The sequence below is a fragment of the Chelonia mydas genome, chromosome 7 (assembly GCF_015237465.2).
Source record: "Chelonia mydas isolate rCheMyd1 chromosome 7, rCheMyd1.pri.v2, whole genome shotgun sequence".
Classification (NCBI taxonomy): domain Eukaryota; kingdom Metazoa; phylum Chordata; order Testudines; family Cheloniidae; genus Chelonia; species Chelonia mydas.
This window is the reverse complement of record NC_057853.1, coordinates 20,827,882-20,947,537: the sequence shown is the minus strand read 5'-3', so window position 1 is coordinate 20,947,537 and position 119,656 is coordinate 20,827,882. Positions and strand designations below refer to the sequence as shown.

At 47.8% G+C, this 119,656-nt stretch overlaps 2 protein-coding genes across 8 annotated transcripts; one reads left to right on the top strand and one right to left on the bottom strand.

Annotated features, from left to right (window-relative positions):
• Positions 1–705: 705 nt before the first annotated feature.
• CHST13 (carbohydrate sulfotransferase 13) lies at positions 706–78,356 on the top strand. 3 transcript variants are annotated; one of them, XM_043551681.1, is made up of 4 exons: positions 1,009–1,403; positions 57,040–57,122; positions 64,639–66,288; positions 74,051–75,953. In XM_043551681.1, exons 1-3 carry the CDS (start codon positions 1,310–1,312, stop codon positions 65,482–65,484), a joined length of 1,023 nt encoding a protein of 340 aa, XP_043407616.1. In that variant the 5' UTR covers positions 1,009–1,309; the 3' UTR covers positions 65,485–66,288; positions 74,051–75,953. The 3 variants fall into 3 exon arrangements, with proteins under 3 accessions (XP_007060026.2, XP_043407616.1, XP_043407617.1); XM_007059964.4 differs by lacking the exon at positions 74,051–75,953 and having other exon boundaries at positions 706–1,403; positions 64,639–67,090; XM_043551682.1 differs by lacking the exons at positions 1,009–1,403; positions 57,040–57,122 and having other exon boundaries at positions 65,484–66,288; positions 74,051–78,356.
• A 3,271-nt stretch (positions 78,357–81,627) lies between these two features.
• On the bottom strand, positions 81,628–117,864 carry SLC41A3 (solute carrier family 41 member 3). Of its 5 annotated transcripts, none has more exons than XM_007059962.4 (11): positions 117,294–117,864; positions 114,908–115,224; positions 100,860–100,967; positions 99,298–99,369; positions 98,851–98,995; positions 95,022–95,168; positions 91,427–91,571; positions 90,889–90,968; positions 87,802–87,936; positions 86,649–86,797; positions 81,628–84,968 (listed from the first exon to the last, which is right to left on the bottom strand). In XM_007059962.4, the coding sequence occupies exons 2-11, from the start codon at positions 115,196–115,198 to the stop codon at positions 84,783–84,785; spliced, it is 1,458 nt and encodes a 485-aa protein (XP_007060024.1). In that variant the 5' UTR covers positions 115,199–115,224; positions 117,294–117,864; the 3' UTR covers positions 81,628–84,782. The 5 variants fall into 5 exon arrangements, with proteins under 5 accessions (XP_007060024.1, XP_043407580.1, XP_043407579.1 ...); XM_043551645.1 differs by lacking the exon at positions 117,294–117,864 and adding an exon at positions 116,508–116,614; XM_043551644.1 differs by lacking the exon at positions 117,294–117,864 and adding an exon at positions 116,265–116,397.
• Between the last annotated feature and the right edge of the window lie 1,792 nt (positions 117,865–119,656).

The window sequence follows — 119,656 nt, the reverse complement described above, 5'->3', positions numbered from 1 at the left end:
ATCACTTGATTACCTGCTCTGTTCATTTCCGGTGGGGCACCTGACATTGGCCACTGTCAGGGGACAGGATACTGGGCTAGAGGGACCTGTGAACTGACGCAGTATGTCCTTCTTATGGGTATTTCACATTTCTTATGGGTATTTTGACGAATAGAAAACTCTCAAGGCACTGGAATTATTCATAGCTCTTTGTTTGCCCCCAGGGTATTTTAGTCCAGTCCTATATGGTTTATTGGCGAGTGATCATTTAAATGTGTAATGTTATTGGAAACAATTGTGATTTAATGGCAATAGCAATTTTTGTGCTGCAGGAAGGTGCTGGAGGTTGGTCAGAACTTTCCTCTGCCTTCTTTGCAGCTCAGAAACTACAGCCTTGTTTCCACTCCCAGCTGACTAGTAGGTGAAACTGACCAGCCTTCAATTGTCTGATCCTTGTTGTTATTTGTGTTACAATGGCACTTTTCGGCCCAAACTGAGATTCCGGGCCCACTGCACTAGATGCTATAGGAAAGCACTGGGGGGTGGGCGTTTGGCCCGGCTGCTGGAGTTGTCTGACCCAGTGAGCCGAGCCCGACGAAGGGGCGAGATTTCTGAGCTGAATGAAACGCTGAGCCGACCCCGAAGGTGGAAAGCCAGGTGAGGTCTGTGCCAGGACCCGCCCCGAGACCCGCCGCCGCGCGGGGACACAGAGGTGCTGCCAGACGGAATCTTTTGTAACAGCGAGCACGTGGGGCCGCCTTCCTCCCCCGGCCGGGGCAAGCGCTGCACACACGGGCGCGGGCCAGGGCTTCTCTCCCGTCCACGTGCCGCTTCCCCCGCGGAGCCCCCCGCTGGAGCGCGGCCAGTCCCAGCCCAGCAACTTCGGGAACTCGCCGCGAGCGCTGGCGAGTCTGTAACTCAGCGGGACGGGTCCATGCAGCGGGCGGGGGGGGACGCTGCCAGCCGGCCCCCTAAACGAGCCAGGCGAGCGCGCCTCCCGGGCTGGGACCCCTCCCACCCCCCAGACGGCGAGCAGGGCCTTTGCCCAAAGCGGCTGCGGGGAAGGGAGCGGGGCGGCGGGTTGCAAGGAGCGGGGCTTGCCCAGGTGTGTGCGCCCGTCCTCCCCCCCCCCCCGGCCGGGAGCGGGTTAGTACAGCCCGGTGTGTGTGTGTGTGTGTGGAGAGAGGCTTCCCTGTGCCCTGGGGCAGCGGCGGCGCGTCGGGCGGGGCTCGGGTTCCAGCGCCCCCCGGGCCATGCCCAGCTGCAGCCGCGGCAGCAGAAGCAGCTCGCTGGCGGCCCGCTGCCCCGAGGGGAGCCCCCCCGCCCGAGGATGAGGAAAAGCCGGGTGCAGCGGATGGTCCTGGCCACTTCTCTGGGCTCGTTCCTCCTGGTGATTTTCTACTTCCAAAGCAGCCTGAACCCAGGTGAGTGACATGGTCGCAGACCCCAGCCGGCCGGATCTCTGCCCGCCCCCCCGGCACGGCCCCTTCTCTGCGTCCCGGCTCCCCGTCCCTCGCTCGGGGAACCTGCGCCCTGCAAAGGTGTGGGCGCGCCGCTGAATTGGCCCAAGTTTCGGCTGCTCAGTTGCAAAGAGCCATCCGCATATGAAAGAGCGCAATGTCCCCGGCTCCGGGACCGCTGGGGCCAGAGGCAGTTTCGGGGGTTACAGCAGGACACGGGCTGATCCGACGCTCGCTGAGATCAATGGAAAGTCTCAAAGGGGCCCTAAGTCCGCAGGACCTCCCTGGAGGTCAGCGGGACTACTCGCTGGCTCTGAACTCGGGACCGAGCCCTTTGTTTCAGACGTTCACCTAGGTGCAGTTAGGTTTATGCACTTCGATGTGTGCTCAGAGCCAGATGTATAGAGACAGTCTGGCCAGCTGGCATTTGCTTACTGCACATAAAGTCCTGCTTATGTTGAATGAGTGAAAACTCCCTGGGGAATACACTTGGCGTTTACGTATTTTTCAGCTGCAATCATTTACCTTCACTTTGTATCTTGTTTGTAAGGGGAAGGAAAATGCGATGAATGTAATGAATAGATATATGAATTTCACATATTCAAATATCCATTTTAAAAAACAACTTTGTTTGGATCTGTTCCCAGATGGCTGCCTGTAGTAGAGTAGATTTGATTTGATGAAGTCAAGGAACACACCAATCTAAAATCTGCACTCGGTATTTGAATTAAAATGTCTTTAATGCTGTGATACAGACTAACACAGGTGAAAGAATGGAACAGGTCTCAGGTGTCATATGTCACACCCAGACCCATTGAAGTGCATCAAAAAATCCAGTTAAATTGTTGTCCCGCTATGGAAAGGAGTATCTTTAATGTCTCCTGTCATTAATACATTGTGCTTGGGGAGAAGATCCTATACCAGCAGAACTAGAAAATAAACAGACTTGTACTAAAAGGGTGAGAAGTTTCACTGCCTGCTTTCTGCTCTTTCCTTGAAAAAGGAATTGCTTCCTATTTCCAAGAGGTATTATTAGGTAATTCCCATAGTTTAACAATGCACTGATGTCTTCTGATAACTTTAAAAGCACCATTGATTAATCTCTGCTGTTATCTCCTCAAATTCAAAATACCTGTTGGACAGAAGTTAGTAGATTTTTACCACTTTGGACTAACTGAGATGTAATTTCCATTTTATAGTAGTTATTCCATCACTTTAATACTCTTTTCTTGAAAATAAAAATACATAACTTGTTGGCTAAATAGTGTCTGGTTTGAAAAGCGTATTAGGTTTGTGTGTGTGTGTTATGCTTATTGTTCGAAGTTTACTAAATGAGCTGTGCAGTCCTAGAAAACTGCATTCAGTTTTCTGTTAATAATGTATGCTTTAAAATGAATATCTGCAGTATGATTTTGATATTTGGAACATTCTGTAGAAAAATGCTGCAATGGATCAGTTAAGTATCTATGTAGCAGCCGCGTTAGTCTGTATTCGCAAAAAGGAAAGGAGTACTTGTGGCACCTTAGAAACTAACGAAAGCTTATGCTCGAATAAATTGGTTAGTCTCTAAGGTGCCACAAGTACTCCTTTCCTTTTTAAGTATCTATGTATCCAACAGAGAGAGGGCCAAATTTTACATTAACTTCACTGGAATTGCACTGGTGTAATTGAGAGGAGAATCTGGTCTGTTATATGATTTTACTATAGCTTTTTTTTTTTTTTTTTAAATAGGAGGATTCCTTCATGGGCACTGATCCTGAAGACACTTACGCACATGTTTAACTTTAATCCTATGAGTACTCCCGGTATTGATCTGAACAGAATTACTCACAGGGTTAAAGTTAAACATGAGCAAAAATGTTTGCTGGTTCAGGCAATCAAACTCAGTGACAGAATCACTACAACTGCATTGGAATGAGAATTCAATTACCTATCTGGAACTCATGCCGGCGAGGTGCTGAGTGCCTCCTGTTGAGTTTGTTGGAAATTAAGTGCCCTCAATGCAAGGAACATCCCCTTAATTCAGAAAAGGTATCATTTTTGAGAGGTCTCACAGATGAGCATATTTCATATAAAATGAGGTTTCTTTGCAGGTAAAGAGATGGGGCAAATCCTCAGGTGGTATAAATGGTCATCGCTCCTGACTATTGAATGAGTCACAGGGACACACTCGTAATCTGAAATCATGAGAGTTAAGGGTAGTTTCCAGTATTGCAGCTGCCCCTCTGTGTCCTCCTTCAGTTCTTGTGGTTTTGCAGCTCCCTTTCCCTATGTAGATTGAGTGCTGTCAAATGCAGAAAACAAGCAAGCTGAAAAATATCATTTTCTCTTAGTTGAGATAAAATTGAGATTTATCACTTAGATTTTAGGTGTTGTTTGTAGCAATAGTAGGTAACCAATTTCAGACAGAAGTGTGGTTATTTTTTATTTGTTTTTAGTGGCTCTTTAAGTTGTTTGGTGTGTTTCTAGTATTACAAAAAAGCATTCCAGAGCAAGAGGTAGTCCCACAAGTCCCCTTCAAAGCAATCAAATGGTTTTTCCATTGTTGCTAAGCTAGGTTCTTCAGATTGTATTTCACATGAAACCTAAAGTGCGTAAATTGTAACTGATCGATCAGTGCTAAAGGCACATATAGATTCTGCCATCATTTGAGCCGGAATCAAGGCTTAAAATTGTGAGAGGCTGAGAGAGACAAATGATCATCTTATTAGATGTAGAAAAGCACTTAACGGGCTTGATCTGCATGGAAGAGAAATAATTTAATCAGTAAAATTCCCACCTTTAAATATGCCTCTGTTTGGAGCAGCTGGCACTGAAATAACAAGTCATATAGAAATAGGGCACTCCTATTTCAAAGTCAGAGTGTGATGCACAGACTTATACTAAAATATAGTAGAATCTCAGAATTACCAACACCTCGGGAATGGGGGTTGTTCGTAACTCTGAACAAAACATTATGGTTGTTCTTTCAAAAGTTTTACAACTGAACATTGAATTACTACAGCTTTGAAACTTTACTATGCAGAAGAAAAATGCTGCTTTCCCTTTATTTTTTTCATAGTTTACATTTAACACCGTACTGTACTGTATTTGCTTTTTTGTCTCTCCTGCTGCCTGATTGCATACTTCTGGTTCCCAGTGAGGTGTGTAGTTGACTGGTCAGTTCATAACTCTGGTGTTGGTAGCTCTGAGGTTCTACTGTAACTAAAAGTGTGAATTACCATTGATTTGGTTATTTCATTTCCAGTTTCCATGTAGACAAGGCCTCTGACCACAATCCATCCCCCTTGCTAGTGCAGGATACAGGGATCAAACTTGTTTCCGTCGAAGTCAAAGGCAAAATCCCCGTTGTCCTTGGTGGAAGCAGAATCAGGCTTGTATGGCTGAATCCTACTTGCAATTACATCAGTGTAAAGCCAGCGTAACTCACTGACTTCAGCGGGCTACTCCAGAGTTACACGTGTCTGACCGAGGGCAGGATCTGGACCTTAGTCTTTGTCATGGGGAGAGGGTGCATCTGATATTAAAATTGGTAACACATTTGATTTTAGCCAGAATTACAAAATACAGATGTAACTCTTTGTAAAACCTCTTTAAATAAACGTTTAGCGTTGGAATCTAATGCACACTTTGAGCTCGACTCTGATCTCAGTTACGTTAGTGTCTGTCCAGTGAGGTCTTGGATTGACTCTGCTGTAACCAACGTCAGAATCTGATCCTCTGTTTTTCTCCTCCAGCTTTTACCGAGCTTGTGCCTCATTGGCTGTGTCTCCACAAGCTTTGTCCACCCCAGATTTCCCATCAGAGCTAACCCTGGTGCAGCTTCCCCTGTGGTAGCAACAGTGGGAGAGCTAGTGTGGAGTAGGCTCCAGCAGATGCTTGGGTTTTTACCGTTGTGCCATTTAACCCCACTGAAACTTCAGCAAAACCAGGGGGGGGAGTGAGCCCAGCTGATTGAACAGCCCTGCAGGGGAACCTATGGGTTTGCAATTTGCATTAACCTTCACCGTACTGGCATTTTCCACACTGCCAAGCTGAGGAATGTTTTAGGTTTTGTGTGACATTTGCAGTCTCCAAAGTGGTTAAACAAATGGCCACTCCATCCCACAGGAATTTGAATATTTCCTATATAAAAGAGACAAGTCTCTGAAGAAAGCTTTGTAAGGGACATATGACTCTGCGGGGCCTAATTCTCCTCTAACCATTGTAAATCAGGAGTAGCTCCATTGAAGCCAATGGGGTTACACTGGTATAAGTGAGTGAAGAAACCAACAGGCCCCTTGGGCATAAGGCATTTCAGTTTGTGCCTTTGGTGTCTGTCTATTGGTGAAGGCCCACGGGGCTACGGAGTTGTAGTGAAATGCATGTGTAGCTACTACCAGCCCCCTCTGGCTGCAAAACAGTCAGGATTTTCCTCTGTGCATTTATTGACTCTTGCACCCTTGTTCACTAGACTCCAGTGGCAGTTCCGGGTGCCTTGCAGGATTGGGGTTTGCTTCGGCTAATGTATTCAAAGTGCTGTATTCATACAGTCATAGCATTTAATGCCAGAAGGGAGTGTTAGCTCATCTATTCTGAGCTCCTGTGTGTCACTGGCCACTAAACTTCATCCACTTTCCTTTGTATTGAGACCAATACCTTTGTCTGATTAAACCGCTCTTCTAGAAAGGCATCCAATCTTGATCTGAAGAGCTCCAGAGGTGGAGAATCCACCACTTCCCTTAGGAGTTTTGTTCCCGTGGTTAATCTCCCTTGCTGTTGCAAAATTGAGGGCTTATTTCTAATTTGAATTTGCGATTGGTTCTTGTTGTATCTTTCTGCCCTAGATTAAAGAGCCTTTTAGTACCCAATATTGCAGAGGGGGGGAGGGATAGCTCAGTGGTTTGAGCATTGGCCTGCTAAACCCAGGGTTGTGAGTTCAATCCTTGAGGGGGCCATTTGGGATCTAGGGCAAATGGGGATTGGTTCTGTTTTGAGCAGGTGGTTGGACTAGATGACCTCCTGAGGTCCCTTCCAACCCTCATATTCTATGATTCTGCATTTTCTAGAGTTCTTTGCAGTCCACCTGTTGGTGTGAGTTGTTGAACCTCCAAAGATGCCTTTGAGTGCCAACACCAGGGCCTTACACCGCCATTGATCCATGCACACAGGTCCTGCTGACTTTAGGAGGACTTTTGCTGCCCATCCACAACAGCATATAGCTCATGAAGTTTTTGGCACCCAGTAAGCTCAGGGAAAGCTATTTCTTTCCACTAGAATAGCAACTAAGTTCTATGTCTGGTGTCCTAGGTACTGCATCTCCTATAAAGCCTTGAATTGCGTTCACAATTACATCCCCTAATGACCTGAATGTTAATGAAAGGAATGGCAGAAGGGGCCCTGATGTCACACACGCTCTGACATTGTACAAGCCATTAATATTTGCAGCTGGTTGTGAATAATGCCTAAGAAAAGAAAGGGAAAGTGAAACTTGCAGTGTAGCTGACATTCCTTTAAAGCTTCTGTTCTGAAACTTTTCCATGTAAAGGGGCCCTGTCTTGCTCCCCTCATGCACCTGGCCCCAGCTGTTGACATTGCTGCCATTAAAAGTTTGTTTGTTTTTTTTTGCTACTTTTTACTCATGTTAGACCCGCAGAAGCAGCCCAGCTGTGGCAGAGTGAGCTGGAGTGGGGATCGTGATCAAGTATCAGGGAGATGCAACCACTTTGGCCTTCCTATATTACCAACTGTAAGAGGCATCCTAGCTCGATGGGAAGCAGATTTTGCGGGAAAAGAGGAATTCCGTTATGGAAAATATTGAAATCCTATTGAACATCCATTCATTTGAGTGATTCATCGAGAGACAGTAGTTATAAGATGAGCCTATTTCCTGCTCGTACCTGTTGTGCTTTTCCTCACAGAAGAACTCGGTTTTTGTTTTTTGCTTTCAAGACATGGCTGTGTGACTTTAGAACTAATTCCCAGTGCTGTTCACACCAGCTGTGACTCCTTGTGTGGCGTTTACGCTGTGTGAGATATCAGCCCAAGCCACCAAATTTGGATCTGGATGTGGAAGATCCAAAATTCAGGAGAGTTTGGATCTGGGGCGGGATTTGGTCCAGGCCCACCTCTACCTTGTACATAGTTAATAAACCCATGATCTCCTTTGAGCAAAGTGGCTCTAACGAACAGTACACTCGCTAGGTCACTCAAGCCAAGATTTTCAAAGGTGACTAATGATTTTTGGGTGCATCCATTTTTGGGTCCCAAACTTGAGGTGTCTTAAAGGGGGCTAATTTTTAAAGAGTACTGAGCACCTGCCAAAACCAGGCCATTTTAAGGTGTCTCAATTAGGCACCCAAAACTGGTAGTAACTTTTGAAAATCTTGGCCAGAGTGAGCTGTCACAGTCAACTCTGGATTTGTCCCCACTGGGAAAATGCCCAGCAGTGCAGCTGTACTAGCGGCAGCACCAGTGGGAATTTTCCCCCTAAAATTCCCTACTGCAGGCATGGCCACTAAGACAGGGGGAGCGGGGAAAATGTTTTAAATCATATCTTTAAAAATTTCTTGATGACAAATTAATACTGTGCTCTTCCCCAGTGCTTTTCAGGTAAGGTGCTCAAAGTGCTTTATGATAATTATTTAAATAATATTTTACATCATCCCTGTGACATATGTAAATATTATTACACCCGTCTTGCAGCTGGGGGAAACTGAGGCATAGAGCTGTTAAGTGACTTGTCCAAGGCCACACAGAGTTGGGCCCCAAATCTGCAAATGCACATGGGCTTAGGTTTAAATGGGGCTACTCGTGCTTAAAGTTAAGCATGTGTGTAAGTATTTGCAGGAGTGGGGCATTAGCAGAGCTAAGAATAGGATTTATGGGTCCTACTCCCAACCCCCTCCCCCCATAGTCTGCTCAAACCACTAGACTAGGGTTGCCAACATTGTATTTCAAAAATAAAGGAATGTTTTCTTAGCACCCCACCTCACCCCTCCTCCCAATATTATTATTATTATTATTTTATTATTTAATTTATTAATAATAATAAGCAGTACTCACCTACATTCGCCAGGGCTATTTCTTATTGCTTTTTGCTGCACTCAGCAACTCCCGATCTTATTGTACAGAGATGAAGAAATAAGAGATGTTCCTGCTAATAAGGGACTGTTGGCAACCCTACCTAGACAACAGTTCCTCTGCATTTTTTTTAAAAAAGTTTATTTTTCATTCAAAGATTTAGGGTAAAATCCGACACACTTGAAATAATGGTAAAACTCCCATTGCCTTCAATAGGATCCGTGTTTCCTTCCTAGTTTTAAATTATAATAATTCAGGGAAATGAATACATCAGAATGACCCAATACAACTCAAACCATTGTGTTGTAGTTACTCCAAATGTCCACTTGGGGTTGCATCATTGTCTTATGTCTTAAAAAAATGCAATGTGGATCTTGTCTTTGCTATCCACTAGCAAATGAATGCAAGTGAAATCCCAAGTGGCATCAAGAGACGCATGCTCTGCCTTCTCTTACCTCGTTGGGTACTCACCTGTGTATTGAACCTGGTCCTGCAAACTCTCGTGCTTGGAACTCCTGCTGGAGCCAACTGGGATTTTGTGCACAGAGGGCTTGCTTGATCAGAGAGCTTCTTAGCAACTGACCAACCCAATTCTAAATCTTTCCAGATGCTGATCTGACTTCCCTTTGGTTTGTGCAACATGACAGGCTCTGGTGTGAAAATATAAGGGACCCTCCAGGGCTTTTATCCATTTGCTTTCGTTGCAGATGAGTTGCGTGAGTTTTTTTCAGCTCGTGTTCTGGTTTTTAGCTGTATGAAATCCGAGAGGCAGTAACTGAGTTGTAAGAGGCAATATACTAGTGCACTGTTAAAACAATTGGCCAGTATGTCAACAGAGGCATTAGATAGCACCGTCTGGAATGCCAGTTCCCACACACTGCTTGCGTTGAAAGGAAGGCGTGTAACATAGAATCTGTGACCTACTCTTGTGGACTCACTGGCTGGCTCTGCACTCGAACATGGATCCGTAATGAAGTCCATATGTTCCTGAGGGCCAATCCTTTCATGTGGAATGCTTTCTAGTCCCTCTTGGGTTTGTTCAGTTTCCTGACGGTCTGTGATAATTGCAAGAGATTTGAGAGAGGGCAAGTGTGGGATTTAGCTTGTCTGGAAGTTTATTTCGAATCTGCAGAAAAGAGACCGAAGATGGTGATCCTGGGGTCTTTGCCATATTGATCCAGGCCTTTTTCATCCCAGGGTTTGGTTCATTCAGTGCACCCGGCGTGGGGCTACATCTCATGAATAATGTCTGCTGGCTAGTTCACTCTTTTTACTCTCTCTCTGAAACAGGCTCATCCCTCGTATATTACTGCATGTGTGGAGATCCAGCAAGCTAGCAGCCTTCATATCTAATGGAGGGGGGGCTGGAGGAATGGCATTCCCAGCGAGGTGATCTGTGACTGTTTCACTTCTGGTATTGATTGGCCAGAGCCCAAATTTACTGATCTTCAAGTCACACGGTACCTTCTCCCAGCTGTTTTCTGATGAGGGCAAGGGTTAGAGTAAGGGAGAGTGAGGAGAGCACAAATTTCCATCCCCTGGCTAAAAGCAGAGGGAACTCTCCCTCCTCCTTGACAGGCACTGTTCCAATCTACCTTAACCCCTGGGTGGGGCTGAGAAGGTGGTTGGGGAGAGCTCTATATTCGGGCAGCAAAGTAGGAGAGTCTTATTTTGGATGGTGTGGTTGTGTGTGTGCTGATGCAGCTCCGATAGCTGGGACATGTGCCCAGATCACAGGATTGAAGTCGTCTTTGGGCTAAATGGTACGAGCTGTAGTGAGGAGAGCCATGCCAGGCAATCGATGTATCCCTGGGCACCAGTCATCATTTGGCCACTTTATGGAGCCAGTATGGTAAATGTGTCAATGTGTGTCTTTAATCTGATGATGTTCCCCAAGGCTCTGCTGATGAGTGAGGTACATTAAACAAACAGGAAGGCAGAACCCTCCCTGGCATACCACTTCCAGCCTTCACTTCTAACACAAGTGAAATGTTGCCGGAAGCCAGACTAAGTGATCACAATGGTCCCTGCTCACCTTTAAATCTATGGAGTTTCACATAGTTGGGGAGTCTTAAGAGAATGGCTGACCTACCAGCCAAACAGCGGGAAGCTCAACCAGAGAAAAGGAACCCTCTTGGTGGACAGATCTGGGCACTGATTCTGTAATTACTGCTTATGTCTTGATAGCAGGATGGGCCCAATCCCACCATGAAGTCACTGGGAGTTGGTAACATGCAAGGTAGACGATAGGCCTAATAGCAGAGCTGCTTGGAAAATGGAGTTCTTTTAGTGGAAACTTTTTCAACTTCAACATTTTTTCGATTTAAAACAAAAAACAAAAAAATTCAAAAGAAGGAAAAAAATCATTCTTGTGACATAAGAAAGAAAACCCCCAAACTGAAGAGTTTTTGATTTTCGGTTTTTCGATGAAAAGTCAACACTTTTCGCAGCAGGCAGAGACTCTAGTGAAAAGTTTCATTTAGTAAAACAACCACTTTTCTGTCAAAAACCAGGTTTGATGGAAAATTTTCAAGCCACCTTCCCCGCAGACAAGGCTGAGCTTCATGGTTTTCCCACCATCACTTTCATTTGACAGAGACCTGACTCTGAAATACACCCCAAGCAGGGGCAGCACTGAACACAGTTTTTGGAAGAGCTTCTGAATAATCCAGTGAGGACAACTGGCTGGGCCAGTTCAGGCAGAATCATGCACTGTCCAGAACACAGTTCTGCCAGCCAGTCTGAAGCTGGCAACTGAATACTCTCTTGATGGACAAATAATCTGAACCTCATTTGTAAAACCAAATTATTAAAACCACTTTTCCATCAGCTGCTGCTTGGAGAATTCCCCCAAAGGAAGTCACAGAACCTGTTACGGGAGCTGGAATTTATCATGTGATGAGTTGTCTTACCTGGCTGCTGTTTTCCATGAATATTTTAATTTAAAGCATTACAACTCTGTTTTAATCCCCCTGCAAGCACAACGCTCCCCAGAACTTGTTATAAAACTGTTTATAATAGTGGCTTTTATTTGCTTGACTCTGTTTATTAGACACATCTGTACAGATGCCCATATTCTCATTAAAATGCACTTACGGACCATCAGCCAATCCGATGGTAGGTCTCACTGAACATCTGCAGTTAGAGATCGGCCCAAATCACAAGGCCAGCTGTGAACCACCATCAAACATGGGTCCTTGTGTACACTGAAGCTTTTGCACTGTCGTAACTACACTGTTTAGATGTGTTGCAGCAGTAGGATCGGGCTTGCACCAACATACTTACCCAAATGCAGGGGTAAGTAACTGGTGCGTGTCTAAATTTGGGAGTTGCACCAGTGTAACTATATCAATTTAGTTACATCAGTGCAGATTTCTATTCTATATAGGTTCTTATACTGTGCTTGTCACTGTAGTATCTGAGGGTATGTTTACACTGCAATAAAAGACCCATGACAGAGAGTCTAGGACAACTGGCGCAGGCTCATGGGGCTTGTGCTACAGGGCAAAAAACAGCAGTGGAGCTGTTCAGGCTTGAGCTGGAGCCTGGGCTCTGTAACCTGGTGAGGGGGGAGGTTCTTGGAGCCCAGGTTTCAGCCTGAGCCTGCAGGTCTACACTGCTATTTTTAGCCCTGTAGCATGAGCCCAAGTCAGTTATCCAGGCTCTCAGCCCTGCTGCTGTGGGTTTTTTATTGCAGTTTAGGCATATTCTGAGTGCCTTCCGGTACTGCATTGAGCAACAGGGCTACCCATCTGTCAGGTGGTGTTTGTTCCTTAGTCTAGACAAGCCCAGAGCTGAAATTCAGATCTGCATCGGCAGCCTGATTCGCTCATGCTTTGCACCCTGTGTAAGCATATTCACCAGTGGAAAGTGGGTGAGAAATGCTACCAGATCAGAATGGCAGGGTTAGCCTCTCCTGTTGCCCAGGTGTAGATGACTACAGGCAGGAAAAGGCAGGCCCTTGAACTTTATGTTCGGGGTCCAACTCTTCTTCCATTCATTGCATGCAAAAGATGCCACATGCTGTGAACTACAGTAGCTGTTCTTAAGTTGTCCCATGACAACCATCAGCTTGTGCATTTTAAACACACACCAAGGCAGGCCTGACATTCTTCTTGCTGTTGAAATTTTTAAAAATGAAATAAATATTAGACTAGATAATATAGGTGAACAGTTATTGGTGTGATTTGGGCATGCAGTTGCCATGGTTTGCACACAGAAAGGGCTGATGCACAAAACTGGTTTGAGTTGTGTGCACAATAATAGTCATGGCACACCAGTGGGAGAGATTTTGTGTGTACCCAACCCTGGATGCATGTGTGAATTAAGATTTGCAGCCCCAGCCTGCACACGTGTATCAACAGTTGTGTGTGCAAGTTGGGCATGCACACATTTTTAGATGTGGAAGAAATTGTCTCTTTGAAAGCAGTTTAGTGCCAGGTTCATTTAATTACTTCTTGCTGCTCCTTCCTGTGTTTGCAAAGCAACTCTATGATGTGGTCCCTCTCCTCAGGATCTTACCGTCTACTCTGTGTGAGTACAATACACACATTTAACCCAGGAGGCATGAGAACTGGCACAGACAGGTCTGTAGGAGATTGGCAGTGCAAAGGTTGGCAACACAGAGCACAGGTAATGCACTCTTGTGCATGGGAAGAGAGAGTCGATGATAACTTCTTTGATATATTGCAGCTTAATAATACATTTATATGGTGCCTTGAGGGTCCCTTAACCAGTATCTCTCATTTGCAGTTCACCCTGGAAAGGTGAACCTTGGTTTCAGTTTGCTGTACTATGGCACAGGACCTGAAACTATCCAGTAATAATAATTTAACTTATTTTGGACAGGGCCTTTTGATGGAGGATCTCAAAGCACTGTGCCAATGTTAATTGTTACAACAACCCTGCAGATAGGGAAGTATTCTCCCCACAAGGCATGGCGGGATTTGCCCAATTTATTTCCCACTGACTTCCTTAGGAGTTGAGGGCATTCAACACTTTGCAGGATCAAGGCCAGTTCCACTTGCATTGAAATCATTGCTGTTGACGTCAGTGGATGCAAGAGAGGGCTTGGAGTCAGCTGGAAATAAAACCCAGGGTTCTTGACTCCCAAGCCTCTGATCTAGCCACTAGCACACACTCCCACCCTTGAAAAGGAGGCAGACTGTGGGCATCATAATCTGTTATCTTTAGAGAGTATATTGCTATGCAACTGAGGTCCAGATACCTGTCTGGGTCAGAGGCTTTGGTTTGATCCCGTGCTTAGTTAGGATAACTTGATACTGATTTATTTTCCCCTCCATTCTGCAGTGTTCCCCCTTTTCTAAGTCCCCATGTTTAAGTACAGCTAACCCTTTGACAGTAAATATCCCCGCTGCCTCTTGAGAGGGAGCAACCTGGGAAAGCTGCAGGGCTTTAAACTGTTTACTTTTCACATCTCCATTCTTTATATTGGATGGTTTGTGCATGCCCTGTTGGCTCTGCTTGAGGAACGCTCTGTGAAGAACTCTCGCTAGGCTGGGGATGATGCCACGGCGAGCCTGTTGTGGATCCTTCTTGTTTATTCACCTCCTTCTAAATACCTGCTTTCACCGAAGTCCTTCGGGGTACGGCATGTAGCTGCCTACAATGGACCATGTTTGCTTGACATTTTACTTCTGGCCTGCCCAGTGCCACTTGAAAGAGCAAATACCCATCAAATCTATTTCTAATGGGGAGAATAGCCTACGTTGTGCTGTAGGGGAAAAAGGCCAGTGGTGGGAATCAAGACCTCTAGCATTGTCTCCTTTATGGCCTGCTTGGACTCCTGTCTAATATCACTTTCCTGGTAATGATCCTGTAGCCGCCAATGAAATCCCCTCCATGCAGGCAAAACCTCAGTCTCGGGCCTAAAGCCTGGGGTTAGGCAGGTATGCGAGAGAGCTGAGAGCCTGTCTGTTGGGAGCTAACTGAAAGTCCTGGGTGGCCATTGGTCAGCTGAGCTCATCTCATTCCCTGTGATTTATTGGAAATCTACCAGCCTGTGGAATAATGTTGATGCATTGCTTTTAAAAAAAAAATTATTAACAACCTAGGGAACAAAGCTAATGCAACCTTCATATGTTTTTGGGAAGGCAGCCGAATGCAATGAGGAGGGTGTCTAGCACGTCTGAGAAGAGTCAGAGCCACATCTAAAGGTGTTTAGTGAAATAAGGACTCTGTGCAGAAACCCCTGAATCAAAACTTCAGTTCATTGATGTCTATAAACTACTTGTGCTGAATCTCCCGTTCCTTGGAGACTACCATTAAGAGTTGGTATGAATATGATCATAACTTAATGAGTGAAATGGCCCCTTTTGCAGGCACTGAAGTATTTACAGACTTTACATAAAGAAGCTCAACTCGTATCAACTACCCCTGGAATGCAGCCACTTCTGGGCTAGGGGGCAGCAGCCATTAGAACAGTTCCTTCTTCCATACAGAGTGGTTGAGTAGAGGGACTGCTGAAGAATACTTCATGCAGGCAGGGGGGAGTTCTGACTGACAGTATGTGATTATCCAAAGTGGAGGTTAGTCAAGACACTGAGGTTGACACCTCTACCCCAGAGTGATCACAAATGAGAGGGACCTCTGTTTTACACTCCTCTGCAGGCTGGAAGCTCCAGAAACACAGCCCCATCTAGCAGTGTGCTACAGCACAGTCGCGCTATTGAATCACCAGCAACTTGCCTTTTCCTTGGAGGGCTCCAGTCTACATACGTCAACAGCCCTGCTCTCCTTAGCTAGTGCAGACGGACAGAACCACAGCCTAAGGTCCAGGGAGTGTCTTTGTACCTGCTGACCAGTAGGTTGACCAGAATGAACCCTCAGCTTTCTGTCAGCGTTTCTTTCTTAGCATTGCAAATATCGTAGTTTTTCACTCCACCAGTGCTCTCGCCACAGGTTCTGTGCTTTGGTGTAGGGTTTGGGGGAGATTAAAGCTTTTCTGTGCTCACCGTACCCTGGCAATCATTTACAACTCGGGCATTCTGAAAGCTTGCTGGCCAACTGACTCTTGGAATAAGTCAAAGATCTGCTGAATTCCAAACTTGGTTCTATGCGCTTAAGAGCTGCCTTGCTTTCCCTCCATTGACTAGAATGCCGGCCCCGCTCAAGTTATGCAGCTCCATTGCCCTCTAGTTACTGGGGTTCCACTGAGGATATAAAACCCCTAATGGTTACTACAGGGAACAGAGTTTCTCTCTTAGCTCAAAGGATGCAGGCCTGTGTATGTGGAGCCAAAAGAACTGATGACGGAGACTGGTTGGTGTCTCCTGTTTGTGGCCCACAGGTTTGTTACAGGAGGCCCTAGAGCATGTACATGAAACCTGTGGGATTTTTGTTTGTGTAGGAAAACCACTGATTGCCTAAGCCATAAAGGCAGTTCCTGAAGTGTGGCATTGACTGCCCGTCATTGGCCTGGAAGCCACTTATATTTCCTATAGCTCTCCAGTGCTTTGGCGTTTGATATGGTTATATGGTTAATTTTGTCTTGAACAAGAAGAAAGGTTCTTTTCTGATAACTTTTACCACTGCATTTATTGCTGGCCTAGGGTTCAGTAGCTATCTGTACCAAAGCCCTGGGATATGCTACTGCCCCCACCTGATCCGTGAGAAGAAGCACAACCACAACACCCACGTCTTGACACAGCTACATTGGTTCCCCAGCTCATGTCAAAACTAAGATAAAAATCTGTCGCCTTCCTGCTCGATTTTTAAAACTGTCCTAGTTTCCAGCTGACTGTTCCCTTGTGTGTCTCTCTCTGCTTCCGTACTGCTCCTGCCCCTCCCCTAATACCAGCCTTTTCGCACAGTGTCACCCACAATGCAAAAACCTTGCGGTCTTCTGATGATCTGGAACAGCCTCTCTTTCTTACTAGCTGATCCATCTCTGTTGTATCTCTTTGACTCATCAGTTGGACAGATCTCCACTGAAGACGTAGCTCTCCGCCTTTTAATCACTCCCCCTGTGCTGCTGCTATTTAGTTTCACTGCACCTGTTTAACTTAGCTTCACGCAAGGCCTTTTGGCATGTCCTGGAGATGCTTTTCTGTACCTAGCAAAGCTGTGCTGTAGCGCACGGTGAGCTTGGAGATCGCTCGCTATGTTAGCTGTTTTGTGCTTTGCATAGCTGCTTCCTCAAGCACCACCGAAAACCATGCTGCCCACGACAGGTTCTGGTGTTGTGCTCACAGGCGTAAATTATGATATGCTGAGAGACACTGGAGACTGCATCCGTCACAGACCTCTTTGAGACCTGATTGAATTGGCCTGGTCAACACTGGTTCTCCACTTGAGAAGGGAGTTACCTCACATCATGTGTCAGTATATTTATGCCTGCGTCTGTAATTTTCATTCCATGCATCTGAAGAAGTCGGATTTTTTACTCACAAAAGTTTATGCTCAAATAAATCTGTTAATCTTTTTAAGGTGCCACCGGACTCCTCATTGTCTTTGAGCTTGGGTGTGAGTACCCTCTGCCATAGGCCTCGACTTCCCCTTTGCCCAGTGGGTGCTTGACCCCCCCCCCCCCCCCCCCCCCGGCCCCACTCTTTTCCCGCCCCTGCACTGTCCTCCCCCCCATTCCACCCCCTTCCCTCAAGTCCCAGCCCTAGTTCCGCCTCTTCTCCGCCTCCTTCCCTGAGCGTGCCATGTCCCCATCCCTCCACCCTCCCTCCTGGAAAGTCCAAAGCACCGCCAAACAGCTGTTTAGCGGCAGCTGGGCAGGAAGCACTGGGAGGTAGGTGGAGGAGCAGGGACACTGCACGCTCGGGGGAGGAGGTGGGAGGGGCGGGGGGAGCTTGGCTGCCAGTAGGTGCTAAGCACCCACTAATTTTTCCCCGTGGGTGCTCCAGCCCCAGAGCACCCATGGAGTTGGCGCCTATGCCCTCTGCAATTGATATAACTGTCAGGATAAACTAATCACAGGATTCCACTTAGTACAAAAAGGGTAGTGAATCCACCCAGGAGTTCTGGATAGAGTGGATGGATGGGTTTTTCTGACAAGGCTGAGTACTCTGTGTGTGTGTGTGTGTGTGTGTGTGTGTGTGTGTGTGTGTGTGATAGAGAGAGAGAGAGACTGACTGGCCAGTGCAAGAAAACCAAGCAGCAGCCTGTAAGCATAGTGTGACCCTGGAGAAGCCTGGAGAGAAGCTGGGGTCAGGTATGCTGGCCGAGTGAAGCTTGGGGCTGTAAGCTAAGAAACTGCGCCTTTTGGTTTTGGTCTCCCTGTGCTCAGAGAAGCAGGACTTAGTACATTTCTTGTAAATAAAAAAGGCTGCATCAAAGAAGATACCAGACTCCATCTCCATCATCAGTTTTTTACTCCCAACTGGGATGTCCCCAGGATGCTGAATTTTGACAAGCTGCTCTGGTTAAAAAGGGGCAACATTAGTTAGTTTATGGTCTGACTGTGCTTGGAAATGCACATTGCGTTCAAAGTTTTGGGGCTGATACAACATATTAAAATGGTTGGTACACTCATACTGATGGGACCTGATAGTCACAGACTCCTTACAATCTGTGTATTCTTAGCCAGGATCTGTTAGTCCTGTATCTATCCCAATCATACACACATTCCACACTAAGGTGCTTTCACACATCCCTTGCTCTTTTATGCTGGAATTCTTTTCCCTGGACAGACCAGGATAGATAGATTGGTAGAGTTAAAAATCTAAAGATCCTTCTCCTCCTCCTCTGAAGGTCTGAACCTCCATTGTCCTGTCCCTTGTGTTGTGACGTGCTCCAGGGCAAGGTGAGTGCAAAGCGTGTGTGAAATGTTACCGGTTAACATTTTACGAGCCCTTTGCACTAGTGTAAATGACCGCAGAAATGACTGCAAAGTGACAGAGACTCAGGCCCTGGCTGTTGGCCGTACAGTCTTTGCGGCTTGTTCCTCACTTCGTGAATGGCACGTCCTGACTAATTTGCCTGCATATTGTGGATGCCTCCTGGGCTCTTTCCTAATTCTGCTCTTGTGGAGAGCCTTGGGCTGCATCGGGTCTGAAAGGGATTGCTGCGTTCCCTTGTCTCCGTGTCTGTCCCTTGCAGGCAGCTCCATGTGAGTTGTCACTCTCTAGACGTTCTGCAGACTGCATGGATTTGCAGCCCACCACAAGTATGAAACATGATCCAGCTCTGGTCTCTGACCAGATGCTATTTAGCTGCTCTGTGTGATGAATTATTGACCCTGCAGGAAGCAGGGTGACTGACATAGGGATCAAAGATGATATTTTATTTGGAACTGTTCACGGTGGGTGTTTCTGTGTCTATGTCCTGTGTCAAGGTGGACTTCCCGCAAGGCAGGGATTCAGGAAATTAGCTTGAACTAATTAGTGCTCAGCAGATTTTCAATAACACTCCTCTCCCCCATGCTCATTGTCCTTTCCTCTAAATCAGCAGCTGAAGTGCATGAAATTATGAATAGCTCTCCATGGGTAGCAGTGACACCTGCATAGTATGCCCCTGATGCAAATGAGAAAAGAGGCACAAAGAGATTAAGGACCCAGTCTTGCACATACCTGCTCCCAAGCATGGTGCTTGCTAGGTGGAGTCCAATAGAAGCTAATGGGTCTATTTATGGTAGTAAGCACTATGCATGGTAGTAGCATCTTTGAAGGATAGGGCCTGACGTATTTTGCCCAGGATCACTCCTGGCTCTGGGAGTTACATTCTTATCTCCCTTGGACTTCAGGAAGGTTGAAGGGTGTGACAATTTGGGGGATCTGACTGTACTATATAGGGACTCTGGTTGATGTTATAAAAATTGTTACCTCATGGAATGCGTCTAGGCGGATGTGGTCTCCACCATGTGCTGACAAGGCTGTAAGTAATTTCTCCCTGACCAAATACAATGGAGAGTTGCCAACTTTGGTCCAGAACACAGTTGTTAAACAATTGGTATGCTAAGGAGGTTGGCTAGAGCTGGAAGAAGCTCCGTCCTTGTGCTTGTCTGTGAGATGCTGATGAAGTAAAGAGTAGAAAAACAGCATCAGCAGAACAAAGGAACCCGGTGCTGGCAGGGGGACACATAGACTGAGAGACTCCATGGAGACAAGACAGAAAGCTTGGGGCAGGAGAAGGGAAGAAATAGGTATGTTTTCGCAGTAGGGGGTCCTATTTAAATGTGGGCCGGTTAAAGTCAGAGAAAACTAGCTGAGCTGGAAAGACTCCATGATTTGGAAGAGAAGTCATACACTGTAGAGGAAGGATCCTAGATGCCCCAGAGGGCTCTGCCCAATCCCAAAGAACTCTCCAGAATGGTGAGGAACCTGAGACAGGGAAATGTGTCTAGGTGTGTGTGTTGTTTGGTATATTTCTCTGGCTACTCAGTAACGAAGAAAGCTGTTTAGAATCCTGTGCAAAGTCTGTCAGTGAGTCTGTTGGCTTTCACTATCACATACCCCCGAGGAGGTGAACTGTAAACCAGAAGGTGCACACCTTCAGTCGGATTCTGGGGAATGTGCAAGAGCTGCTGGAAGGCTTGAGGGGAGACAGCACTAGTTTCAGGGCCTAGGCAAATGGACCCTGGAGTTCCCCCTGCCAAGAAGGGTGTCAACAAGAGGCCCACACCTGGAGTGAGTGCCTAGAGACCCAAAGCCAGGAACAGTGCCTAAATTCAGCTTCGCCCCAGCAGGCAAAGGGCACTTGGGATTCAGTATTTGGATCGCCTCCTAGCACTCTGGTGAATATCCAACAGTCGGGAGCTTGACTAGATCTGTGACAGAGGACACTTGGAAGTCAGTAGGAGTTGGTAGGAGTCTTGCCAATGACTTCAACAGGTGCAGGTCCAGATACCCAGAGTCAGTTGGGAAGAGAATCCATGGTTCCTGACTCCCAGGCCCCTGAACTAGCCATTAAACTGCTCTCCCCCCTGGAAAAGGAAACTGACCTTCTGTAGCGCCTCCTGCAGACCAAGTGTCTCAGAGAGCTAAACAGGACAGTGTGCTTAATGCTGATCGTGCAGTAGCCGTGGAGGCAAATACTGCAGTTGTTCAGACAGCCAAATGGAATTGATACTTATGTATATGGTGTCTCAGTGCTACATTGATAGGCACCTTGGAAATGCTTGAACTCTTCTCAGACCCTTCTTCTGATACTCCGAGGAAATGTTGGCTGAGAAGTCTGGGATATCCGTGCTCCTTCATGATTACTGAAGTGGGAACTTGGTCATACTGGATCAGACCAGCGCTCTGTCTCACCTGGTACCTTTGTCTCAGGCAGCATCTCATGCCACAGGCTTCATAGGAAACTCCATGATGGATAATTATGCAATAACATTCTCACGAGGGGGAATTCCTACTTTCACCAGGCTTCATGATTGGTTTATGCCCTAATGTTCTTAAATTTTTATCCCAGCTAATACAACTGTGTCTATTCATATAAATCTTCAGTCCTTTTTTTAAAGCTAAGCTCTTTAACTCTGTTTCTAGTGGCAATGAGTTCCACAGGTTAACTAATCATATGTTAAAAGGAAATAATCTAATCAGAGATCTGAACTGGGCCTATAGTTGAAGAAGCACTGAGAATCCCAGAGATGAACAAAGGGAAAGCAGGAGTAACCACTAGTAAACTGGTGCTATCAGAAAGGATTTGCTGAGTCTACCTTTTCCATGATCTGGTTCCTATATCCTGCTTTGTGATTTTTATCAGTCCCATATGGGGAGCTGGCCTGGCTGCTAGAAACATACCAGCCAGGCATATACATCCCTCTGAGGGAGGCTGGGTCTGTGAGCAATACATCATCCGGGATGTTTCTTTCTTGCTTGCATTTTTTGAGTGTTGATGTCGTGTGCCTGAAAACGAGCGACCAAAAGCACTGGTCTGAGCCAGATCTAAGTACAAGCAGGCACTGTGCAAGCTCCCTGGCCAGCATTCTGCAAGAATGCCTGATCCCAACTCTCGGCACCCTCCACTATCCTGGGCTCCCACACAGCAATCCCAAGGCCAGGGCTTGGAGCACAGTGGAACAGGAAGCAGTGGCCACTGGCTGGTACAGCTGGGCTCTTAATCTGACAGGTTGGCGCAGTTACCTGGAAAGTCTGAGTCCGAGGCTTAGTGAAGCTGTGTGCCTGCATACACAGGCCCCAGTGATTGTGAGTCCATATGATTATGGATCGCCTAAACATTCTGCATGTGCACAGAAGAATCTTGGCCTGTGACTGTGAGTGGGATGCCAACCTCCTCGTTTGAAAATCTGCGCTCTGGCATCCAGGCTGGGTGCTGCTAGATGGATCTCGATCTGCCAGCCTGTCACACCCTCCGCATTGACAGGGTGAGCACTGCTGGTACAATTCCTGTGAAGCAATGGCCTGGAAAGGGTTTATTGACAGTGAATGGGAACGCTCATAGTTTAGATTTGCATCATAGCTCTCATCCATATGCTGCTGCAGCTGCAATGCAGAACCAGGAGAATGACTGACTTGGGTGGTAGAGTTGGGGACACTGCTCTTGGAAGGCCTCTTCCTGGGTTTGCAGGAGAAATTAACCATTGAAGATGTCCAGGTAAGTATTGGGTAGGTGAAAGAGCCAGCCAGCATTTGCCTCTGTTCAGATCAGTCTCCATTAGCCTTGGTTCCTGTCTTCAGCCACAGGAATGACCCTGGGCTGTTGGCAAATAGGATCCAGCTTCCCTAACAAGGACCCATTCTCCTTCTTTGCCCGCTTTATTGTGGGCTAAAGCTGTGGTCCTTTTAGGCCATTTGGCTGAGATTCTTTGGCTGATTCTTGAACTGGTTTGAGTAAATGGATTGAAAAAAATGTTTTCACCTTAAAAACCCTGACTCAGCGCTGCTCATCCTTAGGAGGGGAGAGGGCCACCTACCTGGGGCCAGGTGTGCCAGATCCCAGCACCTGATGCGTATCGCACTGAGATGGTGTGACAATTGACCGGTTGGAATCTGAATATAAGTTACCAGTAGGAAAATAAACCCAAGCTAAGGTTTGCAAACAGATAGGTTTATCCTACCTTAACTCCTTTCTTGAGAAGGTTTTATAGAACACGTGGAAGTTCTTGGTTCCTTTAATCTCCTCTTCTCTTTGTTAATGGAAAGGCTAAAAAAGCCTTTGGGCTCTCCAGCAGCGTAGAATTTCAATGCTGTTATGTAATGTCTTCTGGCAATCAGATCTTCATAAGTCACAGCTCCTTCTGGGGCCAGTGGCTGCTAGTAGCGGACTGACTCAGGGGTCCTGAGCCTGAAAACTAGCTGGTTTGATTGGGGCTCTCAGAGGTCAGGTCGGGGCACTCTGTCAGAGGTTGGGCAGGGGGGAAGGATGAGGAGTGAAATTGACAAACACAAAAGTAGGGCCAGTTTCATTGCCCAAGGTGAATGACCTGCAAACTGTAACCAAGCAGCAGAAATAAACAAGTAGATTTAAAGGTACAAACCTCATTCAGTATCAAGAGTCTAAAGTTGCATATTACTAACACCACGTTTTGTAAAAATCTTAATGGCGGCCCTTAGAACTCACAGCCGTTCAAGTTAGTGGAGCCTTCGTAGGCAGCCTGAGGGTTAGTGAGTGTATATGGTATGTGTGGGAAAGAATTGGCTGCAAAACTATCCGCAGTAGATAGCGTCCCAGCTTTGGGAATAGCAACCGCTCCAGTGTTAACTATTAGCTGCCAAGCCAGCGGAGAATGCACAAGGAGCTGCAAGCCAGATGTTTATATCAGTTTGGTGGGCAAAATGCACACACAGACAAATACCTGACTTGTGCACAAAGCTATTACAACTGCCCATCTGGTAACTGCATGGTCCGATGGCTCATGCTGGTCGCCATGTGAGCAGTTGCACAACTAATTTGTCTGAAAAACATGATCTGTGTTTCTGGCTCTGTGATGGGGCTTAACCCGCAGCACCTGCCAGGCAAGGGAATGAACCCCAGTTAATCCTGCTCCACAGCTGGGCGTGATTAACGGGAGGAGCTGGAGCTAAGTAGCCTGAGGGAGCTCAGTTGGAGAGAGACTGCAGTGGAAAGAACACTCTTGGAGCAGGTTAGGCTTCTGTAGGGGAGCTCTGAGATAGGGCTAACAAGGGAAGGGCAGTGAAGCCTGAGGGGGTGAAGGGCTGTTAGTTTGAAAATTTGTTTCTATTTTTATTTGGACTTGTTTGTGCTACCCTGAAAGGGGTGTAGACTTCTGGGTGGTTGGCTGGAGGGCCAAGCCACAGAACACCCACAAGTGGAGTTGGGAAAAGAGGCAGGCTGAGAAAAGCCTTTGCAGGCCAGGGAGAGCCCAGTAGGGGGCACCAGAGAAAAGAACCCTCTGCAATGCTGTGACTAGCGACAAGGAGGCGCTCATGAGATGAGGACATGCTACCACAGGCTTCCACTAAAAGGTGCAAGCAAAAAGTAGGAACTTGGGCTGGTAAGGCACCTCTTCCTCAACTGCATGATGCCTAAGGCCTGTCAGCCGAAACCGTGTCTAGTTTTCAGCCGTGTGTGTATGTGTGTTTGGAGCAAGGCCATCTCTGGTCGAGACAGACTTTCCCCTAGTTTGTTTTAATTTGGAATAAAAGCTCAAATAACTGTGAAGGTTGGGACTCTCTTCTGGTGAAGTCATTTTCTCCCTTCCCATCTTCCAGAACTATACTTGAAGTAGAGTTTTCACTGTAAGGAGAATTAGGAGCAACCTGAGCAGTTCTGATTAGCGTTCCAGCTACTCCAGCATGCGGTCTCAAACAGTGGCCTGCACTGTAGCACATGCCTAAGTGGGAAATCCAGGAAATCCTAAGAGGACAGTGTCATGCAGTTCAACGGGTGCAATCCAGACCATTAAAGGGTTGTCACTGCTTGCCCTGCAACCCTGGGTGCCTCTCAATGCTTTGCTACTGTAGCTCCCAGCCTGGGATGCTCACAATCATAGACTCATAGAATATCAGGGTTGGAAGAGACCTCAAGAGGTCATCTAGTCCAACCCCCTGCTCAAAGCAGGACCAATCCCCAATTAAATCATCCCAGCCAGGGCTTTGTCAAGCCGGGCCTTAAAAACTTCTAAGGAAGGAGATTCCACTGCCTCCCTAGGAACCCATTCCAGTGCTTCACCACCCTCGTCGTGAAAAAGTTTTTCCTAATATCCAACCTAAACCTCCCCCACTGCAACTTGAGACCATTACTCCTTGTTCTGTCATCTGCTACCACTGAGAACAGTCTAGATCCATCCTCTTTGGAACCCCCTTTCAGGTAGTTGAAAGCAGCTATCAAATTCCCCTTCATTCTTCTCTTCTGCAGACTAAATAATCCCAGTTCCCTCACCCTCTCCTCATAAATCATGTGCTCCGGCCCCCTAATCATTTTTGTTGCCCTCCGCTGGACTCTTTCCAATTTTTCCACATCCTTCTTGTAGTGTGGGACCCAAAACTGGACACAGTACTCCAGATGAGGCCTCACCAATGCCGAATAGAGGGGAATGATCACTTGCCTCGATCTGCTGGGAATGCTTCTACTTATACAGCCCCAAATGCCGTTAGCCTTCTTGGGAACAAGGGCACACTGTTGACTCATATCCAGCTCCTCATCCACTGTAACCCCTAGGTCCTTTTCTGCAGAACTGCTTCCTAGCCATTCGGTTCCTAGTCTGTAGCAGTGCAATCAGCAACAAGCATGCAAGTCACACCCTGAGTGTCTGTGTGTGATGCAGCCAACCCTGGTTCAGCAGCTCTGACCCCAGCAGCCTCTATGCAGCCCTACTTTGGCTTCCACCAGCCTTGGTTTTAACCAGTAGGGTCACTCCCAGTTCCCAATTTCCCCCAAACCATGTGCCCTCAAGTGTCCAGCCCTCTGCTGGACATTTCAGAGAAACAATAAAGTTCATTTGTTATTTAAAGAGACACAAGCACCTCACAGTTATTAACTTAACTGGGGTAAACACTCCCTTCTGTGCAAACACAGCACTGCATTGGTTTATAGTAAAAATAAAACACGTTTCTCAACAGGACATAGGGTAAGGGATGTCAAATTACGGGATAAAGTTAGGAAGGGTTACAAGCAAATAAAAGGCAAAACGCTCATCTAGAAGTCTAAAACTTTATCTAGCAAGATACAGGCTTTGTTCAAGATGGTTTCTCTCCTCGGTCATTCTTATTTCCAGCTGTGGCTGACTTTTCCTCATTCAGGACCTTCCATAGAAGGACAAGATGCTGGTATCCCTTGTCTTCCTAGGTGAAAAATCTTTGCCTCAGCAGGTTTCTCACTTATGTTAAGTTTCCAGAGACTTCAGCCCCTCCTTGGCTGAAAGACCTATCTTTCTCAACTTGCAAGAGCTCTGGTCCCTTGCGTGTCTCTAGAGATGGATAACTTAGGCATTTTCTGTCCTTCCCTTTGTAGTCCAGTGAACTTTTGAAAAGCATATCTCAAAGTTCATTGACCTTGCTTCAAGAATCAGGAAGGCTTCGTGGGTTCTCATCTCCAACCCCCATCGAGATTAAGTGGTCATCTTTCCACACTTGCTCTCCTGGTGGCTATTTTTACTTTGCATATAAATGTCCTTTTCTTTGTCTTTGCCTGACAACCAGGCAGGCTGGACAAGCAAATACACAGTCCTTCAGATCTGGAAATGCTGACTCCCCTTAGGAGCTTTGATGGTTCCATTTACTACATATGTAAATTGTAATCCCGTTGTCACTGGTTACCCCTACTTATTTGTATTCAAGATCTGGGCAGACCTGTTTTGTACTTTGTTCAAATACAGACTTTAAAACATAATATCAGAGAACATCCATAAGGCCACGTATAGCATTAATACATGCCTCTTACAATGATATTAATCCCCAGTGTGTCATTGGAAAACTAATGATCTATTAATGACACCTTTTACATACAGATCATGACATCAGTGAATTGGGGTACTGGTCTGAGCTGCTCAGGCCAGCTGAAACTCATTACCTCATACCAGTGAGCCCCTTGCTCTTAGGGTCATGCCCTGAAGCATGAAAGAGATTTTTTTATTGCAACTCTGGCTGTATTCTTTAGCCGTATAAACGTCCAGTTCTGTTTTGATTCCCACCCTTGGCGTCAGTGATATCCTGTGGCAATTGCACTGCTGTGGAACAATTCGGAGCTCTCCTTCTACTTCACTATGAAGGGAGGGTGGCCAGCAAAGAGTTTGCGATAGCAGTTTGTTAGCTGTATGTATGTGCTGGGTGGGGCTGTCCCATTATTTAATTATTATTGCTCGACTTTGTTATATTAGCAGCTAGAGGCCCTGATCAGTGGGACCCTCCATGGCACAGACACAGAGTAAATGTGCTCCAAAGATCTTGCAATCTAATTAAGACAAGATGCCACAAAGTGAACATAACAATCAGGAGGAGGAGAAAGAGAGGCAGTGTTCTTACATAGGCCAGAGAAATATTAGACAATCCCTCGCAGCAATCTTCATCGCTGTTATCAGTCGGCACCATCGTGGTAGAAATGAGCCTGGAGGAGGGATGTGAAGAAAGACAGGGCAGTGACTTAGTTTGGGAGACATGAGGGGCAGCGTGGAAAGGAAGCATGGAGGTGCTCGTGGAAGAAGCAGGCAAACGGGGGTTAGAGGCTGGCTTTGGGGATGGAGGGAAGGGGACACAGGCGATGCGATCAGATACAACAGCGCACAGGGAAGTTGTGACAAGCCTGAAAGGTGAGGCCCAGAAGTCTGAATCTGACATGGTGGGGAGAGGTGAGTACAGGAGTCAGTGACAGGTATCTTAGTCGCAGCATTTGGAGCGGAGCTGCGGGGAGTGAGGTGGGCGTCAAGAAGATTGGAGAGGAGGCAGTTGTAGTGGACACAATGTGAGATAATGAGGGTGAAGGATCTGAACTGACCTCAAGTGAGCTCCGGCTGAAGCATTCTGCCTGCGGGAGTCGTGGGAGGGAAAGCAGAGACCTGTTCAAAGTGTTGGGTGGGGGCACAGGCGAAGGCCCTGCATTCACAGCAGCATCCTCCGCTAGCCTTTCACATCTGTGCAGTTCAGCAGGCTCCCGTCACTGCGTCTTGGCTGGGCAGGGCTGCTGTCCCTCCCTCACAAAGGTTACCACAGCATCTGGGCGGCTGGGGAAGGCATTTTCCTGTTCAAGTCTATCTGTTTGTATTGAGCCGACTCCAGGCAGAGAAACCCAGAGCTGGTGGCAGTGAATGCACCTTGTCTGCAGTTTTATTGTCTGGCATTAGCCAGAAAATTCCCCGTCTGGGTGACAGGGTATTAACCAGGACGTTTCCACCAGGGTGGAGGGGAGGGGAACCTTCAGATCGAGTATCAGGCTTAAAGGGCCACGCTTCCCAGACAGGCCACAGGTTGCGTGTTTTTAAGATTGCTCTTTTAAACTCTGGGGTGTTTACCTGGCACCTAAATGCAAACTGTGTTCAGCAGGGGCCTGATCCAGACAGGAGCAGCAGTTTTTATTGTTACCAATGGGAGCTGCAGGTCCTCAGCACCCCCTCAGTAGGCCCTGAATGCCCGTCCCTTCCCCCCTTCACTCAGGTGGAAATGAGGGAACTGTCTCTGCAGGGGACACACTGAAACTGACCATTCCCAGAGCACTGCCAGATGCACAGCAGGCTTGATCCAATGCCCATTGAAGTCAATGCGGGGGCTGTCCACTGACTTTGAAGAGTGTTGGATCCGGCCCAGAGTAAACGAACTGGAAAATATGGAGGCAAACACCTTTGTAATCTCTTGGTCTCTATCCATTCTCCTCCTCTTCAATGATACTTTTTAACATAGTAGGGCATTAACCTTCAGGCAGCAGGGATGTTTTCAAAATTGGTGGTGCCCTAGTAAAACAGACTAGAGGCAGGTTCCAAAAATGCACCCAGATAGGAAAGAAATTCACAGGCAAGGGCAGACGCTTTGTGGTGCAACCTGCCTCACCCACTCCATTTTCTCTTCCTTATAGCAGAACAAGAGACGGATGGAGCAGCTTCCTTAACTGGCTTGGGTTTACATTTTGGGTTTTTTTTCCACTTTAACCCACAACTCTGAGATGACTTAACTGTGGGCTTGGGTATTTCATGTCCTTCCGTCTCAATGTCTGATTTCTGACTTTATAGCTTACGGCAATTCCCTGGCGTCAACCTTTCATATGCTCCAGCCTGCAAAGCGTACAGTGCCATGATTATGTCCAGATCCACAGAAGTGGGCGGTGCTGCCTGGGAATGGGGTATAGCCAGAGTCTCTGAGAGATGTGCTGATTTAGCAGATTCCCCTAGCAAATGCCTTTGGAGCCCAAACTAAATTAAAAACTGGCAATCCCGCACCCTCCTCCCATCCTAAGGAAGCACAGTGGAGCACACGCTCCCTGGCCTCCCTACTGTGAATCTTCCCTAAAGTTCAGCTGTCCCCTCTTGGGATTCAGGGGTAAATCGAGACCACTGTATGTATAGAGTTCATTTGTTCATTGCTGGAATGCAGCTGTCTCTTGGGTGGAAAGTGGCAACTGTGTATCTATGTGCACTAGGGATTTGGGGGAGGGGAAGTGAAGAATATCTTCTCCCACCGCATCTGCAGGGGAAGTTAAGTTAAACGGACATAACTACTCCTCCAGGAATTTGGCCTGGACTCTGGATCTTTCAAACAATGTGTCGGGACCGTTAACTGTGGCAAGTCAAGTCTTTGGTAACTTTTACATTCCATCCAAAAGGCTGGTTGAAGTCATGGGTTCAGCATCACAGGTGCAGGCGGATCTGCTGGTATTTTGGGGTAGATAATTTCAATCTTGAAAAGTTTTGCATTTCCCTACCCCGATGTTTGCCAGTAACGCTGCTGCTTCTGGCAGAATCTGCTGCCTGTGTGGCTGGAACCCAGCAGGTACCAGGATGTGTGCTACGGTGACCAGATGTCCCGATTTTATAGGGACAGCCTCGATATTCGGGAATTTATCTTTTATAGGTGCCTGTTACACCCCACCCCCATCCCGATTTTTCACACTTGCTGTCAGGTCACCCTAATGTGCACGCACTCGTGCAGACAGCCGTTCCCATCAGCGTCTCCTAGAGAAGCGCTTAGGAGGTTGTAGATTAGCCTGTCCTATGCATATTCCCTTTTCTCCCCATCCTCCTAGGCAGCCCTGCTCTCCTAGAACAACAGCATTCTCCTCTTCCAGCCAAAAATGCACATCCCTGGAGGAGCTGGTGCTTTTTCCTGATTAACTCAGTGCAATTGGTTGGATAATCCCATGTAAAACCATGACTCCTCCGACCCTTCAAAGTGTGGTTTTTGGCTAGAAAGACTCTCATGATCCGCACGGGACCCCAGGCACCTCACATTACTCTCGAGCTGTTCACACAGCCCTGGAACTGAAGAGAAGCCTTGGTGTGGTCATTAGTATTTGGGAGACATACAGAGGTGAGGGCTGCTGCTTTAGCAGGGTGTGTGCGTAACTCTGCCCCTTAATATGACTTAAAAGGAAAGAAAACTATTGCAAATGACCGCAAACCTCTTGCTGTTCCCTGGCCCACAAACAAGAGTTTCCAGGTAACTCTCTTATTCTACCGTGGGTTCTGGCGTTGAGGGGGCAGTCAAGCCAATGTTTGCCTTGGCTTTAAAATCAAACGTTATCAGAGGCTTCAAGTGCCCTTTATGCCTTGGTGCAGTAAGTAAGGATCTTGTAAAAACGGCGGGAGCAACTTTCAGCTGAGAACTGCTAGGGTCAGTTCTCGGAGTGGGGAGGCACTCTGGTGGCTCACCTGAGAGAGGCGCTGCTGGTGGGACACAAGATAGCGTGCAAATTGCAGACACGCAAGATCCAATCAGTTGTGAACCTCTTGTGTAACCAAGTCATGGTGGGAAAACTCAAAGTCTGATGTGAAATCCCCCTGCTTGGTTTCTAGTGCAGTGGAAAATCCTGGAGATTGTTCTGCTGTCATCCCCGCTCCAATGATCAGGGGTGTTCAGGGTGGAATGGCAACTGTCAAGTCCCCCTAAAGTTCATCTCATGGGTCCTGCCCAGGATCCTAAGGCAGATCCTATCTATAACGGAGCAGTCAAGGTGCGCATTGCAGCTACAGTGTCTTAAGAATTGTTTAAGCTTAGAGGGGTGAATGTTTGTTACACAGGCCCAACCCAACATGCTACAGATTGGCCTGTCCCAGGGGAAAGTCAGCAATTGTATGTGGTGGGAGGGGTCAGAAAATTGCTCCCTTTCCTTTTTTCCGGGGGAAGCAGGTTTGCCCAGCTGTGTGCAACCAGGTCCTTCTCAGACGCTGGAGGGCTCAAACTGTAAACCAGTTCCCATGGCAATTCTTCTGACGAGTCCATGTTAATGAGTGAGGAAGGGTCTTCTGGGATGCCACTTGATAAGAGGTCCAGGGGAGAAGCAGCTGAATGTGGGGGGCAGTGTGCGTATTGCTGGAGTTCCAGGCCGGGGCGCTGGAACAGTTTGTACAGTGGGGGTGCTGGGAGCCATTGAACAAAACTGTAAACCCTGGATATCATGGAAACCACTTCAAGCCTGGGGGTGTGGGAGCCAGCACCCCTGGTTCCAGGGCTTAGAGAGTTCGCCTCTGAAAAGCATCTCCAATGTCATTGGCCACCTGGTGACTAAAAAAACTTACTGAGAGTCTTTTGAAGAAGAGGAGAACCGGGGGCAGGGGGGGAGAGTGGGAGAAACCATATGCTGTGATTGTGGTTAAAGATGTTTTAAATGTTCTTTTATACAGCACTGTGTATGTGGGCAGTGGCTAATTAGCCACTGGGCCAACTGGGCCCGCACCCAGGGGCTCTGGAAAAATGGGTGCCCCCTCACCCTGACCTGCTCCGTCTGCCCACGCCCCGATCCCACTCCCCGACAGGAGCACTGGGCAGAGCGGGGCAAGCCCCCGTCCCCTGACCCCATTTCCCTGGCAAGAGTGCCACGGGGACTGCAGGTGGAAGGGGTGGGGAGGGGCCCCCACTTGTCGTGGCCCAGGGCCCCACAAAACCATAATCCGTCTCTGTATCTGGGGCTGGCTGCTCTGGTGTCACATGGGGGCAGAGATTGGGAACGGGTAGAAGCCTGTAGAAAGCTCAGTCAGGAAACAGATGGTAAAAACCACCAACGTCTGTGGTGTCTGTGTCTGGGAGGTGTTACATTATTTTGGCTAGACTGCCCATTATAGATGTGCTGTGACAGTCTAGTACAGAGCTCACACACGTGCAGTATACCTTACTGGGGTAGATCACTCAAGTGGAAGCCCCACTGTGCACCGTTCTGTTATCCTCCAAGCTTGGGTCTGATCGCATAGGCTGCCTTGTCTTCACTTTTGTGGGCGACTTCCCTGAAATTGCATTTCTCTTTTGTCAACTGAAGGGTGTGTAAATGTCGAGGGGGCGGGGGAGGGGGTTGTTTTGCTTGGCCTTTTCAGCTGGGCTGGGGAAAGGTGCTGGGTTATGTAGCCGTGGCAAATGTACGAGATCTAGCCCTTCCAGCACCCGAGTGCTACCGGCTGTGTCTGACTCTGCCAAGTCCAAGTCACTCTGTTGGTTTAATTTCTGGGTTTATTTTATTTTAACCACACAGAACAGCTTTAAATCGGGAACATGTAGGGTGACCAGACGTCCCGATATTAAGTTATTTGTCCCGCGTCCCAACAATACATCGGTCGGGATGCCATTTGTCCTGATATTTTGGCGCGGGCCCCACTGTGTACTGGTTCGCACGTAACCTGGGGTCCCGGGCTGGCGGCACTTACGCGGGGCAGGCCCAACCAGGGAAGCAGCTGGCAGGAGCCTGCGGCCCCTAGGCATGGAGGCGGTGAGGAGGATCTCCGCATGCTGCACCTGCCCTGAGTGCTCTGTCGTGGCCAATGGGAGCTGTGGGGCGGGGCTTGCAGGCGCGGGCAGCACGCAGAGAGCCGCTCCCCACCCCCCTTCCCCAACCCTGCCCTAGGAGCCACAGGGAGCTGCTGGATGCTTCCCGGGAGCCGCCCCAGGTAGGCACTACCGGGACCCCCCACCCCCGGCTGGTCCCTCTGGCTCTTAGGGTCGAGAGGACAGGGGGCTCTGCATGCTGCTCCTGCCTGCAAGCCCCGCTCCAGCAGCTCCCATTGGTGTTTTTCCCAGCCAATGGGAGCCACGGAGCTCGCGCTTGTGGCGGTCGCAGCACATGGAGAGTCTGGAGACCCCCCCGCCACTCTGACCCTAGGAGCCAGAGACCTCCCAGCAGGGCCGGTGAGTGCGGCCAGGGAAGGGTTCATCTGCCCCTCCTCCCTCGGCTTTATTCCTCCCTGACCTATTTCTTCCCTTGGACATAGGCTGGTGTCATTGTGAGGCCAGTGGAGTAGGCTGGGGCTCCTTCCCGGCGCTGCCCATCTACCCCAGCACGTCAGGGCGTGTGTGTGAGGGGCAATCAGGTCCAAGAGGGACAGTGTGAAAAGCACAGATCTCCTGAACGGGGGCGGGGATTCCCGGGGGCCCAGCGAGCGGGGAATGGAACTCAGGAAGGGAGAAGCCCTGGGAGGGGGCTGCTGGAGCCCATGAACGTAGGGGGCTGGAGCCCGTGAAAATGTGGGGTTGCCTTCGGGTCACTGGGGCCCACTGGTGTGGGGGATCACTGGGGCCCATAAAACAGGGCACAGAGCCCATGGGGGGGCATGATCCGCAGGGCGCTAGCTGTGTGAGGCAGCTGGGGGCGAGGGGCAGTCCTCCCCCAAACATGGACTGCTGCTGGGTCCAAAGCTTCCAGGCTCATGCCACTGCTGCCTTTCGCCAGCAGACTCTCATTTGCTCCAGGACGGGGGAGGCTGCCTGCTGTGTGCACATTTGAACCTCGCCCCATCCTTGGTTCTCGCCCCCCCCTTGCTGCCAAGGGCCTCACGCCGGCACCTGGGAGTGTGCCCGCATTGGGAATACAGTGGAGCGTGCTCAGGCTGCTGCAGGGACGGGAGTGGGCTCTGCCCTGAAAGTCCCAGCCCCTGCGCATCAAGCGGAGAGGGGAGAGGGCAGAGAGGAGCCAGCAGGCTTGGTGGGATCTGGGGGCACAGCACCATTGTATACCCAGTACTGGACAGAGCTGCCCTTTCCTTGAGGCTGGGAACAAAAGTCACACTTCAGTTCAGCTGTCACCTGCCAGCTCTTAAGCTTAGCGCTGCACCAGATCCAAACCCGCTCTTGGCGAATGAGCTTTGGGATCCGACCGCTCCAAAGTGAACTGAAGTCGCCCATTTATTTTAAGGGGCAGGGGCAGCACCCCCAGAAAGCTCTGCCATCTGGGAAACTCACTCTGCAGTGACAACAGAGGAAAACCCACCCCAATCAATTGAGCCCGGGTGGGAATGTCCCATTAATGTCCAATTTTGGTTTTTCAGGTTGTTTTCCAGGTGTAACGCAATTTACAGTAGGGATATGTATTTTTTCAATTCTGAACCACAGTGCATACCCTAGGACAAACTGCAGTGGGCACGTAATAACACGTAAGAAGCACAGAGACTGCGTGGTTCTTTTCAGTGGCTGGCTAGCTATCTAGCGAACGGTCTTCAGCCGAAAACCCCACCCCAAAATGGCAACGGCAAGGGAGGAGCCAACTACCCAAAAACCAAAAAAGACAGTGTAGATACAGGACAGAATGGGAAACCGCTTACACCTGGATTTGGAAATCCTACGAGTGTGATTCAAAAGCCTTTTGTAAAGCACGCAGGAAGGAATTTAGCATTTGCCATGGCGGTGAGTCCAATGTTAAGCATCATGCTGATTCAGAAAATCATGACCAAAACACCAAGACTCACAAGAGCAATACCCTTGTCTTAAATTTTTCCAGCAGGCCAAACGAAGCCTTCAATAACAAGGTTATCGCTGCTGAGCGAACTCAAGTTTACCACACAGTAGTCCATCAACACTCCTATCGCTCGTGTGACTGTGAACTTAAACTGGCGCCTACCGTGTATCCAGATTCCACGATTGCGAAGCTCGTCAGCTGTGGCCGGACTAAAGTGGAGGCATTGATCAAAAATGTGCTGTCCCTGCTCTTGACAGGATTTTGAAAAGACCTCAGCAAGCCAGACGGTCCATATTCCTCACTTGCCAAAGGTGCCTCTAACAAGGGCAATGTGAAAACTTTCCCCTTATCGCCAAGATACTGGCCACCTGAACATGGGGTCCACGGTAAACTGTTAGACTTCTATGAGCAAAGCGAAGAGAGTGCAGAGGCAATAAGCAACACATTACTTGAAAAACTTGCAACACACAAACTAGACCGGAACAAAGTGCCTTCCTACTGCGCTGATAATGCAAACGCGAATGACGGAAAGCAGCAAGCAGGGTACCAGAATTTAAAAAAACAAAACGAAAATATCTTGCCTGCAAACTGCCCTGCCCATGTTGTGCACAATGCCGTGAAACATGCTAGCAATACTCTACAGCTGGGAAAAGACTCAACCAGCATGTCAAACGTATTCTTCAATGCTGCTACTCTTTTCGCAGAACTGCTGAAACGATTGAACGTCTTAATCACCAGAGTCTCAATGTCAACTTGTAAACAGGCTTGTAAATATGTGGTAGGCTGTTAAGTGCTACTTTGTTTCTCTGGCCAGTGACGAGTGAACAACGGTGAGGGGCCTAGCAAAGTTGAGGTTCATCTGTTTTTCCTCCAGAATGTCCTGAAAATCTTCAATGATACTATGCTCTGTTTGGAAAATGAGAGTATAACAGCATGTGAAATGTATGCCATAATGAATACTCTGAGAATTAAACTTCAGCAATGGAAGAATGACATTCTTTGGCTCCAAAGTTGAAAATGCATTATCTGAGATGCTGCCTGTCACTGCTGCATGTCTCCAGAAAGACTTCACTAAATTTGACGATGTGTTGATCCTATATTTGGAGAAATGGTTTGATTTTTCAACAACTGGCTACTTGTTCAATACCCAGTGCTTGAACATCAAAGTTAATAGGGCATTTGAATACAAGGATCTATCTGCGGCCGCGACAGCTGTAAACCTACAGAAAACAGTGGATCTTGATCAGCTCTCTGATGATGTCTTTGATGATACAGTACTCAAGTCCAAGTTGGAGCCTGGAAAATACTCAGCTGGGGAACTCTGGTCTCAAGTGCTGAGAAACAAGGACGGTAGCACTGAATTCCTGAACGTGACAAAGCTGGTGTCATATGTGCTCAGTATACCAGTAAGCAATACATACACAGAGCATGTATTTTCAATCATGAAAGGTGCATGGACTGATGTCCGGAATCGAAGCAGCATAGACTTGGTGCGGTGTGAAACCCTTGTCAAAATGAATTTTTGGATGAGTTGCAAGGACTTCTACAGCTTTGTGATTGCACAGAAGTAAGCTATGACTATGGCAAAGTCATCCAAGAAGTACTAGACTTCTGCCACGTCTGAGAGGTATGCAGATTGGGAAGTTGATTTATTGACTGAATAAAAAACCCTGCCCTTTACCCCTGTTGTTTGTTTAGTGTACAAATAAATCTGAATGTTTAAATATGGATTACAGCTAAGTCTACAATTTAGTCAGGGCGGCCATGACACTCACTGATTCCAGATCTCTGTGATGTAGTTTGCTTCAGCTGTCAGTGGCTGAAGCTGGGGCTGAAGGCAGGACTGTAGGCCTCCCCTCTGTGACTGTGTGGCTGGGGCTGGAGCCAGGGCTAGAACTGGGACCCTTCACTCTCCTGCCCTGCAACTGGGTCTGACTTCGCAACCAGGATCCTGCGCCCCTGACCCCATGGCTTCTGCTGGGGGCTGGAGCTGGAACCATGAGTCCTTGCCCCGTGGCTTGTGGTGCGGGCTGCAGCAGGGGCTGTACACCCCTCTTGTAGCTTGCTAGGGCTGTGTGCCCCCCTCTGCCATGGCTCCGGTCAGGGCTCCCCTCTCCCCCCATGTGTCCTGATATTCACTCTTGTGATCTGGTCACCCTAGGAACACGTAAGCCTCTGGCTGGAGCATTATCAGCGTTTCCACTTTGGTGAAGATTGAGGCCTGGTCTACAGACAGATGGTTGTACGAGTAGAACTACGTCAAATAGGGGGATGATTTTCTTTTCCCAACATAGTAATACCAGTACAACCCCTACTGTGGACCCAGTGTGTCTGTACAGAAGTGCCTTGTACCATGCTTCTTCCCCTTCCCCTGTGGGAATAGCGGTACTAGGCTATGTCTCTGCTAGGAGCACTTTACCAGTGTAGCAACACTAGTGTTCGATAGTGGCAAATGTACTACACTAGTGCGGACCCAGCTGTACTTGCAAAGCTGCACTTCGTACCACTCTCGTAAAGCCACCCACCACCAATGAAACAAGCCAGTCCAGTATTATTGTCTACACTAGGGGCTTTTGTCAGCACAGCTCTGTCAGCCAAGGATCACACCACTTCACAACATAGCTTATTCCCCTTTCTAGTATAGCTATGCCAGGATAAGCAGTTACAACGTCCTTGTGTGGATGCCATTATAGTGGTACAAAAGTGCTTGATACCAGAATAGCTTATTACCTTGATATGGGTATAACTGTGCCCACATTAGGGTGCTGTACTGCTTCAACTATACCTATATAATGAAACCAGTACACCTCGCGCGTGCAGACAAGGCTTTACTAGTGACTAGACTCCGGAGTGAAGGCTGCAGTTTTATAGATGGTTTTAGTGCACTGGAGTGCATGGCAGATAACCAAAGCCCAGGGCATACTTCAGTTTTAATCAAAAGCATTTCAAAGCGGATTGACGTGCTTTTAAAAAAAGAAAAATGCTTTGCATTTATACAGAGCTTTCATCCTTAAATCTCCGGTTGGTGGGTGAAGACTAGGATCCCTGGTTTTTTAGAAGTGAGCAAACTAACTCCTAGAGAAGGGACGTGACTTGTCTGAGGTCTCCCAGGGACTCAGCGGCAGAGCAGGGACTAAACCCCGGATCTCCTAACCCCCACCTTCCTCCTCTAACCGGTGGACCTTGGACCAATAATGGCTTGATTTTCCGAGGTGCTGAGCAGCCTGGACTGCCAGGCCTTGGAGAAAGGCATCTCCCAGAAAGGTGATGAGAGGGGGCTGGATTCAGACCTTACTAGTTTGATTCCATGGTTACGCTCCCGGTCCCTGGAGTCATTCCAGACTCACGCTAGGCTGAGGAAGGGAAATGGAGCCCAGGGCTGAGGTGAGATGGCTCAGCCTATGGATTAACAGGGCGGGGAAGTGTTCAGACAAGACATGCTGTCAGACAGGGACGCTGGCTCCTTATTTTTTCAGAAAGGTGTTTGTGTCCACAGTGATGGTAGGTGCCAGCTCTGTTCCCTAGCCAGGGTTGGCAGGGGCTGCGTCTGGAGTGTTGCTGGAAGCTGCTGCTCAGAAGGCTGCTGTGTCAGGGCAGAGCTCAGTGGTTTGGTTGACAAGGCCACTTTGACTCTCGCTCACATTTTCCTGTGGAAGAGGCAAGAAGGTGAGAATTAGACCAGGCTGCTGAACCCCCTCTGGTGTGATCTAGGGCAGGAGGCTTGAATGGCATGTGTCTAATTCATTGGTACCCTAAGAAGGGCCAGTTAGGAGGGGGGCTGGGGAGGTGCAGTGGAGCCTTTCAGCTCCAGTTCCCTGGGTTCAGCTCCCAATCTGGATTACAGTGGGGAATGGGATTGGTGGGTTTCTCAGTCTAGTGCCCATGTGTGTGTCCCCCACAGCACCACCGTCTGAAATGCCTAAGTGTTTCTTGGTTTGTCTTGGACTCTTCTGCTCAGCACCCTCCATTCTCCTTGGCACTGTTTTTGCTGCCTCTGGTGAGGCCCCTGGTCCTGTGTCTGAGAACTCTGCTATCCTCTCTGGGCAGCCTGGATGCCCTTAAAGCCTTTAGTGGTGAATGGCCAGGTTCCTTCTGCTCCATGTGGTGGTGAATACTTTGTGCAGAGAGGTGCCTCTGGATACTGGTTGCAAGACTGCCTGTTATCAGCTAATGGAAATTACCACCTTGGCTTTCCCACTGTGCCCCCTTTTTGGAAGGCTATAAATGATCAGGTTACATTATTTTTGAGAGGATGCTTTAAAAAAAATCCTCTAACTTCTGATTCCTGCAGGGCTTCAAAAAACATGACTACGTACATAGATAGGCAATTTCAGATGTTCTGCAGAAAAGAACCTGGGGATTGCAGTGGATGAGATGCTGGATATGAGTCAGCAGTGTGCTCTTGTTGCTATGAAAGTTAATGGTATAGTGGGCTGCATTAGCAGGAGCATTGCCAACAGATCGAGGGAAGTGATTATTCTCCTCTATTCAGCACTGGTGAGGCCACATCTGGAGCATTGCATCCAGTTTTGGGCCCCCCACTACAGAAGGGATGTCCAGCGGAGAGTCCAGAGGACTGGAGAGTCCAGCGGAGAGCAATGAAAATGATCAAGGAGCTAGGGCACATGACTTACAAGGAGAGGCTGAGGGAACTGTGCTTGTTTAGTCTGCAGAAGAGAAGAGTGAGGGGCGATTTGATAGCAGCCTTCAACTACCTGAAGCGGGGTTCCAAAGAGGATGGAGCTAGGCTATTCTCAGTGGTGGCAGATTACAGAACAAGGAGCAATGGTCTCAAGTTGCAGTGGGGCTCTAGGATATTAGGAAACACTATTTCACTAGGAGGGTGTTGAAGCACTGGAATGGGTTACCTAGGGAGGTGGTGGAATCTCCATCCTTAAAGGTTTTTAAGATCTGGCTTGACAAAGCCCTGGCTTGGATGATTTAGTTGGGGTTGATCCTGCTTTGAGCAGAGGGTTGGACTAGATGACCTCTTGAGGTCTCTTCCAACCCTAATCTTCTATGATTCTATGAACTTCCCTTTCTAAGCTGTATCCTGATTTTTGCACTGCCCAACCCTGAGCCTTCTTCAGTCTCCCTAACCCTCCTGCCAAACCCTAGCCTTCCTGCTACACAAGACAAGCATTCTGGCACTGAGTGGAGGAGCTGGGGTTCAAGGAGGTAGACTTGGGATAGCAGGGTTTGCTGCAGGTCAGAATTGAGGTGCATCAGCAGAGCTGGTAAGGAGATCCAGGATAAGGGAGGAGATGGGGGAGAAGGGGGAACTTTAGGCCAGGATTGAGCTACACTGGTATTGCTACAGGTGGGAAACTCATCTAGTGCCTGACTCGGCAGCACTGCCCTCCCTATTCACAGAGAAATCCGAAAGCCAAGCTCATTTGAAAACCGGTTTCAGAGTAGCAGCTGTGTTAGTCTGTATCTGCAAAAAGATCAGGAGGACTTGTGGCACCTTAGAGACTAACAAATTTATTTGAGCATAAGCTTTTGTGGGCTACAGCCCACTTTATCGGATGCATAGAATGGAACATATAGTAAGAAGATATATATACACTCACCCATACAGAGAACATGAAAAGGTGGGAGTTGCCATACCAACTGTAAGAGGCTAATTAATTAAGATGAGCTGCTATCAGCAGGAGAAAAAAACTTCTGTAGTGATAATCAAGATGGCCCATTTCGACAGTTGACAAGAAGGTGTGAGGATACTTAACATGGGGAAATAGATTCAATATGTGTAATGACCCAGCCACTCCCAGTCTCTATTCAAACCCAAGTTAATGGTACGTATCTAGTTTGCATATTAATTCACGCTCATCAGTTTCTCCTTGGAGTCTGTTTTTGAAGCTTTTCTGTTGCAAAATTGCCACCTTTAAGTCTGTTACTGATTGACCAGAGAAGTTGAAGTGTTCTCTTACGGTTTTTTGAATGTTAGGAAAAGTACTCCTTTTCTTTTTGCGAATACAGACTAACGCGGCTGCTACTCTGAAAGCTAGGGGAAGGAGAATAATCCTCTGTTCATCATAAGCCTGACTGGCTATCCTGCAATTTCCTGCAATGAGTGTGAAGGGACAAAGCAGAGAGTGATGTGGAGCCAAATGCAGCCGTGGTGCTAGCAGATGCATTTCCCATGGACTTTAATGCAAGTTGTTCCTGCTTACTCCAGGGCACAGTTCGGTCCTAGGTTACCTGTGCAGAGGTTCCAAAGGAATGAAATATCCCTCCAGCATATTGCACATTATAATAAAACCAGCCCAACAGAGTAGGATGCCAGAATTGCATTGCTACAGACATGCACCACTGGATAGACTGGGCACAACTGAGGCTATGAAACCCAGAGCCACAGGAAGCACTTCAGGGCTTGGATTTCATCCCAGTCTTGGTTCCCTGAGCCATCTGCGTAGAGACAAACCCAGCTAGAGGCATAGACCAGTGCACTCTTAACTGAGGGAAGGGGGAACAAAATGGTTTGGAATCTGAACCCAGATCTGGATCCAAATTCTGCAGCTGGCCTTATCTCTACAATGGACCAGATGTAAATCTCAGTACGCAACTCCTCTCCCCCCACCCCAAAAGCACCCCTCCAAATTCTGGGGCAGGTTACCCTCTCTACTTTGCAGTGCTCTGAGGTCCACTGATGGCTTTGATGCAAATCCAGGTGAAAGCACATTCATTTTGACTGACATTTGCTGTGAGAGCCTAACTCACTCTCAAATTGAAGCTCAGGGTGGGTGGACGTAGACAGTAGGAACTCCACTCCATATAAATAAATAAATGTGATTTTAATGGACCCCTCCGAAGTGACCAGCTGAGTCATGAGTCCCAGGTTTTGGCATGGGACCTAAAACCCTCGGACCTGACCTACATCTTGTTCAGTATCCTAGGTGCATGAAGTCCACCCCCCCCCCCCCATCTCATTCTCTCTCTGCATCGAACTCCTTTCTAATAAACATGGGGTCATGCCACAAAATTCAGAGTGGATTTTAAACACATCCAGAGGCCACTCAATGCTTGTATATGGGGGCCTGGTTCAGCACGACAGGGAGAAAAAGCCATTTGCAAAATTCAGGTTTGCTTTGCAAACATTTCCAAATTCCAAGGTGTTTGGGCCATTTGAGGCCAGCAGACCTCTGGTTTCTGCTGCTTAAAGTACAGAAAATCCTAGGGTGACCAGATGTCCTGATTTTGTAGGGACAGTCCTGATTTTTGGGTCTTTTTCTTATACAGGCTCCTATTACCTATCCCCCGTCCCAATTTTTAGCAAATGTTAGCATTTGCTCCAACCCCTCAGACAGAGACAAACACCTACAAGATCTCTATCAAGCATTCTTACAACTACAATACCCACCTGCTGAAGTGAAGAAGCAGATTGACAGAGCCAGAAGAGTACCCAGAAGTCACCTTCACAGGACAGGCCTAACAAAGAAAATAACAGAACGCCACTAGCCGTCACCTTCAGCCCCCGATTAAAACCTCTCTAACACATTATCAAGGATCTACAACCTATCCTGAAGGACGACCCATCACTCTCACAAATCTTGGGAGACAGGCCAGTCCTTGCCTACAGACAGCCCCCCAACCTGAAGCAAATACTCACCAGCAACTACATACCACACAACAGAACCACTAACCCAGGAACCTATCCTTGCAACAAAGCCCATTGCCAACTGTGCCCACATATCTATTCAGGGGACACCATCACAGGGCCTAATAACATCAGCCACGCTATCAGAGGCTCGTTCACCTGCACATCTACCAATGTGATATATGCCATCATGTGCCAGCAATGCCCCTCTGCCATGTACATTGGTCAAACTGGACAGTCTCTACGTAAAAGAATAAATGGACACAAATCAGATGTCAAGAATTATAACATTCATAAACCAGTCGGAGAACACTTCAATCTCTCTGGTCATGCGATTACAGACATGAAAGTTGCGATATTACAACAGAAAAACTTCAAAACCAGACTCCAGCAAGAGACTGCTGAATTGGAATTCATTTGCAAATTGGATACAATTAACTTAGCTTACCTTGCATAATGACTTAGCCACTCCCAGTCTCTATTCAAGCCTATTTCCCCTTGTTTTTTCCTACCTCCCCTGTTCCTAAGACGTTCTTGTTAAACCCTGGATTTATGCTGGAAATGGCCCACCTTGATTATCATACACATTGTAAGGAGAGTGATCGCTTTAGATAAGCTATTACCAGCAGGAGAGTGGGGTGGGGAGAGAGAAAACCTTTTGAAGTGATAAACACCCATTTTTTCATGATCTGTGTGTATAAAAACATCCTCATTGCATTTTCCACTTTTATGCATCCGATGAAGTGAGCTGTAGCTCACGAAAGCTTATGCTCAAATAAATTGGTTAGTCTCTAAGGTGCCACAAGTACTCCTTTTCTTTTTCCCCTAGCTTGTGAGCCAAGACTTGGAGCATTGGGAAAGTCTCCTTTTTGAAGACAGCTGGGGCTTCGCCATATACCTCAGTGGACAGAAATGCGGAGCAACCTCCCTTTAACGGATCATGGTCTGCAGAGTGAAGGAATAAGTAAAAGCAATGTATATATTGCTGGCCTGGTTGTCAGTGGATGGAATATCTGATGCTGATTGTTGAGAAGCTGCCTGTATCCACAGCAAACTGGCACTGCATCCCTGTCTCCCTGCAGTTTACAGTAGCCTGCTGCTGATCAGTATGATATTGCCATCCCAAGGCACCTCCCAGGCAGGATACCGCAGCATGCAAATTCTCTGTCAGCTGAGTGAGGAAGGAGAGGCTCCATCCGCAGCATCACAGGGTTTACTGTGTACCACTGGGGAGCTCCTTGTGGCTCATCTGGGGATTAGCCCTCGACTGGTGTGACGCCCCTCCTTTGTTTGCTCACCCTGTGGTCTCTCTCACTTTCTGTGGACTCGGGTTCCTCCCTCTTCGGGATTCGGCCCTCTGGCCAGGTCACTATAGTTCTCCGCTTCTGGGGTTACAAAGCCCCATTGGACAAACTGTCTCAGCCAGTCTTCTGATCCTCTACCAGCCTGTGCCACTTTCCCAGTGTCTGGCTGGGGATCCCACCCACCCACTACTTCAGGGTCCAGCCCAGGGACCTTATGCCCAGCAACCAGTCTGCTCAAGCTCCGACCTTGTTGCTGTTTCCCTTGGCTCTTTCCTACCTTTCTTCCCTATTGTCTGGCCCACCTCTGCGTTTACCACGGGAGTGTCCTCCACTCCCCAGGGCTACTGCCCCCTCTTGGCTTCTTGCCTGAGTCTGTAGTCCCATGCAGGATTCCTGGGCTTGCTGTCCTCCTAGAACTTCTCCTTGTTACCTTGTCAACTCCCTCCTCTCTAGGGAGTGAGTGCAGAGCTCCTCCCTGAACCCCTCTCCTACCGCCAACTTCCTATCTATAAGCCTATCCCAGCTCCTCCCTGAGCTGGGCTTCATCAGCCACAAGGCCTTACCAGTCCTTGGCTCCCCTCCAAGTGCAATCAGCCTGTTTTAACCTATTCAGACCTTTGTGTGGGGCAGATAGCTCATCACACTCGGGTCTTTCCTTGAGTCTTGCTTTGAGCAGGGGGTTGGACTAGATGACCTCCTGAGGTCCCTTCCAACCCTGAGATTCTATGTGCAAGAACAAATGTTGCTGTTATTGACCATAAAATGATACCTCCCCATATACAATCCAGCTACAACGTGTGACTCCTATCTCAAGTGCATCTGTTGTAATGGGGCATGAGGCTACTTAGTGACACCAAACATGTTGACAGCAAGGGCTTATATGTTCTTGTTCAGAGGTAAGGCGCTTCTATGCGTCTTGTCCCAAGCCCTTGCTTGGAGAACAGAGAATCCTGTTTGGAAGGACGCAAATCAGGATTGTGCGGGAAGGAAGAGTTGCTAATTTCAGACTGTCGCCCATGAGCACTTGCATGTCAGTGACATCCTGCAGTTTAATGTGGGGAAAAATGCATTTTCTAGGAGGAGGCTGTGAGGCAGTGGACCCAGTGTTACAGGAGAACCTTCAATGAAACCCAGTCAATTTCACTTCCTTTTTCCAGTCAGTTTCATTTCCTGGGTCTCCTGCACCAGGGGAATACTGTTGTTTGCGTTGACAAAGCTGTAAGGAATGTGTGAATTTAACAACCCAAGCAGATGATACAGTGGATTTATGGAAAATTTTAATTTAAATAAGCAAATGCCTTTTATGTTACTTTCATGTTATCAACATGAAGTTTAATAGCAGGAGTCAAAGTGGGCCGGCTCATCGGTTTTCAGGAGGTGGCTCTCTTGTGTTCCAAAAATCTAAATTTTCATTTAGAAATAAAAATGCAGCTGAGGTGCTGAGCAGCTGCATCTCCCATTGACTATAGCTGCAAATGAGGGTGCTCAGCACTTCTGAGAATCAGGGCCTAGGTCTCTAGCCCTTGTGGTTGTGGAGATACTCTTCCAAAGAGTGAACCTGTGCAGTGAAGTGTGCCCAAGTTTGCAGACTGCCTGAAACAGTATGTCTGAGAGACGTGTGAACTGCTTTTATTAATCCCGATGAGGCCTAAACTCTGAAGACTAATGACAGCAATTTAAATGCCAGAAATGTTACCCTTTTTCCCTGCTGATCAAAGCACACAAGAAAGGAAAGGGTCAATTATATTACATCCGATGAAGTGAGCTGTAGCTCACGAAAGCTTATGCTCAAATAAATTGGCTAGTCTCTAAGGTGCCACAAGTCCTCCTTTTCTTTTTGCAAATACAGACTAACGCGGCTGCTACTCTGAAACCTGTCATTATATTATGAAGATCAGCACAATATACTGTGATTTGATGTCTTGCTTTGGTTGAGTGGGGAGGAGCTTGGATTGTAAGTGGAGCGTCAGTGAGTGCCACTCCTTTTCCACTTACCCTTAAGCAGCAGATAAGTTGGGGCTCTCTAAACAAACAAAAAGACTTTTTAGCTTTGTCTGTCTATACCTACTGATTAGAGAGCAGAGCTGGGGCCAGGACTTCTTAAGTTTTTAGTCCTGGCTCTGTGTAATGTTTTTCCTGGGTGACCTGTTTTGTCTATTTATATTACACCCCACCCTCACCCCAGTGCCTGTGCTCCACCCCTCTAGGCAGATCATGGCTGTACATAATGCCCATTATGCATGCAGGGACAATCACCCTGGGAGAATGCTGTTGCTGCCATGCTCTTTCCACATACGGCGTCACAGCTTCCAGACATCAATTGGAACATGTACTCCAGCCGTCATTCAAAAACTGAGACGGAAAACTGAGCTCAAACTGCAAAATGTCTGGATTTTTCACTCTGTGAAATATTGTGCAGACTGTGCAGAAATATTTTTCCAGTTTTAATTCCTTTTGGATTTTGGAATCGAAAATGAGACAATCTCTAAGCAATGGCTGCAGATCTCTCCCTCTCCCACACCCCCCATATTGAATAATATGGTCTCAGTTCTCCTTTGTTAAATTGGACCACAGGGTTCTATGCTTCTGTTTTTATTGGTGCGGTTACTTTGTTAACAAGGAAGTTGCTTTAGTGCATGGTGCTTTTATTCTTGTAATCGGGTGGATTCTATTGGAAGTCACTTATCTACCAAAACTGTGCCCCCCCAAACTTGCTCATATTTCAGGGGAGGGAGGAGGGAGTAGCAAAATTTGGAGAAACTAATCAGTGTGGTCCAATGGCCATCAACAATGACCAAGAGATCTAGGTTCTAGTCCCAGTTGTGCCACTGATTTGCTGTGTGATTTAGGCAAGTCAATTAACCCTTGTGCCTCGGGTTTCCTGTGTGAAAAATGAAGTGAAAATGCTCGCTCACCTTGATAACGCACATTGAGATCTGTGAATGGAAAGTGCTAAGAAGTCTTGTGTATTTCACAAAATTTGAGGGCTGCTTTGGAAACAGCTGTGTCACATTGCTGTTCCTATCCAGCGCAGCTCTGCTGATGCACCTCGATCCTGACTTTCAGACCCCTCCTGTTCCAGTCTTGGACCAACATTGATCACTCTAGGTAGTAGCTTTTCTATGCATGTTAGGGCCAAGCACAGAGCAGTAAACTCGTTTTACTTGACACCTAAACGTGCTTTGGAATGCAGGGTCTCCAGAATGAAGGCTGGCCTGCTGTGGTTTTTCTTCAGTGGTTTTTCCTTGGTCTCTTTTTTGGATCTTGTTCAAAATGTTGAGGAAGAAAAGAGAGAAGCTGTCCCCAGGAAGGGTGACTTGAGGCTTGCCATAAAAATGGTGTCTTCCTCCAATACAAGCAGTTCCTCCCAATCACCTTTCAGACTCTCTGCCTCCAGGAGTCACAGACCGTAATTAATGCCCAAGACCATAATTTCTGACTTCCAGGAAGAGCTATCATTTCTTCTTCTTTTAGGTCTTGCATAGACACAACAGGAAATGAGGGATAAAGTGAGCGTGTATTAGGCAACAATATGGAGATCAGTGCTTCTACCAGGATTAACCCTTTAGAGATTGTGTGGTGTGTGAGACAGAGAGAGAATATGCCCGTTTTCTAAGCACTGAAGGCATTGGTTCCTGTGGCAGAACACTTAGCGCTGTTCAGACATTAACCAGTCTGCACACCCCTGAAGGGGAGGTAAATATCGTTTATTCCCATTTTACTAATGGGGAAACTGAGGCAAACAGACATTGAAGGTCCTGATTTTCAGAGATGCTGAGGGCCCACAAGTTCAATGGGGACGGTGGGTGCTCAGCACCTTTTGAGAATCAGGTCTTCAGTGACCTGCCCAGAGTTGCACAGCATGTCAGTGGCAGTGCTGGGAACAGAACCCAGCTTTCCAGATTCCTGCTACTGTGTATAATAATAATTACTACCCCCTAGCTCTGATATAGTGCTTTTCGCCTGTAGGCCGCTAAGCGCTCTTCAAAGGAGGCAAGTTTACGGATGGGAAACTGGGGCACAGAGAGGGGAAGTGACTTGCCACAAGGTCAGCCAGCGAGCCAGGAATAGAACCCACGTGTCCTAGGTCCTAGGCCAGTTTGCTGGCCTCTGAGTCACATTTCCCCTCTGTTACCCACAAGCCCATATCTCCTCCCCTGGGAGCCAAACTGAAACCTTTAATCTGAACGTCAGCTGCTGAGATAAAACAGACTCTGGGTCTGAATCACCGCTGGTGTTGGTTCTGCACAGCCCATACCAGCCTCGTCTGCCAACGTCTAGCTTTATATAGGTACGATTCCAGTCTATGTTTCCAAAAACATCATCTGCATCTTCAGAACTCGGACAGCCCTCTATTTTGTGGTATGGTTTGGTCCTGGGTTTGCTGCGGAAAAAGTCTTCTGTGTTTTCCGTCCTCTGTCTTTTCCTACCTTCTCCTCAGTGGCCTGGCACTGTAGAGGTGCAAAGGGGCTAGTGAATCGCTGTAGCAGGCCCAGGGGAGGTAAATTGGGTTGGGTGCGAGCAGAAGTAGGTCAATTCCCTGGCCTTTTCATGCTGTTAAATAGACTGGGACTTCAGCAGACTGAAGAGGACAGGGTAGGAAATGGGTGTCAGACTGGCGGAGATATTAACAATGCTATAGAAAAGGCAGATGGATGGGAGACCAGTAGGTTGTGTGGATGGGCATTGAAGATACAGTCACCAGAAAGCTAGGTGTCTTGGTCCTGTTCTTCAGTTAATAGAATGGCCCCATGTGGACAGTGCTGGTTACAATATTCTTTACTCAAACTTCACCATAGACAACAAATTAATAGAAGCAACTATAAGAATTCAGCTGGTTATACAGGAGGTACCATGTACACACATAACTTGGGTACCACCTAGACATGGTCTTGCTGCCTCAGGCAAGTGCTCTGTCTAGCCCACTGCCCTGTCTTTATTAGAGGTCAGTGCCCAATGTTTCAGAGAGAGGTGCAAGAAACCCCTCGGTGGACAATAGTGCCTCCCTCCTATTGGTTTCCTCCTAACCCCCATCAATGAATGGCTCTTGCCCTGAAGCATGAAGATTTACATCCCTTGTGTTTTTATTCTCACTAGTACAACTCCATGTTGTCATTACCCATATAAATAGCCAGTCTTTATTCTGAATCGTACTAAGCTATTGTTCTCATTGATGACACAGATAGGACCTGGGGAGTTCTGAGCAGTTCTCATTCTCTCCCATACAGGGTAGTGGGTTACCAGCCAATTCATTACGATAATACTTATCTAGACCTTCCTCTTCCAAGCACTAGCTAGCAAATCCTCACCATGCCCCCATTAGATATTATTACTCTGATTCCCATGGACCCATAGAATCTGTCTCCCTGATGCCAGTACCGGCTTGTCTCTGCAGTGTTACAAGAGTGCAGGGAAAGCTTGTTGCTGCCGACGGCCATGATGTCATCTGCTGCTGCTCAGTGGTCTTTGCCTGGGTTTCTGGAGGATCATCAACCTCTTTCCCTCTCCTTGGATCGCTTCCCTGGAGCACATGGACTCGCTCTGTAAAACAGATGCTGGGAGCAGGGGGAAACGGCGCCATTGGAGGGCTGCTTGCCATGCCTTTGTTTCAGCACTGAGAGCTCCTAGCTCCTCTTCCAGCTGAATAGTGGGCTCTGGCTGCAGGCCCTCAATCAACACATGGAGCAACTTTCCCCTGCTCGCGATGTGCCCGTTGACGTTGGACAGAGGATGCGGACGTTCTTCTCTTGACTGTGGTCCAGTATTTCCTGCGGGTGCGCCCTGGCCTGCCCTGAGCAGTAGGGGATTCCAGCTCCTGCTGTGGGAACAGTTGTCTAAAGCCCCAGCTCGGGTGTTCACTTCAGCATTGCATTTACTGTTTAATTTACATTTACTCTGCTACTGTGTTCACATGCTCCCAAGTGCAATGGGGCCCTGATCTTGGTCGGTCCCTACGCACTACCATAATAAACATGCTAATCAGAGTTGCTCCAAATTGACACCAGTGTAACTCAGAGCAGAATCTGACCAGTTCACTGCAGTTTGGGTACCACAGTTTCTGTTTTGTCTTGTTGTACTGTTTGATGCAACGTACCTCCCATCGTTCTCCTGCATGCAGAGGAATAGAATCAAGACAGGAGGCCTGAAACAAGGCTTTCCCTCTCATGCACTCTTCTGCAGTGCAGAAAATAGGATTTTATAGCAGCACCCCTCTTTTTTAAACACCTTGTTTTTCAAAGCATTCCCTGGGATATCAGCATCCTGTAATACTTCTGCCCACTTTATTGACTAATAAGCCTAGAAATGTCCCTGTAAAATTGATTTCCTTCTCCTTTTCAAAAGAGAGTGAAGTGAAACAGCTGAACCCCAGACTGAGAACAATTATTGCTATCAGACTGCTGCAGGATAATAGCTTCTGTGTTCGGTGGAATATTAGTAGAATTTGGAGTGTGGGTTGGTTGGCTTTTTGTTTTTTCAAGCTCTACAGGGAAGATTGAAAGCAACAGCAGCACAGAAAGCTCTTTAAAAAGTACCTGTGTTTCCTTCTAGTCTCTGATCATGTGGTGGGTACCGCTTAGCTCTGGTTCCTTTACAAGTGTTTTCTCTGCTCCTTCCCGTCTCCCCCAGTCACACACCCGCCCACTGTATCTCTTCTGTCCCCCTTTCCCAGGCTCTGGCGAAGATAAGCCTTTGAACTTTATAACCAATCCAAACACGTCCCCTCCTGCCCGTGCGCCTTAGAAAAGTTTGGCACTGGATCCCAACTTTGCAGCTTGGTCCCATCCTCACTGGTCACCCTCATTCTCATTGATTTCTTAGTTGTCTGAGAAATGGGGTGGGGAAGTGCAGGGGTGTGGGGTTTCTTCCCTATAGGAACTGGATCTAGCTGGCTGAACTGTACCCCTGCATATGGAAACAACTGTGGCTATGAGAAACCTTTTGGGGATTTCCATGTGCGGAGGGGGCTGGATGTGGAATCTGGGAAAGTCACTAACGGGCTGTAAAGTCAGAACTGGAGCCAAGACGTTATGATCTTGGAACGGCCCGCGTGATGGAGCATCTGCTGTACTTATAGCTGTGATCCCAAAATGGAGAGGGATCCATTAATCTACCCTATTTCCCCCCACTGTCAGCTATTCCATTACCTGTTGGCTTCATCCCCTTCCTCAACCTCCTAGAGCCCAGAGGCCACTATAGCAAGGGTACCTCCAGCCCAGGAACTTAGCCACTGTAAGCAGAACCGTGAGGGCCTTTTTTTTCCACTCAGTCTCTTGAAGTGAAGCCAAGGTAACAATAAATGGTCAGAAATATAATTCCCCACCTGCCCCCTGCTCTAATTCATGGTTCATCCCAAACCGAATGGAAGAAACAGGTTGGAATAAAAACCTGAGACTTTCTTCCCCCTCCGGCCCTATACTGGTTTCCAGTTCAAGGCTCAGGCCCTGCAGTTTAGCCAGCGTTCAATAGGAAGGCGCTTGAGAGCTCTGCCTTCGCGGGCTGTGCTATTGTCTGCTTTGGCGTGTGTGGGGGGAGCTGTCTGTAGGGAAGTTCAGGACCGGAATAACTGGGGGCTGGAGGGTGGGATTGAAGTACATGAACAGAGCCGTTGGAGGGAGTTGGTTCCAAGAATAGGATAGCGGGGAGTGCTGCAGCTCAGGAGCAAGGGGCTTCATCAGAGCTGTAGTTGGGAGTGCGGGCGGCAGACCCAAGGCCAGAGGAGCAGGGGGCGTTGCAGGTCTGGATTCTTTGTTACACAGATACACCGTGGAGCCCAGGTAGAGTAAACGTAGAGTCAGTGACTTCTGTTGGCAAGTAGAGTGAGTGTTCTGTATAGTTTCAATGCCTGGTGCCATCACCTATTGCTCTGCCTCGTTGCTGCACCGAGGCTCCTTCCGACTACAAAGCCCGTGTTCCCTTGATCATGTCTTCATCTGCCACGGCGTGAGTTGTGAAATGTTGCCACCCGCCTCTGAATTTGCAGCTCTGACACCGCCTCCAAGAGAACGCACCCCCTCGTTACTGTTCAGCAGCCATATTACTTCAAAGCTCCTGTCCTGCTGGTGACTGCTGGGCCAGCGAGTGAGGTCTAGCTGAGCCAGTCGCGGTTGAGTCGGTGCTTCGGCCCCATTCGCCGGGGGTTTCAAACTCTGCTTTAAACATTGCTGCGAGCTGGGACTTGGCTGCATTACTGTCCCAGCCGGGAAGCCCATCTACGTTTCTTCTAGGGAATTAGAGTGTAAAGCAAACAAGTTTTCTGGGTTAGGATGCTTCCTCTCGTGCATGTGCTTGTAAAACCTGAATTGGCCCGGACGTCAATCATGAAAGTTTGGCAAGGGCCTAGTCCAGGGGATGGCGTAATCGCTTGTGAAAACTAAACCAGCTGAGAGCTATGAAATGTTGCAACCTGGCTGCTGCCCATTGGCAGCTCAGAGCTCTAAGGCCCCTCCATCAGCATTGCAACAGCCGTTTTTAAGTGTGCACAGTACATGCCCTGTGACCAAGCTGACCAGGCTGTTGCAGGTATCTGTATCTATGGAAGGGGTGTATTCTGGGCCAGATCTTGCTCTGGTGTAGGGACAAAGGGGAGACAGCTTTCAGCTGCCCTATTCAGGGGCTTTCTGGGGGCACTGCAGCAAACAGTGCAGGATAGGGAAGTCCCTGGTCTAAATTGCACCTCTGCTTCAATGGCTTTGCAGCTGTTGCCTTCAACTTACCTGTATTACTTAAAACCAACCCCTCTCACACTCCAAAGGCCCCGCAGGAGCACCAAATTGCTGGAGGGCAGATCTGCCCTCCCCGCAACTCCTTCCACTCCCCACACACCCCTCTGGCTGGCCTGCAACATGCTGCTGTTCTGCTCAAAAGTACCTCCTGTGCTGGGGCGGGGGCTCTTGCCAGGTGAGCAGATAGCCCCCAGAGCCGGCTCCTCATATGACCTACAGGATCCTGTACCAATGCTATTTACTAGGGTCCTTATACTGCTGCTAAAGCCCCCTTGCCTCCAGCTTAGCTAAACTGAGCCCTGTGTACTCTAGGGCCCCAGGTCAACCTCAGCAGTTAGTCTTTGGTGGTACAGTTATTTTCTGCAGCTAGAAATGTGACGATTTGTGAGCATGTTATTTTCCAAAGCAAATCCCTCCATGCTATTTTGAATAAAAGGCAGTGTTGGCCATTCCAGTGCTCACAAGCAACCACTGTGCATCCCCCACAATCAGCAGGCACCCCGATAACAGTATTGCCAACTTCAAATGTTCAAAAATCACGAGTCAGGCTCAACTAAAATCATGAGATTGGCTTTCAAATCAGGAGATTATGTACAAATAATAGATTTGGGGTTCTTTTTCTTTGCCTTCTGCTTTTTGACCCTTTAGGGTGCACTGGGGTCACATTTTGAAGCTTTCTCCATAGTCATGAGGGCTAGAAACTTACTTTCTCTTTAAGAATGAAGGCTGACATCATCACATATCCACTTGATTCCAGGAGCTGGGGCTTTAAGGAAAACAATTATCATGAAGCTCATGAAAAAATCATGAGAGATGGCAACACAACTAACAACAAGCCAGTGTGAGTGGCCTAGTACTCATAAGCAACCCTACAATAACAAATTGGGGGGAGGGATAGCTCAGTGGTTTGAGCATTGGCCTGCTAAACCCAGGATTGTGAGTTCAATCCTTGAGGGGGCCATTTGGGATCTGGGGCAAAAATTGGGGATTGGTCCTGCTTTGAGCAGGGGTTGGACTAGATGACCTCCTGAGGTCCCTTCCAACCCTGATATTCTATGATTCTATGAAATCAGGGAAATAAAACTCATTGGGAAACTTGCAGTTTCAGATTTTCACTTTTTAAAAATTATTTCTTCTTTGTAACAATCAGGTTTTAAATAATGGATTTTTAAAAGGACCAGGACCATTTGCCTTTCGTTTGCAAATGACTCAGCCTGGCAATGCAGACTCTTAGCCCCTTGGGCAAGTGTTGCAGCATGGCACTGCATGCCTCAGGCCTGTTCCTCATCTCTCCTCACCACAGATGTTGTTACACCCACTTGCGGGGTAACGGTTACATTGGATGGAGGAACCTAGCACCACTGCCCGTTACCTCCTGTTGAGTAACTCCTTGATCATCTAATACTGCAGGAAGTGTCATTTCCTATGGTATGTGGATTTAGCAGTGGCTGGTGCTCAGATCTTAAAGTGGGGTCTTTTTTTTTAATGCTGTATTTCAAAAGGACTACAGTTGCGTGTCTTAGACCCCAAATTAGCTTGCTGAAAACAGGTATATTTTCAAACCCTAATATTAGCAGAATGCTTTTCATGCTTTAACCTCCATGAGACATGTTCTCTTTGCATTTTAAAATGTCCCTGCAGCAATTATAACCTGCATCCTGCAACACTGGGCTGCTGAACTTTTCGGGGCATCCTCATCTTATGGAGAGGGCCAACTTATAGTATTACCAAGAGCTATGTGGTGGGAGGTCACAAAGCTAGGGCCGGCCCTGGTGCAGGACTCTGCATAGCGGAGTGCCCAGTGATGTCCTTTCAGGCTCGATCCTGTCACCTGTTTTCACATGAGCAGTCCCATTTACTGGGCTTGCATCAAGCCTTGGTATCAGGCTGTTTGGGATTCAGGCTGAATCAACACTGGGGTGTATTTATTCCATGGCATCCAAATCTTGGGAGATTTTGGCCAAAAGAGGCAGAAATCACATCACATCAGGTATGCCTGGGAGATTTTCACATGTCCCGTCTAGAACTGGAAAACAGGCCCCTGACTGTTTGGGATTTTTTTTGCGGGGGGTAGGGGTGGGATTCTAATCTAAACTGTTAACTCTCATTTATCTTCCCTCCCCACCAAAACAGCTGTGGGGATTTGGAATCAAGATTCTGGTTTGAATCCATCTGTAGCAATAACTAAATTTTTAAAGGCCACTTTCAGTCCCAACATAAGCCAGAGCAGCTCCTCTTGACATCACGAGGGGTTACACAGGGTCAGATATGCTGTCTTCCCCCGGGCATTCTCTGCTTCTCTCGCTCTCTTCATCTGCCTTTTGGCCTCCCCTGCCTCTTCTCCCTCTTCCCCTCTTCTGTCCTGGGGTGGGGGTGACTTGAATGTAAGAGGATTGATCTCCTAAACTTCCCCCACTACTCCTGATCGGCTTTCTTCCTTTCCTTCCCAGGCCTGAGCAGGGACGTTGTTGTGTGGCGCAGACTTCCTCCTTTCTCTCCAGGCTCCTGATCAGCTCCATCCTGCTCCCTCTCTCTCTGAGCACTGTCTCTGCCTCCCTACTGCACTGAGCAGGGATCAAAAGGAGGAGGATGAGCAACAATTACCATGTCTCCTAGTGACCAGAGAGTAGACACCCAAGGGAAGCTTTCCCTGCTCCCCATGTTTAATCTTTGTCCCCCAGGCAGGGAGTGAGGCATCCTAGAATCCAAATGAGGGATGGGGAATAGAACTGTGCTCTGGGGTGCCACCATTTACAGCAGGGCAGTTTTTTAAACTGACGGGGCCTGAAGGAGGGTAGCTCATAGCTGCCCTGCATCAATCAGCTGTGGATAAATGCATGAGCTGGATGTTTCTGCTACACCGACCAGCCGTTTAAATGGTTAACCATGTGCATATTTCAATTGTTGCCATTAGGCTCCAGAGTCAACACAGTCTGACATATACAAGGTATCTCTCTCTTCCTTGATAGCCATTGTTTCAGGCTGTCAGCAGACTCAGGCAGACAGCACTGCATGAAGTCACATTTGGAACGTTTTTCACAACTTTAAGGGCTAGACACATCATTATTCTCGTAAATGAAAACTTTTCCTCAGTATCTCCACTTGCCTTGGAAACTAGAATAACACAGCAGACGGGTAGCATCTATCCTGGAGTCTGACACCGGTTTAAACAACCCTCCAGTACAAAACCAGGGTATCTATGTAGTATAGAGAGAAATAAAAACGGAGCAAGAGGCTCTTTAGTTTCAAATACTAGAACAATTTTTTTAAAACAGCAAGTAAGACTTAAAACAGATTTATAACGGTTAAGGATCTTGACAACTTCCCTATTAATTAGCAAGTGACCTGAGTCTGGAAATGTATATCTTAGTCCACGGGTTCTCAAACTGGGGGTCAGGACTCCTCAGGGAGTCACGAGGTTATTACATGGGGGTTCGCGAGCTGTCAGCCTCCGCCCCAAATCCCGCGTCACCTCCAGCATTTATAATAGTTTTAAATATAAAAAAAAGTTTTTAATTTATAAGGGGGGTCATACTCAGAGGCTTGCTGTGTGAAAGGGGTCACCAGTAAAAAAGTTTGAGAACCACTGCCTTAGTCTGTCCCGTTATCGCTGCCTAGCACAAATGCTGTTACACCCTTTTGTCAGATAAAACAGTTGGGATTGCTGTCTGTTACGTCCTGTTGAGTAATTCCCTCATTGATACAGCCCAGTGGGCAGTGGTATTTCTCATGTACACGTGGGTCAAGTTACTCGGCAGTTGCAACTGAAATTGTGAAATGCAATTGCCTTTTACTTGTGGTTTATTATTTTAAAAGGACATGCATGAAATGTTTGTATCCCAAACTTAGGTTTTGTTTATTGGCAGAAATATTCTGAAGATGTATGCATTTTCTTGCATTCCATGTAAATAGTATTTTCTTTGATTTTAAACATGACCCATGAAGTGTTTGCAGTTCAAACATTGCAACAGTTTGCTAATATGGAGAGCCAGAACATGAAACTGACTAGAAGAAACAAAATAAAAGGAATAATGAGTAGGCTTACAGTCCAAATTTAGTGAAATACAGAAAATAAAAACATACAAAAAACCACAACACAGCATTAGTCATGAAAAGTAAATTTGAGAATTTTAGTTCTGAAAACTTTCAGTAATTCAGATGTTACAAAGAACAGGGATAAGGAAATTTGTTACAAATACACTTACTAACCTGACCAGGCTCTTTTAAATCTCAGATAAACAGCAGGGTGTATGTGTGTGAGAGAGATTTTCATGTTTATAAAGCAGTGAGTCTGAACTCAGACTTCTAGGTCTATTCCGTACTCTCTCACTGATTCACTGTGGGCATGTCACTTTTATGGCTTGATTTTCATAAATCCTGAGCACCTATTGCCTCAGTTTCCCTATGTGTTATATGGGACACCAACAATTTAAAAATCACACATCTGTCTGAATTTTATGAATGCCTGCAAGATGTCTAGTACAATGGGGTGCTCATCACACTTTTCCAAGACACCCCAGGGCTTTTATGATGTCATGTATAATGTTATAAAATAATATTTTCTCTGTAGCCTTCCAGAAATGCTCCTTGCATATCTTTAGCGATGAAGTCTTCCCAAAAGCACGCCTGAGCTTTTCTCTCTCCCATTATTGTAGCTGAGTTTTCTGGATACCCTTTGTTAATATTTTTGTGCACTCCTGGATGAGCCATTATTTTGCAATGTCCTAGGGATACTTGCCTAGATATTTGCAATCTTGGATATGCAAGGAGCATTTCTGGAAGGCTATAGAGAAAATATTATTTTATAAATGTATAATGTATTTAACCATCAGTTGGCTCCAGAACTTTCATGTGGTGTGTAGGGCCATATACAGACCTGGATCTGCATTTAGCAATCCCACATGTGGGCAGCAGCAAGAAGCGCTTTGACACCTTTGAGTATGTGATGTGGGACTTGAATCCAGTAAATCCTAACCCAGAGGTGACCACCTTTCGCAAAGCGTCACACCCAGGGTGACAGACAGCTTGGCAAGTGGTGGAAGGGGACAAGTTGCTCTTCCAGTGTAAGAATCTGAATGGGCTTAAATCAAAGGTGACACCAACCCATATTTAACCCAGACACTCCTCCTGGGAGCTCTTTGCTCTCGGTCATAGCATCTGTACCCGAGAGGCAGTAGCGAGGGAAGTAAAATGCTCTGCTTTCTTCTCCCCCACCCTTCTCTCTCTAGCTGCGGAGGATAGGATTCTGGGGACCAGCTGGCACGGGAAGTCAGGCCGAAGTCCACTCCAGGCACTTTACGACAGTGACCAGGTGGGTGAACTTGAAGAGGAAAATGAAGGATCTGAAAGGTGGGGATGGGAAATCTGTGGGGGTTTGGAGGGAATTGACCCGTTATTTAATGACATTTAGTGTGTTCTTAAATTGCAGCCCCACACAGGCTGCTTTGCAGTAACAACCTGACCTTGAGGTGTCAAGGGCAGCGTCTGAAAAAGGTCACAACCTTCTAGATAATTATCAGTGATAAAAAGTACTCCAGACCCCTGCTGCTACTTGTGTCAAGCAGTTTTATTTGCCTTTGGCCTGGCACAGCCAGGCTGAGGTACAGTAATTGAGTATCCAACAATGGTGCTCTAGCTGAGGATTTCAAAGCAAATTCTACAGCACAAAAGATGGGTAAAATCTTCCCCAGCTGAACACATGAATGGCCATGCTGGGTCAGACCAAGGGTCCATCTAGCCCAGTATCCCATCTCTGACAGCATGCAGTGGCAGGTGCATCAGAGGGAATGAACAGGACAGGGTCATTTTGAGTGATCCATCCCCAGTTGTCCAGTCCAACTTCTGGCAGTCGGACACCCCAAGCATGGGGTTGTGTCCCTGACCATCCTGAGATCACCTCTGCCATATTTTTCAAGATAACTGAACAGGGCACCATTGGGCTAGGTGCTGTACAGACAGAACAGAAAGATTGTCCCTGCCTCGAAGAGTCTACAGTCTAAGGCTATGTCTACACTACAGCTTATGTCAGCAGAATTTATATCCCTCAGGGGTGTGAATAAACCATCCCCCTGAGCGACATAAATAACACCGACATAAGCGCCGGTGTGGATAGCCCTATGTCGGTGGGAGAGCTTCTCCTGCCGACGTAGCTTCTGCCACTCGTGGGAGAGCTCTCTCCTGTTGGCACAGGGCATCTTCACCAGATGTGCTGCAGTGGTGCAGCTGCAGCGCTGTACGTGTAGACACGCCCTTAGTAAATCGCAGTCATCTTTGGATTGCGTTGTAGCCATCTCATCTCCACCCAAGCCCTAGTCCCAGCAAGACACTAGCTAAGATGATCAGCTATACCACACCTCTCAGGCGCCGACTTTCCAAAGTGCCGGGGGGTGCTCGACCTCCGGGTCTGCCCCAGGCCCTGCCCCCACTCCACCCCTTCCCCTCAGGCCCCACCCCCGCCCCGCCTCTTCCTGCCCAGTTCCAGCCCTCCCCCGAGCATGCCGTGTCCTCGCTCCTGCCCCTTCTCCCCCCGGGACTCCTGAACACTGCAAAACAGCTGATCGCAGCAGGCGGGAGGAGCGGGAAGGGATGGGGAGGCGCTGCTCCGCATGGCCCGCCAGTGGATGGGAGCTGCTTGGGGGGAGGGAGAACTGATGGGGGGGCTGCCGGTGGGTGCCCAGCACCCACCGTTTTTTCCCTGTGCGTGCTCCAGCCCTGAATTCTTTCACCCTTGTAAAGTGCTTTGAGATCCTCAAGAGCTAGAACAGGCCAAATAAATGCAGGATAACAGCCTTGTCTTGCTTAACGCTATGCCTGTTACAGTCAGAGCATTCTTAAAGGAAGCCCCCACCTGGCCTCCCATTCAGATGGCCAGCATCTCACTGGAAAACAGGCTATGTGCATGCCTTTAAGCGTGTGGCTGGAAGGCCAGACCCACGTATCCTGACGGAAGACGTGCGGACACTAACTGCCATTTCTGAAACCTTGACGGGACCCATTTCCCCAACGATCCCAGAAAACACAGGGCCGCTGTCAACCTCTTCCTCAGCAGGGAAGGGTTAAGCTGAGCTGTCTGACCCAGAGCTCTAGGTCTGCTTCTTGCCCTCTTGGACATGGGCTCTGGGCTCCCAGCCTTCTGAGTGGCTGGCAAGCACATCAGGAGCAGCCGTTGCCAGAGACCAGCTCAGCATTCAGCACATACCTCCCCTTTGGGCTCCTGTCTGAGCACTGTTGACTTTACAGATGGTTCGCAGAGGGGGAGAATGAATGGAGCTCGGTCCTTTCACTGCACAGCCCAGGTTTCCTGGCTGCCGGCAAGGGGAGGGAGAGGACGCATGCAGGCCTGGCTCCTGCAACCAGCACAGAATCCCAGTGGCCCAAGGTAGCAGGGGAGGGAGGGACAGGCTTCTCCACTCTCCCCTGGCTTGGGCGCTCCATTGTCACTCTCAGGGGCTTGGGTGCTTTGAGGTGTTTTCATCTATTGTTAGCAATCCAGGCAAAAGGATTGAGAATGAGGGGACAGTAACCCCCTCATGGGACAGGAGCAGCAGCACAGAGCAGAGAGGGACAGTGTTTTGATGAGGAGGCTGAGGGAAGGCCTCGGGGGGGGGGGGGGGGGGAATCCTGTGGGATCTACCACACCTTCAAAGGTTCCCTGAACTTTTCCACAAATGAGGAGGGCTGGCCACAATTCTCTCCAGAGCCTGACACAGCTACCCATCCATTGACTTTTGGGGGTGTCACGTGGGGGTCAGTGGGGATGCTGTTAGCTACGGCTGACCCAGAAACTGAGGGACCAACTTCTGCATCAGCACTGCTGAGCGGGGATCTGCTGCTCGCTGTGGTGTTTTTCCATTGACCTTCCTTCCCATAATGCCCAGGCAGAGCATTCTGACTGTCAGAGAGGGGCAATGACATGACATTCAGGGGAAATTGACATAATCCTCAGCTGGGGTCTCCACTCAGCCCCCCTGTTTTCTAGGAGAGTCCTGGTTTGCCAGCTACCTAGCCAACAAGCCCCCAACTGGGCCTGTGACTCTACATCACCATGGTACTGGGTTGTGATGGCATGACACCAGCTCACCTCACCAACTCCCAAACATCCCATAAATGCATCGTAATGGTGCAGTCATGCCACTCAGGATATCCTGGGTATCAGCCCCTCCTCACAACCCTGCTCTGGGCCAGAGTTCCAGACTCTACAGGTTATACACTGTCACGTGGCTGACAAACTGCTAGCAGCCATGGAGGGACCAGGGGCCTGGAGGTATCAGAGATCTAGAAAGAACTATCCATTTCATCCTTACCATGTTGATCTCTCAGGTGTGTGTGGGGCAGCCTAAAACTCATCCCGCTGAAATCAAGTTCACCCCCTCAACCACATTGTGCAGCATTATTGTTGAGAATGAACATGGACACAACTCCAGGAAAGGCAGTTAATGGTTCCCATGGCAACTGTAATGAGTCCCTCTTATGCCCATGTAATAGCTTTTATGCCTTCATGTGGCTGCATTACATTTGCTCTGGGGAAATGGTAAATGTGGAATGTCTTGGCTCTGGTGCATTCAAAGCCTCAGACCTACTGCTCCAGGAATGTAGTTGGGGTTTTTAAAAACTGATATTTAATGTCCTTGGCTTTTAAAAAGAAGGAAATGAAGGGAGCCGTTTTGCACAGAGATAAATACAAGACGGGCACTTACTGCATTGGGTAACTGGTGAAATGCAGCTGCATTTCTTTGGTGCTGGGCGTGCACACTTTTAGCCATCCCTCCGTCCCCCATGGTTTTGAGCAAGTACAGAAAAAGCACTTGACTATAGTATGAGATGCTCTGTACTGTTTTCACGCACAGAAATGGCTACAGATTTAAAAAAAACAAAACCAAACTCTGAGCTGAGACCACACAAGAGAAATTTCAAGCCAGAGGGTGATTGTTTTCAGGAAGTTACAGTATCTGAAATCCAGGGCTAAGAATGAAAATGCCTCTTCGGCCGCATCTGTAACACCACGAACAAGATGCTAATGTCGTGACTTCCAAGTAGCCAGCCAGGTACAGTGGGGCAGAACCTCAGTTGGTGTAAATTGTCATAGGAGTCAGTGGAGCTGACCCGCTCAGGATCTGGCCCATTATTTCCCTGCTGGGAGAAAAAAAATGAGTGAATAGCAGACAAAGGATACTTTTATTTCAGTCCTGCTTCAATTTACAATTAGTATGGGTCCTGCTGACTATGGTTTTGAACAGGGATGTTAATGTGGTTTCAGTTGCCTAAATGGTACCCACATAAACATCTACAAAGGTTATGGACCTGCATTGGTGGTGAGCTCTTCCCAGTAAAAGCTTCCTCCTGCACAGTGCAACTTCTAGCAATGAATCTGCGGGTTTCAATGTAGGAGCCTGAATGCAAAGCGTCAACAGGATGGAAGGCTTGTATTGGGTCCCAGGGTCCAAAGTGCTGTGTTTAGAAAGCTCCCAGCTAGCAAAGCAGCCACAGCTTTGCCTGCCCAACCGAAGAAGGATCTTGAAGTGAGCCTTACAGGGACTGGCAGGCTGGCTGGGGGTCCATGCAGGCAGCCTGGGATAAGCAAACAGGCTCCTGGGGGAGAGGGGGTGATGTAACAATGGCGGACAGCTGTCCGGAAGCTTCAGGAGCAAGAATGTAAGGAATGCAAAGGTCTGGCTGCACCTTACCTCATGAGGCGGGAACTCTCTCCATGCGTGGTGAGCTGGGCTGACAGGATAATGATCCCAGTCTTGCTGGCTACTGAAGGAGCATCCAGCCAGAACCTGATTACAGGGATGGAATGATTTTAAGGCAACCTTTTTTTATTATTATTATTCTTGAGTTTTTAAGGTCCACAAATATTGGGAGAAATACCTGGAGACCCGGAAAGAATACAGGGCATGTTTATCAAATGGGAGGGTCATTGTGCAAGCTTTCCCTGCACAATTCTGCCAATGCACTTCCGTCCTGACCTACAGCACCCTCCTAGTCCAGTCCAGGGGTCCCCCCCATCTTAGCTGAAGCACCTCAAGCCTGACTTCCAGTTGCTCCTGTTATTGTAGTCCAGGGTCCCCATCTGGCTCCGCTGCACCTCAGTCCTGGCCTGCAGCATCCTCTGATCTCTCCGTGGGGCACCCGCAGAAGAAAAGGAGCAGTTTGCCAGAGCGCTGTCACACCTGTGCAGGTTGACCCATGAGGTGGCTCGGAGAGCAGGAACAGGAAGGGTGTTCCTTGCATGGGGGTGGCATGGAGAAAGGGGCAGGAGATGGTTGCGGGAGAAAAGAACTAACAGACTCATCTCTGAGGCATTATTGATGAAGAGGAGGAGGGGAGGCAGATGGTGTGATAAGCAACCAGGTCAGAGAAGTAGGCCAGCAAGGAGCTCTGCAGGGCCTTGTAGACAAGGCTGAGCAGTTTAAACTGTAGGGGATGCTCAGAGGGAGGCCAATTCAAATGCCAAGCCATGGGGGTTGTTCCCAGTCCTGTGGAAGATCCATCCCTCTGTGGTTTGGGTGGTGAAAGGTGCAGGAAGAGAGGGGTGTGAAGGGAAACAAAGTGAATCCCAGGCTACAGAAATAGGACAGCGAGCAGCTATTCCCCTGGACAGTGGAGTGCCTGTCTGGAAGATCAGAGTCTGAAGTGGAAGACACCCTCAGCTTGCAACATGGGAGCCATCATCATGGTAAAGTGACAGCTGCACAAAAGCAGGTTTCTTTTAGCAGTGGGAGTGGTAGTTACTTAACTGTCATCATAGTCTGTGAGTTGGTAACACTCTGGGGCCAGCCTGGCAGTTTCCCTTATAGGGCCAGCCCTGAGTGGTATGGAGAAGCCACAGCAGTTGTCTTCTCCCTCTCTGCCAGCATTGATAGGAGCGGGTGGGCAGGAGAGGGAGGGGATCTAGCGTCCTGCCAGTGGCTTTACTTTGAAATCACATGGTTCTAGTGGTTTTAAGACATTGCCGTGAGAGGGGAGCCCCTGCTACAGAGCTCAGAGATCCAAACCTCCCCAGCTCTAGGGTTTACAGACCTAGAGGCTGGCGTGAAGTTGGAGCTGATCTTACCCAAAGTTTTTGGGGTAAGCTGAGATTTCAATCCAGAGACATCTCTGCTCGGCTTTTAGCAAAGCAGTAGAGCTGGTGGGAGAGGAGGCTCCGGGAGGAGAGGAGAGGAGGATTCGAAGACTTGAGGGATGAGAAAGAAAACGTAAATGAAGCGCTCCTGGGCTGAAACCCGAGCCTTCTGCCTGCATCCCACTGCAGAGCGGGGCTGTGTTGGGGGATGTGGCGTCGGAGGAGGAGGAGAGACGTCCCTAGGCTTTGTGCAATGGTGAGGGAAGGCCCCGAATAGGAATCTGAGTCTCCGGTTAATGAACTTGCCCTGCACAGCCCAGCCTGGGGCCACGTGCTGACCTCCACCAAGCCTTGGCTTTGCAGACAGCTCAGGCAGAAAGGGATGCGAAGTGTGGGGAATGGGGGAGGGTGTTTGGCTTGCTGGAGGCATCTCAAGACAGGTGTGATCACAATCATGTCCTGCGGCCGGTGGGACCGCTCCAGTTACAGATGCTGAGCTGGCCTCATGGAAAACGGGGGGGTGGGGTGGTGTTGAGACGACTCGGGGCCATCTGCTTTCCTCGTCTGCTGACCCCAGGAGAATAATGTGAGAGGGGGAGAACTGAGGCCAAGGCAGGTCTAGCCCCCCCACCCCCCCCAGTCTGGGGGAGCTGCGGGTGTTGCCAATCCAAGCTCTGAGGAGCTGCTCAGCAGGCAGCCCAGCAGATGGCTTTAGCAGCAAGGGTGATGCTGTCTGGCTGTGCAAGGACAGCCTCTCATCCCTCTCACGAAACCCAAGGATGTTCTGACCCTACAGGCTCCAGCCTAAGGAGCAGGCAGTGCTGACAAAGCTGGGTGATGCAGGGCTCCTGACTGCCATCCAGAAAGCATGGGACTTGGAAACAGCTCATTCTCCCTCCCAGTTCCCTGCTGCTCTCCACACCTCTCTGAAAACGTGCACTTGAATCTGACTCATGTCCCAGCTGCCAGAACAGCCCCTAACATGAGAGCTGAGCCATGTGTTGGAGACTCACCTTCACCCAGCCTGCCCCCAGCCCTGAGAATATCCCCAGACCCCATCCCACAGAGGCTGCACAGGCAGGCTCCTAAGCAAGGCTGGTGGAAGGGATTGTAGCTTCCTGGTTGAAAACTCCCCTGCCCCCATGTTTCAAGGAGAGATTTCCAAGGACGCGAGTGAGGGTTGTGTGCCCAATTCCCTTTTGACTTTCAATGGACGTCTACCAGGCTGCCCCTTGGGCCTTTGAAAACGCCCCCTCTACGTTCATGGTTTTTCCTCTATGGGTAACTCAGTTCAATTTAATTTTTCCCTAGCCAAAGGGAAGCCAATTCCTTGTATTATGAACCTCCGTCCTGACCCCTTAATCTCTGCTAGCACAAGTGGCCAGTCTATACTTAGTGTGTATGTATTATAGCAATTTTTAAAGTAGAATTTCTCTCTTTGCTCCATTTTTCACAAGCGCGTGCTCTCTCTCTCTCTCTGTATTTGCTTCCACTCTCCTCCTTTTTCCCCATTGGATCTAAGTGTCAAGTGCCTCACAGCAATGAAAGCTCAGAGCTAAGGCAAAAAGTCCACATAAGTGAACTTCACAGCCTACAAGCAGAGCCCAGTGCTGGGGAGGGGAAAGCGTGTTCCACCAGAGCAGAGTGGGAACATGGGCTTCATGCTCTGATTCCCATGTCTGAACTCAGTACGTCTGGCTGGAGCCCAGCTCCATTTTAAGTTCAGTTGGGCAATGACGATTTCCCTCTTGTCTCTCCCCAGTTCGAGCAGTCATCACTGCAGGCCACTCACCAGCAGAGGCGGGACCTGCTGAGCAGCGTTTGCAGTCGCTACACCCGCAAGCGGCGCCTCCTGACGCGCGATGATCTTCGCCACCTGGTGGTGGATGACGTGCATGGGCTGCTCTACTGCTATGTGCCCAAGGTGGCCTGCACCAACTGGAAGCGAGTCATGATGGTTCTGACTGGACAGGGCAAGTACCGGGACCCTCTGGAAATCCCAGCCAATGAGGCCCATGTCTCGTCCAACCTGCGCACCCTCTCCGAGTACAGCACTCCCGAGATCAACCATCGCCTGCGCAACTACCTCAAGTTCATCTTTGTGCGGGAACCCTTCGAGCGCCTGGTCTCGGCCTACCGCAACAAGTTCACCCGCCGCTACAACACGGCCTTCCACAAGCGCTACGGCACCAAGATCATCCGTCGGCACCGGCAGGAGCCCAGCAACCAGGCCCTGGAGCGTGGCGATGATGTGCGCTTCCAGGAGTTCGTCTACTACCTGCTGGACCCGCGCACACAAGTTGAGGAGCCCTTCAACGAGCACTGGGAGCGGGTGCACTCGCTCTGCCACCCCTGCATCATTCACTACGATGTGGTGGGCAAGTACGAGACACTGGCCGAGGACGCCAACTACGTCCTGCAGCTGGTAGGGGCCGATGCCAGTGTTAAGTTCCCCTCTTCCTCCAAGACCACCAGGACCACAGACGACATGACAGCCCAGTTCTTCGAGGACATCAGCCCCTTCTACCAAAGGAGACTCTTTAATTTATACAAAATGGATTACTTGCTCTTCAACTACTCCATCCCGTCATACCTGCGCCTCCGATGAGGGTGGTGGTAGGGGGGCCCTAGAGAACTGGGGACCTCACTCATTCTTAGTTACTCAAGACACCTCCTGCCTTCTCCCCACATGCTTGCTGTTTAGTTAATTCCTTTCCCCTCTGCCTCTCCATTCCCCTTCAAGCACGTGCATCGCGTGCCGACGCCCTCATTGGGACTGACCGTGCAGCGAGAGGCTGCCTTGTTGATTAGCACGCGGAATGCTTGGGCCGAAGCACCCTTAGCCCATTCCAGTGCCTGCGGTAGATTGTTCACAGAAGCAGGCTGCTATTGTTTAAACGGTCAACTTTCGTGTTTCCTTTAGATGCTAAGAGAATTCACTGCGGATCTGAATCTTGGGAAGGCTACTTATCGGGGTAGGCTCCCTTCACGGCCTGTCCCACTAACTGAGTTGTTTGCAGCCTGGTCACGAGGGATCTCAACCTTTGATGGGTATGGGGAGGAGGTCTGTCAGAATTTTGCATAGGATGATGAGAAAAGCAATAATTTGTGTATTGTTTTCTTTGTTCTTCTCCCTTCCCCCAAGCCACCCCCTTTCCCATTGATTGAGGAAGGGGGAATGTGAACCATCGATGTCTTCTTGTGATCTAGTATTTCTCTGTGGCAAAGCCTGTTTTTATTGCTTCTCCCTCATGCTCAGTTGGAATTTTAAATACTTTGTTTTATGTACGTATAGAAAGAGAAGGACAGATTCATAATTGTAAATCGATGAAGCTGCATTGCTTTCAGTGAAACTGCACTGATTGACACCAGCAGAAGATTTGGCCTAGATTGTGTGTGTGTGTGTGTGTGTGTCCTGACCAAATATGGTAATTAAAGACCCCATGACCCTTATGTGTAAGAGTAGGTGTCAACTGCTCTTTGGGTCAGGGACAGTTTTATTTTCCATCTGTTTGGGGTCCCATTGTGTTAGGTGCTGTACAATCTGGTTGCCCTTTAAGGACTACCATAATATAAATGTTCAATAGTATTAATCCTTGTGTCCTGGCCAAATTCCAGTTTGGCTGCTTAAATGTGGCCTACCAAATATTCTTCTTCACCTCCTGCCATGCGGTGTAGCTGTATGCTGTTAAACAGCTGATGCTTCTCACTCCAGAGATGGCCGCATTTCACTGTTGGACCAAACAATTTCCAGGCGTTGTTTGTGTATCAGTTTGTTTGTAAAGCACTTTGGGAGGGGATGCACTATAGAAATGGGAGATACTTATGAAAAGATGAGGCAGATTTCCGGAAAGGGTTGGGGGAAGAGCAAGAGAGAGAGTCTGTGTCTGTGTGTTCGTGTGTGTGAGAACAAAACATAGACATAGACACCTAGTGGAAGGTTGTTGGCTGGCTGGCTGGCTTGGACAATTCATTACTTGAAGAAGAAATAAGAAAACCTAGGATTTTAATATCCAACCAGTCCAGATAGATGGATTTGCTTAGACAAAACAGCACTTCAGTCTTTACTCTGTTAAATTCAGCTTTGGCTCTGCATATAGAGCATCTCCTCTGTAAGTAAACATGCTGATAGCAGAATTACTGTACAGGTGTGTCTGCTGATTCTGTTGTGAATACTTGACTTAGTGCAATACAGTGGCAAGGTTTTTATAAAACTCCATTGTGCTCAGACTTAAGTCTTTGTAAAACAAATGTTTTCACTGAGTATTTTTCAGCTTGTTATTTCTTAACGTCTTTTGCCCTTTGCTTCTGAACTGCTCCTAAAATGCGGAAGTTCTGTCCTTGGTTATCACACTCTGGAAGGCCAAAGTGAAATCCAACTCTGGGAAAATCTCATCAAGTTTGGTAGTTGGGTTTGGATGAGCACTGGAAAAGTTCAGATGATGATCTGGAGTATCGGAACTGCTCTGCCAGACTGGATCTGAGAGCTCATGAAAATGGCCTTTCTTAGGCTATTTTGGCACTTCTCTATCTACCTGAAACCCAGAAGCACAGAAACATATAAAAATATTACAGAATGTGACCAGTGAATTTTGAACTTCTCAGAGGTTTGGATTGAATTTTTGCATGGAGGTTTTGGTGCTCATTGGTCTTACATTACCTGGCCATTTTTTGCCCATGCCTGTTGAAAACCTACCTTGCTCACATTTCTGTGACACAGTGTCATGTTTTTGATAATGGATTGTAGTCATGGGACAGATTTAGGACACCAAAAGGCTGACACCCGACTTAAACACCACGCGCAACTCCAACCTCCCCCCACAGCACCAGAGTAGGTGGCCATTTCTTCTAAAATGATCAATAGTGACCTAGGACCAGATTGTAAAGGTGTTTTAGGCATTGCTGTGCTCAGCGTTGCAATGCCAAAGTGATTTGTGAGCTTAAATCTCATTTTCAGAAGTGATTTAGGCCGTTAGGAGTCTAAGTTCCATTGACAGTCGATGGGATTTAGACCTACAAGTGCCTGAATCACTTGAAAATGAGATTGAGGCTCCTAAATCAGTTTGGTGTTGCAATGCTGAACACAGCAATGCCTAAAATACCTTTTCAAATCTGGGCCATAGTTCACAGTGACGACATTTACAACAGTGGTTGTCCGTGGTAGGTTTCAGAGTTAGCACCCCATTGAGCTGAATGGAGCAATCCACAAACCTCTTAAAGCTGTTGCTTCTTCAGACTCACCACGACAATTTGACGTACGTTTGTTTGCTTTGTTTTTTGTACCCGTAAGATCTAGAAATGTGTGGGTGGGTTGGTTTATTTTTATTTTTTTTTAATGAAAGCTTAACTTTTACAGAAACCAGGGAAGTGTCCAGAAATGTGGTGGCTGGTACTAGCCCACTCCAACCCGTGCTCTTAGCAGGACAAGAGACCCCACTATGGTGTTGTCTGTCTGGTCTTTCCTTTTCTGGCTACTGTTGATGGCTGTGTCAGTGAGCCAGGTTAGGACCTTCACTATTGAGAGTGCTTGTGCACTTAACACCATTTGACAAGGAATATCTCTGTGATAATGAGGAGTACTTGTGGCACCTTATAGACTAACAGATTTATTTGGGCATAAGCTTTCGTGGGCTAAAACCCTGGACTCCCTGTGATTGTATATGAGGACTAGGTGGCTCAGGGGATGGGGAATGGCCTGCATTGCCTTTCATCTTTAAGTTGTCACAGTTTGACAGCTGTTTGATCTCAGTCCCTGTCCTGGCAGACAGATATCCACATCAGCAAAACTGGGCCCCTGAATGCCATTACTTAGCCAAGAGTCCAGGCCCAAATGGGCCTGACAGATGGAAGTACCCTACCACCCATAGACATGGTCCCTTCAGGAAGGGGACAATGGAAGGATGAAGTTTATAACCCTTCTGTACAATGCTGAACTGTCCATTGGAAGTCAATGGGACTTTTGCTTCTAGATAACCTAGGTGCTTTTGAAAATATCACCCTCATTGGGTTTTTTCCACCAATCATTCTGCATTACGTTGCTGTTGAACTCTTGGTTTTATTCTTGACAAAATAATGCCTTTAGCATTCCCATTGATGTGAAGTGAAATCTGTATACCCTCATGGAAAATGGCCTCTCTTTATTGCAAAGATAAGTGAGTTCTGACTGGGTTGGAGCGTTCCATGTACTATAAATGCTTTGCATTTGCCAAGCCAAACCAGCAAATTCAGCCCATGACCAAGGGCCCGTGAGTCCAGGCTTGGTATCAAAAGAGAACGGTGAGGACTGCCCGTTCCATCAAGAGGAGACAACACACTGGTATCATGCTGAGTCGTGAAGAGGGACAGTAAGTTACATATTTCCATCCTTGTGCCTTCCCCTACCACAGCTACAAGGTATCTGCCCCTTCTCATGTCCCTGCTGTCAGAGGTAAGTGTGGGAAAGCCAGTTTGTGTCTGTTTGATCCAAATGGAGTTATGGAGACACCATGAGGCCACCTAGGAAAATTGCAATCCTTTTAATTTCCTATGGGATTCTGGGCACTATGTCCCATGATTTGTGAGTGGTATTTAAAAATTGAGCCATATCCACTCTCCTCCATCTTCCTAGCAGCTCTAAGCCCCTTCGCTCACGGCTTAAGACATTTTCTGGGGGAATTCAGATTGCATAGAAGATTTTATGTGACTCAAAACTTTGCCTTCTCTTGGGAACATGACTCTAAGATGGTGGCTGTTGATGGATGACATGCCCACAAAAACCCAGAGAGTGAATCAGAAACATGGGGTGATGACCACCTCTATAGAGAACATGGAGATAACAGGTTCTGGGGAAGTCAGTGGTTCTGGGCTCTCCAAAGGATTCTGAATCAGGGTAGTTAGTAGCCTGCATGTGAATGCATCCAAACAGAACAGATGCTAGAGCCCTATCATAGCAAAATGATTTACATATAGCAAACCTGCTTCTGGCTATATATGGAGGCACCGATTCTTTGTATGCAGAGAGGAGCTAGTCTGGTAATGATGAGGCTGAAGGGAGGTCAGGCCAGAGAAGCATATTGGGACCCAGAGCAGAAGCACCGTTTCCAGGGTCTCTCAGTGCCGAACATGGTGCCTTGTGCCAAACTTTGAGGACAGTTTGCTGGCCGCAGAAGAGAAGATGCAGGAGGACAAGGAGAGCTCGAGGAACACAGCTGAGCTGAGATGGGAAGAGACAAGTTCCTACCCTTCCTTCTAGGCAGGGTGACTGACTGAGCACACATGGGGAGACTCCCGGTGCAGCTGGCTGGCTTTTCTTGAGTGAGCCCTGTTCTCCTTAATTCTGACCACGGTCAGACTCTGCTCTCCAGGCAGTGATGGTCAATTGCCCTGGTATACTGCAGATTTTCAATTCAGATCCAACAGCATCAGCACCTTCAAAGCTTGTGCATCAGGTGAGCTGGGATGCCGTATACTAATTATCTACCTTCATTTTTATTTAGATCCTGTCACCATGGTATCTGAGCCTCACTCTTCTCTAGCAGAATCCTGCCAGGGACCTGCATGTGCTTTGCAGATGTGAAACCTCATAACTTAAGTTCCTGCAAGATTGACATGTATCATTCCCATTCTGCAGGTGGGAAGCTGAGAAGCAGCCCAAAGTCACCCAGCAAATCAGCAACAGAGCCACGAATAGACCCAGGTCTCTTCATTCCAAATCCTCTGCAATAGGCACAAAGGCCCAGCTTTCTACTCCTTAGTTCCTTTCTTTTAGTGCCTCTGACCTACTCTTCTGAGAAGATACACGTTTGCCAGGAACATCATGGTACTCCACTTTCCCACTTCCTCACATGCATGGTGCCAATACATTTATGAATCCTAGAGGAGCAAAGGTTTTGGCTGATGAGTTTGTTGAGGTATGTAGCAGTATAGCATCCAGCTGCTTCTCCCCTAGCTAGCAGGAGGAAAATCTGTCTTTGCAGAAAGCTCTGTAGATGTGACTTGAAGATACAACAAAAAATTGATCTTTGGAGCTAATTGGGGCCATTTTTACACAGTCACTTTTCTGTGCGCCTGTCTTGTCCCCATATGTGATAGAATTCTATTTCTCCTGACCTGATTGGTGCATTAATTGGAATTGCATTAATTATCTCTCTCTCTCCGCAAAGCCCCCCACTTTGGAGCAACTGCAGCAAACCATTTATCATTCCCTTGTGCTGAGGAGTCCAAGGCACTTCATGTGGTTTCAATCTTTGTCAATTAGAGTGCAGTGCATTGCATAAAAGGATATAATCTGCCCCTTTTCTCACTGCACTAATCAATAAACTGCCACCAAATGGCCAGCCGTTCATCCCCTTACTCTGCTGTAGAACGCAGCGCTCTCCAGAGGGCGCTTGACATGGAACTGTAATCAATTCAGTTCAACATAAAACTAAAGATTTCAGGCAGCTGAGTAATAAATCTTCCCTCTCCTCTGCCCCCTTCCTGCTCCCCTGGGAAACTTCAAAACTGGATCTAATTACTGGAAAGAGCAGAAGTAGCTACTATGATAATCTCACCCTGCTGAAAGGCCAGTGTATAGTATGGGAATTGGGACCTTGTCTACACACACAGTCGCACCGGTGCAAACCCCTGTGTAGACACTCCTATTGTGCTTTAAGAGGGGATTATTTCAGTTTAATTTAAGCCTGTTCCCATTTGAAGTAAACCAAGAGCATCCACTCAGACTTTTGTACTGGTTTAGCTAAATCAATTTAAATTCACACCTTTAGTTAAACAGGTAGAAATCTGTGTGTAAAGCCCAAGGATTGTCCTGATTGACTTGGAAGACTTAGGTTTAATTCCCTGATTCGACACAGCCTTTCTGTGTGATTTTGGGCTAGTTGTGTCGTCTCCCTGTGCCTCTATTCCCCATCTCCCTCACAGGGGGCCTACCGAATTCTTTAGAAATCAGTCACACTTTTTTCAATAGAATGCTCTGTGTGAATATGATGGCAGGTGCCCAGACTGGTAGGCACAAGAAAGCTACACATTGGTTATCCATTGATCCAGTTCTTCTGTTCACTGCCTATGGCTTTTGGCTGCACGGACCACGCCGCAGACTGAACCTTTGCTTTGGGACTCGCCGTTTTTCACGGTGTGGTGTGAGCAGAGAGATTTTTATATTTTTGCTCCACTTTAATTCTCTCTCGTGCAGGGCATGGCTCTCTCTTATTCATTTGTTCTGGGTGGGTCCTTAATCTTGAGCTGCTTCTGCCTGAGAAACAAACTTTTGCCCTAGCCTCCTTCCCAAAGGGTGAAAGCAGCAAGCTGAGCACTAGCAGCTATTTAAATAAAGTGAAGTTGGCTCCTAAATTTCCTTTAATGGCCCCATCTGCACTGATGGAGTGACAAAGTAACCCCCTACCACCGTAAGTAACTAGCCTTGCAGTTGGAGAGCCAAATCCTGTCCCATTGGAATAAAGGGATTTGTGCCTAGATGAAGGGGGAATGCACTGTACTTTTGGCATGGTCTGGGCTGAGATCACAGCCAGAACTTTGGTAGAGTTTGGATCTGGACTGTGGCTTGACCTCATTCCTAATGAACAGCGTATCCATGTGTCATGAAGGCAGATTCTGTATGAACCCTCGGTTTTGGCTGAGTGACACCAGCAGGTACCCCACAGTTAGCTTAGCAGAGTGCGCTGTACCTTGGCTGTATGCATGAAGGAAAATCACTTCAAACCCTGGAAAGCTAACTCTGGGTTAGTCGCTGTCAGAGAGTAGAAATGAATGGAAAATCCAGGTTAGCTCAGCCGTATGTGAGGAATGAACGTGCAAATCCTGCTGTAAAAAACAGCAGCAGCCCTATCACGTTCTGGGGTGCAATGCAGACTAGTGAAGGCTTGTATCACCATCTGCCCTGCAACCTGGGGTGTCCCACAATGCTTTGCTGCTGTAGCTCCCAACCTGGCCACTTCATAAACAGCATGGAGGTCATACCCACAGTGTCTGTGTATAGGCACAGCCCTGACCCCAGCTTCCTGTCAGCAACACACCAGCCGCACCCTTGCTTCTTGCAGCCTTGGTTACTACTTGCAGGGTGACCACAACGCACTCCAAGTCTTATACTTTCCCTCTCCTGGACAGTTCAGATAGTACAGGGCTGTTGCCCCTGCAAGGGGTCAATACACAACAGTTTGTTCCTTTAATTGGAGTTACCAAAAAATTCCTTTTAAACACCGGATTAGTTTTGATTAAAAAATAAAACAAAATCTCTCTGTGTACTTAACTAAATTTAAGTGAATAGAAGAATAAGGCAAAGTCAGACATGGTTACAAGAAAAATAAAGACAGAACGCTTTCTAGCAACTAAAACTTTACAAACTAGACTTGGGTTCAAGGTAAAAATCCTTCCACGATCCTAGCAACAGGCTGCCTGAATTCTCAAGTCAGGATCTGCCCCAAAAGGCCAAAGGGCTGGTTCCTCTGTCGTCTGAGAGGGCACATGCATGCAAGAGAGACACTGGTGTGTTTTTGCCCCTCACTTTTATAGTCCAATCCCCCTTTGAAGTGGATTAGTCTGAGGCTTACCCCTGAAAGCAAAATTTACTCAAAGAAGGCAACATGGGGATGGGGGTACAGGTACCCCTGTGCTCTTTCTTTTCCCCTGTGTATGCTGAAATGCAGATTTGCTATCTTAAGGACCCTGTTTAGTACTTATACATAAACTGAGATTAAACACACATGCCTTTGTTTAAGCTAGACCTGCTAAACCACTCCTGCCTAAGCAGGGGTATGTGGGTTTGAACATGTGCTACCACCATCATATAGGGGGAATTTGTAACTTTACAGATCATGTTGCTATATCTATTTCACCATGATATCATTGACCAGTGAGTTATTAGTTTTTGATTTCGTACAAAGATTATTACAATAGTGTGTAGGCTGTGAATACAGGGGTGCATTCAGTCACAAGCCCTCAGATGGTACTTATTTAAAAATTGAATCCTTCCCATAGATCATAAGATGCTTCCACCTGTGAGATACCCATCAGGCATTGTGAGAGACACAGCTCTTGAGTCAAGGTGTTGAAATGGCAGAGGGCGAGCTCTGGGGAATGCTCAGTTCCCTCAACAGCAGCAAATCCTTAAACAAGAGGAAGGGGATGTGGCCTAGTGATAAGGGTGGCTCAGAAGCCCTGTGCTGTGAGCTGTAAAGTAGGGGTGTGTGTGTGTGTGTCATGATCTTTACCAAAGTGGCTTGAGATTCCTGGATGAAAGGTGCTGTACACATGCGAAAGGAGGGGCAAAAGATCAACTCTCAGGCCTCACAACCTTGACAAGTTTACACTGAGCAATATGAGGAAACTTGGGGTTTAGTCCACTGCATTGCTGTGTGACTCTCCAACTCACTTAGGCCCATATTGGCAGAAGTACCCTCTGGTTTTTTTGATGCCCAACCTTAAATGCCTACGGCCTAATTTTTCAGTGCTGCGGCGCAGCCACACAACCCAGTGACGTCCGTTGGCATTGTGGCTGCCTGACACTGCTGAGCAGTTGCGGTTGGGCAGCCAAAAAATTAGGGGCCACTTTGGTCTTTCTCTCTTTCAGCACTTCAGAGGCTCCAACTGTAAAATGAGTATGCGGGTACTTACTCCTGCTTCTCAAAAATGCTTTCAGATCTATAGAGGAAAAGCTTCCGGTAAACATGTTAAGGCAGGGGCGAGGCCTTCCTGTGTGTTTATACAACACCTGACACAACTGGGCCAGATCCTATTTGGGATCTCTTGGTGCTATTGCAATACAAATGCAAATTACCATATATATTATAAACTTAAAAAAAGAGGGGGCATCCAACTGATGGCTTTAATGCTCTGCTTTTCTGGCATCACAGTGGCGAAGGGAAAGACGGAGCCTTTCTCTAAGCAGTCCCAGCTACACTGTGCTCTTCATTCTTCAGACCATAAACAATTTTCTGTACTGCCTGATATTAAACACCTCTCCCCCTCTCCCCCCACCCTGCCCAGTGGCTTATTTAATGACATAAAGGTTCTTCTGCCAGTGAAACAAAACTGAGATTCAGTGATGCCAAGGCTTCCTTTCAGCGCTTCTTGGGTGACACTGATTGCCTTGTTTAACCAGCTGGAGGAATAAACAGGCTTCCTGTGAAGGGGAAAAATACTGTGTTGTCAAGTATGTCTTTGGAGGCAGTGTTCGTCGTGAAGGTTTTTTCATCCCCCCGCCCCCCAGATTTGCTTGTGTTTACCTGTTGGCTCTTACACCCTGGGAGAATGCTGCACTTCTAACCAGGCATTGCTTCTGGAAAAACACTGGCTTATGCTATGACCGCCGCTGGTGAGGTTACTGGGGCAGTGTATGCTGGGGAATACTGCTCCCCCTCTCCCCCTGCACCAACCCCATTCCCTCCTCTGGTAGGAGGCCGAAGTCATCGCCTCCTTTGCTGAAAGCAAGTTCTAGCTGCAGTGGTGATGCTCCTCAGCTGGCCACGGGTCAGGCTGTTCCTGCAGTCCCAGCCCTTTTGTTCCTCAACAGTGAAGGCATAATGGAACAAGAAGGGGATCTTACCAAGCGAAAGGGGCAACTTCCTCTCTCTTACATGGTGGTAAAGCAGGAGTAACTCCACTGAAGTTGCAGTTCTGCAACAGGATGCAGGTGCCTAACTCCCTGTGGATTAGGCACGTAAAGCCCTTTGAGTTCTGGCTTTAAGTCCTCTAAACCAGATGCTTTCAGTAAATAAGGCTAAATGGGGCAAGGTGCTAGCTCACCAGGCAGCTCGGGACACCTGAACATGAAATCAGGGGGAGTCCCCTGTCACAGTGGCTTCACACTGCTGTAACTCCATTGACGTAATTCCCAGAGCAGAATCAGGCCTATGGTGCTTTGTTCTGCGATGGATGCAGTGGAAGTGGTAGCGTGGGTTAGATGGCAGAGCAGCAGACACTCCAGTGGTCTATTCTGCCTGTAACTTGTGGGAGCTTGAGCGTTAACTGCTCTGGGCCTGTTGCCCCACCCCTAAACTGTAGATAATGCTAGAGGGGTGCATACTTGATTACTGCTAGACTCTGCACTCACTGCGCACACCTGTGACTCCTTGCAGCCCTTCATTTCCCCCACCCCCTGCCTGTGTGCTACCCTCCCCTCCCCCACTATTTCAGGAGCTCCCAGCAACCCCTCCTAACGCCCTTCCTCATGCCAGAGATTCTGTGTGTTGCCTGGTCTCCTCTCCCCTGCATCCCAGGGTCTCACATGTCCCACCCCCATTCAAGGCGTTTGTGTACCCCGTCCCCCATTCCTCCGTCCACCAGGTTCTGTTCTCGGTTAACCCCTCCTCCTCACTCGATATCAGACTATCCAATTCTGTGCAAGTGTTCTGTGTGCTGCCCATTGCCTCCTACGTAGGGTGTCCATACGTCCCGTTTTGGCCAGGGCAGTCCCCTTTTTAAGCCCTATCCCGGATGTCCTGTCTTCTTTTGGCAAAACTCGGCTTTTGTCACATATTGCTTTTGCCAACTGATCAAGAGCAAAGGGAACAAACGTACACTTTTCCAAAAAGTGGGGTGTGTCCCCAGGGTTGGGAGGGGGGTGGAGAGGTGTCCAGCCCGTAGCCCTGGGCACTGTGGGGTTGGGCCATGTGGTGATGCCAGGTGGTTCAGGCCAGCCCTACGCAAAGTCCCATTTTTTTACTTTGGGAAATATGGTCACCTTACTTCTATGCCTATTACAGGGACTCTGTGTATCTCCTTTTTATGCTCCCTTTCTGCCCCCTGGCTGTGAAGGGACAGGTGGCTGGCTGGTGCTTTCTCTCGCGCGCGCACTTTCCCTCACCCTGGAGCAGGTTCTGTGGTGGCAGTGTGCTGGAGGGAGGGAGCCATAAAGCTGCCTTGCCTCTCTTCGCCCTTGGGCTACCCTGGCTGGTTGTGATCTTGGCTACACTATAGAGTTTTGTTGACTAAAGGTACGCTGATGTAACCCACACACCTCCTTGGTGTGGTGCTCTGTTCCCCTCTAATGGCACTGAGTTGAGGCTCATGCATTTAGCATTTAGGTCCCACGTTCACGCCCTCCTGCCAACGACTGGGGTCTGTCGGTGTTACACTGACATAGAGCAGCTGTTTTAATTAAACAGCTGCTGCATGTCCACACTATGCTCCTTGTGCCAGCAGAGTGCATCCACACTAGCAGCTTGTGCATTCCCACAGAGAGCAGTGCACTGTGGGTAGCTATCCCTCTGTGCAACTGGCCGCGGGGTGCTTCAGGAAGGGGTTACGGTGCCTCATGGGGCAGGTACGATGTCGGAGGATGCAGGTTTTTCAATCCCATCATTCCATGGACAGCCTACTAGACTGCCAACTGCCTTTCAACTGAAGGGGTGGGGGAGGAAGAGACAGTGTGAACTGGGACAGTGTGTATGTGAGAGACACACACACACACACACCAACACACACTCTGTCTCTCTCACATACACCCCCCCACACACACACACGCTTCCCCACCAGCACACACTCTCTCACACCCCGCCCCCCAGTGTGTGCTGGGGGAGTGTGTGTGTTGGGGGGGCCGACATGCTGGCTCTAAGACAAACCAATCTGCACAGCACAGCAGGAGCTCCCCCATGTCCCCTCTGCAGCAGCAGCCCGCTGTGCCTGCCCGTGTTCCTCGTGCTGGGGAGAGCAGGATTCCCGCCGAGTTCGCCCACAGACCAACGAGCCGCACCCTGCGCTGTTGACAGTAGCGGATTAGCCACTGGGCTGATAGGGCCCTGGTCAACTGGGAGGCCCCAGAAAAAAAATCCACCGCTCAGTGCCCCGACTCTGCTCCCCAGCAGAAGCCGTGGGACAGGGGAAGACACCTGTGCCCACCCCATCCCTGACAGAAGCCCCCCAGCATCCCTCAACCCTGTTCCTGGCAGAAGCTGCGGGACGGGGGAAAGACCAAGCCCCTCCCCGACCATCCTGGCAGAAGATGTGGGGCGGCAGGGGAAGCCCCCACCGGCAGAAGCCTCCGGACAGTGGAAGACCCAGTGCCTCCCCTTCCCTGCCGACCCCATCCCTGGCAGAAGCTGTGGGGCAGCAGGAGAAGCCCCAGTGCCCCGACTCGATCCCTGGCAATCACGCTGGGGGAGCGGGGCGGGAGATGCCCCAGTGCCCAGACCCTGGGCCCCCACACAAGGGCAGGGAGTGGCAGGAGAAGCCCCAGCACATGGACCCCTGCTGGGGCCCTGGGACTGGAGGAGCTTGCACGCCCTGGCGAGGCGCAGAGACAGGGCTTCTCCAATCTTGGGGCCGAGGGAGGAGAAAGGAGCAAATGGGTTTGGGGGCACAGTGGGGGGGAATGTTGCCAACTTTCTAATTGCAGAAAACTGAACACCTTTAACTTGCCCCTGCCCCGTCTCCAAGGCCCTGCCGCTATTCACTCCATTCCCCCCTCCCTCTGTCGCTCACTCTCCCCCACCCTCACTCGCATCATCATTTTCACCGGGCTGGGGCGGGGAGTGTGGGGGCTGAGGATGAGGAGTTTGGGATGTGTGTGGGGGGGTCTGGGCTGGGGCAGTGAGTTGGGGTGTAGGAGGGGGTGAGGGTGCTGGATGGGGGTGTGGACTCAGTGTGGGGCTGAGGAGCTTGGGGTATGTGTGGGGGGGTGGCTGGGCTGGGGGGGGTTCAGAGTGTGGGAGAGGGCTCCATGCTGGGGGGCCGGGGGGCGGTGAGGACACTGGCTGGGGGTGCAGGCTCTGGGGTGGGGCTGAGGATGAGGGGTTTGAGGTGAAAGAGGGGGCTGCCAGGGCCCTGCAGCCCCTAAGTGCATGGGTGGCCAGGGAGGCGCTGAGCGCTGCCCTCGCACCCGCAGGTGCCACTCCTGCAGCGCCCATTGTTCGCGGTTCCCGGCCAATGGGAGCCGCAGAGCTGACACTCAGGGTGGGGGAAGCGCAGTGCCCCCCGGCTGCCCATGCGCCTAGGGGCTGCAAGGACCTGGCGACCGCTTGTGGGCGCCGCCGCGCTGCCAACCGGCCTTTTAATGGCCCCGTCAGCAGTGCTAACTGCAGCTGCCAGGGTCCCGTTTCGACCGGGCGTTCCCCGAGACAACTGGACGCCTGGCAACCCTAGACACATGCCTGTGTAGCTGGAATGCAGGGCAGCAGCGTTCAAAACAGAGAGCAGTGTGGTCACGATGGGCATTGTGGGATATTGGGATAGGCCCGTTATGGCGCCATAATGAATGGCGGCATCTACAGTAACACGTTGCTTTAACTTTCCCGCAAATAGCCCTATGCCTCTCGTGGAGGCGGTTTTATTTTTGTATGCAAAACAACAGAATTTTGCCACTAAAAGTAGCTTTGCAGTGTGTGTACCTCCACTGCTTTGTTGGCAAAAGGCAAAACTATGTAGTGTATGTTAGGATATAGATATTCAGGCCTGTCTGTAAAGGCCTGTACTCTAAGAATTTAGGTGTATTCTTATCACTTGGCTAGTTCTAGAGGTATAAAAGAGAGAATCAAAATCACTGTCGGCCAGTGTAAGGGCCTTCTCTTATTGTGACAGTCTGAGGCCCTGTGCTTAGGCTAAGGCCTTTGGCTAAGCAGCAGAGGCAGCCATAAGCTGGGAAGCGACCGGTCACATCCTCACATTCCAAACTAGTCACATTGAAATAAGATGCTGTTGGGCTCTTAGGAATACAATCCTGTCCTGATAATGCCTATCGCCTCCAGAGAAAGGGAAGTGCCTAGAAGATGTAAAAGGAAACTTAGTTTGAGAGCAGCCTGTCTGGCAAGAACTCACTTATCAATAGCTGGGATGTGAAATCCTCACTTCTGTATTGTTTTGTCATTATAGTTCCCACTTTGCTATTGTTTGTCTGTATAATCTCTGTCTGGTTCTGTGATTGTTTCTGTCTGCTGTGTAATTAATTTTGCTGGGTGTAAACTAATTAAGGCGGTAGGATATAATTGGTTACATAATCATGTTACAATGTTAGGATTGGTTAGTTAAATTTCAGGAAAATGATTGGTTAAGGTATAGCTAAGCAGAATTCAAAGTTTTACTATATAGTCTGCAGTCAATCAGGAAGTGGGTGTGTGTGTGGGGGGAATGGGGGGTGGGGAAATTGGAATCATGTTTTGCTAAAGGGGGAAATGGGAACAGGGAATGAGGGTGGGGAAATTGGAATCATGTTTGGCTAACGGCAGGAATGGGAACAGGGACACATGTGTATGGCTCTGTAGTGTCAGAGCTGGGAAGGTGGACACTAAGGAAGGAAACTGGAATCATGCTTGCTGGAAGTTCACCCCAATAAACATTGAATTGTTTGCACCTTTGGACTTCGAGTATTGTTGCTCTCTGTTCATGCGAGAAGGATCAGGGAAGTAAGTGGGTGAAGGAATAAGCCCCCTCACAGTGTAGGGAAGGCTTGAGACTGCACCCCAGAGCTGCTAAGATGCTCTCAGGAGAGAGACCAAGGAGCAACTCTTGAAGTGTTATGGGGTTTTCTGATTCTCATCGAGTTTGTTTGGGTTGAGCCTATGGGTGCCAGACCCATTCCCTGCAACTTTAGAATTGCTTGGAAACGGGGCTCAAAGGCTATCACCTTACATCCAGACGGAGAAATGTGATTCAGGTTGAATGTAGAGCTTCTCTTCTCTCAGCCAACTATATGCTTAGCTTCCAGGGGTGGGGTTTTGAGGCTGAGTGAGCGTATCTTTGACGTGCTAACTATCCTTATTACTATTAGTAATGGCTGACGGTGTGAACTGTTGATCTTAGTGCTGGGTTTTGGTCGGTTTACAACATGCTGGTGTCATGGCAAGAATGACTCTAAAGTGAACTGGGCATTTGCTAGCTGAGAGACAAGTGCCTTTCAGATTACCGGAAAAAGCTCATTCTATCCCTGCCCAAGGCAATCCGTGTTTTTCACTGTTCTCACAAGAAAGGTTTAAAAATGGAGAGAAAAGTGGACTCCGCCCCTTCCTCCTTTTAAAATTGGATACTAGATCCATCTAAATGCAGGCTCACGTGGCTTTTCACCGAGTTACGTATAGTTCTGGGACTCAGACGTGCCAGTGCTCCAGGCAAAGAACTTCCACTTAAGCCAAGAGGATTTTTATGCCTGGAACAGTTGCAGGTCTGCCTTTTTGGGGCTTGTTTCCCCACTGCCCTCAACTTTGTGTTATAATATCTTTGCAAAGCAAATGCAAAAAAACCGCTACCACCACAGAATGGTAGAAAATCCTCTTTGCACAGATATGAATGACAACACAAAGAGCAAGACACAGAAAATCAGGACCTCTGGCATCGATAAATCCCAGAAATGAGTTAACAGTTTAGCACCGAGATCAGGTCTCTATCACAAAGGGACTTGCTTGTATTTTCCCCACGTTGAGGCCCATTTTCAAATTTGGTCACGTGCACATCAGCCTACTTACCTGCTGCCTTAGCACTAAAGCTAAATCTTGTTACAGGTTTCAGAGTAGCACCCATGTTAGTCTGTATCCGTAAAAAGAAAAGGAGTACTGGTGGCACCTTAGAGACTAACAAATTTATTAGAGCATAAGCTTTCGTGTTACCATATAACACCCATTGTTTCATGTTCTCTGTGTATATAAAATCTCCCCACTATATTTTCTACTGTATGCATCCGATGAAGTGAGCTGTAGCTCACGAAAGCTTATGCTCGAATAAATTTGTTAGTCTCTAAGGTGCCAAAAGTCCTCCTTTTCTTTTCTTGTTATAGAAGCTCTTTTGAAATAAGGTCTGAAATATATATACACATACACAGAGAGAAAACAGGTTTAGAAGACAAATAAATGTCCCTTTAATACGCACTTTAAAAAGCCCCTTGTACAGAAACCATTTTCTCCTGTTCTCAGCGATTCTCAAACTTCATCGCACGGCAATCCCCTTCTGACAATAAAAATTACTAAATGACCCCAGGTGGGGGCGTGGAGGAGCAGAGCCAAAACCAGAGCCCTGCTGCCCCGGGCTGAAGCCCTTGGGTTTCGGCTTCAGCCCTGGGCCCCAGTGAATCTAATACTGGCCCTGGCGACTCCATTAAAATGGGGTCACAACCCACTTTGGGGTCCTGATTAAGAGTGTGAGAACCACTGTGTTATATCATAGCTCTGGAGGATAGAAAAGAAACACCAATATAGCAACAGAATTATTTTGCTGCTTGGCCAAACAGCAAAAGTTTCAGTACGGCCAGACCTCGGACCTTAGCGAACAGCCCGTCAGTGCTATTTATGCCCCAGGCATATTGGCCTCAGCCACAGAGACGCATCTGGGATTGTCAAACCCTCCTGCACAAAAACACATCAGTCAAAAGGTATAGCATTTGCTTGACGATCATGCCTGTTTAAATAGGGCACAGCTGGGACTGATTACATGTTCCAACCCAAGGACACTGTCAATATTTACAACCAGAAAAAGCTGGTCATTAAGAAATACTGTTTATTAGAAAAAAATTAGAAGTGTGAATTATTGCTTTAAGTTCTAAGAGCGACCATGTATCAGTTACTGGGAATCATAAATCAGGAAAGTGACTGGCCCAGTCACTAGGGGTAAAATTCAACCCCGTGCAGAAGGCCAGCACCAAATAAGTCCTCAACATGGGTGCATTGGGCTTGTGCTGGCCCTTTGCACCAGCGTGAATTTCCCCAGGTGACTATCTGTAGGGAAAACTGCTGTAGGGGCAGATGATGGGAGCAACCACCTATTTAGTGCTCCTCTTAAAACAGGGAAACATTTATCATGAGGATCCCACCTGTAGGCTCCTTTTTGTCCCTGCTGGACTGTGCTAACACACTAGGAAGAGGCTTGCCTAAGTCGCTCAGATCCCCACCCTAGCAGGGAAGATAGCAAAGACAAGGGAGTCCTTAGAAAATCTGCACAGGAAGTTTGCCCTGCTGCTGCCCATGCTGTACCTGGTCTGTGGTGGGAGGACTTTGTTCTGTAGAGGCTCTCAAGCCAGCATCACAGTCACTTCTTAAAAAATTGGTTACAGGCTTGAGATCTGCAAACTCCTAGACTGCACGGCGCCCCCTTCCCTACACATCTGTAATTGCTCATGATAACGATGTTTCAGTTTGAATGCAAGTAACCCGTCTTCCTGTCTACGCTGCTGCAATTACCACACGTCCGCTCATGGTTGAAACTGAATTGTGCTGACTTCACGCAGGCAGCAGATGGTTAGTAACGCATAAAGGGCCATGATTAGAGGACAATGGGATGTGAATGCTGAAATGCAGCCATCCGGGAAGCTAACGTTCCGTTCAGCCAGGGCTGCAGCACTTACCGTTGTGAACGAAAAAGGGGTCACCGGAGCTATGTTTGCAAACAGAACAGGGCCTCAAGCAGTACCGCAGAGCTGAACAGCCCAGGATTTTAGGGGTGTTCACAAGCTAAACTGGGATCTGAATATTGCAAATACTTTCTTCATAATGGTCTGTCATAGGAAGATCCAGACAGCACTAAGGCTGGGATGTGCAACAGGGCCTAACAGAGTTAGGCACCCAAATCTGTTCATATTCAATGGAGCTGGTTGCCTAATTCTCATAAGCTCCTTTGAAAAATCTCAGTCTAAAACTTTAGCGTGCTCAAAAGCCAGATCACAAGTTTGGCTTAAAGACTGAATCAAACCCTACTGAAACTCAGTTTGCAATCTCTCCAGCTGCTGCATCTATTACATGTCTCACAAAGCACTTAGGCACGTCTGAAAATCCCCTTGGCTGACTACCTACATCTTTGGGTGTCTACATCTCTTTAAAAATCTGGCTCCACATATTTGCCTAAGGTCACAGAGGAAGGCTGTAGCGGAGTAAGGAACTGAACTGTGGTTTTTAGTCTCGCAAGCTAGTGCCCTCAACCACTCTTCCCCGCTTCCTCTCTTAGGGCTGGGGAACACCACCAACCAAAGACTTCTACAGAAATCAACAAGCATCAACAGTGTGACCTACTGGAGGCTTTTAGAATAGGTTGGACAAACACCTGCCAGGACTGGTCTAGGTTTCCTTAGTCCTGCCTCAGCATGGGGGGCTGGACGGGAGAGCTTCTAAAGGTCCCACCCTGTCCTACATTTCTATGCTACATGGTATTTTTTTAAAGGGGTGGCTGGATTATGTATCCTAGCTGAAATAAGGCCCAAGCTGTGAAAGGTCCATACTGTGCAGGTCTAGGTGTTAGTGATCTAACAGTTCCTTAGTACAGTGCCAATACCAGCGATTAGCAACATCAAAATAATGGCAATCCCACCCCCACCACTACGAAATGGTTTACATTTTATTTGTGTTTCCATAAACCATAAAAACTACTGAACAGATGTTCCTTAAGTTGCAATCCAATGGGGAACATGCTCTTTGAGACCCTGAATACAGAAGTTATGGAGAGAGAATTTTAAGGCCTTTATTGATTCTTGCTCCCAGGGATGTGCTGGGGAGGAAGAGGGGCAAGAAAATATTACTTGGGCTCTAACTGCTGATCAGAGACATTGCAACATCCTCATCTAGGATCCGATCCAAAGATTAACTGAAGACAATGGAAAGACTCCCATTGACTTCAGTGGGGAGTGAATTAGTCTCCTACTTACCAGGTGGTTACGTTCATACATTTTTAAGCCAATCAAAATGCAGATTTGCCAAGATATGACCTGTGTTCCTTAACCCCTGGTTTTATAGACGCACACATAGACAGAGTACACTGTTTTAAGATGGCTAGGTCACTTTCAAAGCTGGATAAATCCAGACAGATGCTGCTTCTTTTGATCTAAATTAGACAGCTGTAAGGCACTGCGGTGGTCAGTAGGGGTAGGCAAGGACAGCAGACCCATTCAGTTTAAAGACTTAGTCTTAGAAGTAGTCTCTAACGACCTTGTTGGACCATGTTAAAGCACCATACTGAATGACTTGCTTGGTGGAGCAGCAATGGACCAACGTTGCAGCAGATATCCGGTTAGTTTCCCAGTTTCATCTCAGTCCCGTTGACGAGCCAAACCAAGCGGAAGCAAAGTGCCAGGAATCCCGTGCCCAGGAGGTCGCCCAGGGCAGTGAGGTAGGGGATGGAGAAGTTGTCTGGATCCAGGGCCTTCCTCCACACCAGTCGCACAATTAGATCAGCCATGTAGAGCAGGATTCCCACCTGTCCAGAGAGAAGACAGACCCAGCGGTCAGCGAGTGACAGGCATGCAGCTGGGATACGGTACCTATTGGTAGAATACACTGTCATTAGGATGGAGGGATGGAGTTCCTGCTGCCAATGAAGACAATGGGAGACGTAAGTGTGAGCAGGATTGGGCCTAAAAAAATGTAGGGAAAAACAATGGGCCAGCCTGCAGAAGGTAACTTCTGTAGGCAGAGGTTTTATGCTTCTCTTTTACGTTAGCGATTCGGGTCTTGTCTACCTCGTTTTTCCTGGCAGTCTCCCTGGTACCAACTGGAGATCTAGTAGGTTTTTATCACATCAAAGATACCAAGCAAGTGAACCCTGAGCCACTGAAAAGAAAAGTGATTTTTATCTAGACTATTTAAAAATCTTTGTGGTTTTATTTGTTTTTCATTCACATTTACCTCAAGATCCCAATAACCAGCTGGAGGAAAAGCTTTTGTTAAGGATTAAAGACTGCCTTTTTAATTCAATTAAATATTGAGAGAGTTCTCCCACTCCATATCTCTAGGTCCTCCAAGGGACATCTCAGCATATCAGGGACCACAAGGCTGGGCATTTCTAAAGGGAATAAACCAAGCAGAAAAAATACCAAGCACAACTCTCCTCCCCCTGCATCATTTCCTCGTCTTCATAGATTATAATGCAACTAAAAAGAGCACATGCCTAGTGTTTCCTTCACTACTGGGTCCCCTAGAAATCAGCTGTGATGTTGCTGAGATTCCATTACCGGTGCTGTAATTTATTGCATGTATTTTCATATTTGGCTCCGACTGTGGGAGTGGTTTTGCCATGGTGGATATGCAGAATAGCAAGTTTTTTTTTTTTAAAACAACTTCAACTGTGGTGTCGGGGTTGTGTGTCATATAATCATAGGCAGAGGATGGCAAAGCCGAGCCAATTGTTTACACGTGCAAAGAATTCACACACGCTGCAAGCCTGATTGTAAAGGGAAGCAAAAGGAGGACCACAATCTTTTACCCTGCAAGCTAATGAACTTGTAGAATGACTCATTTAAAAGGGCAAATGAACCACGAGAATCAGTGAGTTTAAGTGACAGCGACGTGTCTGCGAGTAGGATAATGGAGTGTGTGGACGGGGAAAGCAGAACAGTGAAAGGATAAAGGGGCAAAGGCAGAACAGATCGAACTGGCGGTCTGAGGTCTATGTGTGGCTGTTATTTTGGAATGCGGGATCTCTCGCCATCTCAGGCCTCTTAGTGCTTGGTTTTCTCCTTGCTGAATGTGGCTCTGACTCACAGAGTCCAGTTCCCCCAGCCTACAGACTTCCACTTTGGCATGTGAAATCCGCCTTGCAGAATTATCATGGAAATTTACCAGTCTAGCACAAAATCTGCTCACTTGCCTTTGGCTGTGATGACCAGCAATAACGGGGGAGAGGGGGAACAAACAAACTACACATTGTTATTTGCCCACTAAATATATTACTGCTGCAGTGGGACAAAGAGAACTACATGAGCCTGTACGATGCACCCAGCATCTGGAACAGGGATGCTCCTGCCACTAATAATTCCTGGGATTATGGCGACTGGGTGAGGACGGTGGTGTGGAGCGACTGGGACTAAGGGACAGTGATTGGGATTTTCATTGCTGGCTGATAGATTCACCCTCAGCTCAGCTGGGCTCTTTTTATTACCTGCAGCAAAGCAGCAGTCAGATAAAACATCACAAAAGTGACGGTGATGGCTGTGTGCCCGCCCTGCAGGAGGCGAATGGTGTACAGGAACAGCAGGTGTCCGGGGATAACCAGCAGGAACAGGACGCGGGCTGACTTGGAATTCACCCCTGGAGAGAACACATGTATTAAAATGAACCAGAGCGGTTACTGCTTGAGGGGGAAAGAAGCATGAAGCTGTACATCTTTCAGTGACCACAGACACATTTGTGGATGTTAAATACCATTGCCAGGAGAGTAGGAGAGAGACATGGACTGTTGACAACTCATTTCTGAAGGATACTCAGTTCCTTAATATAACATTAGGGATCGTGAGTAACTATCTAGTTGTTTCATCCACCCCTCTGGATCCCACTTCTCACACCATATAAAGTATTTCTGGGACTGGCCCCAGCAGCTTTTTCTGGCATTAACCTCATAATAAAACCATGTTCTACATACATACTCAGCTCCCTGATTCTCTCCTGATCCTCTTGTTTAGTTTCCCACAGATGTTCCATTCAGCTATCCTACGCAGGTCCGGTCCCCACTCAGCTCCTGCTATGAATCACCGTGATCCACTTTCCTAGCTCTGACTCTGCCCTATCGTCAGCACACAGACTTCCAGAGGAAAAGCAACATGAGCCAGTCATCTAAAAGTAACAGACCAGATTCGGATTTTGCTTGTGTCAGTGTAACTCCATTGCCTTGATCAGAGCTACTCCTGATTTTCCCAGCATGAGCGAGATCAGAATCGGCCCCACTACGTGCTTCAGTCCGCTTCTAATTCATGCCCTGGGGCATCTAGGACGGCCCCAGTTACAATGGGCGACTCGCCCTGAGCGTGAATTTGAAGTTTCTTTTCAAATGATTTGTTGCCAGCGACAGATACTCTGGAGGCCAGTGTTCCCTGTCCATCCACGGAGCAAGCACAGCACAGCCAGTAGGAACAAGCTTCCCCCAACCTGCCCTTTGCCAAGGTACCTCAACCCTGCCCTGCAGGTTCCCCCTCTCAGGAAGGAAGAGGAGCGCAATCTCCGCAACCCATGTGGTCCTTAGCCAGCCAGGGTGACAAAGGGCGCTCTCGTTGGGATGATGGGTTTTGCGATGTGCACACCTGGGGTTCATTGTCTACCTGACGTGAAGAACGTAGTGCATGGATTGGGCCAGTTCTGCCTCATCTTGTAGGGCAGGACTCCAGGCATGCTCCAGAAGTGCAGGAATGTGGAGATGCGGCTGGCTTGGATGGCTACCAGATTCCCACCAACACCTGCAAGTGCAAAATGCAACAATCCCATAAGCCTCTCTCCTAGTGGCAGCAAGTAGCACATACAATGCATTGGTCTCTAGAGACTTAGCAGAAGGTTGGCCAACCTGTATCTGCTCAGATGCACAGTGGGCATGGTGGTTAAGGAGAGATCAACCCAAACCCACGTGTCATTGTGGTGCTGTTTTATTCACATGCTAGGAACAGTCACAAAAATCACAGCAAGAGGAACGTTCGGATGAATGTCTCTTTTTGGTGGTTTTATATAAAACATTCTCCCCGGGACCGTCTGCTTGCTATGACAAGTCAAATGTTGCATGATCTCCAGCCGGCATGAACTGATCTCTGGGAAACACCTGGTGCAAACAGCCGGTGCAAAGGCAGCTGCTGCTCTCAGTTCTGCTTCTCGGAGGGACTCAGCTAGAGAGACTTTATTATTTAAATCACAAGTGAAACAGACCGTGATCATCCTGTTCATTTGAAGCACCTGACACTTACTAAATGAGAAAGAATCAGATGAGAATGAATCAGCCCTAACCATGTTGGTTAATTAAAAGGCAATTAGTACCTTCCCAATTGTTTAATTCTGGCAAACATGAAATAGCTGCTACATTCTCCATTAGACCACTGACTATATTCTGGGGAGCAATCCTGCATTGCCTATGGGTCTGTATGTACCTGTGTGTGGCGGAGGGAATGGGATGCACTGGATAAAATAATAATGAGCTAAATCCTGCAGCTTTTACTTGTTTCTTTTCTCAGGCACTCTCTCTCTCTCTCTCACTGAAGGTGAAATCTGCCTGAGTGAAAACCGAGTAAAGTCTTCAGGACCTGATCCAAAAATAATATGACCTAAAGGGTGATATTTGCAATCTGACTCCCTGAAAGGGAACCCTCAAACTGCTCCTGGGCATCTTTGCCCATGCAAACAGGGAGTTGCACCAAAACAGGGGCATGCTTAATTCTGCAGATGATTTTGGGCCAATAAATTTTCTCTCTGATATCTAGCAATCTGTGAGAACTTTTATGAGCTCTGATCAATGGAATAGCTTTGATTTGATTTCCTAATGTAGCTTTTTGGCTGATAGCACTGGAAAAGGTTTGTCATAAAGGGTGTGTCTACACTGCAAAGTAAGATCAGAGTTAATAGAACCTGAGTTAGCAGACCTTGGGTTTGTTAATCTAGGGCTTGAACGTCTACACTCATTTGTAACCCCAGGTTAGGAATTGCTGAACCCTGGGTCCCAGCCTGGAGCTCCAAAATCTACCCTGCATTATGCAGCCTCGAGTCCAACCACCCATATCCCAGGCCTTGTCTACACTACGTGGGAAAGTTGACCTAACCTACACAATTTGAGTTACGTTAGTAGTGTAACTCAAGTCGACGTAGCTTAGATCTACTTACCACGGGGTCCACACTATGCGATGTCGACTGGAGACGCTCTCCCGTCGACTCCCCTTACTCTTCTCGTTCCGGTGGAGTACCGGAGTCGACGGGAGAGTGATCTGCCAAAAGATGGCCACTCTAGCTCTTTGTGTAGCGTGGGAAAAGCTGATTGTCCACCAAACTTGACTGTCCAAAGTACAAAGAAAGTTGGCCCATGGGACTGTGGAATACTTTTGGTGGACTCCCAGAGCACAAGTCCAGTGGGGCAGCATCTGCACTGCAAAGCAACATGGTTTGAACCCTGGGTCCCAGCTTGACTCAGGCTTGGACCCTCCACCCCCATGAGGTCGTGGGACCTGGGTCAGTGCGATTTGTGTGTAGTCAGAAGCAGGGTTAGGCTTGAGCCTAAATTCGAACCGTGGGCTTACATTGCAGGCAGACAGGTTTAGCAAGACATCTTGTGGGTATTAGAATCGCTGCAATTTAAAGAGCTGCTAGACAACAAAATGCTTTGCATATGGAACAATGCTGTAATTTCTTAATGAATGTTGGTTTCCTCTAGAATGAGCCTAACTTGCATTAAACATTATATCAGAAAAAAATCAATCCAAAAGCCCAGGTTGTTTCCACAGTTGGCTAATCTTGATCATCAACGTGTATCAGAAGCTTGAACTGATTGCACAGCTCAGACTGTTGATTTGGGATTGGAAGGAAAGGGGTTTTATTGTGATATTTTGCAGTGACTGAATGCTCATGAAACTCAGGGTATGTCCACAGTGCAATTAAAAACCCACAGCTGCCCCTGTGCTCGTGGGGCTCGGGCTAAAGGGCTGTTTAATTGCAGTGTAGACGTTTGGGCTAAGGCTGCAGCTCAAGCCTTGGGACTCTTCCACCTCACAGGGACCCAGAACCTGGACTCCAACCTGAGCCCAAATGTCTACACTGCAATTAAAGAGCCCCTTAGTCGAGCTCCAAGAGCCCAAGTCAGCTGGCATCGTCAGTCGCAGGTGTCTAATTGTGGTGTAGACAGGCTAACAGCAGATGTAGTCGGCTGGGGTTATGCAGGCTTCCTCCACACAGCTCTGCTCAGTCCTGACCTGCAGCACCCCCTGCTATTCCACTCCAGAGCCTCTCCCGATCTGAGGGTATGTCTACACTGCAATCAGAGGTACAACTGCAGCTCAGTTTGGTGTACTCACACGAGTTTTCACCTAGCTAGCATGGCTCAAAATAGCAGTGATTGGCAGAGACCCCAGAGCAAGCTAGGAGCATGAGCACATACCTAGGGTTCTGGGCTCGTACAGCCCATGCCACTGCGTCTTCACTGCTATTTTTAGCCACACTAGCTAGATTACAGCTAGTCTGGGTATATCTATACAAGCTGTAATCACACCTCTGACTGCACGGCAGACGTAACCTGAAAGTGCCAATTGTTCTGCAATGTGTGATGTGGATAAAGCAAAAACCAGACGAGACCACCAGTCTCATTTTCTTTGGTAACATAAGCTGGCAAGTGAACCCAGCCCTCTGAAGGTGAAACGACAAAAACATAACCCCCCTCAACCTACCGTTAATCACAGGTGTAAAAACTGCCATGCCTTCGAAGTTTGGGTCAGTTACAGTTTTGTCCAAGATCAGCCCACCAATGCTGTTAAAAATGACACAAAATAAAAGCTTATTACTTATTATTATTATCATCTGTTACCAGGCGCAGAATACAGAGACTGAGACAAGGACTAACTGTCCTTTTTGTTCTGTGTTAGTACAGCACCTAACACAATGGGGTCTTGATCCGCGACTGGGGTTTCTAAGTGCTACCACAATACCAATAATAATGACAGTTATACAGGTTGTATTCGACTATGCAGCAGATGTGTTTGTTTTATGGAACACACTGATCCATCAAAGCGCCTCTAACAATGACAGGTCCTGAGACCAGAGAATTTAAAACCATGTCACTATAAATCATCACTGGAATCTCAGACAGGCAGAATATTTTGGGGGGGGGACACTGTCCTGGACCTTCAATTAGGCTGACTGTTATTCCCTGAAAGAGAAAAAGATGTTCGCAGGGTGTGGAGAGAGAAGGGTGGTTCCTAGGTTTACCTGCTGATGCTCATTGCAACAATCACCGGCTGCCATCCAGACTTCAGAACCTCAGCAATAGATGGACTTTGTTTGGCAATAGCAACCCAAAGAGGAATCATGATAACAAACACAGCGCAGATCAAAGGCGAAAGGTATTTCACATCTGGCATGGAAAAGAAATTCAAAGTTAAATGCGATTTACATGCCTCCAATTCTATAAGAGTGTAAAATCTGACTGGACACCACCATTACATTCTTGACTGACTGAAAGAAAGGAAGCACTGCTTGGGACTGAAGTCTTCATGTTGCAAGATATAAATCACATCATGCAGGATATTTTTTTCCCCCCACAGTCCATAATTCACCTCCGAAACTCACCGGCACAGGACAGTACGAAGGCCAAGAGATTAGGAGGATTCAAATCAAGTTAGATAGATATGAATCAGGACGTCCACACCATTTCATTAGACTGGATAGAAATGTATATGGGATATAAACCCTTTTATTTCAGGGATAAGTCAACCACTAACTCGCTGGGGCTAAGAAGAATGTTTTCCTGTGGGCAACTTATGCCATAAATAGATACGAGGGGGCATCTCACCCCTTCCTCTGAACCATCTGGCACTGGCTATTGCTGATGCCAGGGCAGCAGACTAGATGGACAACTGCTGTTTTCTGATGCTCCATACATCAGACAGCTGAGGGGCAGGATTTTTACTTGCTGGTTTACGTTCATTTCTTTTAGCTACATTTCTCTTTGGCAGCAGCATAACCTTGAAACGACCTTCAGAAGCAAATGGCACTTAAAGAATGCTGCCCTACAAGAAAACAAACATGACTCAGCACCAGAAACACCTTCAAGAGATGGGGATTGTGCCAGGCCTTTTGAGATGCTAATAATTTGTCTATAGGGCTTCTCCATCTGCTCTCTGTATTAAGTCCAAAGCTGGGCATGCTACAACACAGGTTTTGCAGGTATTCCAATATATAATGCAAGCTTGATATATTTCTAACCTAAGGTCCTGACAATATCTTTGGGAAAATGCATGTAAGACATGATTAACTTTCTTAGGCCACGTCGACACTACCCGCCGGATCGGCGGGTAGTCATCGATCTATCGGGGATCGATTTATCGCGTCTAGTGTAGATGCAATAAATCGATCCTCGATCGCTCTGCTGTAGACTCCAGAACTCCACCAGGGCGAGAGGTGGAAGCGGAGTCGATGGGGGGAGCGGCAGCCATCGATCCCGTGCCGCAAGGAGGCGAAGTAAGTGATTCTAAGTCGATCTAAGATATGTCGACTTCAGCTATGCTATTCTCGTAGCTGAAGTGGCGTATCTTAGATTGATCCCCCCCATAGTGTAGACCAGGCCTTAGAATAGTATCTTATCATTATGAAAGCTTTTTTTACACAGGGAGGTACTTATCATAGTGCACTTCAACCACCACTGAAATGCAGCCTCTTCTGGGGTGCAAATGGCAGCTGTTTAACAGCGCATACCACCCCCTCAAGCCAGCTAGGACAGGAAGCAAAGACGCACGATGGGACATCCAACCGAGTCAGATGCTAAGTATCCCCTTGCTCTTTTGGGCATTTGGCAATTAGCTTAATTTTAAACCCCACACATACAGGACGTTCACATCTATCACATACGATCCAAGGCCCACTGTAATCAATGGAAAGATTCCCTTTAGAATCTGTATGTCAGGCCTTTGGACCCAGTTCTGTCACCCTTACTCAGGAGTAGTATCTTACTAAGCAAGCAGTCCATTGATTATCACTTGTTGAGTGAAATACTATTCAGCGCGAGGAAGGGTGGTGTAATCAGCTCCGAAGTATTTAGAACTGGAAGGAGACATGTTGATTTTAAAAGATTATAAAACACTGTACTGGAACGAGAGCATTATACCTCCAGGGGAAAATGTAACTTTCAAAGGCATGTAACATTCTGGGCCTTCTAGGACTCAGTGTCCTTAAGGGAATATATTTTTCTGATCAAGGCAGGGTCACACACCCTATCCCACTTCCCTCTCACCTCCATTGAAATACAGAAGAGTTTGGAAACCTGGGAATTATGAAAACCCACCAATTGGGTGATGTCACACTAGTGACTGACACAACGTAACCAATCCTCTGCCAGAGCACTGCTGAATAAAACTCCACCAGAATTTATGCCCTCTCCAGCCAGACTACTCAGCTGCAATGATAGCCCCCTAAGTTCACGGCTGCTCATTACTGTATTTGTACACTAGGGTGTATGTTATCACCTTACTCCAGAATGCAGTCCCGGAGAGAGATTACTGGAGGTGGAGATGCAGAAGGCCAAGCCAGTTTTGTGTAGGTAGATGGCACGGCATCTTGGGGAACTGCACACTGAATAAATACATTTCTGAAGCATAGAAGAACTAGAATGAAAGGACTATTGGACCTCCCCCAGCCTCTTTCTCTCTGGGATATGGATTCAATTGTTCTCCTATTTGTAGGCATGTGGAATAAGTTATTGGAATAGGAAAAAGCTGTCTCTCTCACCATTTCTGCTCTCAGTTTTCAGTGAAACTTTGGGTTTAATTGTTACAAACTTTTCATTTTTTAAAAACATCCTCAACAGACGTTGTTTAAAAAAAACAACCCAACCCTGAACCTTTTCTCTTTCTAGGTCAGGCCCATGGTACTTTGCTTAGCAATTTTCAAACATCAATTAAAGCATAAATCACATTTCTCCCCTGTTCCAAAAATGTACTGTGCATTTTCCAGGCTCATATAGGAGAAGCAGTTCACGTGCCAAGGTTTTTAGCCCATTTGTCACCTCTAGGATTATGTCTACACAGCAAAGAAACACCTGTGGCTGGCCCAGGCCAGCTGACTCAGGCGTTCAGGGCTCGGGCTGTGGGGCCATTTCATTGCTGTGCAGACTCCCTCCCACCTTGCAGGGCCCTAGAGCCTGAGCCCAGACGTCTACAAAGCAGTGAAACAGCCACGCAGCTCGAGCCTCGTGAGCCCGAGTCGGATGGCACGGATCAGCCGCAGGTGTCTAGCTGCTGTGTAGACATACCCTCAGAGCATGGTTAACACAGCAGTCACAGCACCGGCCTAAAGAGGGTCTCTTAGGAGAATATATTCTCTCCCCCATTCCAAGATGATGATAATGCTTTGTGCTCCCAGAGGATCGGAGACATCAGCTAAGCCTCACAATAGCCTTATGAGGTGGGGAGCATTATTCCCATTTACACGTGGGGGTGCAAAGGCAAAGAGAGCATAAGTGACTCGGCCAGTGTTGCAGTGAGTTAGTGACAGATGCAGGACTAGAACCCAGGTGTTCTGAATCCCAGTCTTCTGCTCTAACCACTGGACAACATTATTTCCATTCCACTGAATGGTCCCAAAACCCTTACAATAGACCGGACAGTCATAGCACTTACCTACAAAGCCTTTTCCATCTCTATCTCCCACCTCCACAGCCCTACAAGACCACTCCCTGTTGTAATGCTGTGTCCAGTCTAGCTTCAACATGTCCAGGACTGTGGATGCTTCCTTTCCACAACTGAACAGCTCTCCCTATCAGGAGGCTTCCCCAACAGCTGAGCCGCAGAGACTCTGCTATGTACCTTACCTATGTATTTAAAGAGGGTGCTGCTGATTCCTGCTAGCAGAGAAAGGGTTATCAAATCTCCGAGGCTCGCTGCTATGGGAGTGGCGACGTTGTCTGGGTTTATCCCCACCTTCCTCGCACCGATGATCACGCCGATCATCACCAGACCTAGAGAAGACATAGACCAGGGGTTCAGACACAGAGGATGATGCTGTTTTTTGTGTTGGCACCATTGCTCCACACTGTGCCAAGGGCTGCCCTGGTTCCGGGATGGCCCATGGTGGCTTAAAGTTGCCTTTGCCCATCACTTGGTGCAGCATCCAAGTGGAGTTTGGTCACACTCAGGAAATGGGCCCAGTGTTCTCACTGTACTGAAGAACACGGCTCTGCCACTGGCCCATACACAACAAAGCAAACACCACGGCTCAGAGCAGAAAGCACTGAATGGCCCAAATGTAGACGGTTTCATCCCTGTCAGATAGTCTCTACTGGCCTGAAGTGGGACCAGGAACAAAGCACATTCATAGCTATGCACACAGTGGGTACTCAAGACCAGGCAGAAGTAGCAGGGACTAGAGAGGTGCCATTCTCTGGGGTCACATCTAGATTCCACAGCCCAAAGGCATTTTCCAGAACAGCATTCAGTATTATTCAGAGTTTTTTTACTTGCTTTTGAATTCTTAAGTGGCATGGGGCTGCCATTGCAGGTCATAAGCCAGCTCCACATCCCCAGCATAAGGGTCTTGGCTGGGCATCCGTTTCCCCCAGCGATCCCTGGCTGCCAGAACAGCTGCTTGGGGACCACAGCTCTCTGGGCTGCTCTAATTTACAATGTGGCCTGGAGCCTGGACAGCTTCAGGATCAAGGGGGTATAAAAGTAGCTTCTAGCCACATACACACCCCCATCCTAAGGTGGGCTAAGCAAAATTCAGCTGCAGCTCAGGATCTGGGGCACAGTCTCCTGCTGGTTGGTGAGGATGGAATTTTGGCTTATTAATAGAAACCCCAAAGGCCAGGTGAGAGTCAGACTCTGAGAACAAGAGAGCGTCCTGCTACAGCAGTGCAAACCAGAACAGAGTGCAGCAAAATGCTTTGGAGAATCACAGCAGCAGCAACAGTTCATTTCACTTTACTTGGGAAAATGAGACCTTGGCAGAGATCAGACAAAACTCTTATCTGTGGGCAAGTCAACTGACAGACACGTTTACCAGCCTGACTCGAGTGTTTTGTGACTGTTCAGGGCAGTAGCTGATCTCCAGCCTCCAAAACAAGCCCAGATCCAATGTCCTTAGAGCCTCCCATGGCATTCTGTCCTCTGCCACTGTCCTGAGGCACCCTGCTGACCACCGTTGGCATGGCGTGGGGGACGCAGGCCAGGAAAGGAGAACACTCTCTGGCTCAGAAACCTGTGTCTGCTCACAAGGCCTGCGAGTGCTGAATCTCCATGTGTGCCTGGAACATACTCCACTCTTCCGAACACCACACCTCCAGACAACAGCTCACACACATGCACATGCTAGCCCCTCCCCTCTAACACGTGCACACAATGCATCCCCAAAACACCTTCCCCTCCATGACACAAATCATCTGGCTCCCTTCGATGCACAAAAACGACCTGCTTCCTTAACTGCACATGTCCACACAACAGCGACTTGTCACCGTAGCTAGGAAAGACCTTAACATTAGCTGAAGGTGTGTCAGCAAAGCCCTTCCTCTTTACATCCAGTCAATTCTTTGGAGGAACAGAGGTTAATAAAAGCTGTGAGGTTTTTATAAACTTCTGAGAAGTTGTCTAGTGCTCCTCAGCACAGGCACCTCTGTTGTTCTTGGACTCTGGCCTGGGAACATCTGTATGCTCTGACTTATCCTCTTTTTCTTAGAAAACGCCATGTGTGCAAGGCTACTGCATAGGGTTGCCGATTTTAGCTGGATGTATTCCTGAAGGTTTCGTCATTTGACAATCTTTAATTAAAGATTAAGCTTTAATTCCTGGAGACTCCAGGACAATCCTGGAGGGGTTGGGCAACCCTAGATACACAACACATTGCTGCCCACTCACTCACTAATAAGGATGTCATGCTGCTCTCTTGTGGCAGATGTTTGAATTCCTACTTTTCCCTTTAACCAGACCCTCCTTATAATGACATCATTGTGGAACGGCCTGCCAAGAACTCAGCTCTGATTATCTTCATTTCACAGAGAGGGCCATGCAGATAGAGAAGAGAAGTGATTTGTCCAAGTTCAAAAAGTGAATCAGAGACGTAGCCAGGAATAGAACTCAAGAGTGCTGACTCCCATCCCCATGCTTTAAACACTCGATCATACTAATCTACCATTGACCTTCTGTGAGGAAAGGGACAGCTTTGACAGCCATTTCCCATCCCTTGTCAAAAGCATACCATATTTCCCTAGAACGACATGCTCTTAGAGAGAAGTGTGTGTGTGAGAGAGATGCTGTAAAAGAGCAGTGTGTGTATGCATACAGTACCCTTTATACTTCACAAAAAGAAAAGGAGTACTTGGGGCACCTTAGAGACTAACCAATTTATTTGAGCATAAGCTTTCGTGAGCTACAGCTCACTTCATTGGATGCTTCAGATAACCCAGGGCATTTTGCAGTGTGGTACCAATTTACCGCACGTCCTGGCAGCACAGTGATTACAACACCCACTCCACACTTAGTCGTCACTCACACTCAGCCCTGAGCGTTACAGGCAGTCTTACTGCAAGATGGAGCACCCAAAGCTTTTGGATGGGCACTTATGTGTGTTAATCAGTGAACTGCATTACTGGCTGGCTGGAACACTGGGCTTTGGATCTGCTCAAAGATCTTCCCTGGGGTCTTCAAAATGATATATGATTGGCCACCAGGAAGAAATAGGAAGGGACTCCTCTGAAGAATGGTGCTTTTAACATAGAGCACCCCTTGCTGCTGCCCTGCAGCAGGAATGAGCCCCAGCCCTAACTGGTCTGAAGAGAATCCCAGTGGGGGAGGAGTGTCTGAACTTTCAGAGCACTGGGAACACATTGAATTTCTTTTCTGTCTTTAAAACAAAAATGTGTGTGAGAGTTTAGAGTGGATGGATGGTTCCAGCTGTTTGAGGACTGGCACTGGGGGCAGAGCAAATGAATGGCCCACCCTTTGGGTGCGGGAGAGGCCACAGAACCCAGAAATCAACAGATCATGGGACAAAAATGAACAAAAAGGGACGGGGTGCAGGACACAGACACAAAACAAGGGAATTTAAAGGGACATGGAGCAGAGGAGAGCAGACAACACCCGCAGCTCAAAGAAGGCATTCAAGGAGTCAGTAGAGACCACCCATGAGAATTCTGCGCAGATGTGTGTGCATGAATGAAGAACCCAAAAAAGGCCCCAAAGTCACAGCGAACCCCCACATCCAACATTCTTCTCTTGGACTGATGGATGGCACCACCTTGGCCAGTGCCAGGAGGAAGCTGATGAGGTGGTTTCTGGACCTTCCCTGGAGACTGAAGTCTTCTCTTCACAGAAGAGGTACAGCATGGATGAAGCAGGGCAAGCTCACCCCATCACACCTTGTCTCCTAACTAGGGGTGCGAGGGGAGCTCTCACTCTACGGTGCATTCAGTCCTTGGCCTCCCTAGGTGTCAGTTTGTGGTGGTGATTTTAATAATCCAGTAATATTTTGGGATTTGGCTGCCTGTCCACTGGAAGTTCCACCAAGACCCCAAAATCGTTTCATGTCAGCTACTGAACAGTGTCCCAGATGGGAAAAGAGCAAACAGTCCATGGAGAGCAGATGTGCATGGAAAGGGTGGTTTCTTACTGGCCCAAATTACCGGGTGTGGTGGGGTTAACGAGACTCACCTAGGGAGAGCGCAGCTATGAACGCTGTAGTCACGCTGCTCGCACAGAGCACTGCAGCCTGATTCAGCTCCACGTGCCCCTTTGAGATCGCTCCCAGGATGACAGCGGCGATGGCAGCCAGCAGCCCCACTACAGTGGCCTGTACCTGTTGGGCAAAAATCAGCTGGTAGGCAGAGTTCCATGTGGGGTCAGTGACCCTGAACACATACACAGGAGACTGCGATCCCCTTCATCACCACCAGCATGGCACTAATAAGACATGGGGATCATTCCACCCCACATTCAGGAAACTGCACCCCGGAAAGCCAAACTCCAGCTGAATTCCTCTAAGAGAAAATCCCAATTCCATCCAAACACTCACTATAGAATGTAACGAGACGGAACAGCCTGAGAGGGCAGTTTAGCAAAAGAAAGGAGCCTTTTCCAGCTCCAGCTGGAGCCGCTTACCTGAATCAGGGCTAAATTGCAGGTGGCCATTTTCCACTGTTCCTGGGTATCATCCATCTGTCCAGTGTTAGCCTGGAAATCAAGAGAGAACGTGAAAGGCCTGCTGCTCCTGTGGCACTGGCAGCAAGAGGGTTTCACTTGAACCCTCTAGGAGAGAGTAAGGGAACGTCAGCATGATGAAAGATGCTAGCCAGTGTCCCCAGTCTTCCTCACTTCCCCCTCTCTCATTAATGAGTATCCCCCTGCCCTAGCCTCTGAAGGGCCCCAGAGTTCAGCTCTGGTCTCTTGCAGGTGGGGTAGGATATCAGCAGACACGCTGGGCCAGACTTTCAAAGGCAGGTACCTGAGCTGTGTGCACTGTGTCTGCAGGAGCCGATCCCACGTGTGCGCACCCACCTAGTGCCAACATCCCAGTGCAAGCTCTGCAGGTGCTACAGACGAGTGTGCAAATTCCAGGCTCGCAGCTCAGGCGCCTGCTTGTTAAAACGCTGACGTACAGCGTCAGGAGCTCAGTGCTGCCGAGAGACGGAAATATGCTCAGAAGAGTCACATGGTTTAGTCACTTCTGCCAGATACAGGAGGCTGACTGTGGCCTTTGACAGAGCCCATAACCGCCTGGGCCCATCTCTACTGGCGCTGCTGATGGAAACTACTGGGGTGATTGTGCTGTGCAAACTGAAGGGAAACGACACAATAAAAAAACAACGCAGCTTCTTCCCACAAGGGAAAAAAATACCCTTCAGAATAAGGAAGAAGCAGGCTAAAGATGCGAAATAGTATCTTCCTTTTTCAGGCTACTCAGATTCCAGTCCAAACCACTGTCAGACTCAGCAGAGAAAACCTGTCACCTCGCACACAGAGCACAGCTGAACCGTTTGTTACTATTTATTCTTTACAAGCGGTTTTGTGGCCTGGCCTGTCTCAGGGGCAGACCTGCAGTAGGGGCATCCCACAAACCAACAAAAGGACTCCTAAAGGACAGGTCACGCTGCTGCCAGAGGGGCTAGATCATGCCATGAGTTGCTGAAGCTACTAACGGTCCCAAGAAGTCTTGTGGGGACTTAGGGACATTCACATGCTGGTCTGCTGGGACAGCTCACTGCCAGGGATGGGAAGGAAAGTGTCAGTACCCATAACGGTCAATGGCCATAGGGGGAAACATCTCAGTAGTGCAGCCCACAGCTCAGCACTGGTAGCCACTGTGCGTACAGTCAATGTTCTCTTTGGTCTCTCTCAATTTTTGCAACATCCTCCACCACCGGCAACTGGACACATATGGATGAATCATCCTTTAAGAGGCGACCAGCTGCAGAATTGCGCATGAACCTTTTTTAACACTCCCCCCGCTTGAAACACCTTGTTTCAGCTTAGCAGGGAAGGGGATGGGGTCTCTGATTCACACACACACACACACACACACACACAGAAGAGGATGGGGTCTTTGTTTCTCTCTCTCGGTCACACTCACACACACGTGCGTGCATGTGCGAAAGCAGGACCTGTTGGTCAAAGGATTCCTTCCTGCTCAAACCCCGCACTCCCCCCAAAGCTTTTACACTTACAGCAGTAGAGAGTCTTGACGCCAGGGTCATTTCAAGGTTACCCTTCAAGCCAACCAGGGCAGGAACCAGGATAAAAACTTCTGTAATTGTCCGAAACACATCCCAGTGCTAAAAAGGAAGGCAACATGAAGAACGTCAACCGCATCTAATGCCATTTTGCCTAGATATGGGTTCTCCTTCCCTGGCTCATTTCCTGTCCTAAAACATAAGGCATGCACTGTGAACAACTGGTATGCTCCACCCCAGAGGCAGCTGTAATCTGATGGTGCGTGAAACAATTTTTGAGTTTACAAAGTGTTCTCTAATCTCTTGGGCAGATAGGTACTACACAAATAAGAGATATTATTAATGACTATTATTATCCAGAGTCACAACAGTCAAGACAAAGAGATTTTGAACAGGGTATAAAAAATACTTGCGCTTTAGGGCTTAAGACAATCTCTATCTATTAGGAATTAGGATGAGACCTTCCTGGAAGCATCTTCCCACTCTGGGTTTCTGGATACTGAACTGGATGGACTGCAGGTCTAAACCAGTATGGCAATCCCCATATTCCGATGATTGCCTTGGAGTTGAGTTACATGAAGCTGATGTTTCAAACTGTGACATTCTATGAGATTTCAGATCATAAGTACAGTAGACCCTCAGAGTTACGAACACCAGAATTTCGAACAAACCAGTCAACCACACACCTCATTTGTAACCAAAAGTATGCAATCAGGTAGTAGCAGAGACAAAAAAAGAAAAGAAAAGAAGAAGCAGATACAGTACTCTGTTAAATATAAAGTACTAAAAAAATAAAGGGAAAGCAGTATTTTTCTTCTGCATAGTAAAGTTTCAAAGCTGTATTAAGTCAATATTCAGTTGTAAACTTTTAAAAGAACAACCAGAATGTTTTGTTCAGAGTTACGAACAACCCCCCATTCCCGAGGTGTTCATAACTCTGAGATTCTACTGTGGCTTCAGTGACTAATGCAGAAATAATGTGCAACTTATTTGATTATACCTTTAAAGATAATGTCTGGCCATGCACTGAACTACTGTATGTTCAGGAGGTTAACAGATAGTCATGCTGCAGCCAGAGGAGATCCTCTTGGAGAGGAGTGACACACCAGACAAGCTTATCAGAAGGTTCTGAAGTCTGCAGAGCTATTCTGAAACTGATCCAAGTGCTGCAACAAGACCCCTTGTCAATTACTGTGGGAAATCTGATTCTGGGACAAACTGAGATGGACTATCAAAGTTCCTCCTAATGTCGCTTTATTGTTGCCCAATGGAGCCAGTTAGGAATACAAGGATCAAATTCAGCCCCGGTGTAAGTGGATGGATCTCCCACTGACACCATTGTCCAGAGGTCAGTGGCCTGGCATCTCAGCAGACTTTAATCCAGCTGAAGACACTGGGATCTGCAGACAGTCAGCACCTTTGAAAATCAGGCCACAAATAGACCTAATTAAATAAACACCCACTACAAGTGAGGAAGGTGTTGGGCAAAACATCGCTTCTGAGCCTCCTGTAGTGATGACCTGGAAAAATAAGCTACGGGATGTTAAGAGCTAACATGAGTGGGGAAGGCGTACTAGTCATACTACCTGAAAGTCTTTAACTTTTGTTTGATTTTGTCAACACCTAACTCAAACACCTGAAATACATTTGGGGCGGGGGGGAAGGAAAAGAGATATTTGTTAAACATTCAAACACCCCTCTTTAATTAAGGGGTAAGAAAGCTTCCCTCCAGTACACATTTGATCCTTCCAGTGAGTCTTCCAGAAAAAACAGGAAAGACCAGACTTGATCTTCCTGTAAAGAACAGGCATAACTTTACCTCCTGCCACCCCACCTCCCCCAAGCTTGCAGGTTTTATACATAAAAAGAAGCCAAAAAAGGACAGAAACACAAGTGTTTAATTTCTTTTGCAGGCCAACTTTAAGGATCATGGTTTGTCATACCAATATGCATCCGGTGAAGTGAGCTGTAGCTCACGAAAGCTTATGCTCAAATAAATTTGTTAGTCTCCAAGGTGCCACAAGCACTCCTTTTCTTTTTGCGAATATGTTTTTGAGTTTCTATTGTATTCTTCAGATTCCTGTATGGATCTTGCAGGCTTCAAGCCAAAGTAGGCTAAGTTAATGGAGTGCCTTGTATGATTTGCAATGCTTCGCTTTACATATTGTATCTTTTATATGAATTACTTTGTGGGTCCATGGACAATTAATTAAAAATGAAAAAAAAAAAGTAAAAAACCCCACAATATTCAGACCACTTCATTTTCCCCCCATTAGAGAGTCTCATTAGTAACATGCCAGGAATCCAAAGGCAGTATTAATTATTATAATTTGTACTGCAATAGTGCCTGGAGCCCCATACTGGACTAGCCCCCCTTGTGCAAACTGCTGTATAAACTGAACTAAAAGAGTTTACAATTTGAACTGAGTGAAACACAAAGATTGAAACCAGTTAACACAGAACAGTGATTTTCAACCTGTGGTCTGCAGACCCCTGGGCATCCACAGACTATGGCTAAGATTTCCAAAGGGGTCTGCACCTCCACTTGAAATTTTTTAGGGGTCCGCAAATGAAAAAAATATTGAAAACCAGTGATATAGAGGAACAGTCCTCAGAGATGACAGCTTCCCAGGTGGAATACTCCAGCTAGATTCTGTGGCGTTTCATAGGCGTACAGGACCAAAAGCAGGGCAGGGGCCTTTCACATCTGCACTGGGGTCAGAGCAAAACTGAAATGAGCTGGCCTGTGCTGTCGGAGAAGCTCAGGGCTGGAATACTGGGTGGCGCGGCATCTCAGTCCTGAGCTGCATTAGCAGAGCAGGATTGGGCAGTCGGTCTGGAACAACAGATGGGTGCAGCAGGTCAGGACTGCAGCCCAAGTGTGTGTGTGTTTGGGAGGGGGCAGGGGAGATGCCTGAATAAAGACTTCAGGACTGAGTCTAAGAATAGTAACATTTTCATGATTCCTCCCTCCCCACCAACGCCAAGTGAAGTGAAAACAGGTTTAGGAGGAACGTGAACATCCCCCTGCAGTATCGCAAGCCTACACTGTGTTAATGTCACAAAACTAGGAAGCGAAACTCACGAGAAACCCAAAATAAAACTGACCTCCCTCATTTTACTGTCCAAACTAATCCAAGCAGAAAAAGTTAAACATAATACATTGCATAAAGCAAATAATTTTATAAAAATCCCTGTCAGTGCTAACAATCTCATGTGCTACTAGCTACCAACGGTGAAGAATACTTCATGCATATGGCTATAATGTGGACAGCGTCTCACTGAGGATGAAAGAGAAGCTTTATTCCTGAATGTTCATGCTTGAAATGTAATCCTCCTGGATCGAATTTGATTCCTCACATTAATGTGACACAGTGGGCCAGATACCAACCTGTGGTCTGCAAGGCTGGTGCCTCTCTAGCAGTGCAAAGCAGTCTGGAAGCCGGTTCAACATGTTGGCTGCAAATTCCTATGGGGTAGGTGGAAGTGTCTAGCCAGAGCAGTTCTAAGCCATACTCCGCCCCCAGCGCAGGGAGCAAATCATGGCCATGACTAGAGCACTGACCCATTCTGGTTATCCCCAGAGGGAGGAACAGACTGAGAGGCTGCTACCAGTCAGGGCATCCTGGAGTAGCCTTGAGGCTACTCACTGGGGATGCATAAAGCTGATTTACAACCACCTTCCCAGCCCCTCTAGTTGTGTCAAGCCCACCTGAAGATTTGGGCCTCAATACAAATTCTATCTGTTTAAATTAAAGTACAAATAGATTAATTTGCATATATCTCAGATTGTGCTATTATTTAGCATTTGGAACCTGTCACTGTGCCAACTTCAGCCCTGAAATAGGCGGGTGCACAATTCCAGGAAATTTACAATGGGGTGACAGTACAGAACAGGTTTCATCGACTCTTCTCAGCTCGAATTTGAAATTGACTGTATAGTTCATTTCTCCCTTGCCTACACTTTTTAATTCCTCTGTCCCTCTGCTATTATTTAGCTGGTAACTTGGTAAAGCAAACGGGATGCAGTTAAAAAAAGCAGTTGATTTACTGTATTTTTTCGCTGCTGCATTAGCCTCTGATTTGGGAGCTGTTCATTCGACTGTATCTGCTTTTCTGGAGTCTCAAAAGGCCCACAGGAATGCATCTAGCCACTTCCTCTCCCCAGCTTGTTATCGCCATGGATCAGCTGATGCTCAGAAGAAACAGTGTGGCCTCTCTCCCTGGCTAAGCTTGCAAATTGGAATAAAGGAGTTATCTCGAAGAGCAGCCAAAAATAGAGAGCATCGCTTGGTGCACTTCCCACCTCCATGCCTTCTGTAGGAAGCCATGTAAATGGGAAAGTGCTTGCAGCCACAATACGGAGGCATTTACTTTCCACCTGCCTTCCCTCTTCCCCTCACTCATTCACAGCTTGCAAAATGTTGGTAGTGAAATCCTGACTCCACTGAAATCAGTGGCAAGACTCTCTGGGTACGTCTACATAGCAAGTAGCAGCCCGTAACATCGAGTCTCAGAGTCCGGGTCTACAGACTTGGGCTCATGCTATGGCACTAAAAGTAGCGGTGTACATGGTCAGGCACGGGCTCAGATGCCAAGGGAGGGGGTAGACTTCAGAGCCTGAACTCCAGTCTGAGCCGCAACGTCTACACAGCTGTTTTTAGCCCAATAGCATTAGATGAGGCTCTGAGACTTGCTGCCATGAGCCACCACTTGCTGTGTGGACATACCCTGAGTGTTGCAATGTTAAGCAACTGCTTGTGGCCCTGTGCTTTTGGGAGTTCCATGCAGACTTCTAATCCATGGAGTGGAGTGGCAACTCACCTCTCAATCTTTTGGCAGTAGGACCAGAGAAGGAGGCACATGCCTCTACCTGCCCCTTTACAGCAAGGTAGGGCCCTGAAAATTATATATAGCCAGTCCCAGCTTCCAGCACAGTGCCACTCTGCTGCTGTTTGGCAAAACAAGAGCAGTGTAAGTAAACTCATGTACACTCACTACACAGCATTCACTTCCATTATCAAGGTGGTACTTGTTTCTGTGTGTTCACATCTCTCTAACAAGGGTAAATAAGGGGATGCTGGAAAGCACTTTGTTGCAGTAACTGGAAATCCTTTAAAACAGATTTCTCAGTGTCAGACCAGCTCCTACTAAAGGGCGGGGCACAGAGTCAGTTAGGAGAGCTAGAAAGGGCCTCTGGGGTCGATGAATCTCAATGTTACCAATTCTCACAATTTCATGTCAAGTCTTGTGGTATTTTCCTTAAGTCCACAGCTCTTGGGGTCATATGAATACATCAAAATCTCAGCCTGTTTTAAAAGGATGTAAATTTCTAGTCCTCATTGTTGTGGAGAAAAGTTAGAAAACATGAATCTTACTGGCTCAAAGACCAGAACACAGATAAAAAGCGCCCCAAATATATTATTTTTTGAAATCTCATGATTATTAAGTCATCTCATGATGTTTTTGGGTCTGACTCATGATTTCTGAATGCTTGGGGTCGGCAACACTGCAATCTATTGCAGAAACGTCTCCTCTAAGCTATTTTTGATTCGTAGCAGCAATGATGCCTTAACCACCTCCTCTGGGAGTCAATTCCACTGTCCAATGGTTTCTCTTCCTATTAACTTAGAAACTTTTCCCTGTTATTTTGCTTAATGCATGAACCATCCTGTACTAGTTTCCAAGACCCTAATGTGTAAATAAATTAAGTATATATTAAGTACAGAGTCTGGTATTTATATCACATGTGCACTATGTTGGAATGTGTGCGTCAAGTGTGTGTTATATATTTTCTACCTAGACAGATACAAAGGTACAGTAATATTCTTGAACAGGATCCCGCTTTCCAACAACTCCAAAGGATTTTAACATTTTACGTGAAGGGAACGTTTACACTTAAAATGCTGCAGCTGAGCTGCTATAGCACTTCTGTGTAGACACTACCTACGCCAAAAGAAGCCATCCTGTCAGCATACGTAATCCACCTCCTTGAGCGGTGCTAGGTAGGTCGACAGAAGAATTTTCCTTAGTGCTTACAGAGGGACTTAGGTCGGCTTAAATGGATCGCTCAGGGGTGTGGATTTTTCACACCCCTGACCAACATAGTTAAACCGACTTAATTTTCTAGTGTAGACGAAGCCTAAAATTTACCTACTTGACAAGGACTTGGTGAGGATTAGTATTTTAATGTCTGTATCCTGCTCTGAAAGATAAGGCTGCAGATAAGTAAGTGCTAAGTATTATTATATAGCACAGGGGAGATGGTTAAGGAGAGGAGCTCCTGTAAGGCTAAAAGGTAGGTGTGTGCCTTGGAGCAGAGCACAAGTGGGTTCTTAGGCATAGTTCAGCAGCAGGATACACTTCTTCAGTTAGCCATTCTTTCTTTACTGCTCCTCACATCATATTCCCTTGAATCAATTCATTCTTTGCACCATTATTTTCCTTGGTCAAGTGACAGAGCAAGACCCCCGCCCCCGAATATAAAGCAGTGCCCGTACATGGCTCCTGCTGGGGTACAAGTGCCAGAGAATCCTATGAACTCCAGCTTGCTTTTGAACACCGTACATAACAGTGGGACACAGTCTGAAAGCAGCAGAAGCTGTGCCAACATTCTGATTTGCAAATCCACCCACATAAGGTACCCAAACAAGATCAAATTTTGAGTTTCTATTTGCGCCACCAGTACAAAGGAAAGCTAGACGGGCCAGATTCTGATCTTGGGCACAGTAGTGTAAATCCAGCATAACTCTACTGAAGTCAAAGGGAGTTATGCTGAATTTATACCCAAGTAAATGGGATGAGAATCTGGCCCAGAAATGTTTAGATTCTAGTCTTATTTTCTTATTCTGTGCCTATCACCAGGATAGCTGAGTGCCTTCAAGATTAAAGAACAATCAATGAAAATAACCTCTAGTATCCAAGAACTGAAATGATAAACTTGCTTCAAAATGTGAACATGTTAACCACAGCTCTGACCTGGAACTTTCTCCCTGGTGATCTGGGAGTGAATGAATATCGTACAATAGATGAATATGCTATAGCATCTGTTTGATCCCAGTACTGTGGCCTGGTGCAGCTTCATACAAGTCGCCCCAAAATGCGTGGCTGGGCACAGAATGGGAGGAACCGTTCCTCTACTGTACCTAGGGTACTGTCTGTCCAGCCGCCCATCCCTAAATACAAAGCCAAACACCCTGATTTAGGAAGAGCCCTTCCTACATATTGACACAAAGAGGATGCTCTTTAGCCTGGGCAGGACCCGATGGCAATCATGCTTATTAGACACACAAATTACAAATGCATATGCAAGGTCACCAAGGCAAACCAGCCCCTTGCTACTAAGCTGCTTAATCACACATACGTACTTGAACAACATCCATCAACAGGCCAGCAGCCACCATGCCCAAACCAGCCAAGAGGAATGGCACAAAGATCTGGAAGGCAATGGAGAAGGACGTCTCTGGGAGAAATCCATTAGCCGACCTGGTCAGCTTGCAGGTGAAACCTCTCAGTTTCTTCCCATGGAAGCACAGCTCCAGTTGTAGCTGGGTGACCACCATGGTCAAATGCCATTAACCCATATTCAACAAGCAAAGCATGAAAAAAAGCCAGGAAATCACACACACCACACTCCCAGCTGCTTGCTCCACAGTTTGAAGACACTTCTCCCCAACCTAGCAGTGAAGCCACAGTCCTTTGTTTCCTCTTCTCCTCCTCCCTTCCAGAGAGCCACAGCAAGCTTATCTTCCAAAATCAGCTTGACTTGGTTGAGCTCAGACTGCGAGGAGCCTCATGGAAGCTCTTTCTCCATGTTACCTCCAGAAGAATTTAAAAGAGAAGAAAGAAAGATTGCTGAGATGTTTGTGGACAAATACTGATGATCCCACCCCTGCTCCAGCTTCCCCCAGCTCAGCGAAAACCAGAAAGACCTGCTCCTCAGGCTATGGCATAAGAGTCCCTGTGCAAAGAGTGACAGGCCACGCAGGAATCCCTCAGTGTTCTCAAAAGCACAGGTGTCCTTTCTCCTGAGGTTACATTTCTTCACAGAGCATGACTTGCCTTTGATACAATGGTTTAATATATAAGCTGGTGCTGAAGTAACCCCAGCATGTGAGGCATTGAACTTTTCTCACCGTTCCAAGGCCAAGAGGTGGGGCAATTAATATCCAGGTTTTCATTTGGGTTTCCCTCAAGGTCTCCGAGAGCAGGAGTCCACACCTGTTACAACCATGGCTATGACTCAGCTCCCATCAGGGAAGGCAGCACAGCTGTACTGGCTGTGAGAACGTTTGCCCCGCCTGACCTCCGTTTTGCTCCCCCCTCTCCAGTCTTGTCTGTGGTGTACGAGCTCAGGAAGGAATCATCAGCTTATGTCGCCTGTATCTCTAAATGATTGACTTAAAAAAATTCCACAGAACCAACCAATGAGCTTCAAAGACGAATACCCTTATCTGCTGTCATCACATCAACCTTCAGCTAGCTCGCAAAGACCAAGATAAAAGTCACAGCAGGAGCTTATTTAAGGTAGCTCTATAATCTCACTAGACCAGGGGTCTCAAACACGCAGCCCGCGGGGCTATTTCCTGCGGCCCGACAGCTCCCTGCGGTCCCCCAGTGTTTATCAAGAGCGGCTCCGGCCTGGCACGCACCAGAGGCAGGGCAGGCTCCCTGCCTGCCTGCCCACCCTGCCCCCGCGCCACTCTGGGAAGCGGCCGGGATCTGGGGGAGAGTGGGGCGCCAAGGGGTCTGTGTGTTGCCCTGGCCGCTCCTCCAGGTACCTCCCCCGAAGCTCCCATTGGCCCGGTTCCCCGTTCCCGGCCAATGGGAGCTGTGGGGGGCGGTGCCTGGAGGCACGGCCAGGGCAACACACAGACCCCTGTCCCTCCCCTCCCCCAGGTTCCGGCCGCTTCCCGGAGCAGCGCGGGGGCAGGGCGGGTAGGCAGGCAGGGAGCCTGACCTGCCTCCGGTGTGCGCCAGCCTGTAGCCCGCCTCCCGAACCCTTCCTGCAGCCAAACCCCCGGCTGCGCCCCACACCCCTCCTGCACCCCAACCCCCTGCCCTGAGCCCCCTGCCGCACCCCGCACCCCTCCTGCACCCCAACCCCCTTCCCTGAGCTCCCTGCCACACCCTGCACCCCTCCTACACCCCAACCCCCTGCCCTGAGCCCCCTGCCGCACCCCAAACCCCTCTGGGAATGGGGGCAGGGAAGGGATGGGAAGAGGCGGGGCCTCATGGAAGGGCTGGACTTGGGGCGGGGGCGGGGCAGCGGGGGGCGAGGTGCAATGTACTAATGTACCCTCGGGCCAATGTACTAATTCTCATGTGGCCCTCGTGGTCATTTGAGTTTGAGACCCCTGCACTAGACCATGGGGGGAAAAAGGACAAAGTTTCCAATAGCTACTATATGCTCTTTCACTTCCTGTCCTAAAGCTTAGTGCAGCATTGCTACATGCTGCTGAACAGCTCTTGCATTTCACCCCAGAGGTGGCTTCACCTCAGTGCTTCCTGCTTAACGATACTTGGCCAAAGTCACTGGCATACGCCCGTTGACTTCAGTGTGGTTGCGCCCATTTATGCTAGTAAATTTGTATAATTCTTTGTAGAGATGGGCCTAAACTGTAAAGCTCAAATCCAGATCCAAACTTATCTAAACTTGGGGGTAGGGGCGTTAATGGAAGGTGTATTGTCAGGGCTCCTCTGTGACAGGATGGATGAATTTAAATCAGCAAACAGGAAACCTTGGTTTAAATCAACAATTTTAATCATGTTTTGAATTTGAACTTTTAAGTTATTTTCCTGAAGAAAAGTTGATTCTCACTGGTTGATAACTATTAATCCATGTTGATTTGCAACTAAATATAGCCTTTACTCTAAATTTGGTGCTTCTTTCTACTAACCAGGAGGGTACACTATAGCTATATACATTTATTACATAGCTTAACATACAATTATTCAGATTCTTCATTTTTATATTTTTTATTATTTTAGAAAATGGCAAATGATTCATTTCTTATTCACTATCTGGTGATTAACTTTTTTTTACTTGTGATTTGTGTCAAGCCCCATTTGGATGGAAATGCAAATTCAATTAAAATACACAAAAACTGCATTTTACTTGTTTTCATTAAATAAATGTGCTGGAAATGCAAGAAAAAAAGGATACCAAAAAGTTTATCAAAACATGTTTTGCATTTAAAACTAACCTGTTTATTAAACGAAGGAAGTATTATCTGTAGTTAGTGAATTGAACCGATTATTTCTGATCACTGTGTCCTTCAAGATTTTAGAACTAGTAGATCTCATCCTCTCACACCTGGTTTCTATTTGTAAACTGGAAGAGAAAATAACAAGCTTTCCTGCTTTTTCAACTCCCAACTGGCATCTTAATTTTGAATGAACTAGTCACTGAACTGAACTAGTTGAATAAACTGAAATGAAGGAAATATTCTCTCTGCAGTCAAAAGCTGGTTTAACACATAACAACTCTGCTCCCAGGTGCTTAGCTAGTGGCTGCCACCAATTCAGTGGTTTGACTTTCTTTCAAAGTTGGCAGCAACTATTGAATGTAATTTTTTGTATTTAAATGATTTTAATAGATTATAAATTTAAATTTCAAAATTAATTTTAAATGTTTTTTTAAATAAAGTTGTATTTAATTTAAATAATCTGGTTTCAATTGAAAAAGTGTTTTTTTTAATCTTGACTTTATACCTAGCCTTCTCTGTAATAATTTGGATGGCATGTTAGGGTCTTGGAGTCAAAAGGTTATATATAAGTTATTTGTAATAAAAGGGGGTTTGGACGGCCTGAGGAATTGGAAATTGGATAGGGAGCCTTTCACTGATCAGTTTCTGGTTTAAATCCAGCCAGTCAGTAGTGATAGAAATTGCTGGCTGTTTGATGGCCAGTGCAAAGAGTTTGCTTATCTCAGTCCAGTTCCTAGCATTCAAAATCAACATTGGAAAAACCCTCATCACTATATTTTGCACTAGCTGGCCTCTGAATGGGCATTCTCAGCAAGGAGATTTAAGGACACATGGACCACGGACTCTGAACTAGCATTTGTCCCCAGAGCTAAGCACACTGGCTGGGAGAATGGATACCTTCCCCAGCCCTAAATTCACACAAACACACACACAATTATCAAGTCTAAAGGGTTTGGCTGCACAAGGATCTCCAGGTAAATGTTAGAGGCCACAAAACAAGAACCCTGGCTCCAGATTCCTGACTCAATCCTTTGCTGCTCCCAGAGACAATGCACCAGGAGCAATGCAGGGAGGCAGTATCCTCAAAGCCCGTGGGATTTGGCACTTCATCAACAGCAGCACATGGTGGCTGTCAGGAAGCAAAGAAGGGAGGTTGTTTCAATCCTCCCTGCTGGAGGAGAGCTCAAAGGGACAGGAACAGGGGAGACTAAACAGAGAAGCTCTCTCCAATGCCTACAAAATGGGATTTATGACCCAGTCTCCTTCTTCCCACCAAGAACTTCAAGGTAATAGGATGAAGCTCTGGTTCCACGCAGAAGTCCGAGGTCAAGTGAGTAACAAATGCAGGGCTGGTTCTAGTCAGCAACCTCAGGATTTCAGGGGTTTGTATTCATGTATGCAGATAAACAATATACAGTCCTAAAAAGTCACCGTAGGTTGTGAATTGCTCATTCATAGGCAAAAGATTAGTATAAGGAGAGTATCAGATTGTTTGAAAGACCCAGTGCCATAAAGGGACATAATAGCTAGTATGTCCTATATTAAAGCTTTGGCAAGCTGGGGTGAATGAGGTTATCACTCTCCCTCATGCTCCATTACTAAGTAAGCACAATAAAAAGCATTCAACTGGCAAACAGACAGGCAGAAAACATAGTTAACTCAAGCAGCCCATGTTTGCACACTGGCTTTTTTTTATTGTAAACTAAAGGAACCTCTGATTGAGATTCATATATCCGGAGCCTCACCCCTTCCAGCACAAACCATCCCACAAGGTAATATTTTGCTTAAACTAAGTACTTTTGGGCAGGAAACCACTTCTGGTTATATGCCTAGACAACGCCTAGCACAGTGGGGCTCTTACCCCTGACTGGGGCGTCTTGAATAACTTTCAAAAAGAAAATCAGAAGCGCTAAGAGGAGCAGAGGAAAAGACACAAAGTGCCAAAGAACAAGATTTTAAACACATTTTGTTTGGATGGGACTTATCATTGCTGCAGAATATGGTAGCACAAGCGCTCTGCAACAGTGTGGCTGGCCACCTTCCTGCCCCCCATGTTCAAATCGCTGGAGGGCAGGCCTGTTAAGCACCAGTGGGGTCTAGGAATAAGAACAGTAGTGATACTGCTAGTTCACTGCCAGTGTGGGGCGAATTATTTCAATATCATTTTTAAATTTATTTATCTCCCTTCCTCTATCTGAGCAGCGACAAAAAGGAGAGGAGGGAGCATTTATGTCAAGGTGGGCTGGGAGCAGGCAGACCATGAGTGAATAGGGGAGGAGGCCAGAAAGGAGCACCAGGGAAATGCTGAGTTCCTATTCATTCAGCAGAAGCCGCAGCAACAGGTGGCTTGGGACGGGTTAGGCTGGTGGGGAGGCACACAAGGGAGGAAGAGTCCAAGCAGCAATGAGTCCGTCCATGGCGGGGATGGAAAGAGCCATACATTCACTTGGGCTGTGCACATTCATCAGGACTCCCAAGCGCTAGCAGATGGAGTGCTTGTCTTTCCACAAGTGAGCTTGCATGGGGCTGATTTCTTCCCTGACTGGTAAGGAACTCGGCATGAGAGGGAAGGGTACTATGTATTCTTATTCACATATAATTGTCTGTAATTTCTGTCAGATAGAGGAATTCATTTCACTTCCTGTTCTAAACTACAGAGTGACGTTGCCGTGCATCTGTTTAACAACTGGCACACGCTTCCCCAGAAGTGGCCGCCTTTCAGGAAACACTTCACCCGCCACTGTATATCTGATTTGTAAAGTGGCTGTGTGAACATTAGATAAAAGGTAATTTATCTTAAACATCAGTTACTAATAAAAAAGGAAAAATCAAAACAGAGATTAAAAATTAAAAACCAAATTAAAAACCCTTTATATGTTAAAACTCCATTAAGGAGGAGACAAAAACAGGATCAGTTAGGACATTCTAAATTCAGAGGCGCTCTGCTGAGATACTGACACATAGCATCTTCTGTTCTAGGAGGGTTCTTACAAGAGTGGATAATGTGTGCTGCGGTCTGGTATCAATTAGTGAATTAAGGACACTGTGCCAGTCTTAACAGGCAATGTCCTTTGCTTCTGTAGGTCCTACTTGATCTCCTTACACCACAAGAGTAATCAAGGGGCTGAAGGGAAATAACTCCAACTCTGTGAAAGTTGTCAATACCAGCACGGGGCTTTCAGTGTCACCATATCAGATAACGAAGGGGCACGCTGACCTGATAGCTTGCTAGTCAAATACACAGGGAGGAAAAATACGAATGCAAAGCCGAAAAAGCATTACCCATTAGTAATAACATATTGTGACCTCTTGATTGTACTGCAGACATGAACTGTAACTCTAAATGTAAATTGCCTAAAATTAGTTCTTAGTCTAATCAGAACTTAGACTTTAAGTAGTGCCTATGACAGAAAACGTGTTACACAGGCTGGAAAGCGACAAGCTGTTCATTAGAAGGCCTTAGAAACAAACATGGAGAGCAACTGGGTGCTCAGCAAGTTGCATTCGGCACTAAGAAGAGCACTAGGGAGATCTGGGGCTTGGAAGCACTACAGTGATGCTTTCAGTCTCCATGGGAAGTGCAGGACAAGGCATCTGACAGGCCTCACCCAGCGATAGCCAGAGCACTCTGCAGAAGTAGCTCTGTAATGCTGGATTGAATTTTGGGGTGGAGAAGGAAATGAACATCTAAAATAAAGGGAGACCTTCTTCTCTCCCATATCCATCCAACCTGCTGTAACCCTGTCACTTGTGCATATCCAGGAAGGGAGAAAAGGCAGGAGCTCTGAAGCCTGGTAACAGGACACCACACACAGAAGAGCTTTTTACCCTTACCTGAACATAGTCCAAAACCATCCCAGCCAAGACCATGCCAAGCCCTGCTAACAGGTACGGCAGGAGCACCTGCAGGCCAATTGCAATGGCTGATTCGTCCTGCAGCTTTGCCATGGGCCCTTTCCCCTCAGCTGGCTGCTTCTGCAGTGAGACCAAAGGGACATCCTCTGCTTCCTGGCTGCCAAGTCTGCTGTCTTTGTGTTTACCCTTGCTCTTTGCTTTGTGCCTGGATCGCTCTCCATTTTTCGTCCTGCCTTCCTTCCTCCGCTGCCGAGCTTCCTCCTCTTTCATCTTGATCCTCTCAAATCAATGGCTTTCTAAAGATGCAAGACAAGAAACAGGCCAGAGTGAGAGATGATAAAAGGGAGAATCCCATGAGGTGTTTTTTTTTGTTGTTGTTGAGAGAGAGAGAGAGGTGCCCTTTGTATTCAATCACACGGTTACCTCCATCCCATCAGCTTTAGGGCAAAATGCTACCTACTCCTCCAAGCAGTAGCACAGATTACTAGTTGATCCAAGTATTGGTCCTTTTAGACTTTCATTTAGCCTCTCATTCCAGGCCACTGGTTTCCCTCTCCGTAATCCCATCTCTCTGCACTGGCATGGGGTCATGCCACACCTCCTGCCATGCATTCCTGCACTCACTCAGTAAAAGGCCAGGCACTCACTAAGGAGACTGCAATCCAGTCCTGTGGCCATGGATGTGCCTGCTTCCCACACTCCATGAGTTTCCCAATGATTATGAGAGGGGGACTCAGAAGCAGACTCAGCAATTTGTAGTTTCAGGACCTTACCTGGTATAGGAAACTGACATATTCTATCCAGTAGGGGGCAGCAATGCCAGAGCTAGCCCATTGGGAGCCCTAAGCAGGAGTATTTTAGGGTTCCCCCCACACAACATATACTAATAATTAATATGGGGCCCGTGACCTGCTCAGGGCCCTAAGCAATTGTTTAGTCTGCTTATACCTAGCGCCAGCTCTGAGAAGCAATGCAGTACAAATGTATATTACAGCAAGTAGTCACTCATTAGCTGATGAGCTGATATTTATTTGACCATGTGTCAGATCTCCATTATACCCTTCTTTCACATCTATCCTAACACACACAAATATGGGGACCTCAAGATCATATCTGTCTGCAAAACATCTACCATGCCTAACCATGGTGCCATATTAGTGGTAGATAATAGTGCAATGTGACATTTATTTGATGGCTCTGTGAAATAGAGTGGTCTCAGCCCGATCCTTGGTCATGTGCCCATGTCAAAATTGGCACTAACTGGGCCCCATGTTGGCAGGCTCATTATAAAGGCTATGGAGAACCGATTCCCAATCCTAAAGGTCTGACCCAGTACCTGGTCACTGGCTGGCTGATGTTTCATGATTTGCAGTTCAGAGAGCTGTGGATTGAACGCATGGGATGCAGGCCTCAGACAGATGCAGCCTAACCCTCAATTCCTCTAGTTCAGGTAGCACTCAACTCTCCTCTCAGCTTGGCAAACATCTGGAGAGTCACAGAGTTTAAGGCCAGAAGCCTTGGAAGACCAGACCATCTAGTCTAGTGGTGCCCAAACGTTTCCTCTCGTGCTCCCCCTTACCAGTAATGGAATGTGTCCATGCTTCTGCCCCCCGCCCCTCTCCGGGCCAGGGGTGGAGCCATGGCCAGGAGCTGGAGGCTGAGCTGTGTCCAGGGGCTGTGGCTGGGAGCAGGGACCAGGAGAGGGGGCTGGAGCTAAGGCCGGGAGCAGGGGCTGGGAGCGGGGGCCAGAGCAGACCTGGGGGCAGAGTGGGACTGGGTAGCACTGCCCTCCCAATCCTCCATAGGAGCTGGCCCAGGCTCCGCCACACCCCCCAGATGTTCCTCCCCCCCGAGTTTGGGGACCACTCTAGTCTGATCCCCTGTGTATTGCAGGCCACCAACACCCCCCAGCACCCACGCTGAACCCATCAAATCAGATTAGACCAAAGCAGTGGTTCTTAACCTGTGGCCCAATCAGCACACAGCTGTGGCCCATTTGACATCCTCAGGGCCCTCTAGGTAGTATTGGATGCGGCCCACAATGGTAAATGGGTTGAGAACCACTGGACCAAAGCATTACAGCCCACAGAAAACAGCGTGGGAGGAGCTAAGGGGTAGGAAATACAGCTGTGGGAAACAGCTGGAGCCAGGGTGCAGGAACAAGTTGTACAGTGGGGTTCCTGAGAGCCATTGAACCAAGCTGTAAACCCTGCCTATGATGGAAACCACTTCAAGCCAGGGGGTAGGGCAGCACCCCTAGTTCCAGTACCCTGGAGCAAGCGGCTGGGGGAGGGCGCACCGCCCCACCCCAGCCCCACCCCGCAGGCTACAGGAGTCTCTGAGACCCCCCGTCCCCGGCACTCACCCAGCTCTTTGTCCTCGCCCGGCAGGGCAGGCCTCTCTATATCCCCCCCCGCGCGAAGGGGGGGGGGGCATGGCGCATCTGGACAATATGCAAATGAAGGAGCCGAGGGCGCCACATCTGGAGCCGGGCTCCGAGCCGCGGCGAGAGCTGGAGCCCGGGCTCTGCCGCCGCCCGAGGGGCGCTGTACAGCCGGAAGCGCCGCACCGGGGCGGCGGGAGAGCGGAAAAGCAAGCGGCAGCAGCTGGGGAAGGCCTGCCCCGCTCCTGCCGAGGGGCGGGCGGTGAGTGACAGGCCCGGGGCGAGGGCGGCCCGGTCTCCGCGTTGCTGCTGCCGCCGCCGCAGGCCAAGTCTCTGCTCTGCCGCAGCTGGGGCAAGCTGCGACGGTGCCGCTGGCCCGCCCGCAGCCCTCAGTGCAGCCCCTGGCGCTGGGAGCATCTGCAATCCAGTGCAAGCCGCCCCCCCCCCGAACTTCTGCAGCGGCTACTGCTACCCTGCAGTGCATATCCTTCCCAACCCCCCCCCAGTGTGCAGTGCAGCTCCCAGCCCTGCGCTGTCTGCAGTGCCAGCCTCTGGCCCTACTCCCGCAAAGATGGGTGCATAAAGATAGGTGCTCCAGAACCATGCCTGGACACCTGACAACAAGAGAGGCGCGGTTTTTCAGTTATGCAGCACCTTCGGCCTCAACTTCCACTAACATCAGTGGGACCTGGAAGTGCCCAGCACTTCAAAGTCAGGGTGCTTTCATTTAGTTGAGGGAGAGCTTCTGTCAGTGTCGTTTATCCACCTGGGGGAGAGGCAGTAGCTATGTCAACACTCCCACTGACAAAGCGCTGTCTACACCAGGGATTAGGTTGGTATAGGGTGACTAGATGTCCTGTTTGTATAAGGACAGTCCTGGTTTTTTGGGACTTTTTCTAATATAGGCGCCTATTACCCCCCAGCCCCTGTTCCATTTTTTCACAATTGCTGTCTGGTCACTCTAGGTCGGCATAACTACGTCGCTCAGGAGTGTAGATTTTTCACACTCCTAAGTAACATAGTTATATTGATATAAGTCTGTAGTGTAGACCTGGCCTAAATGTGGAGTTTGGTACCTACCTTTAGGCATCTACATTTGAAAAATTTGCCTTAAATGTTTGCCTTACTTACTCAAAACCATAGACTGAGTCCATCGTCAAAACTATGATTAAAACTCAGGAGTTCTATTTTCCACAATCTTATGCTCACACCAAGAGATTTACTTCTGATCTATTAGCATTATTAGGTGCATCACAAGAAGAGAGGGGCTTTATCTTTCTTTGAAGCCCATTCTGTCTTTGCGACTGTTGGAGAGAGAACAGCAAACTAAATGGTCTATTTTTCTGCTCTGGTATGGCAGCTGTTATTCATTGTTAATCACTAACAGTGTGCTAGGCCCTGTACAAAACACAGAGGAGGAGATATGATTCTTGCTTCAAGGAGTTTCCAGTTGAAGACCCTCATCCTGCAAGTTGGTCGCTAGATCCCTGAACCCTTCGGTGCCTCACTGAAGTTAATGGAGGTCTATGCAGATGCAGAGGGTCCATTCACAGACTGACTTGCAGGGTTAGGGTTTACATAGACAAAACAATTCACGCACAGGGTACACCGACTGATCTGTAGAAGCTCTGCAGCTTGAAGCGCAGTTAGTATTTGTGTTGGTTACGATAGCTGTGCAACAGCTCTTTGACTGGTTAACAGTGCGTTCCCAGAAGAAGTGAGTTTTAAGGAGGATCTGAAGGAAAAGGGGGTTTTCCCTGTATATCAGGGGCTGGAAAGGGTTATAAATCTTATGTCCTTCTGGCTGTGAACCTGCCCCCAAATGCTTCCTGCCGGCCTTTTTAATGAGAAATAAAGACACAAACAGAAAAAAAAAAGTTAAACGTCAGAGGACCTACATGCATATTACTTGAGGTGAGTAAGGGATGCAGAATGAGTTTCAAAGGAAACAGAGGGATAAGACAAAAATGGAGAAACATGTAAGGGTTAAAAGACTCACCACAAAATCTCAGCTCCCCATAAGCCATCCACAAAACATGGGAAAACTCAGCAAAATAATGACAGTAATTAACAAAACAGCAAGACACAGTGTTTACCTAGTTACTTTTTAATATAAGTGCTAGTATGTTCACACACACACAACAGTCATTTATGAGCTGGACCCAGGCCTGTCTTTCCTCGCCAGTAACGCTTCTCAAGAGACTACCCACATGCTCTGTCGATTCCTGAAGCTCAGCTGTAAATTGATAAGTATAATAAGAACTACAAGTCTCTCTGTGATTCAGTTCTCTACCTGTCGCATGAGGATAATAGCTTTTCCCTACCTCACAGGGGTGCTGTGAGCA

Coding starts and splice junctions, on each gene's coding strand:
- CHST13 (XM_007059964.4), top strand. CDS start 914: ATGCAGCGGGCGGGGGGGGACGCTGCCAGCCGGCCCCCTAAACGAGCC. Junction 1,404..57,039: donor CCAAAGCAGCCTGAACCCAG/GTGAGTGACATG, acceptor TTCTCTCTCTAG/CTGCGGAGGATAGGATTCTG. Junction 57,123..64,638: donor CACTTTACGACAGTGACCAG/GTGGGTGAACTT, acceptor GTCTCTCCCCAG/TTCGAGCAGTCATCACTGCA.
- SLC41A3 (XM_007059962.4), bottom strand. CDS start 115,198: ATGAAAGAGGAGGAAGCTCGGCAGCGGAGGAAGGAAGGCAGGACGAAA. Junction 98,996..99,297: donor GCAATTTAGCCCTGATTCAG/GTAAGCGGCTCC, acceptor TTTGCCCAACAG/GTACAGGCCACTGTAGTGGG. Junction 90,969..91,426: donor GTTGCAATGAGCATCAGCAG/GTAAACCTAGGA, acceptor CATTTTTAACAG/CATTGGTGGGCTGATCTTGG.